This window comes from Urocitellus parryii, chromosome 2 (genome assembly GCF_045843805.1).
Source record: "Urocitellus parryii isolate mUroPar1 chromosome 2, mUroPar1.hap1, whole genome shotgun sequence".
In the NCBI taxonomy this organism is placed as follows: domain Eukaryota; kingdom Metazoa; phylum Chordata; class Mammalia; order Rodentia; family Sciuridae; genus Urocitellus; species Urocitellus parryii.
In genome coordinates this window covers 108955687-109081273 of record NC_135532.1, presented here as the reverse complement: position 1 = coordinate 109081273, position 125587 = coordinate 108955687, and the positions used below count along the sequence as shown (strand labels likewise).

At 37.3% G+C, this 125587-nt stretch overlaps 1 protein-coding gene across 1 annotated transcript; it reads left to right on the top strand.

Annotated features, from left to right (window-relative positions):
- The first annotated feature begins 28193 nt into the window (after window positions 1–28193).
- Window positions 28194–108945, top strand: Plod2 (procollagen-lysine,2-oxoglutarate 5-dioxygenase 2). Its single transcript, XM_026385011.2, has 20 exons — window positions 28194–28492; window positions 65553–65644; window positions 68388–68524; window positions 76050–76213; window positions 78800–78912; window positions 81409–81472; window positions 82707–82804; window positions 88469–88570; window positions 92102–92227; window positions 93763–93884; window positions 95536–95640; window positions 97759–97884; window positions 100101–100242; window positions 101593–101655; window positions 102681–102794; window positions 105152–105217; window positions 105830–105934; window positions 107072–107218; window positions 107330–107455; window positions 107633–108945. Exons 1-20 carry the CDS (start codon window positions 28381–28383, stop codon window positions 107786–107788), a joined length of 2280 nt encoding a protein of 759 aa, XP_026240796.2. The 5' UTR covers window positions 28194–28380; the 3' UTR covers window positions 107789–108945.
- Window positions 108946–125587: the final 16642 nt, after the last annotated feature.

The window sequence follows — 125587 nt, the reverse complement described above, 5'->3', positions numbered from 1 at the left end:
CATTGAAAGAGGAAAGTTTGGAAAACCCAAAGATCTGGATTTAATAGACAAATATCAAATTCAGCTGTTTGACAAGTGCTGGCTAATGTTCAAAGTGGATCGTTCCCATAACTTCACAATGCATTTCCCATTTGCCCCAAGGCTTCTTAAGTTATAAATCACATAAAAGAGAAAAACAGAATGGAACATTGTATACTCAAGGTGAGGCAGTATGCTCTGACTGGATACTAGTTAGCCTGTCTAATAATAGCAGGTGGTAGGCCCTTACTCAGAACTTGCTAAAATGAAAAAAAAAAAAAACAGCAAAAATAAAAACAATATATTTTTTTGAAATATTTGTTATAGCCACTAGTCAAAAAATGTAACCATCCGGGGCTGGGGTGGTGGTTCAGTGGTAAAGCACTTGCCTAGCATGTGTGAGGCACTGGGTTCAATCCTCAGCACCACATAAAAATGGATAAAATAAAAGATACTGTGTCTATCTACAACTAAAAAATACAAAAAGTCTTTTTAAAAAATGTTACCATTTTCTCCACTCTTTTATCCTTCTAATACTTAAGTTATTGAGCATCTGCTAAATTCAGGCACTGAGCTATTTCTGCAAGGCAAAGGGAAATACAAAAATGCAAAATAAATAATTACTACTTTCCAGGGCTCACAAGCTAGTGGATAATATAGATGCTTAAACAAAACACACATCTTTGGAACATGCCCCAAATGGGTGTTGGAATACTCACAACCACATGCCACTAGCCCCATCTCAGGTACCATAGAATATTTTTCTGTCAGACAAGTAAGACAGGCTGCATAGGCTGCATGCCAGGGAAACTTCCTGGCACAATTGGAGGTAAGATGAACTGCATATATAGCTACCTCTGCAAGATGAATTCAGGGTGAGCGCAATTGAAAAGACCAGTTTAGCAAACTCCTCAAACAAAGCAGGGATTGACTGTTCACTACAGCAAACTAGCAAACTGCAAGCCCAGGACAGGGTTTGATAGGTTTACTATGCTCAGTGTTTTTCCAATGAATGGATGAAAGTCCTAATATGTGTATGACACTCACTGCTAGGTGTTCAAGGAGACAGAAATGAAAACATAGCCTTCCATTTCCCAGCAAATACGACAGAGGCAAATATATTGTTGCAGTGGAAGCTAAGTAACAATTGCATGAAACAAATACACGTTTCTTTTTAAAAATGTATATTACTGGCTTCTCACAATTGCATCATGAGGTAGAGGTGGGTCTCAGCTTCATCAGGAGGTGAGAGTAACATGGAGATAGGGTACTAAGCAGTTTCTTTCCCCTGCTGTAACAGTAATGAAGGAAAAATGAAGCTTGGATTAAAGGGAAGGAAAATGAAATCCACTGCAGGAGGCAGAGAAGACCTTGGAATTTCAGCTGACAGAAAAGCTGCTGGTCTAGATGGAACCAGAATGTGGCGAGTCCTGTGGTCCTAACCCTATGTTCCCAGTGGCCCAGAGAAGGTGGGAGGTGAGTGTTCCCTGGTGGATGATAAAGTCAGGGAGATCCTTGGGCCAGAGTGAGGACTGTGCCTCTGCCTATAATATCTCCACGGTGACAACAAAGCAAATAAATCTTTAAAACAGAGCTGCTAGGTTTAGCTCAAGATCTCATTCCAGGCCAGGTGAATAAGCTCCTGGGCACCTCTGGTGAAAAGCCAAGCTAAGCAGGAGATAGGTGGGATAATGTGACCCATTACCTATAATAACAATGATAACTGTAATGCTGATAATGATGAGAGCAGACACCACTTTCTAGTGCTTTGTATATTCCATGTATGACTCTGCATGAAATATATTAATCTATTTAATTCTCATGGCAAGCCTATGATACAGCTTACTATGATAACTACCATTTTAATTATTTTCTTTCTTTTTAAATTGCTTTTATTTTTTAAATACATGAGAGTGAAATGCATCACTATTCTTATTACACATGTAGAACATAATTTTTCATATCTCTGTATATAAAGTATGTTCACACCAATTCGTGTTTTGATACATATACTTTGGATAATGATGTCCATCACATTCCACCTTCCTGGCTAACCCTCTGCCCTCTCCCTTCCCCTCCCATCCCTCTGCCCTATCTAGAGTTCGTCTATTCCTCCTATGTTCCCTCTCCCTACCCTACTATGAGTCAGTCACCTTATATCAGAGAAAACATTTGCCATTTGCTTTTGGGGATTGGCTAACTTCACTCAGCATTATCTTCTCCAACTGCATCCATTTACCTGCAAATGCCATGATTTTATTCTCTTTTATTGCTGAGTAAAATTCTATTGTGTATATATGCCACATTTTTTAATCCATTCATCTACTGAAGGAGATAACTCCCATTTTAGAGATGAGAAAACTGAAGTTGAGTATTCTGCACAAGGTCACACAGCAATCTGTACATCCACAAACCCGTTGGCAGGAGCTTCAGAGGCTACACGCTAAACCACTGTCCCCTGTTCTTTGTGGATGTTTGATTATATCGGTATTAACAAATACAGAGGAATAGAAATAGAGAACAGGGGTGGCTTGTCAACTCATGTGTTTTGAAGTTCAGGATTATGGCTGGAAATCCATGAGGCTCCAAGGAGGTCCTGCCTGGGGCACATTCTCTCTGAAGAGGTTTATGTTTGCTGCTTCTGGTGCTCCAGCAGTGGTAGCAACTGAAGCCCACTTTTTATGTTATTCCCCCACTCTGCTCTTCTCCAAGTCAAGTTCATTTGAAATATGATTCCCTAGAAAATGTCAACAACTCTTGTTTATGAATTCAGAGAATATTTTTGTCTGTACCTGTACCATGGGTCAAAAAAAATCAAGATTTCTCTTAATCTCCTTGTGCCAGCATTGATGAATTTTTTTCAGTTTACCCTTTCCATTCGAGTGTGTTCCTTTGAAGGTTCTCCTTTTACTGGGTCTCTGTGTCAATGTTAGACCTTTCAGCCCCAGGTCTCACCTCCTGCCTCCTTGTGATCTGTGAAATCAAAGAGCCTCACTAATGAAGACTGGTGATTCCCTCCCTCTGGGAATCCAAAGAAAGTGTTAGCTTCTGATTAATACTCAGCTATTTATGATTGTTCCTTATTTTTTTAACTTCTTCTAAATTCCTTCATTCTCCTAATATCTGCACTTGCATGTGAATGTCTTTTGACTATACTTCAGCTAGGTTTTCTAGGTCTTCCACTGCAAGAGAGTTTTAGAAATATCCAGTTTGCAATGTAGCTTCCAATGGAAGTGACCTAGTTTTACAAACAATACAAAAATTTTAGGGAGAAATATTTAGGGTAAATTATTTAACGAAAATATAACTGTTAAAATAATTCTGACTTTGCAGATTGTTGCTTTATTTTAGAACTCAAATCTTACTTTTCTATTTGAGATGACACATTGTTTATCCCTACATTATTAACTTCCAAATTACTGTAAAATATTTGGTATTTCTAATACTGGTGTTAGGTCAAAGATGTTTGTTGATAATGATGCCAGCTCTTTTATAACCCAGGTTTAGATAAATTTATTTTAGGAAATTTTATAGTCTTTCCATAGATTCAAAAGACATATTTGCTTAAATTGTCTTAGCTAACAGTCATTAAAAATAACTTATTAGAGTCTTTAGTTTTTATTATAATATATGAAAACATAGATAACACAAGTTTTTAAGACTCTTGATTTTTTTTATGATGTCAAAGAGACAATTAGAATAACAAAATATCAATATGCAGCCAAGTCACCACCCCAGTGGGAAAGAAGAAAATCCATGAACGATAGGGGGCAGCACCAGCCTATGAATTTCTTTAGTAAATGATATTTGTTTCAGCCAAGAATTTATCATCTTAATCTGTACATTTTAATGAATAGAACGGATTTTAGAGTCAGAAGACACTTTAAAGACTACTTGCTCTACATCGTAATCTATAAAGGTAGAAGCTGAGAGAGAGCCAGGTTATGTGTCCAAAGTTACATTGTGAATTAGTAGTAGAACTAGCCCCCAAGTGCGGGTCTCCAATTTTTATTCATTTCCTTGCCACCATACTAAGAATTTAAAAGAGACTAAAACATTTAATGCAACCTCTTTTATAACATTGATATGTTAAACAATAAAAAAATTATTCCAAGTTATTTTAAATTTCAAAACTATTCTAAAGCACATGGTCACACAGTATGCCTCAAAACACCAGCATCTTGTAGAGATGCATGGCAAGGATTACAGGGTTTGTGCCAATCATGGACAAGTAATGCAAATATCAACAAAGGTAATGCAGCTACCCTACGACCAAGTGGGAAATTAATTTTTTAATCATTGGATGAAGACACTTAGGAAGAAACGGTCCATCCCAATTTCTGGAAAAAAATTATGAAATATATTTTTCCTGTGATTTGATAGACTTAGCTGTTAACATGGATTCTAAGTAGCATGAAAGAACATATTGTTCCTTCAAAGGAAAGAAGTCCTTGCATCTGTTTTTCCCTTGGCTGGGATCAACAGTCAAGGCTCTCATGAACCAGTGCTTTGACTCTGTGGCTCACATTGTGGCTCCAGGCTTTGCAGAGCACCTCGTTTAGTGGAGAGAAAGTGAACAAGTTTTTCGAAAAAGAGGCAAACTTTTTTTCAAACTTTGAGATGGTTTTTAAGACTCAGGAGTGTTGATTTCAGATAACTATTAGGGCAAATGATGACTTTTAATCATAAGAATGCAAAATTTAAAATATATATGTTTAGGTGTTTTGTGTGAAAGGCAGTTTTTTTTTTTTTCAAAACAGGAAAATCTAGGAGTGTCTTTCACAGAAAAAAAATATAAATAAATAATATTCGCACATTCTCCACTATGTTGTCTGTTCAAAAAGGAATATCAGATGAACAGAAATAGAATCAAGTCATCACCTGAACAGAGAAAGGGAACTATGGTTCATGGCCATTAAATATTATTCTTTCCAGAGAGAACTAGCCTGCCACCTGAAGGCCTGACAGAAGATAGGGACAGAAGATGTCTGGGGACATGGAAATGTTTAATCAGAAGTCTGGCAAATCAGATGACAATCAGCCAGGAAAATATTCCTAACCATGCTCAGCATCTCTTTTATCGCCTTGAATTTCTTATGATTATTTTTCCTAGTACTTAAAGTAGTTCCATTTTCCTTTGTGTTTCCTGTGTCTTTATATCTCTGTCCATTCCACAATGCTTTGTGGGTTTCTATTCAGGGAGTGTTACAGCTACATATTTGAGATATGGACAAAGGACCTGTCCAGACATGGAAATCAGGGGAGAAATGAAGCTGTTGTCTTCACTGATAGCTCTGTAAATTTCAGAGAAAATGTGTCTTTATTGTTGGTGTGAAAAACAGCATTTGAGAGATAGACATGGGAGGGAAGCTAAAGTCATTTTTATCCTGACTAGGTTGTGTGTTCATCAGCTTTGTGTCACTGTGACCAAAAAATACCTGATAAGAACAACTTAGAGGAGGAAGAAGTTTATTTTGGCACACAGCTCCAGAGACTGGCTGAGTCTATTGCTCCAGGCACAAGATGAGGCAGGGAGGAAGGGTTTGGTGGAAGATGTTCCATTCACGGCAGCCAGGAAGCAGAGAGAGAGAGGGAAGTGGGAAGAGGCTTCAGGGAAAGGCTGCAGAACAGCCCCCAAGTTTCCCCCCTCCTCCAGCCCCACCTCTCCTGCTGACAGTTACCACCCAGTCATTTCATTCCAACTAGGATGGACTACTTAGGTTACAGTTCTCATCATCTAAACTTTTCACATTCCTGTATTAACACAGGAACTTCAGGAGACACCTCATAACCAAACTATAACAGGATGTTTCCAGGACATGCCATATCCTCTGGTCTATAGAACTGTATAGGATCAGAGTTACTCTTTCTGTTTCAGGCAGAGGTGGGAAACCAGAACTGGAGGCTGGTCTCCAGCTTTGTCGAACGGATGTGCAAGGAATATTGATTCCCTGCAGACAGGCTACCTCCCCAGAGAGAAGCAAAAGAGAGAGACTGAGCTACTCAGGCCCAATTTCTTCTTTCAGGTTCATTAGTTTTATAAACGTCATCCTTGCTCCCTATGAGGAGCAGATAGTGGCCAGGAGGGTTCTCTAATGCCACTACTTCTACGAGGAATCATCATGGGCAGTGATGGTGCAGGGGTTGTGCATGCCTACTCCACACTGTTCCCCTTTCTTCCCTAACACTGTACCTTCTGACCGCCCTGACTCTGCATGAAGCCTGGTATAAATATGGTGTTTCCTTGCAGCTGTGTGTGGAGACATGCAGTGTGCTGGCCCAGTAGAAATGAAGGGTAGCAACTTCTTTCAAAGATTCACTGGTGACTCAGGAAGCTGAGGTGGGAGGATCGTATCCTCAAGGGCAGCTTTAGCCACTTACTGAGACCTTGTCTCCAAACAAAAAATAAATAAAAGGACTGCAGGGTAGCTTAGCAGTCAAGTGCCCCTGGGTTCAATCCCCAGTACCACACACACAACACACACACATGCACACAAGATAACTGACATATCTTTTTGCTCTGATTTATTATCTTCTTTCCTGAGGACTCAACTGTCATAATGATGGCTGGCACTAGAGCACCTTTCTTGAAGCAGAAGCTGATCTTAATAATGGAAACCATGAGTGGTGGAACAAGACAGAGGACACGTGGCCTGTTGCAGACTTCTTAGATAAAGTGGTACTGCCACATAGTTGTAACTAGATTCCCAGACTGTCCAATGACAAACTTTTATGTAAGAAATAACATATGTATCTTTTTGAACATTACCTGCATCTAACTAAGCTCAGTAATAAAAGAATGATCCCCCAGTACATGTGCTTTTTAAATATACAAACCATAATCCAGGCATTCATTTAAAAAAACATACAAATCATAAGCCAGACATTCATTCAAGAGTGGATAAATTTATTTAAACATAGTAAGCTAATTTTAAATTTTAAATGTTTTTCTCTCCAGGACATATTACTGTCAGAGTATATGAATACTAGGTTATTTGCAAGTGCCTTCTTAAAATTGGACAAATTGCTGAAATTGAACTTGACTATAAACAGGAAAAAGTATCCCTCACACTGGAAGTTTCCAGTCTTATGTTTCCATCTGTGTCTCTCCTCAAATAAAACAACTTCTTCTATTCATTTTTCCCAAAATGTAATAGAACTTCCAAAATTTTGTAATTAGACCCCCACCTCAATAAAGAAATAGATGTAAAATCATTTTTACATGATTGAATGACACAAGAGATCACTGAACAGATTTCCTTATTTAAAATTAGTTGTTTTTTTCTTTTTCCCAATAGAATCTTCAGGCTACCTGATTTTCCCATTAACAAGAAGTTGTCCCTAGTTCAGAACACAGTGTCATATCACAAACTCCCTTACCTGCAGAGTCCAGGCAAATGACAATGAGTGAGTTAGGACTAACAGATACTACTCCAACCTGGAGAGCACATGTGGCATGCAAAGGGACACGCTGGGATTCAGCATCAGCAGATTTTCCCAATGGAGCATGTTGAGACTTACAAGGAAAGATTGTCAGTCAGGGTAGGCTAGGTAATGCTGTGGTGACAAAAAGCCCCAAAGATTTAATGGCCCATAAGAACAAAAATTTGTCCTTTGCTTGCACTGTATGTCTGATGTTCCATCAGTAGAATGTGTCCGTTTAGCACTCTCAAGGACCCCCCCTGGGAGAGACTCCATCTTGATCTGTACTAATTCAGAGAGGTGGCAGCACAGCTCACAGACTCAGATGCTCTTCCCAGAAGTATTCTACTTTACCTACCACTACGTTTTATTGGCCACGCAAATCATAAAGATGCAATTGACTTCAAATGAGCAGAGAATGCAATCTTACCATGTTCCCAGAAGATGAGAAAATAGTTTTAAAATAAAATACCTTGTTTATGTTCAGCATGGGGTTTTTCTTCTTTTTTCTCTTCTTTTTGGTTACCAGGTATATATTTAAAACATCTCTGTGGAATTTTGCTTTCTGCCTTCTTACTTATCACATTGTGTTTACCAACTCACACTGAGGATTTATTTGGCAGCTGAGTAAAAGCAGTGACATATTTAGGGACTAGCAGATACTCCTGCAAAGTTGTAACGTTGGATGCTTCTGTGGGGGAAGACAGTGGAAATAACACACAGGTGAGTTGAATGCACCTAGAAGTTCCTCCTTCCTGTGTTTCGTGGGAAAGCTGCAGGCGTTTTCTCTAGTGTAACATGGAGACTGACCAACTGTTTGTGAGGCTACGGAACAACTGGCAATCTCGTAAATTGTTTCAACCTCTTTGAAAAAATATCTAGTAAAACTAAATATATCCTTATTCTGCAACCGAGAAATCCCACTCAGGTATACACTCAAAGAGAGGGATTTATTTTTACCAAACATGTGCAATAATGTTAAGCAGCTGTGCTCATTAGAGACCCCAAAGTGGAATTAAAGATCATCTTGAATGAAACAAGACAAAGTGAACACAATACCTACTGGATGACTGCATTGCTATGAAATTTGAGATCAAGAGAAGCAAATCTATGGTGACAGAAGAGCAGTCACTTTTTGGAGGAGCAACTGACTGGGATGACATCATGAGAGGGAACTTCCTAAAGTGATAGAAATCTATGTTCCTCTGCTAGTGGACACGCAGGTGTGCATAAAATACTGAAGAAAAGAATTGAACTGCTCATTTAATATTGGTGTACTCGCTGTGTGTGAGTTACTTCTCAATTACTTTGCCTGTATGTTTTTTAATGGCTGTTGATGAAGGTGAATCCAGAGTTCAGATGGATTTATTATTCAAATTTCCATAACTTAACACTTGAAAGTTGTATAGTAAGCTAAATTATACTAAGTTTTATAGAAAAAAAAAACCCATATAGATCAAAGTTGTAACCTTGGATAGTTCTGGAAAGAATAGAGAGTATCCATATTTATTTTAGATGCTGCTGCATTACTTCAAGGGTCCTGCCCTTTGATGTTGGTTTCGTTGTCCAGGATGAGATCCAGGCATGAGTACTATTTAACATCCCCTAGGTGTTATGAGTAGAGCAGGTTAAGAACCTCTGGACAGGAACCACCAGCTCCTTGCTATGTCACACAGAACTCACCCAGAATGCTTTAACAAACTCCACAGTCTGTTCAAATTTCAAAGTGGTTTGGGTGAGTCTAATGTGCAGCCAAGTTTGGGCAAATCTGCTAATGCCTAAAAGTGTCCATACAACTTTTCTCCAATTTTCAGATAAGCCAGTAAAATTAAATTTTTACATATCTATTTCCATATCAAATAGAAGATGCCCAGCTAAATGTCAATTTCAGACATCAAATTTTTGAAAAAAATATGTCCTATGGAATATTGACATTTAATTATACTCACAGGAAAATATTCATTGTTAACTGAATGTTCCTGAATAAAATCAAATTTAATTGGTGGGAGAGAATCCTTCTGTTTTCTGATAATTTCTATTTCTGAAATCTGGCAAGCCTTCAAACAAAACACAATGATATTCTAAAAATCACTGACCAGCAGTTCAAATTTTCTCTGTAAAGAAACATTTAAAAGATTAAATACTCCAGGAGAAAAAGAAGAATCACCTTGCACATGCCCTGTAAGAACTCCTGTCACTCTTATTTATTCATCTCCCTTCCCTAACAGTTCAAAACTGTTAACAGTCGGCTCAGTGTCTTTGCTGTGCACCCTTCACCCAATTCAATAAAAGGAAATAACCCCCCAACTTCACTCCTATAATTTCCACTCCACCTTCCATTCTTCCTCCTTTTGATCAATTAAACCTACTTCAATTTTGCAAATCCTTTATTCTGAATCACACAAATAAGGTTCTATATTAAGACAATGCATAAATGGGCTGGCCAAAGGGTGTGTGTGTGTGTGTGTGTGTGTGTGTGTGTGTGTGTGTGTAACTGTGTATGTGCAATTATTAGGACCTTTTATCCGCATATCATCCTGCTAATTATTCTTGTGGAAATGTGAGCCAGGTATCACTGTTAAACTAGGAATTTGGGTAAACTTACCTCCTGGACTGCTGATTTTAGGATCAATTTCAAATATAAACCATATTGTCTACTCCTATAAATGGTTTACTGAAGGGAAAGAAGGATTTTATTGCCATCAACTCCATTTCAGCTCCATTTTCTGAACATTTCCATTAGCCTCACAAATTGCCATTAGAGACAACAAATACATGATAAGAGAATAACAAATATTTAAATCATAAGTGTCTAACATTCAATTGGGGTTAGGAAGCACATATCTGATAAGTGTTCTTTTTTGCCATTGTAAGGCATTAGAACTCGTGCATTAGACTGTGTGGGCTTTCGACCTTGGCTCCAACCCAGCAGCCACTCTTGCTAAGTGACTTGGGCTGGACATGAAGAGCTCTGTGCTCTTCCACTATGGCATCTGTAAAATTAAAACCAGAATGTCTGAATTGCTTGGATAACAGTATTATTACAAGAATTTGAATAAAATGATACATATGGATGAGATTGGGTTTTACAAATTTGAACCATTTAACTAGGTAAAAGAAACAAAGGAAGCCCAGATACCAAGCTTGTTTTGCCTCACACAAGCAACATAACCAGTCTCTTGGGTAGTGTTTCATGAGCTATCAAAGCAAACTGACCCAGAAATACCATCAAGGGGTAAAAGAAATGTCTGGTTAGCAGGCCAACTCTTAAGAACTGATTTTTTTTTTTTAAGGGAAAAGAAAAGATGAAAAGTGCCAAGCCACAAGATTAGCCTCTTCTGAGGCTCCTGGCATGCTAACTGGGGATCATGGATTTGTTAAGTAATCCTGTTCCTTTCCCTTGGTTAAATGAAAGCATTAAGTCAGCTGGAAGTGAAGTTGAGTCACAAACTTACGGGAAGATCACCAAAGTCTGAGTGGTAAAGTAAATGAAATGGAAAAAAAAATGTGGATGGCTACTATATTTCCATATGTCTAGGTTAGCTAGTCTAAAGTTCTTTTTATGAAACAGAATCATTTCCTTTTTTAGAGTTCAAGGAGAATGTTCTCTTTGAGCTCATCTAAGTTTGAGTATGTGACCATTTGAACAAGTCCTAAACTAAAAAACGCTGTTACATTTTTTTTTGAAGAATTAAAAGAATAATTGAACAGCAAATTTCATGTTTCAAAATGAAAAGAAATAAAATTCATTTATGTTGAACACATGTCACCGAGTACAGGTGAACTAAGATGGGCTTTTTGAGCCTTTGAATCTTAGGTTTATGGACAGGAGTGGCTGGTGACTTTGTACTTTTCTGAGCTAAAATGTCATTTTCCAATTGGTAAATACTTTAAAAAAAAATGATGAAAACTCTGGCAGTTTGCTGGCACCAGACAGAGAAACTTAGGCACAAAGGGATTCAGTCAAGACTAACTTAGCCAACTTGGCAAAAGTGAATAAAACTGAAATATAAATCTCTTTTGAGTGGGATGCCCAGGAGAAGCCAGCTAATTCTTGAGCTAAAGATGGGATATACAGCTGATTATATCGCAAGATTCCAATGTTGTTACATGTGCACGCTGTCTCTCACACACACTACACATAAATCATCAGCCTTTTCTGTCACATATGTGCAGCTCCAGTTTACGTGATTCTTTTAGTAAGAAATGCATCACAATGGAAACTCGGGTAACTCTGAGATGGCTGGGTTATAAGTGATTTTATTTTCTTAATTTCTACCATATTTTCGTATTTTCCTTTTTTTTTTCCCCCTGCCAATTCTTCTCATTCAGTCTCTTCATACATTCCCATGTTTGCCTCCAAGGTCCCCTGGATCCTTCTGAAGCTTATCCAGCCATGTCCCAAAGTATCCCACTTCACTTCTGACTCCCCAAGCCTTCTATTGGTTCTCCTGCTCATTCTCCATTCCTGAGGCCCAGTTGATAGGATTAGACTGCTCTTTACCTTAAGCTCTGAAGACTTGTTTCCTAGTCTGGAACAGGAACACAAAACTGTGACATTACTGCTATCAAGTGGTGGGGTCCATGTCCCCTCCCCTTGAATATGGCAGTCTTGTGACTCTCTGTTTCAAACCAGGTGAGTGTGGCTGGAGTGACGACACAGGGCTTATGAAGCTACAATGAAAGGCAGTGGCCTTTCAGCTTCTTTTCGGGAAGGCTCGTGCTGGCATCCTTAAGCTGTTGTGCAAATCTGAGTTCCTGAGGCTCTATGCAGGGCACAGGATCAAGGCCAGTGGAGGGATTGTGCATGAGTGCTCAGCTCAACGATCAGAGCCAAGAGCCCACTCTGTGGGTGTCCCTCAGCCTTGGACTCTTCCCATCTGATGCCCCAGAAATGGAGAAACAGTGTTAGGCTGTTAGTCCTGCACCCTGTCTGAGCTCCTCATGTGAGAATCTATGAACTGAAAAAAGTGGTGTGGTAAATTGTACCACCAAATCTGGGATATTTTATTACACAGCAGTAGTAACCAAAACAGAACTTAAGTCAGCCTTTCCTCCTCCTCCTCCTCCTCCTCCTCCTCCTCCTCCTCCTCCTCCTCCTCCTCCTCTTCCTCCTTCTTTAAAATATTTTTTAGTTATAAATAGACACAATATCATTATTTTGTTTTTTTATTTATTTTTTATGTGGTGCCGAAGATGGAACCCAGTGCCTCACCTGTGTGAGGCATGTGCTTTGCCACTGCACCACAACCCCAGTCCTTGAGCCAGCCTTCTTGTAAAAGGCTGAAGTTGGCTGCTCCTTTATGACCCAGGAATAAAATGGGTTACCCATTTCCCCAGGTTTTCCCCAAGTACTTCAGCAGCTCCAGGAAGAACTTGGTGGTACAAAATACCATACCACTTTTTTAAGTTCATAGATTCTCACATGAGAGGCTCAGATAGGGTGCAGGACTAACATCCTAACACTGTTACAGAGATGTGCCAGGAGGTTCTAGAGACAGAGATTCCTCCTGGTAAGTGTTAACCTTCCCTTCACAGGCCACATGGTAGCACCCACTTATAATCCCAGCCATTCTGGAAGCTGAGGTAGGAGGATTACAAGATCCAGGCCAGCCTGGGAAATTAAGCAAGACTTTGTATCAAAATATAAAACAAAAAGGGCTGAGGATGTAGATCCATGGCAGAGCACCCTGGGTTCTATTCCTAATAACACATTTAGTAATAATAATAACAACAATAACTTGGGGTTGGACATCTTAGATGAATCTTACACTGAACATAAATTAAATATTTTTTACCCTAGAAAATCCACTAACACATTCTTTTTCATGTTCACTACAGATTAAAAGCAATGTGACTATTTCTGAATCAGCACATACTTAGACGTATAGAGCGAATGTCATACCTTTTGCAAGATTGAAAACCCACAGATAATCAAAAAAATCTCTTTGAAATTAGAATCCAAAACTCAAAAAAAAAAAAAGAATTGCATTGATAAAACTAAAATTATGTGTTAGATTCTACTCTTTTCTGCCTCATCCAAAGATGTCGTATCCCTCCCAAGAAATTCCATGAAAATGTCGTATAATGCTCTACCAACTTAATTCACGGTTCAGTTTGACTAACGTGCATCCTTGGAGGAAGTTGGCTGGGAGCTGTTCAGAATCTGAGGCAGGTGAAATATTTTGGTGCAGCTTTGGGTCTGTAGTGGGTCAAGGGCCCAGGGGTAAGAGGGGATGGTTCTGATGAGAACTCCCTGCAGAAGCAGGACTTCCCAACGCTGAAAGGAGACTCGATACATCATTATGAAATCATGTTAGCTTTCACAATCAGCTGTTTTTTATTGCTAAAATGCATAAGTGACTAGTGGTAGCATCAGTGATGTCAAACTGTGCTAAAAGAGCCTTGTGGTGATTCAGGGCAACATGAAGCCTGGGCCTCACCTTCCACAACAGCCTCTTCACAAGGTCAGGCAGCCCAAACAGAACTTGCCTCAAGTGATCAGCTAAAAGGTCACATAAGATTTCTTTTATGGGTGGACACGTGAAAGCCTTGGCAACACTGGACAGCCAGGTTGTAACATTGACTCAGATGGTCTCCATGGTGACTCTGACGTACTTCGGAGCACTTGCTGCTCTGTGATTTTTCAATTTTTTTTTAGCATGTGTTTTTCTCAAATCTCTGCAAAAAGAAAATTAATGCTAACATTAAACAAAGGGCCAAGTTTGTGGGGACCTTTTTCTCACATCAATGCTTAAGATTTCTCCTAGAATAACACTGGATTAAGTTTAAACTGAAGAAAAATTGGTTTCTGTTGATTGTAGAATTATTAAAGTATTATTAAAACTCTACTGAATTTGAGCCAATATTGTGGTTATACTGTTTGGTAAAATTTTTTGACTTAATGGTAAATAAAATTTAGGTTTAAAATAATTTAAATATACTGTGAAGTTTTCCAAATACACAAATGCCATCACAAATCATGCACTGTCTGGACAACTTGCTACTCAGGCTGTTTTAGGTAATGGAATTTCAAAATCGGGGGATGTCTTTACAAGGAGAACTGTACATGTAGAATTTCTTATCCTGCCCTGTCCTTCATAACTGGGCAGATTTTGGCAATTCTCTCTGACTAGAGATGAATAATGCAAACTTACATATCAATACTAGCCCCATGGACTATAATAGCCCTTTAATATCAAACTGTTGGGATTTTAAAACCTACAGTTTTCATATTACATCTTTTATGAAAATTTTCAAAATGATTAAATTATTTAAACCATGTTTTGAAATTTTACTCTATATAACTTAAATTTGAGTCTTATTAAAAATGCTTTTAACAAAGCTATTTTTTAACTTAGAATTTTTCCCTTTCTACTTTTGATGTGCTTAAAATTTATTTATTTTTATTTGGCATCCACAAAGTCTTCTGCTTCTAAGAAGTCTTAAAGGGTTTTTTATAATATGTGCTATGTTGCTTTATTGTCTATAAACTGACTTGGTATTGTGTGTGCAGATCATTTTAAATATAAATGGAAAAAAAAACTATGCTATAAAGTCCTTTTTACGGGACTGGGGCTGTAGCTCAGTGTGAGGTCCTGGGTTTGATCCTCAGCACCACATAAAAATAAACAAATAAACAAAGGCATGCTGTCTATCTACAACTATAAAATAAATTTTTTAAAATCCTTTTCATTAAAGTCGTTTTTGCAATAATAAATAAAGGATGCACTCTCCTTCAAAAGTTAAGGACTCAGTCCATCAATACTGAATGTGAAACTTCATTGAAAACAAACGGTACTTGGTTTTTATTTTTCTTTCCTAACTTGTATACATTCTATATTATTTTTAATAGATTTTTATATACCACATGTAACATTTTATTTACAGACACATTTTGATACTCTCCAATTATGATAAACATTCTCAGGACAGTTATATAATTATTCCTTAAAATAAGGGAACATGTGTTGGGTTGCTGCATAGTTTACTGAAAAGAGATTATTCCTTAAAAGCATTTTCTACCATGAGAAAAACAAAGAGAATCCTATTTTAATACTATCCCTCCCCCTTTTTAAGTTTAATACATGTTTATTGGGTTATTTATTTATAGATATAATTTCTCATTTTTCTATTCCCTTTTTTGGAAAGAAGTAAAATAAATGCCTCTGTACTATCTTTGTATCCAAAGGAAGCATCTCTTCAATTTATTCTCTACAGGGATGTTGGGAGGTTATTTTCAACAGTCAATCTGATCATGTCCCTGCCGTATTTCAAACTCTTTGGTGACTTCCAATTGACATTTATGTAAAGGCAGATCTCTTCTGCCTACCTTGTCCACCCTGCCCCTTTAGTGCCATCTCCTCTCCCACAGCCCCTTGCTTACCAAGAGGCTGATGTACGTGTTTGCTGTCCTGCTTTATGACCTCCAAATCCCAGGAACACCCTCTCCCTAATTCCCCCTTCATCCAGTAAATCTTACTTACACTTCAGACCTTTGTTTAAACATCTTTACTCAAAGCCTTCCCTTAAGTCACCCTCTACACCTGCCCACGCCCAGGCCCTCTGTGGCTTCTCTGTTTCTTGTTTCATCACGTTAGACACACTTGGAATCCTTTTTCCACCTTTGTCCTCTCTGATAGATTGGACATTCCAAGCAGGACTGAAAACACACCTTCTGTTCCCAGGATTCAGGATACACACAGTGCACAAAGCTTTACAGAGAAGTAATTAATGTATTTGGCATTCGATAAAGCATCAAAATGCTTTAATAAAGGATATTTTCATCCAGTTCCTGAGACCTGCATCTATTGACTTAAAAAACCCAGAATGCATTGCATTTCTTTAAAGGGCAGCATGAATAGTCCAGGGTAATTTAGTCAGAACCACAAATCTGTCCTTGCTAACAGATAAATACAGGCTATATATAAAGATCTTTTAAAAACATTTCTCCTTGGATCACTTCCTCCTCACAAACTAAGTTGAAATTTTATTTTGGTTTAATTACATTAATGCATTAAAATGAACAGATCTTTCAAGTTATCAAATATATACACTTACATGAACACCACACCAATGAAGATTGAGAACACTTCCATTCCCAGGGAAAACTTCCTCTTATCCTTTCCAGGTAAGCCCCCTCCTTTCCCTCCATACCCCAGCAGAAGCCCCGTTCTGATTTCAACTCCCAATGGAGTGTTACTTATCAGCACATACTTTAGATGAATATAAAAAATGTGAGGTCAAATGAAAATGGACGGATATTTAAAATGCATTATTTGAAAAATACAAAAGAGTTGATTGACTTAAAGTTTATTTCTTCAAATACTTCTTATTCTCCAAATTTCATCCAACATAGTGTACTCATTTTTTATTTTTTCTAAGTCAATTGTATAGTGATTGCTAGAGGCACACAAAATTTACTTATTTACACAATGAAAAACAAGCAGATGTTTAAAAAAAGTTTTAGGTGCCTTTGAACCTTCAGGCACACCACCTATTATTAAAAAAAAAAAAAAAAACTAAACAAACAAAAACCCAAAACAAAAACCCTCACAACTCAGCATCTTGGAGAAATAGCAAATATTTCATTGTGTAATAAGCAATTTATAAGAAAATGAATGTCTTCTGAGGAATTCATCAAGAATCATGTTATGAATGCTCTTTATAAAAAATTAGTTGACTTTACCAAATACTGATATGCATTTTATTAAAATTAGAAAACAAACAATTTTATAAAACAGTTGCAATTTCAAAAGCTGGCTTCATATTTGCTGTAAGGCGATTTTGTAAAAGTCAAGTCCTCCTGTTTCCTATTGACTTCTATTACCAATGAAAGAATTATTTCAATAAAAACCATTTTGGTTCTTCTTATATATTGTTTCAAATTTGATAACACATCAAATTTATTCTTAAATAATAATTTTGAAAATGCCAGTTCGGGGGAGTATAAGATTTATAAGTCTCAACATAAAAACACCAAGTGACATTTTTCGCTTAAAATAATGAGAGACTTCTGGAAAAAAAAAAAATTACAGCTCAGCTCAAATTACAGCTCAGCTCAATGCTCTCACTGGAATGAAAATCTAAATAGTCACTCTTCCCTGAATAATACTGCTTAATGACAATCAAGATTTTATTATTGTCCTAATGCCAGCTTCCCACCATTAAAGCCCAAAATAAATGAAGAAGTAGAGATTCGAAAATAACAAAGTGAAAGAGAGTAGCAATTAAAAACAGAAAATGCAATTATAATATAATAATTTTGCATTTGGGTTCAAAATTACACAAGGAGTGTCAATATTGCATTTTATTAATCACTGTATAGTACGTAAAATAGGTATGTGTCAATTGCCGAAACCTGGTTTAGGAAAGGGAACCAGTGAATGAGGTCTTTATATGTAACAGAAAAGGGAGGAAAAGGTAAATGCTCTCATTCATTCATTGGGTAGTTAATGCAGATCTGTGATTGTCAAGGCACAGTGCCAGTGCCTTGAGGGATACAAACATCAATCAGGCATGTCATTCCCTCAAACAAAAATACAACCTTACATGAGGAGCTAAGTACACTCTGAAACTGCAAGTGCCAAGCAAGGGGACACAAAAAATGCCAGGCAGGGCAGACATGGAGGGGTCTTTTGCAAATTCAGCGATGGGGGGGAGGGAAAGGGAGGTCCCTTAAATAAATAAAATTATTAACTGCTTCCCTTTTTCTTTTGGAATGTTAATGCCTCCAAGCTCATTCCTTAGTGACTAAGTTCATTTCAATGATATAGTTTTTTAAAAATGTATATATAAAATGTTGATCACTCAAATTTATACACAGTTTTTACAAAGCTAAACAAAGCAACCCTTATTAAGCAAAGGGCTCAAGATTTGGCCCTATCAAATTCTTTGGAATGTGAGATTAAGTAATAGGGCTATAAGGAAAAGGATAGCTTTATAATCTGCATAGGAAGGTGTGTCCCTTGTCCCACCTGGCTTGGACAGCAATCTCTCCCTGCTTTGAATCCAAACCCCAGATATTTATTCTGTATAGAAGATGGGGTAGAGTATGGGACTAAGGACCTCACATCACACCAGTGCAATAGAGGGCAACAAACAGAAAATGTGACCCTTAAACAAATCTCTACACACTGAGTAGTAAGGCTCATGATGTTCTTCAACCTCACCCTCCTTAGGAGCCAGCTACTCCAGCCAGAGAAAGCTATACCTCTCTAATACTCAGGAGATGAACGGCTTTCAGAGGAAAGAAGGACACTGACATTTGGAACTTTTCCCAAGCAAAATGTTCAGGTCCTCCCAACTTCCATCACTAGTTGACCAAAACCACCAGTGCACTCTAAGCTCTCTCTCTGTGATCTTCTGAGCACCTCATTCATGTATGAACAAAATGTCAAGGATATCCACGGGGTAGAGCTCCACATAAATACAGTGGCCAAAGCAAATGAAGGAGTACTCATGAAATAATAGATATTCCTTCACACACAAACACTACCTTTAAGAAAGGAAAAGAAGGTGTATTTGGAATACATAAATGGGGTGCTTTTGAAGATAAATATTCAGAAGTAAGATAGAGCCCCTAAGATATAAATTATGTCACCATACATTTGGAGTGGAAGATAAATTTATAGACTTTTCTAAAAGATTTGGGGTTGTAGCTCAGTGTTAGCTCACTTGCTTAGCAAGTTTAATCCCAAACCCTATGCAAAAAAAAAAAAAATAGAAAACAAAAAATAATTTCTAAGAAAGATAAACAAAAAGGCAAAGAAATGGAAAACAGGAGAATAAAAGAAAAGGAAATTAGTGAATCAAGGCATTAGGGAGAGTAGACAAAAAAGAGTGAAACAACTTTAAAAAAATTCTAGAAATGCTGCAAGCATTTTGGTAAAACCAAGGAATCAGCAGAGAAGAGCCAAGAACCAATAGCATCAGAGGAAAATAGATATAGAGACCTAACTCATGATTCGTGGGGACTTTTCCATCCCTGGACACCTAGGAATGCACAATAGTATTTACTTAATTCAAGGTGTATCATAATGTCTCTGTGAATTTTAGAACATAGAAGATTTTGATGGGGGAAGGAGAGAGAGAAAGAAAATATGTACTTAATCAGAAGTCATTGTGACAATGAAACAAGTGATCCAAAGTTCCAGATGAAAATAACATTCAACCCAAAATTGATATTTATTTTTTTTATTTATTTTTTAAATTTTTTGTTTTAATTAGTTACACATTATAGTGCAATGACCTTGACATATAATACATTTGATTCAGATGGGGTATAATTTCTCATTTTTCTGAGTGTACAGGTTGCAGAATCCCATTGGTCATGCAGTCACTTATATACACACAGTAATAATAATGTCTATTTCATTCTACTATCCTTCCAAAATTGATATTTAAAGCATGAGAATGGACTGAAGGGATTTTTTCAAGTTTCCAAAACAGACTCTGTTCCATGTGATTCAGAGAAAGCTGACCCCCATTCACAGGTCAAGAATAGATCCCAAAGAGCAAAATATGAATGGTAATCATTTCCCCCTGGCATGACTGGGTTAAGAAAAACCACGAAATCTAATTCTGGCCAATAATGCAAGGGCAAGTCTTTTGGGTACCTTCTGGGTAAAGACAGGTTTATTCCTGTTTCTTTTATTTTTGTGGATAACTTTCTGTCAACATCATGTCAGAACTGCTACAAACGTTTTTGTATCAGTCTAAAAATCATTACAGGGAAGAGCCAGTGGCAGCAAAGAAAAATAGAGATAGAGAGAGACCTAACATACTATGTGTGAGGACTTTCCTACCCCTGGACACGTAGTTATGCACAACAACACGTTTTATTTAATTTCAGTCAAATCAGGAGGCTGAGAAACCAGACCAGGGGGACAGATACTAAGTGGGAGTAGAGGGATTGGAACCCAAGTTGGCCTGAGTCAGACTTGAGATGAACACAATGGCATATTGCAAATTGCTGAAGTATCTTCAGAGATCCTTTAGGAAGCAAATCAACTTGGTAAGAGAGAAATTGAGGCATATGAAAGTTAGGTGACACACACTATTGGTCAACAGTAAAGACCAATACTCTTCCCCCAAAACCCCTAATAAATGACCTTTCAATACTTTATTCTTGCAATAAATAATAACATTTTTGGTACTTTTTTTTTTTCTTTTAGGTAACTGAAGTGGTCTGTTTTATATGTTTTTGAAGAGATGGATACTCAGAATTAACATAGACAAAAAAAAAGACACAAAAGAACAGAAGTTCCACAACTTTTATTATTTAATTATATAGCAATATCAAACAAGTGTTATCATTATAAGCAATAAGTGACAAAAAACATTATCTTGAAATAATAATTTGAATTATTATTTTAATTATCTTCGAATTCTTCTAGTAGGCGAAATTTACAGCATTTACTTTTTTTCTTTAATAAATTTTATTTAGATATACTATAGATTTAGAAAACTCAATTTGATTTAATTCATCATCTAGAAGAGTGATTTGCTTGTGCATGTAGGTTTTCAAGGAGGAGTCTAACTCGTCTTGGGATCAGGAGAATGTCTCCGACATAGTGCCACATGGTAACTGTTGATTGATTTTGGGCAATCTCACTGTATGAAGACTAATTATAACTGATTTGTTTTGAATGGGGCAATAATGATTTTTTTTCAATATTTCAATCATTTAGTATAATATATGTCATTTTTAATTTTTCAAACTTAAGAATTCAAAGGAGGCATTAAAGTCATTGATTTCATAATATATTTTATTTGCAGATTTAAAAATTTAAAAAGTAGTTTTTAAATACTTATACTTTAAATAATTATTTTGCCTTTTATAGTCTATACCTAATCTTTTTGTTTGTTTGTTTGTTTGTAGTAATTAAACTTCGCACCTAAACAGTTTTTTTTTAAATTTTGGGATAAAATTGATGTTAATTATCTCTAAATTGTGATTTTTTTAAAGAATTATATTAATGTCTGGAAAAAGATAAGAGAGCCCACACCGGTTAAAAAAGTAACACCACAACAGTGATTAAGAAAAACACTGTGATTAAGGAAAAGATGAATTAGAGGGCAGTCACCAAATGACTACCCTCTGACTCGAGCATGGTGGGGTGATAATGTCAGATAATTTAGGAAATACAATGCCCACAGGGAGTCCACAGCTCAGTTCACATGCAGTAAGCAAAAGAGTGATCATTAGGGCCAACTTCAAAAAGGTTAAGTAAGCAGCTCTGTGCATTGTGATCTGTGCCTGCAATGTAGAAAATTACACCTGAGGCAAAGCAAGCCTCTAGAACCCTGGAATACTCCAGGGAGGCCACACAGACTTCTGAGGTGGTTCACGCAGACTTGGCAAGGCACAGCGGGTTGGCCAATGCCCCGATTTTCTCTTTTGGCATACCCTTTAAAGTAAATTCCCCTCCCTTTCGACTCTATTGCAAAAGTATTTCCTTCAGTGTATGCCACAGAATGCACATCCCAGATTTTAGGAATGATGGATGAAAAGAGGGTTAGCACTTTAATGGCATATATTCAAAAAAATGTCCACTTCCATAAGACCAAAGCTTTACAAGTTATTATTTTATCCTCCCTTGTTTTCTAAAAAAATATTATAGTTATTTATGTTTTTTTTTTAACGTAATGGATTTCTGTATTTTCCCAGCTAGGCTGTGCCTTTGGAGAAATCACCAAGTGGCATTATATACTATTATTTAAAACTCAAAAGTGTTCTGGTTAAATTCAAATACTAGTAACCAATATTCCTTAAATTCAGGTTGGCCATAACCAGCTTTGCCAGAATAAGGATGACCTGAACCAGTAGCCCATTAGCCCCAGAGACACCCAATAGCAGGTGGTAGGATATGGTAAAAATAGGAGGCACTGAGAGGGTTCAAAGGTTCAGAGAAATACAGGATTCCATTCTCTGGAAATTCAGAGATGTAAGGAAAGGTCTCAGACTGAGATAAATTAAGCTATCAGACAGGGATCCAAGACAGTGACTTAGATACTTCAGCTAAGATGTGTAAGAAAGTGCTGAGTCACAGGGGAATTAAGTAGCACTCCCTTTATTAGAAATAAAGGTCCAGTTCTAGGCTGTGTCCAGAATTATTGATCAGAGACTCCTTATATTCTCAATACTAATGGAGAGGATTGGTTCTAGATTCTAGAAGTTGGACAACCAAAGTTTAAACAGGGTTTTATTTGTATACTATTTCAGAGATTATATATATATTACAAAACATAGTGGGGAAGTGTGTTATTTATCACAAGAAAAGAAAATGTAATAATTGACTGGATCCCTGGAACTCAGGTCCCCCCCCCCTTTTTTAAATAAGATCTCTATTGGTGGTTTGAGAAATGATTCTTAATGATTCTTCCTGATTACAACTTGGCTTCCTTCTCAACCCAGGGTATTGTACACTCTTAACCATTCCTAATAGTCAGAAGGCTCTAACTGACACTGGAGCTTCATTAGTTTCAGGGTGAACACCCCTCCAGGCAGTACTCAAACAGGACAATGACAAATTGCTAAAGCAAAGAGCCAAGAAGAAATCATTAGAAACTATTATTGAACCAGGAAATGTGGACAGAATGCTGTGGTTCATCGCAACGAGTGCCATTCTGGTGTTATCTACGTCAACAAATATGTGGCAGCGTGGAACTTCAGTGAAACATGTTTGAAAGCCTGAATGCAGACACCACAAACGTCTGCCCTTGATCCTGGAGGATGAGTCACATCCCAGACGGTTCTGTCCCAATCCTCTCAACTCATCGCAAAACGTCTGCTAGGATCATCTTTAGAGTCCTTGTGCACTAACTGGCCGTCAGTGTGATCCTGGCCTGCACATTTTATTTGAACTTGGCTGAGTTTCGTTTTACATCTGACATCATTTTCCTAGGTACGAGGATTTCACAACTCATGTCTATGTAGGAAAAATTCCAGATGAGCATGCTAAGATGGCTAAAACATATAATCAAGGTTAAAAAAGTGATATTTAGTCTAGAAGTGTTGAATGAGAAACCAGGATGTGTGTGTGTGTGTGTGTGTGTGTGTGTGTGTGTGTGTGTGTGTTTAAAGGGTGCTTATTTTTTCCCAAAGACAAATCGGGAATCACAGCAGTAAAATATCTTAGGGGAAAACCTATGCTCCTGTGAGAAGTAACTGAATTCCTTGATGAAGAAATCTATTTGGCTGTTCTTGCGTTAACATGTTCATACTGGATTTGTTTGAAAGGATGTCCAATCTAGAAATAGTCACCTGGTAAATTATTCCCTTGAAATTACAGCTTGAGGAATTTGAAAAGGAAATTGCTGGGGCCCACGGAGGATGCTACAAACCTCTCATATATAAAGGGCAGCTTCAGCTTTGTGGCAACTTGATCGCCCTAAAATTAGAAAGGCCGCACCCTGACGCACACAGGATTTAGACTGCAGAGTCACTGAGTGAAAGCTGTGCTTCACAGGATGCACCCTGCCTCATCTCTAGATCTGTTCCTACCCAAAGTTTGGATGTTCAACTTGTGTTCTTAATGCTAGAGATCAATGAGCTTCTCCCAGGCTTCTGACTTTGTCAAACTCCTTTCATGACTTTTTTTTTCTCTCTCCCCAAATTGGTTTGCTATCTCTGAGTGTCCATTCTGGCCTGTCTAGTTGTTTTTCCATCTCATCTATTTCATTTAGCTTTTCCCTCCCTGTCCACCCCCATAGTTATTACATGTGTTCTCTAAGGATAATTGCTCATTCTCTGACAGATGTTCATTGAATAAATATTCTTTTTTTCCCTCATACACCCACTTTTGAACCACCAAATTTTGTTGGCTGTACATTCAAACTTCCCTAGAAATGGCTATAACCTGGTTAATGTCACCATCTCTTGGCTGGGCCATGGCACTAGCTTTAAGATTGGTCTCCAGGCTTTGGGTATCATTTTTCCATCCCTCCTCTAACCTGGCAGATGCGATCTGGTCCCTTTCAGACCCTCCTTCAGAGTTGGCTCCTACTCTGTTCACAATTATCCAAACAGTTTTCAGTTCATTCAAAGAAAAGGACAAAGTTAGTGAAGGACTGTCTTTGTGCCTATCTGCCTCTGTCCTGCTTTGACCTCTTGGGCTTCATGCCTTGCTCTTCTTACTCACAGTCCCTGGACCCTCCTTGACCTCTTGCCTTTTTACAACACTCCAGATATATTCTGACTTCAGGGTCCTTGCCTATCCCTGTTTCTTCTGCTTGGATCATAGCTCCCCCACAGAATGCAGCCACCTCTTTTCTCACTGTGTCCTTGCTTGAGTACCATCTTCTCAGTGGGGCCTCCCAGGGCCCTTAGGGTTTCAGCCTACCCTATCTTTCTTGGTCCTTTCTGTTTACATTGCCTGATTCACTTTCTGGGTATAACTCATTACCATATAGCTTTATCATCTCTTTCTTCACTGGCGAGTAAATGCTCCATAAAGAGAGTTTTTTTTTTCTCCGTTTCTCTGATATTTAAGGAAGTATCTAATAAACTGTCACAGAGGAGAGAGACTTGCTAAAGGATTTAGAAAGCATAATGGAGAACACTAACCTCTCTATCGTCAGGCAAGATCCTCTAATAAGGTGTGGTGTAGGAGGTGACGCCTGAGCTTGGGAGATGCTGGTCTGAGGAAGGGAGGAGAAGAGGCCCTTGGGTCTTTCTTATAAAAAGGCCTGGGGACTCAGTAGCTGCTGCTGGTGCTACTCTCGTTTCTCTACCCCCCTCTTCACTTCCAGCAAGCCAATCTGGCTTCTCATGGTTAAGATGAGAACATCACAGAAGGGCTGCTACACCTTTGAGCAGAGAAGGCTGGGAATGCCTGGGAATTAACGAGTGCACCTGAGCCCTTAAATCAATGACCAATTGGTCTTAGGGGGGGGGATATATTTATTCTAGTTCTCTTGCTCCCTGGGCAAGCTACTTTTGAGGGACAATCTGTATATCAATTCTTTAGGACTAAGCTCTAGGTGCCCACTGCATTAGATTTACACATGCCTCCAGTCCTGGCTGTCTTCCCTCTCCTGTGCCACTCTACCTTGATAACAGGATTTCCTTTAAAATCCCACAAACTGCTGTTCCTTGAATCTTGGCTCTGGATTGGCCTCTGGAGGAAGTCAAATAAAGACATTGATTCCTACCCAGATTCTTGAGAATAATGACAGTGAACAATTAGAGAGATAATAAAGTAAACCAGATTGGTTGGGTCTAGAATCTAGAAAAAGATGATTTTAGTTTCATAGTGAAAGAATTTGAGTTGTAGGAATTCGAATTGTTTCTAAATACTTAATGAAACCTTTGAGTTTGGAGGTGAAGTAATCAAAAGGATAACTGAGTATGATCCATGTAATTGATCTAGCTGTTTCATGCAGTGGTACTGTGTTGGGGAAAGGGATAGTCTACAGGGTGGGCTGCCAGTTACAGAAGAACCTAAGAGGTACCCCTGTGATACATTTGAGAGTGCATCAGTTAGTGAGGTGACAGTTGTAATGGAAAGGGAGAAATAGAGATAAAATGTGAAGGGGAAAAATGACAGGATTTAGAGTCCAGCTGCATGAGTTGACAGATGTCTGGGGGTGGGGGGCAGAAAAAGACAAAAAAAAAATGTTGGAAGTCAGATGAGTGATAGAGTAGTATCATTAACAGAGATGAAGAATCCGGGAACCGGCTCTTGTTTGGTGAGTTAAATACACAGTGTGGTTCTGCCAATGGAAGATCCAAGTAGAAATGTTCCAGACAGCTGGATAGGCAATTTTATAAGAAGGCAGGAAGAATTTGGTTTCAGAATTTGGGCACTTTCAGAGGATCATTGAAGCATCTGGCTATTTCAAAAATCCCAAAGAAGAACTTGCTTTACACAAGCCTTGGAGGCTTGAGCTTGTGATTCTTAACAGAGAAAAAGGAAGGTCATAGTAACCTGCAATGACAGGCACACATTACAGTTAGAACATGTGCACCTGTGCATGGGGAAAGAGGAGGTGTGGGAGGGCAGAATTCCAGATTCTAGCCATGCATGTTCTCCAAGATACTGGAGAACTCAGGAATCAAAAGTGAAGTTCAAGGATTTCAGCAGAGACAGATGTAGAATTATGGAGATTTGGCCAAATCTCCAGCCATTCCTAGTAAGATATTGGGATTCTGAGGATAGTTTTCTCAGCTGCCCTTGCTACCCGGTGAAGGATATTATTAAGGAATCCGTTCTCCACATTTTCTTCTTCAGACTAAATAAACCTTATTACATTTCTGTTACAGGTAATAATTTCCATTTCTTATAATTATTTCTACTCTTCTCTGAACTTTCTCCAGTGTTCCTTGTCCTTTAAAAATCTAAAATCAGAACTTCAAAACACAGTAATAACTGGCTCAGTTCTGGGCACAGGAAATGATTCTTCTTCTAAAATGTCACTCCTAGGCAAGGTATCTTAACAGGTTTTACTTTCTGATATTTTTCTTTTTTCTTCCCCTCTTCCTAACCTTCCCTTCCTCTCCAGCCCCCCCCCCCCCATCCCGCACATGGGATTGAACACTGGGCCTCCTGTTTGCCTAGCCTGTGCTCAACTGCTGAGCTACAACTCCACACCTCTACTTGATTTTAAATCTGTCATTTGATGTTTATCTTATCATAATATTATGTTGATTTCAGACAAAATGTGATCATAATGGAATATATCTTTTAAAGTAATTTTTTTTTTGTTTTAATCTCAAAAGCTCTGAGTTAGAATGGGTTTTGGTTTCAGTCTAGTTTTCCAAGTTTCGGAAAGATTTAGGTGGAAGATTCTAGTCTGTAATGACTCTGATTCTCTTTTCTCCCGTGGCAGGGAACGTATGAAGCAAAGTTATCAAACTTTTGCTGTCATCTGTACATTGGCCCCTGCTCACCTCAATAGTTTAAACCCTGGGCTAGCTAAAATGTGATAGAGGAGAGAAAAGAAGGAACACAGTTAGACATTTGTCAAAACTGGAAGCAATGTGGGAGCGCCCAGGAGCCCGGAGCCTGAGCTGGACGAGGTCTTTGGGAGTATTTTTCCATGTGGACCGGAGGGAGATCTTGTAGGAAACAGCCGGGAGCTTACACACGCTGGGCTCTGATTCCACGGGATTTACAAGCCTCGTTGCTGGAAAGAGTCTACAGCTCTCATGGCCCTAGCGGTGCACGATGTTCACTGGACAATAAAGTTTCTGTTTAACAGAGTAAAATAAAAACCCTGTCTTCCCCTTACAGGGTGGTGAAGCAGGCCCTCTGAATTAAAGGGTCGGGGGACCCTTTCCGTGGTTTAGGGCTTGGCAAGACCCGGTTCAGCCAAGATCGCAGCGGATCTGGTGTCACCCCGACTGCGGGGGAGCCTCCAGGTCCGAGAAGAGCAAACCCTCAGCCTCTGGGGCTGCGGTGGAAGGTTCTGGCGCGCAGGCAGCCGAGAGCATGGGAGAGGGGGGCGCTGCCCGCCAGCCCGGCTCCAGGGGACTCCTCCCCCTCTCCCAGCCCACTCGCAAACCAAAGTACAAGGTCCTCTGTTCCAGCCAGCAGCGCTGCGTGAGCCTCTACACGTAGCCGCAGACAGCGCTTTAAATAGGGTCCGACTTGAGCAAGCAATCCCAGACGTGGAGCCCGGGGGGCCAGCACAGGCGACCGCAGCGGCGGCGGGTCAGCGGGCGGCCAATAGCTAGGGCGCGGCCCGCCCTGTCACCTCCCCCTCGGGGAGTCTATAAGGTCCGGGCGCCCGCGGCTGCGCGCCTCCGCCTGGCCCGGCCCTGTCTGCTTTCTCCGTGCTGGGGCTGCAGCCACCGGCGGCTCAACTTGTGGGATCGCTGGGGTCCGCAATCGCCAGCCTCGGGCTGACCAGAGGGTCGCTGCGTTCTCGCGAGAAGTGCGCCGCTGCTGGGCAGAGGGGGTGCGGGAGCCGGCGCGGGCTCTTCAGGGGCGGAAGATGGGGAGGTGCACCGTGAAGTCCCAGCTGCTGCTGCTGCTAGCGCTCGTCCTCCACCCCTGGAATCCTTGTCTTGGTGCCAACTCGGAGAAGCCCTCTAGTGTCCGGGCAGGTGAGCATCCCCGCAGTCCGCCGCTGCCCCGAGAGGCTGGGTGGGATGGACGGTCCATTCATCCTCCCGCCCTTTTCATAAGGTTGCCAGGTGAGTAGGGGAGGGCCTATCTCTCCTCCTCAGGACCGCCAAGGTGAGTGGGCTAGACTGACCCTCCGCCCCAGGACAGCTGAAGTCATCCCCAGAACTGCACCCGGGAGGCGCTGAAACCCGTGCAAGTGAGGGAACACTTACCCTCGTCTTCTCTGGGAGTTTCTCCGTAAACTGAGTGCGCCCAGATTTTGCTTCGGAATTAAGTTGGGGTTTCCTTTTGGTCTTAGGAATCCCTGGACACCAACACCTTTCCTGCTGCTGCTCTCCTCTCTGCTGCTTGGCATGCTTTATCTGGACCAGGCAATACTCCCTTTGTGACCTAAACACGGGACTCAGTGTAGTTTCTGATTGATGGTGACACATTCCTTCCAGTGCCCTAGGAAGCTGCTGGTAACACCTACCTTTTGCCAAAATCAATGCTCAAAAACCTTGGTTGTTTTCTGAAAGGCTTCCCGGGCCACCCAGCACGTCCAGGAGGCAGCTTTCCTCCTTTGGGATTTGGAGAGGAGACTTGTGGACATAGCTTCTCCTCTTTGCCACCCTTATCCTCAGCCCTGGCTGTTACTTGTGTTCAGAAGCTGAAACGGCAGCGAATAGTGCAGTTATGTTCATGTAAAACAAAACATTTTACTTTTAGCCAAGAGAGACTCTGCACATGCTTGTCTAAACACTCTTCTGCTGCATTTGCTGCAAAGGAGAAATCCTTGGAGTTTTTCACTTTTGTACCTTTTTGCTCAACTCTCTGAAACTGGATATTGCATTTAAATGACCTTCTGATATGCCTTTTTTTTGGGGGGGAGGAGGTGGGGGCGGATCATTTTGGCATGTTTTTACCCACTTAAGTTAATTGGGTGCTTTTTTATTTTTTTGGCATGAGTTTTCTATACGCCTAAGGACAGACATTTTAACTTCAGGGTTGTTTAGAAAGTGACATTTGGTGTAGAGACCAGGCAATCCAAAGAGCAGTGGTTTTGTTTTAATCTTCAGGTGTTTGGGAAAACTCAAGTAGTCTAATCTGCCTATCTTTCTACATTCCCATGAAACAGTACTTGCTTTGTTAGCATCAGAAACTGGGAATTCAGGTGGATTTCTGTCAGTTACAGAATGCTTTCCTTTCTGTAAGGAATGCTGATGGTTTAGAAATGGGTATTTGAACATGTATGATTTCTCTAAATTTGAACTAAATTTTGTCATAATTTAAAAAAATAATTCACCTAGTGTAACATCTAGAAAACAGACAATGGTACTTTTAGCAAACAGAAATGGAGGCAAAACATAAAAATTAAAAAAGTTAAAAAAACTTTCCCAGAAACGATTTTTGTTGTTGTTGAAACACCCAAGGAAACTTTTATAGGGAGATAAAATAACCACTGAGGGCTTTATTATTTTTAGAGGGTCTCTTTCAGCCCTTGTATTATTTTATTCCACCTCATTACCAACCTTTCCTTTTGTAGTTGCCTTTAAAGTCAAAATTGGCTTCTTCCCCATTCTGGCTTTTAACTTTCATGAAATTGGACACTCAACTTTTAAAGTTTTGTAACATCAGAGAAAGGGAATTTCAGATATGTTTCTCTCAGCAAAAGACTAAATACAATCTGAGGAATGGTTACTTAGTAGCTGGGCACAGGGAGTTCAGTTAGGAATTAATTTGTGGGAAAATGTTAATTTATGATAGATGGAGCCAGCAGTAGCCGGTTTGATTACCAACTATTATATTAGAGGTTCCTACAGGTTATGTAGTAAGCTCCTAAATGCAAAAGATACACTATTTGAGTACATGGTCAGAATCATGGACTGTGGTCTATTTTATCCCTTAGGCATTACAATTGAAATTACTATACAAATATCAAGCTTTTCCTTAGGATTCTCAGTGGTCCTAGATTAATAGTGGGTATATAGAAAGATGGCTTCTCATCTCTAACCCCCTGTATATGTCAGTGTGTTCCAGCTAGTCATTAAGAAATGGACTAAATCAAAATTTCTTGGCCCTGTTGAGATTTGGATCCAGATGTTGGGGGCTGATCTTTGCATTGTAGGATGTTTGCAAGGCTCCTTGCTCTATGCCCACTAGATGCCAATAGTATCCACTTATAAATGTGAGAGCAAAACATGTCTCAAAAAAAAAAAAGATGAACAAATGTGTCCTGAGGAGCAAAATGGCCCAGGCTTGAGAATTGCTGGACTAGATTAGTCTATGTGTATCTGAAGCAATGCAGAATTATAGTGTTACTGGAGTAATAACAACAACTTGTTTTTTTGAGACTCAGTCTCCCTATGTTGCCCAGGCTGGCCTCAAATTCCTGAGCTAAAGTGACCATCTGCCTCAGCCTCCCAAGTAGCACTACCAAACCGGGCAGCAACTCTTTTTTTCAAGAGCATATATTTATAGTCATTTTCCATTTTTCCACTGTACTAGAGAACATAGTGTTTGCATCGCGTTTATCCATTTTTGGAATATAGTTTTTCTCAGCTTTGGTGCCATGTGTTGATCAGAGTTAAGAACTCTGCTTTGTGTCACACCTACTGAGAGTTCGACTGTGAACAGTGTTGGTACCCTTTTGGTTGTCACTTTATTTTTAGACGGAGAGAATCTGAACAAGATTTCGGTTTTAAAACTCATTTTCACCTAGAAGTTTTTATTTTATTTTATTTTTTTTTTTGTACTGGGAATTGAACCTAAGGGTGCTCTACTATTGAGACACAACCTCAGCCCTTTTGATTTTTCATTTAGAGACAGGATCTGTGCCTTAGGGCCTTCCTAAATTGCTGACACTGGCCTAAAAACTTGCCATCCTCCTGCCTCAGCCTCCCAAATAGCTGGGATTACAGGCATGTGCCACCACCGCCCCAACTTCTCCTAGAATCATTTATAGGAACATTTATAGAAATCATGTGTGAAATATATTTCCTTATGAGACCTTTCCCAGGTAGAACTCTTTGATTCCATCACTGTCAATAAATCAGGTTGAGACACTGATTTATTTCCCCTACTCTGTGTTCTACATGAGAGTAATAGGGGATGAATGTATTCTGGCCAATTCTTTGCAACCAGGATTCCAGACCTGGATCAAGATTTGTTTGTGCTTTCTGCGGCACCTTGACTATTTTATGATCTAAATTGGGTCGACACCAAGTTTTGGGCAAACATGAAGGAAATGTTTTCAGATGTTTCTGTCAAGACTAGTATTTTTCAACCATGTTCATTTATAAGCTCTTTAATTTGCTCTGGTACATTTGAGGAGGACAGGAAAGTTTTGTCCCTATCTACAGATGCAAACCAGCAATTTACAGGGTGGAGAGGAAAAGAGCAATGCTCTGGAGAAATTGCTGGAAGGGAAAAGAGAGAAAGGCTGCTCCCAGGGTACTTTCTTTGTCTGTTCTTGAAATCCTATCCATTGTTGAAGTCTCAATCTTAGAGAATTCTTCCCTTGACTTTTGTTTGGCCCTCTTTCTTTCTAAATTCTTAATAAAGTTGGTTTCTACAAATCCAACCTGCTTTACATTCTGGGTGTTGTTTAAGAAGTTGTAAGTTCTTTGACATGAAGGACTGAGTTTGATTCATTTTTAGGCTCTTCACAATGTCTGTCCTGTTCTTTGCCACGCACAGATTCTGGGTTCATGTGTGTTGAACCTAGGCCTCGCCCTGAGAATTCTGCAAATGGCATGCAGTCCATGAGATGACTAGTTGCTCTCTTTTCCACAACTTTAAGTAACTTCTTTTCTTTCCTGAGGGACCCAGATACGGCCATGGCCTAGCAACGTAACTGAAAGACCAGGCAGGCTTTTGTTTCTGAGTTGTAATTGACAGTTCTTCTCCCTAGCTTACGGTTTCCCTTCTACCTGCCTTACTTGATAGAAAGTGGCGCCTGCACTATTACTTTCAGGAGCTTCAGTGCCATAGTCCTTTCTTGTAGCTGGTGATGTGGAGGCTTGGAATGCCACATCACTTGCTCAAGATCACACAGCTGGACAGCAGTGGAAGAGGGGCTGGTGACCTTCCTGCAGTCTCTTCTCCCTGTCTTCACTGTTGTTCAGTTGGACTTTTAGGACCGACTGGAGAGGAGGGTTAGGGCTTCAGTAACTGAGAGAAGCAAAAGGAATGTTTTGCTAAAAGGGAAAGCAACCTAATTTGTAGGTTTATGTAGATACAGGGGAAAGGAATAGGTTAGCACAGCCTGTAGGAAATCAAAGGGCCCTGGGCCAAGAGACAGACTATGCCCTTGGGCCAAATCGAGGAGGTCAAAGCCAGCAATCTGTATTTATTTATTTATTTATTTATTTATTTTTAAACCCTTTTTATATTGAACTCAGGACTGAACTCAGAGTTTCTTTACCTCTGAGCTACATCAGCAGCCCATTTTATTTTATTTATTAATTTTTTTTTTTTAAATTTTGAGACAGGGTCTTGCTAAGTTGCCAAGGCTGTCCTTGAACTTGCAGTTCTCTTGCCTGGGCCTCTGGAGTCTCTGGAATTACAGGCATACATCATAGTGCCTAGCAGCTACCCATTTTTATATGGCCTGTGGGTTAACAGTGATTTTTACATTTTAAAAATACTTGGGAAGTATCAAAAGAAAATTATATGAAATTATAAAGACATGTGGAATTAACGTCTTACTGAGGCATAGTCACCCCCAGGGGCTCGCCTGCTGTGTGGCTGCTTGAGTGCATGTGGGAGGAGTCCTGTGTGTGGCCTGAGAAGTCCACTGAGTCCGCACACTTGCTGCCTTCTCCCTATGCAGGAGGCTGTGCTGACCTTGCCTTAGGAGGTGATGGTCCCTTTTATGCTGTGGCTAATGCAGATCTGCTCTGTTGGAAAGAGCTGGGCTTTGGACAGTAGCAGCTGGCTCTGGGCATGTCCAAGGCCTGTTTTTCATTTTAGACTTTGCCAGTGATTCCTTTGGTGTTCTGAATTCAAACATAGAGCTTCTCTGTTACATCATTTTAAACAGCACTGGAAGCTAACTAGATATGTTCTTTAGTGTAATAGTGTTCACATGGTCAAAAATAAATAAAGGACTCTTATAGCCAGTTGGAAAGGCCATGCATATTTCTTCAGAGTTTGTGTATTTTCTACAAATTTGTTCTCAAAACTTGGTTATGAGTTCGTGACTTGCCCTCTCAGAGGAAATAATTAGCACATTTATCATTGAGCACTTTTATTCTTCTGTAACTATCCCTATACATTGGGCTAAATTGAGAAATTAGTGGCTTTTCAAGTGACATAATCTTTTAAATTTTCTTTGCATTTTCTATGGAGTGCTTATCTGACAAAACTAAACTTAGCAAAACTAATTTTCTTAGCTATTGAGATTGTAGAATACAGACTGTGGTCTCCTATTTCTTGTCCTTATTACAACCTTAACCCATATGGTCTATCATTCTCTATATATGACACAGACAAAAGCTTAAACTGAGCAATTTTATAGGTGTCCTATAACATTTCATAGGTTTTTATAGGACAATTGACCACAATGGGTGAAGGCCAAGGTGTAGTCTATGTTTATAGTGAGGAGAGCTTTTATACTTAGGATCCTCTTCATGAGTTTAAAATACAGTAACTTCAGGCAAGTTGACTATTTCTCATTCAGGATAATTTTTTTAAAAATTACAATTGAAGGAACATTATAGAAAAAGGACAAATTTCTGTTACATATTTTCTTGTGGGTTAAAGAGGGATATATACTTTTTTCAATAATTTTAGTTTTTTATAACATATAAATCTCCCTATTTAAAAAGAAAACTTTAATTCTTGTTAGAGCATTTGCATTTTTATTTACCGGATGACTTTGAAGTTTTTCAAGTCTTGGTTATATAATCAAGTATTAGCATATTGCAGTTTTAGGAAATCCTTTCTTATTCATATTGGCTTGACCTATGGATATGTGCCCTCCCCTTCTTGAATTTGCTTAAAGAAGATGTGATTAAGTGAGAAAATGTTTCATTTGTGAGTTCGTAAATATAGCTCATGTTTAGTATTATATTCTGCTATATGAAGTTTTGTTTGTTTAGGTTTGGAGTTAAATTCTGTGCAACCAAGGAATAAAGAACTATTTTGCTTTTTAAAAGAGCAGTCAACAGTTAAATATTTTTTTCCCTCTGCTCTTTTTGATTATCACTTTTCTCAACAAAGTATCAGTTATTATGCAAGTTTCTGAGTAACATGGCTCCTGGAGGCGTCTGCAAGACAGAACTTCCAGTCTGCTGCACTACCCTCCTCTTTTTGGGTTGTTGGCTTCTATTTCTGGAGAGCCATAATCAAAATCTTCACTAGAAATGCAAATAAATAAATAGATAGTTAAGTAAACAAAATTTGGATGCAATTCAAAAACCATGATTATAACTGTAAACATCCTCTAAAAAAAGTTTTAATACAAATAAGGTTTTTAGTAAACAGTGAGGGGCTGAATGTGGGGGTGGTCGGAAAAGTGCTTCTAACAAATCTGGGAGAGTTTCTAAACTATGCCAGAGTTAAAATTAAAACTCATTTGTTATATTGATGGTTTAATGGTTTAATACTGTTTTTGTTATTTTGGATGCATAAGACTTCCTAATGTTTATAATGTGGGCTTATTTTTTTTTAGCTTGTTACATTCACAAGTGTTTAAGAGGAATTCCCCATTTGCTTTCTAGTTACTGTCAACTTATTTCAGAGTTCCTTCCAGAAGGCATAAGAAGAGAGGATTTTTCTTCTGACTTTAACGCTGTGGTCCTATTCCTATGCCCTGTGACTTGGACAGATTAAGATTCTTTATGGGTTGAAGGATCTTGAAGCATATGTGGTCTTTATCTCTCTCGTTATCCTCCCCAGTCAGTCCCAGGCAGTCAGGTGTAATCCAGAGATGTTAGCTGTGCCTCCTGCCACCCAGCTTGACCCTCCCACAAGGCTCAGCAACAAGTAGAAGAGGTCTGTAATGCCCGCAGTCCTTGCCTCCTGACATCAGGAAGACTGTCATGGACTACTCGGTTTTAATTGGTTTGAAGCCATGGTTTATGGGGTTTTAGGGTGCTAATTACTTAAAGTAGCTGCAAACTTTAGGTATTTTAAATGCATTCTCTAACAGACTCTTTCCTTCTGAGTTCTAGCTGAATACCAGCAGCTATTTCATTTCAAAAAACAAATCTACAAATACAAAATGTAAATCATTTCTTAAAAAAAAAAAAAGAAGAGACTGGTCAGCAGTTGGCAGGCGAGCTGGAGTGGCCTCCCTGATTTAGTGTCCTGGTGAAGTGTGGCGGAGCCTTATGCAGAGGGAAATGGGGCTTTGTTGGGGTTTTTCCAGTTTGTTCTGAGCCAGCATTGAGGCCCCTGGTCTTCAGAGGTCCCTTCTCCAGATCCAGCCATGCTGTCCTTTCCTGGCCTTTAGCTGGCACCACCCCTGTGACCAGATTGCCCCATTCTTCCAAGGCCCTCCGAAATTCCTTTCAGCCACGTCTAGAGAAGGACAGTTCTCCTTTTCTTCTGACTTCAGTGTAGACGAGGCTGGAATTTTTTAAATAGTGACTTTACTAGGTAACCAAGAGCAAAACAAAACAAAACCCAAACTGGAAAATCACCAAAGCAAAGAAATGAACAGACTTACCAAGTAGACAGACCGAGTTCCTACTTTCCTGACTTCAGTATACAGTTAGAGCCGCACAATCCTGGCACATTCTTGGGAGGTCCATAAATTCTGTGTCCTTTTCCAGCTTTTCCTTCTTCACTCCTCAATCTCACTCCTCACTCTTCCCACATTTTTTTTTTTTTTTTGGTATCAGGGATTGAACCCAGGGGTGCTTAACCACTGAGCCACATCCCCAGCCCCTTTTTTATATTTTATTTTGAGAAAGGGTCTCTCTAAGTTGCTTAGGGCCTCACTAAGTTGCTGAGGCTGGCTTTGAACTTGCAATCCTCCTGCCTCAGCCTTCCAAGCCACTGGGATTATAGGAGTGTGCCACCAGGACCGACTTTTTTTTTTTCTATTCTTTTTCTTTTCTTTCTTTTTTTTTTTTTTTTAACACAAAGATAGCTCTTCTCCATGGTTGGATCCCATTAGGATCCCTGGATAGATAAGGGGTACTAGATGGATTGTATTTTGTAGTTTCTTGGAGGTCAATAGCATGACTCTAACCATTAAGCACTGAGTAGGTGAAAGGTTTTGCCCAACTTTTTAGTTGTCGGTGGTACTGGGGATTGAACCCAGGGCTTGCACCTCCTAGGTAAGTACTCTACCGCTGAGCTCCATCCCCAGCCCTTTTTATTTATTTATTTTGGTTTTAAGACAGAGTCTTACTAAGCTTCCCAGGCCTGCCTAAAACTTAGAATCCTCCTGCAACAGTCTCATGAGTAGCAGGATTATAGGCATGTATCACCATATCTGACTTTGGAACTCCTTTTGGATTGCTTTCATTCTTGGTTCTGAGTATGAATTCGTAATTGCTTTATAAATCTATATAATTTAATAAACTCACATTTACTTATTGAATTAACTAAGCTTTAAAAATTCTTCCCTAATATATTTTTATAAGAGGTATCTAATAGTATGGTAACTATTTTGGTGCAAATGTATTCAAAAAATGATTTCCATTGTATAATACTGAAGTGTGACAATTACTATCTAAACTTTTGAGTATTTATTGAATGACTAGTCTGTGTTCTGTTGCCTTGTGTGGAGGAAAAATAAAAAAAAAAATAAAGCAAACAAACAAAACACACACCAGGCTCAGTTCCTCTTCCACATTGAAATTCTGAGACTATTAACAGGAAAGTAATGCACATGCAAAAGTAAAGAAGTCTGAGATGGGCTTAGGATGAAGCACGAGGAAAAGTGTCCAAAGTTGGTATCAGGAACCCTGGGTCTGAGGTCCAGGTCCTCTACCCACCACTCTCGACCCATTACTGAGCCCCTCCAGATGCCACTAGTCACTTGTTATCTTCTGTCTCTGTTGTTTGGAATTTTTTGAGTTCTAAGCATCAGGATGAGTGGTAGAGACAGAGTCCTGCACGAAGCAGAAAAGCAGCTTCAAAGAAACTTGTGATCAGTTTACTTGTTGGGCCAGAGGAAGCATAGGCACATGTTCGGTTTTGTGTTTTCAATTCTGCTTTTGATTCTAGTTGTAGCAGGAGCTGGATTTGGCTAGAATAGGATGTTACGTTTTTTGCTAATTAGCTTTTGATTTAGAGGTAAGAAAGGAAAGCCAAGATTAAGTAAAATTAAATTTGCATTATAAAATATTCTGAGTGTTTTTTATGAGAGGAAAACAGTTCCATGTTCATATGAAACTATTATCTGTCTTCTGAGAGATATCTTATACTATTCATCAAATTTAAATATACTGAGCTGTTTTAAAAAAATAACTGCATATTCGCCTGCTTCCTTTCTATTAAAATTATACATAGATTAAGAAAAATGGTGCTGGGAACTTTAGAAGTTATAAAACATCTTTTTATGATATTTGCTCTTCAAATTGTTACTGAAATCTGATCACCTGCATGCACCTTTTAGATTTGTTGAATATCTTTAAAATATGATGGCATTTTGTGAACTAGAACTACGTTAACTAAAAAAGAAAGTCTGTTCAAGGGAGAAAATACACACTCGTGTATTTACTAGTCACAGAGATTACTCTTAAACCCTAAGACTAGAGCAGAAAGCATGGATGCCTTTTGATCTGGACTTTCCTTCTTTGATATACTGCTAGGTCGTTGTCCTCACTGAGGTTGTTTGTCCTGTGTTTGCAGCTCTGGAATGAAAAGTATGTTGTGAGTGATAGCCTAATACCTGCTCCTCAGAGGAGATGGTTTTGTTCAGCTCCTTTTCTTTTTTTCTGGCTCTTTTTCCTACAGTAACCAAAAGAATTTGATGTAAGTTGAAGGAAGTAGTTCAATAGAACAACTGGAAGAGAAAGACTGTAACTTAATTTTGAAAACAGATACAGTTATTGCTTTTTCAAGTGAGGTCATCAGAAACCACAGGAGCATTTAGCTAGAGCGTTGATCTTGGGAATTAACCAGGATTTATTAAGTAAGCAAGTAAACAACTGTAGTTGTTGCTCCTGTATTGTATATTAGGTTAAAAAAGAGCTTGGTTTATTAAAATGATAAACTAGCCTCTATGTTACTCTTAAATATCATGTAATTGATAGTTTTATGTCCCTCAAAAGAAAGCAATTTTTTTATAGCGTAGACCATCCGTTAGCAGCCAACCTCCTCTTCTTTATAGAAGTCATTGAGTGGCTCTTTTACACCAGTACCAATGGCTCCATGGTTTATGACTGAGTGGATTGTGTGGGATTTTTAAGAAAAGTCTGAATTCGAAGCCCCCATGCTAGCAATGGGAAATTTTGGTTATATAAAATTGTACAGAAATATGATTTGGTTAAGTTTAGGCCTTGAGATTTATTTGTCAGGTTTATCTTATCTGATGTTGTAACACTTCTATTAATCATAACAAATGGAAGGTCCCAGCTACTTTTTGCCATTCCATGACCCTCAGCCTGTGGTGTGGTATTGTTGGGCCCTGGTGGGACATACACCCTGAGACAGTGTATAGTACTGTGTTTGCTTCTCATTTGGTTGTAGAAGATGAGCTGGCTGCCTTGGCAAGCAGCAGCAAGCATGCAGGGATGAGCTCCATGATGAACAAAGGCACTTCACATCTCTTGGTACTTCTGATAAATTGAGGCACGTGGGCTGAAGATAAAGCTCAGTTGGTAGAGTGCTTGCCTTGCATGCACAAGGCCATGGGTTCAATCCCCAGCACCATAAAAAAAAAAAAAAGGAGGCACAAGTCTGTTGTATCTGAATGACCTCGAGATGGGTTCCACTTTCATTCTGATTAAACATTTGACAAAGAATTCAAGATGACGTCACTTCACTTTTCAGTTATTAGGACAAATGTAGAAGCAATACAGAAGAGAGTGCTTTCTGGATATGGCCGGAGAAGGTCCTCTGTAGAGGACTGGGATGAGAAAATTAAAGGTACATATGCTCTTGCCTGGATTGCTGGGCTGCATGATTTCTTTTAAGGTCAAATACTCATGAAAGACACCTCATGGGAGATAGTGTAAGGTAGCAGTTAAGAGGATGATGTTTTAGAATCAGACGTATGAATTGAAATACCATTTCTACCTCTTATTCATGGGCTGTTCTTGAAATGATTTTCATAACTTCTGTGAATTGTCATAGTTTCTTTATAATAGTAGTTGCTTCATAAAGTTGATTTTTTTGTCTGTTTGTTTTGGATAGTGGGTACTGAACTCAGGAGCACTCAACCACTGAGTCACACCTTCAGCCCTGTTTTGTATCTTATTTAGAGACAGGGTCTCACTGAGTTCTTCGTGACTCTCTTTTCCTGAGGCTGGCTTTGAACTCGGAATCCTCCTCAGTCTCCTGAGCTGCTGGGATTACTGTGTGAGCCACCTCACCTGGCTTTCATAAGGTTGATTTGAGAATAAAATGAGTATACCTCTAAAAAGCTTGGCACAGGTCCTGCAAACAGATTGCTGGCTATGTGCTCCAAGGCTTGTTCTCATTCTAAACAATATGATTATAATCAGCATTCTTTTAATGTGAAACCTAGAATGAGCCGAGCTAATTCTTGTGTTCTGATAATGGGGAGAAAAACGTAGGCTATCAGGGAATTCTAAAAATAAGTTTTAACAATTAAAATATAGAGCAACTTTTTCCAGGGGAACCCAAAGAAAATAAATCATGAATGTAGTAGTTCAGATCAGTCTCTTTGGTGATGTTCTTTGATGGTTTACTCAAATTCAAAGCTTTAAATTTTCCTCATTCCCATGATTTATTCTTGATATTCAGGAGTGTCATGGCTCCCACTGTTCTCTCTCTCATTTTAAAATTTTCTTTAATCTATAATAGAAACTGTACATTTATGTGTATGTTTGTGTAATTACATATCTGAAACAGATAAGGACTTAAAAAAAACAACATAGTGCTGTTATCACACTCAACAGAGATTCCTTACTGTCCTCAGATATCCATTCAGTTTCACTTTTTCAGTCCAGTTTCAAAAACGCCTTTTTGTAGTTTGTTTGATCAGGATTCATGAAATTCTCTTCTTAAATACCCTTCCAAACTGTCACCACCTTAGTGCAGGTGGCAGGACCCTGGCAACCTGAGAGTCATATTCAGTCTGCATACTGTATTTCAGAAAACTCTTAATTCTTATGTTTATAAAATCAGGACATTTTACTTAAAAACCTGATTTTCTTTGCTTGGTGGAAAAATAGAAAAGGAAGCCTGTTAGGAACCCTGGACTTGCCTTCCCACCAGGCAGCAAGTGTTGGCCCGGAAGGGCCCTCCTTCGGGTGTGGCTTGTGCACTTCTGTCCCTCCCGGTCCTCAATGCCCACTTGGCTCCTTCACTAATGGACTTTTGCAATCTCTGGTTTTGGCATAGATCACCAAATGAGCTAATGATAGTGTTTCTTAAATTGCTTCTCTTGTGTCGTCATTGTTGAGTCCAGTGACTCTTAGCCTGTGGGTGTTTGGTAAAGTCTGTGGACATTTCATTTGTCATTAGTAGTGGGTGCTCTCCTGTGGGAAGGGGACAGGCATGCTGCAACAACATCTTACAGTGCACAGCACGTCTGCCTGCCAGAAAGGACTACGTGCCCCTAACTGTCAGTAGTGCTGGGGCTGGAAATGCTGCAGTGTGGTGGCCCTTGTCTGATTCCAAGTCCTGCTCTCATTGTTTCCCAGTTTGATATTTATATGGGATTTATGATCGGACTGAATTCTTCACTCTTCAGCCAGGAAGCTATGCTTTTGCCCAGCCCTGACCCCTTCTGGGAATATTTCCAGGTCCCTGGACTATGAAAATTCTACCTATCATTTTTAAGGCCTCCATTTTTAGTTCTCTGATGAAAAAATTTATGATGACATTTCATCACACTATTCTCCAAAATTCCTTTAGAAATGGAAAATTCCTTAAAGATCTATTTTAACACTTTCCCTTACTACCATCCCTGCTTCTCTAGTTCAAGAAACTAAAACTAGAGATATTAAGTCATACATTCATGGTTTCTCCCATTTCATCCATGGTTCTTTACTCTCTCTTCTATGCTGAATTATTGCTAAAAAATAATCTGTTATTTAATTAGATACATAGTGAGCTATTTTTACCTTTTCAAGTGAAAACATTATATCCTTGGGTGGATTTCAACTGCAAGAAGACAGAAACAGCATCTCCCCGTTGTTGGTATGAAATCTGTGAACTTCTCTGCCTTAGCACCTAAGCATCCAGAAGCTTCTTTGTCTGCTGGCTCCACAGAGGGACAGTGAGATCACTTATAAATAATGCAAACAGTAGACACCTGCACTGGTCAGGGTTCCATTCAGGAAAAAAAAAATCAGTTCATTTTAGGTACCTTGAGCAGAGGCAGCGTAACAAAGTAGTTATGAAACTGCATAGTTTTTGGAAAGCATGGAAGAAGAGTGGACTTTAGGTTGGGTCTGCAGAAGTGACTTCCAGAACGTGAGAGAGCTGACCAGATGAGGAGGTTGCTCCTTCTATTCCAGTTGAAGGGGATCAGCAGGATGCCTAGAAACATGTGGCTCACGCATACACTGCTATAAATGTAATCCAGGGTTGGGAAGCCGTCTCCACATCTCCTTATGCCCACGAGGCTGGTGATAGACTCTGGAATGTAGAATTAGTCACTGCCTCTGCTATTTATTTGTATGTGTGCCTCTCTCCCTTTCTTTTCCTCTCTCTGCCTTCCTCCTCTGCTGCCCTGAAATAAAAGGCCAACCTTGAACTACAAACACAGGGTAGTCTTTCTGCCATGGTTACCAAAAGAAAAGACTGAAAGTAGTAGACCAAACCATGTGTCTTTCAAATCTCAGAGGAATGAATCAAAGGAGGGGAGTAATTTTCATCTAGACACTCAGCTTCAGAGTAATTGGGGAAATGCACTTTAACATTTTTTTTTTTTTTTTGGTACTTGGAATTGAACCCAGGATGCTTAAACACTGAGCCACATCCCCAGCTTTTAAAAAAATTTTACTTATTCATTTTCTTATTTTCTCAGTGAGTTTGCATAAGGCCTCCCTAAGTTACTGAGGCTGACCTTGAACCAATGATCCTCCCTCCTCAGCCTTCTGAGCTGCTGGTATTACAGGTGTATGCCTGGTTAACATTTGATTTTTCTGGAAATTTCTTCAGTAATTATTTTTTTTTCTTGAAATTTCACAAACCTGTCAATAATTTTGGAATTGTGTGAATGACATGGAGATCTGTGACAAAGTGCTAAGATTATTTCACGATTTGTCAGTTTAAAAAAATTTTTTTGTAGTTGTAAATGGACAGAATGCCTTTATTTTGTTTGTTTGTTTTTATGTGGTGCTAAGGATTGAACCCAGTGCCTCACACATGCTAGGCAAGTGCTCTGTCACTGAACTACAGCCCCAGCCCCTCGCATTTTGTCCGTTTTAAGAAAAATTGATGAAGAAAGTGATGGGAAAAATAAATAAAACTCTAAAATAAAAGTAACTAAATAATAGGGATTCATGTTCCCTCACTTTGGTTTTTAGACTCAGGGATCATAAGTTATATGAGGGACAGTGTAGAGAGACTTATCTCTGTCTACAATTTTATAGTGTCTTTTTGACTTTTAGTAATTTATTCATTTTCTTATTTTCTTGTGCTTTGCCTTTATACCGCACCCTATTAACTTTTGGTAAATATTTAGCTGACTAATGTTACTTTTCTGAGTTGAAACAACCGGGGCTTGTTTAAGGGTTCTGTAATTTGAGAAGGTCAAGAGATAACAAAAAAAAATTCTGTCTCATTTGGGAAGGAATTAATTTGACTCAGCCTCTTAAGTACGTGACATTAAAAGTGCCAAGGAAAACTCTAAAGCGGCACTTTGTAATCATCAATTTGTTTTATGATTTTTGTTTGAAAGTTTGGTGTTCCTGTCACTGCTTTTTATGTTTGTAGTTTCTTTGCTCATAACAGATACTATAAATAAGCTTGTGGCAAAAAATTTCTAAAGAACAAATCTGCAGAGGAGGATTTTGCATTACAATTAGAATTGGTTTTCCTCATATTACTTTGAATTGGGATATGCAAGCATGATTTCACCTCACTCAACTTTTCTAGGTTACCCTAACTACATGTGCACATATTTATTTTAAAATTTCATTTGTTTTGCTTATTGTTTGTGACATTTCCAGGTGGTAAGTAGATATGCCTCAGTGATAAAATGATTGAACAAAACTGCATTGGGAGCAGATGTATGAGATTGATTAAAAAATAATTGTATAGCTTTTTAAATTTATAATATTCAATTTTTTTAAACTAAGGCATAAAAACTTTAAAGTGTATCTATTAAGGGAGTGCCATGTAAGTAATGGTTATATCAGGTTAAATAAGTTCCTTTTAAAAATTTTTTTATTTGCTCTATTTATTTATATATAACAATAAAGTCTATTTTGACATATTTATAAAAACATGGAGTATATTTTATTTTAATTAGGATCCCAGTCTTGTGTACATGATGCTGAGATTCACTGTGGTATATTGATATATGTACATAGGAAAGTTATTACAGATTCATTCCACTGTCTTTCCTATTCCTAACCTCTCACCTTTCACTTTATTCCCTTTTGTCTAATCCACTGAACTTCTATTCCCCCCCCCCCCACATATCAGAAAGAACATTTGACCTTTGATATTTTGGGGGATTGGCATATTTCACTTAGCATAGTAGTCTACAGTTCCATCCATTTATACTGGCAAATGCCATAGTCATTCTTCTTTGTGATTGAGTAATACTCTATTGCATATATATACCATAGTTTATCCATTTATCATTTGTAAGGCAACTGAGTTGGTTCCATAGCTATAGTGAATTAGCCTTGCATAAACATTGTTGTAGCTGCATCACTGTAGTATGCTGATTTTAAATCCTCTGGGTATATACCTAGGAGTGGAATAACTGGATCAAATGGTGGTTCCATTCCTAGTTTTTTTTTTTTTTTTTTTTTTTGAGGAATCTTCATGCTTCTTTCCAGAGTGGTTGCACCAATTTGCAGCTCCACCAGTACTGTATGAGTCTTTCCTTTCCCCCACATCCTTGCCAGCATTTACTGTTGCTTACATTCTTGAAACATGTCTTTTTTCCAAACATTTATTAATTAGTTTTGACAAAAAACTTTCAACATTCTTTCTTCTAGCTTTTTGACATAAAAGGTCATTATTGTTATCTATGATCAGCCTATGGTACAATACCACATCAGAACTATGTGTCGTTTCCAACTAAAACAGCACCCATAGATCAGCACCCCACCTCCCCAGCCACTGCTAGTCACCGTTCCATTCTTGACTTTAGGAAATTGGCTTTTGTGGATCCCATGTGGGAGTGGGCTCACCTTGTGCTTGTCTTTCTTTTCCTGAGTATTTTACTCGGCACAGTGAACTCTAGTTCCATCCATGTTGTCCTAAGCAGCAGGATTTCATTCTTTCTATGGCTGAATAGTATCCCATTGCATGTGTGTGCCATATTTTCATTATCCCCCAAAGTGATTTGAAGACTTAAATGTGAGACCTAAGTAGGTTCAAAATGCTGCTATATAGGATATTAGCTTTGTGATAGTGTGTGTGTATGTGTGTGTGTGTGTGTGTGTGTGTGTGTGTATGTGTGTATTTAAATTAGTACATCTCAAAAATGTTTGCTTTCATTTTCATGAACATGATAATAAATCTTGGGTGAATGTGAATTTATTTCTGTGATGTGCCTAATACAATAACACGAGTCCAGTATGTAGGCTTTTCATCTCTAAGTTGCTGTGAAGACTCTTCTAAGAAATCTTGCTGCACCAATAGGAATCAGTGAAAACAAGAATGTAACAGATTTGATGATCATGGCCTAATTTCATTTAAAAATTGTACCTTTTTTTTTTTTTTTTTTGTACCAGAAATTTAACTCAGGGACACTTAACCACTGAACCACATCCTCAGCCTATTTTGTATTTTATTTAGAGATAGGGTCTCACTGAATTGCTTAGTGCCTCCCTTTTGCTGAGGTTGGTTTAGAACTTGTGATCCTCCTGCCTTTGCCTCCTACACCATTTGGATTACAGGCATGTGCTACCATGCTTACTTAAAAATTATACTTTTGATTGCAATAAAATGAATGCTTATAACTGAAAACACAAAGGCAGTTAAGAATGAATAAGTCTGTCAACGGCTTTCCCATTAATTTGTAAACAACATAAAATGTTGTGATAATTTTTTTCTATGTTTACATCTTCATCTGTCTTCTTTATAGGTGTAGAATACACATACATGGATAAGCATTAAGAATAATTTTGTACTCTGTCTTATTACGATATTGTAAGCATTTTTCCTATCATTTAATACTTTTCAAGCCATGATGTTAAAGTAACATTTTGACATCCACCTCTGGGTGATAACATAGATTGTACAACTGTTAACCCACTATTGGCTATTTGGCACTAATGGGCATGATATTGTAGGGATATTATTGATTGTAACTTTGGGTTCTGTTTTTTACTTATTTGCATAGGATTGATTAAAAAACTATTGAAAGCAAGTGGGATTAAGTCTTTTTTTTTTAATGTCTCTCACTAGGTATTATTGAGTTGTTCTCCAGAAACTTGAGTGGATTGTGGCCCCAAGCCACAGTGTACGAGATGGTGTGTTGTATGGAATTCTTGGCAGCAGTACTTTTCAAAAGATTTTATTACAGTTTTTAGAGGAGAATAGTATTGGATTCTCTTTATTTTGATTTTTTATTTGTTAAAGTTATAGTGATCTATTCATATCTTTACCTGCCAAAATAAAACCCTCCTTTTTTCCCCCTTGCCTCTTCTATGAGTGGCAGCTGCATTTCAGGGGAGTGTACAGTCTAGTCTGGTGAGAAAGCTCAATAAACGAATCAGAAGAAGGGGCGGGGACAAGGAGGTCAGGAATGTCATTCTAGTAGTTTTTAGGGAAAGGTTTTCTTATTTCTTTATATTGGAGCAGAGGCTTGCAGGAAGGGATTGCTTCCTGGAGAAAAGGATTACAGGAACCCCACCTGCACTGAGCCCAGGGTGTGCTCTTTTTGTCTATGGATGGCCAGGAGTCCAGTGTGCCTGCAGTGAGGGCAGGAAGGGGCACTTGAAAAGGATATCAGATTGACAGACAGGAGCAGATCACTAGGGACTTGGGCACTGTGGTAAGGAGAACAAGACAAAACCCCTGGAACATTCTGAGGAGGGAAGAGACAAGATTAGTGTAAATAAGAATATTTCCTATGAACATACGGACAGTGAATACAATACAGGCTGGATTTCAACGCCTCTTCTCCTTGGACCCCTCTGGAAGGTGTATTTGTGCATTATAGTTGCTAAACCGGATACATTGTAGCCCTGAATTGATACAGTGTTAGCCATATCATTTTGGTGGCATGGTAAAGAATAAATTGATTAGGGCAGGGATAAATTCAGGGAGAGCCTTCAGGAGACCGTCTCAGTAAACCAGAAGGAGATGACGGTGCCATATTTAGGCCCGGCCCAGAAAAGGTGGTCCGGAGCAACTGGATTCTTCTGTAATGCTGATAGACTTTGCCAGCAGATTGGATGGGAATGTAAGAACGCAGGAGTGACTGAGGACTCCAAACTGTGTACATGAACAGCACAGTCAGAAGTTTAAGTCTGCATTACGTCCTCAACCAACTGGAAAGTACACACTGCCTGCCATGCTTTCTCGGCTCACAATCAAGAGATGGGAAATTTTTGAGGGACTTTGGTGACTATTTTACTGTCATTTTAATAATCAGTGTTATTAAAATTTATAGACTTTCTTGTATATACAATATTATCCAAGTTTTTATTTAGTAGAGTGCTAGTGTTGAAAAACAGACTTCTGAAACAGAAATCCTGCAAGGGAAGTTGGAGTGTTAAACTCTAGGACTAAGGCCAGCACAGCTGCCGTGACTCATGGGACTGAGAGTTTGGGAGACAGCATTCTGTGAAATGTTAGTTCTAGCGCTGAAAAATTACAGAGTCCCTTGAAGCAGACTTTTAAGTTTATAGAAATTGTCATATAATCAAAGCAAGAAAAAGGGGGAACAAACGAGGGGGGGCTGTCTGGCTCTCTGGCTCTAGGATCAGTGGTGCTGCAGAGCCCCTGAGTCAGCTGTGGTTTGTACAGAAGCATCAAGCGTGTTTGATTTGATGGGAGATGGGAATGTGCTGACCTTGCGCCTTTCTTATAATTTAATGCAGTATATTAATTAAAAAGTTGTATTTTGAATTCAGCTTCTATTTCTTGTTATTTATTATGGTTGAATTATGTTTAAAGGCAGGCACTGGGAGATTGATGTGTTTAAACTGTGCCTAAGGGCAAGCACTAGTATACTCAAGTTCCTGGAAAATAATGCCCCACCCACCCTACTCTTCATTAAGTTCAGTGAGAAGATGAGTCTTGCAATGCTGGAGGGTTGGGATTCGCAGTACTTATACTGACCATCCTTCTCATAGAAATTCAGCTACCTGCAGTTGAAAATGATTCTTGCTCATTTTGATATGTGCTACCCCCACTATTAAGAATTAATAGGCAGAAATGAAAATAAAACAGTAGACAGACCAGGATGGAATAGGTTAATTCAGCTGGACAGTGGATTTGGCACTACACTACTTTGCTGAGTTAATCAAACAGGGAAATTTGTTGGGTTACATAATTTTCTGTTTACTGAAACAAAGGGGAAAAATCTTTTTCATATGGATTTAGGAAATATTTTTTTTGACAACAAAGAATGTACAACATTTTTCACCTTTTAATAAAGGACATTAAATAAAACAACTTCAGTTGTAGTTTATGTAGAACTACTTTCTTTTTTTAATATTTATTTATTTTTGCATTACAATTCTTAATACATCATGTAGAGCTACTTTCAAAGGTATCAATATTTTCTTCATTTTTTTGAAAGTTAAACAAAAAAAGGTATTGGGCTATAGATGTAGCTCTGTGGTAGACTGCTAGCCTTACCTGCACAAGGCCCTGGGTTCAGGGTGTTGAATTATAACTTTATAACTGCTTTTCTCACAGCATATAGTAAGGGACTCCAGGGACAGAAATGGAAAAATCCAGAATAAATAGCAAAGAGGGGGCCTCTAGGCCATCAGTGTTGCTGGTTTGTATTGAATCCTGTTTCCCTTCATACGTATTTTTTCACCTGGTGAATCTATATCTTTCCTTCCTGTCTTGGTTTTTACTGTGAATTCCTCAGAATTTTTTCCTAGTGTTCTAAGTGAATACACCCACCTCTGTTTCATTGTGCTCTTTTTTTTTTTTTTAATTTATCCTTACTATTTACTGCAACTCCCACTTCTACTTGAGCATTTATTTGCTTACACTGTTCCATCCCCAGTGGATGGTAAGATCCATGAAAGCAGGGATTGCGCCTTCCAGAAACAGATGTTGAGTGCTTAGCTGTGAGAGTTCAGTGTTCGGGACGTTTGGTGTGTACCCTCTCCTAAGTGCTAGGTCTTGCTCTGCATCTGTAGTATGAAGCAGTGCTGCTTCACAGTGAGCTGGAGCAACTGTTGCAAGAATGAAATGAGAGCCCATGGAGGACCCTCTGCTGGGCTGCCTGTGGAGTGGCGTCAGGGGTTAAGCATGCAGTGGAGGAGCACAAACTTCCCCTGAGGCTGAGGACTCCTTTGCCCCCTCATAGCCTTGCCTTGGGTGCCACTTGGGTGCAGATGATTTTTCTCCCTGACCGTGGTGGTGATCTTTTCTTCTGAAAAAGGAAAGAGTAGAATATCCCAGAGATTCTGAATTATTAACTCATCTGGGTGGGTCCTAGGCATCTGTACATTTAAAGCACTTTTGTAGGAGTCTGTGTTATGGGTGAGGGTTCATAACTGCATTCTAAGGGGAGAAGATGGCGTTTATGTGTGCGGGTTCTCTTCTCTTCAGATACCTACTTGTTTTGTTTGGGTAGAGGAACTGTGGAACTGTTTTTTTTTTTTTTTTTTTTTTTTTTTTGTGTGTGTGTGTGTGTCTTTCTACAGGGGTTCTGAATTTTTTTCCATGTCATTAAAATAATTATCAAAGCAACTCAAATTTCCACCAAATGCCATGGAAGCCTGAGGGATTTCTCATTGCTTCATCCTGGAAGAGTTTTAGGTCAGTGTGACTTTTCTTTCCATTTAAACCAGGACCTCCCTGGGTTGTATCTTTTCTACAAACAGTGTTTGGGACTTGCATGCAGTTTGAGTAAGCCACAGGATTAAATCTCTGAAGACTCCTTAGGGAAGTGATTTATTTATCACTGGTAAACATTCATGGAATTTTAATTTTAATATAGTTAAAACTTTGTACTTTGCACACAACTGCATATCAGCTCTTTTTAACATTATTTAAGACTAAGATAGGAAAGCTATTTAGTGACTTAATTTAATATACAGTGTGAACAAATGAGCTTGCTGCCTCTGAGGCCATTATATATCGTAAACATTGTAAGCGGGCAGCGAGGGAGCCTGCTAGCACACTGGCCTTGAGACACTAGAGTGGAGACCTAGAAACTAAATGTCTGAAGCAGCAGGTGAAGAGGCTTCGGTCTGGGGACTTATTATGGGGCTAAGCACCCTGTAGGGTTTGATGCAGTCTGGGGAATTACAGTGGCACTGAAAAGTAGTCAGAAATGATCATGAGACCTCAGGAAGAGGTTGTATTGATTTGCTTAATTATGGCCTGTCACTGAATGATGCCTATTAAAGATTGTTTAGAAGGAAGTCAAGGGCATTGTGATTTAACCGATTGGAATGTTTTAGAATGAAAAATACAGAGGAATTTGTGAATTTGAGAGATTTTTCTATTCTTGTTTTAAGCCATATTGCATATTTCTGAAGAATACACACCTTATAGTTGAATCTTGATAATATACATTATTTCCACATAAATTATTGTGTGTTTCCTCCTACTTTGAGAAATTCTGAGATCCAGATGTATTGGGGGGGGGGCATTGAGGCTAAAGAGATACCGAGTGCTACCCCTGCCAGGTCACAGTGAAGCCAGACTTCATTTGGAACAGTTATCTGGTGAGTGAGGTCATGAAGCCTTTTAGTAATGGTACTGTTTGCTTATTTGACTCTCTGGTGTCCAAGTCTTCAGAGCATAGGTGTTTAAGGAGCTGTGCTAGGAAATGGCCCCTGTGACATCAGCTGAGCTTCCCACCAAGGGGCTGCCCGCTTCCTGCTACACAAGTTCCCTAAAGGAGCTGCTCACTCTCTCTCTCCCTTATAAGATGCAGAGCAGCCTGACCCAGCACATGGGGAACATCCTGCCCCGTATGGATTTATACTGGTGAGATTAGTTTGCATTCACAGCAGAGCGATCTTATGAACCATCTGCTTTAAATATGTGTTTTGTTTATGACTAATTAATGCCTTGCTATGTTCTTCTGGAGCAGTCCTAGGTTTTGAAGAAACCATGGGTGAGGCATTCATTTCTAATGTACTGCAGTGAGGAATTAATTGAATGTGACTGGATCAGGCACAGAGAAAGGAGGGAAGGAATGAAGACAGGGAGGTATAAGTCAGCTTTTTCACAGTGACCTCCTGCTCACAGTGCTCTTTGCCAAAATAGTTTTTCTCTCCCTCAGTTATGTTTCAACGTACATGTTGTAACCCTTTTAAGAAATTTCTTCCTAATGACTTCAAGTGATGGCGTTTAGACAAGAATGTGCAACTGTGGGTTCCCTTATTCTACACATTGTTTGAAGAAAAGACAAAAACGTCTGCATATTGATTTCTGCTTAAGTTTAGAGAAAATACAAGTAAAATATTGTGATGTGCAGAACAGTTTTACGTTTTAGGATAAGCTCAATCATTGTCTTGCTTTTGCCTTATAATCAAACTCTTAGTATACACGTAGGTTGTCCACTACTCTCCCAGGAGAAAACAAGTGTCAAAGGGAGAAGTGATAGAGACTGTGTCCCTTTTCAGGTAGAGGATATGGCATTTAGATTTCTTATTCTCTACAAATTCACAGTAGGTTTGTCTGATTTAAACATTTTCTTCTCATGCTTTATCCAAGCAGAAGGCTCAGCTTTTCAGGTTAGTCATTTAAATACTTCGGGAGTCATTCATCACTTCTCTCCTTCAGTCATCAAACTGGTCCCTTTTTACCTCCTTCACTGCTGCTCTTGGTCCATGGCACCATGATCTCTAGCCGAGAATATTGCTAGGAACGCCCCCTTTGGCCCACACATTCAAATGTATAATTGGGAGAACCGGCAGTACTTGGAATGAATTTGTTAATAGTATTTGTACTTCGTTATTATTGTGAAATCTTATTTTAGAAGCTGTTATGTTGTTCCTTTTCTTGGAATCCTCTGACAGCTTCCTGTTGCTTGTTGAGTAAAGGCAGAAGTCTTTGCAGAGATGCATCCATTCACTTTGAGTTTTGCACTTATCTCATTTTCTCTTGTTCAGTCTCTTCTGGACATTTGGGTGCCTGTGGTGTCCACCCCTCTCTCTCTTACTGATAGATGAGGCTTGGACCAGAACCAGAATTTATGGTTTCCTCCTCCTGGGATGCTCTCCCCCAGGATCTGCTTAGCTCACTTCCTCTACATCAGGCCTCCCTTGCAGAGAAACCTGGAAGGAATTAATGAGCTTATGACACTCTCAGAATGTTAATTCTTTGCCCAAAACCCAATGTGCAGCATCTTTCCCTTGCAGAGCCCATGAGTTCTCTGAGCTGAGGCCTTCACGGCCTGTCTTGTCGCAGCTTCCAGCTGCTCTCTCACAGTTCCAAAGGGTGATTTGCAATTAAACATTTTCTGGCTTTTGAATACTGAAGATGGTAATATCCCCCCTCCAATTCTGAGTATCTATATCTTATCTTTGAGACCAATCTAAAATTGATTTCTTCTGTGGTATAACCCCAACTGTTGTTGATTTCTTCTTTCTCTGCATTATTGCATCTCATTGTTTAACCTGCTCACTGGGCTGTTATCTAGAATCAGAGATGCCTAATGGTGGTCATTCATTGGCATATTTAGGATGATGGTTCATATATCCTAAAGTCCTTAAGATGACTCATCAGGCATTCATAGGCATATCTAGGATGCTATATTTACACTTGTATCTAGGATGATAGTTCAGCATCAGCATAAGACGTGGCTTAGACTTGTCCTCAGAATTTTTTGCCCCAGCACTTCCCATAAATATTGAGTCAGAAGCTTTAGGGCTGTGACCCAGCAATCTGTGTTTTAACAAGGATTTGGGTAGTTATGATGCCTGCTCAGGTTTGATAACCACTGAACAAAGACATTGCATGATAAAGGAGACTGGGCATATCTGAGATAAAGGTCCAGTTGGTTTGTCAGTGTTCAGGAATCCCCAGGAATGGAAGGAATGTAAAGATTAGGAGGGCCAGAGGCACAAAGTTCAGAGACTGAGTAACAAAATCACATTTCACTGAAATACATCAGAAACTGAAGATACAGCTACAGGATCAAGAGCATCCAGGGTCATGGAAATCTATTACTGGGTGCCTAAATCTGTGATTTCAACTTTCTTGTTTTGAGTAAATGTTGAAAGTAAATAATTAGTGTAGATCTTAGAAGATCTGAGGGTTAGCATTGGGCAAGTGTTGAGAATGGTAAGCCTAAGAGTGAGGCAGTCCAATGGCCTTTTCTGAGAGGTGAATGTCTGGGGTACCAGCTCAGAGACTGGAATGTGATCACAGAAACTAATCATTGAAGAAGAGGTTACAAAACCAGACTCCAGTCCTCTCTCGAAAGATGATGTCATGACAGAAACCAGAACCCTGATGGAAGAAAGTAAAAGAAAGGCTACCGACTTACTAAGGAATGGGATACATCTCTGCAAAAGAGCATGGAATAGGAAGAGTACACGTACTAAGAGTAAGGTCCATGTGTTCCCCTGACTAAGGTTAAATGGCCTCTGGTGTGGTGATTAGAGATTAGAAGGGCAAGTCATTAGGGTCACCAAAGTATCTTGTTAGCTGCACATCAGTTTAAATATTTTACTTGAAAGAAAGGTCATGTACACATTAGACATCTTACTATCTCTCTGGTGCCTGGAAGATAATGGTCTGAAATTAAATTTAAAAAAAAGGTAGTAATTTTCTGTGTATGAATATAAATCACATTTTAATCACATGTATTTTTTTTACTATATAATCTAGACTCTTTGATTCTCTCCTTCTTAATTAATAAATTAAATAATACTGTTCTTCTTACATATGATGCTGTCCCTCAATGCTTCTGTGTCCACATCAAGGGGCATGCTTACCTGTTCCTCTCCATCCCCATCTCATGGAATTAGCCTAGAACTGGGAGTGTGTCCAGCATCCCAGGGCTGATGAACCATGCAGGGTGAGGAAGGCCTTATTGGGTTGGGGGTAACTTTCTCACAGTTCTAAGATCATTCAGACACAGAGCAGAGTTGTCAGTGAGAGTTCATGTTGTTTCTTTTCACATGTGCTCTTGCTCAGAATTCAAGGGCACAACTGAAAACTGAGCGAAGAAATAGGAAGGGAAAACCAGGCACTTGGACAACAGGGAGCTGATTGAATCAGGGAGTATTACATCTTAGGGGAGTTTTTGCAGATGTGACAAATGGTGATTGTTCCCCAATCAAAATAGTTTTATAAAGCCATTTTCTTAGAAAGAAACTGACACATAACTGAGTTATATTATATTCTATTATCTTTAATAATTCCAGAGTTGGTATGCTTGGGCACATAAAATACATCTTTAAAAAATTCTATTGTTTAAAAAAATGCAGGGTATCTTGTAATCAGAGTTGAAATGAATAATATTAAAACTGTGACATATTAATTCATCATAGGTTTAGCAATTCATAAAAAGACTTCGTTGTTTAGAATGAGATAAAGACAGAGTAGTTTCAGTATTTTGTTTTTTCAGTATAAACATGTAATAAAAAATATCTATCAAAAAAAACTGAAACTCTAAAAATGCTAGAAAAAAATACAGAAGAATCATTTTGTAATTGTAACATGTGGAAGGTCTTTCTGAAAGATGAGGGACAAAATACAGAAGATGTAAGAATCATTGAGTGATTAAAAACAATGTTATAAAAAAAGAAATTTCTTTCTGGTGAAATTCGTGCAGTAGAACAAAAAATCAAAAGCTAAATGGTAAATGGGAGGCAGATACTCTACCTAGGAGTTCTACTAGTAATTTATTGTATAGATATCGTCCTATATGTAAGAATTTATTTATGTATACCATTATCAATTATAGTTTTTTAATGGATATGAAACAGCTTAAATAGGTTGCTAGCATAATGGTTAATTCATTCGATTATGGTTCCTACATATAATAGAGTAGTGTGCACCTGTGCTGAAAGATATATAAAATTTAAAAAGGAAGATATAGATTGGTGTACAGACTATGCTACTGTATGCTAGTATAAAATATTTGCTTGTATATGCATTGAAATATCTCTTGACCATAATCAGAACCAATATCTTTGTTATCTCCTGAGGGGAAGTCAGCCAGATGTCTGGAAAATAATATCATTTTTTTGCTTCATTATCTACTCCAAAAGTTAAATGACAAAGAAGGAAAAATTAGTCATGTGTATGAATTTATATTTTTAATCTCTAGCTTGGCACAATGGATGCTGGAAGATTTCTAATGTTTTCTGGGATATACTCCAAAAAAGATAAAACTTCTTACATAAAGATGAGAGTATAAGACAGTTTGTAGCATAAAATGAATGAGGAGATATTTTGTGCAGTCTTAGAGTAATTCCATAAAATACCATATCTATTAGTGACTTCATACAATCTTCATTAAATTTTAAGTCCCCAAATCATCTAATATGGCCATTCAGTTTTTTAGTAATGTCTTCACAGACCACTATAATCCTATAATCCCTCCAACAATGTGGAGAACTACCAAATTGTTGAGGGAGAATTCAGAGCTGCCCAAGCAGACACCATAAAGCTTTAAGTTGAGCTTAGGAAGGACTACCACCCAATTTAAATTTTATGCAAGGTAGAAAAAATGAACAATGTCACCTTTTACAAAACAATTTTCTGATGTGTTCAGGGCAGTGTGGAGTGGACGAAAGTGTGTTTCCCTATAACTGAAGATGATAAATGCAAGCTACGACTTTTCTTTTATTCCATTTCAGCCACACTATACTTTTTTACATCTGCTTTTGATTTTTCTTCACAGATTCATTGTTTTCCATTCCTTTAGGTTAGGTAGACTTGTACAGAAAGATTTTTCTCTTTCCATTAAGGAGAAGTGAAGGTTATCTTGGTTGAAGCCCATCACCCTTAGAACTTTCCCTTAGAAAGCAGCTTGCTCAGCATAAGTCCTACTGCAGATAGCAGAAGGCAACTTTTCTTATCTATGTGTGAGAGGGCAGGTGTCCTGGTTCCTAATGTGACTGGTGGTGCTCTTTGCATATGAGCATAGGAAGTACTTTAGTGCCTGTGCAAAATGTAGAATAATCAGTAATAGATCAAGTGTGCTTCAACAAGCTACATAACCTTGCTACCAGATTTCTGGCAGGGAGTTCACAATTTCTGATAAAGCATTTGGCCAACAGATGGGTTACCCCATCTCGGTGGAATAAGGTTCTCATTACTGATACATCTTTCTATTTGCTGACATCTTTGAACCTTTGGAATTTAGCAGAGTGAATTCCGTTCTGTCTGGGAAGGTGGTAGATCTTTTTTTTTTTTTCCCCTTGGACATTAAAATTATATCTAGTATAGAAATTTCAAAATATATGGAGGGATCAAATGTGTGCTCCAAGTCATAAGTTCTGGAAAGTGGTCTTCTGTGCTTTAATGTTTATGAAAAAGGAAACATACTGCTTTTGCCAGGACATCCCATTCATCTTGGCTGTTTTTTTATTGTACTTGGTATGGATACAAAATTTGCCTTCCCTTAATTATTTCCCCTCCCAACACCCCAGCCAACTCTCTTTTCTAAAATCATATGGGAAGGCTCATTTTTTTTTTCCTTCAAATGTGATGAGTTGGTTGGGAGGTAGCATATCTGCTCCCCTCTTCCCCCGCCCACACACCCCATAGAGAAATTTTCTTTAACTATTCAGTATATGATGTGATTGCCAGATCTATTACTATGCTGGCCAAACTCCATATTGTCAAATGTCTCTTCAGTATAGTGTGCCAGGTTCCCATACTTTTCACAGTCTATGGAGATGACAGTGGGAACCACCTCTCCTGTTAGGATCGCTTGGTTCTGCCTTTGGTTTGGCAGACCAACAACTGTCTCAGGTGTTGGCTTGTTTTTGAATTTGTGTTCAAGTGAGGCCCATACATACTATACGTTAAATTTTAACTCAGGTTTTTCTGACTCCCATTGAAACCTTCCTTGACATGAGCATTCTTGGTTGCTTGGATCTTATGTCCCGCTTTGGAACTCTGGGAGGAATTTGCTGAAACTTTGTGGACAGTTCTTGGCTGCAGTGCAGTCCTTGTGTTTTATCTCCATGTTTCTGGGTGGGAATGATATGGAGGTGGAGGAACGGGTCTCTTTCGTATTCATCTGTCTTGTTTATGATGTTTGGATTGAGTCCTTAGCAGTTAAGTCGTCATAGTTGTTGAGAGCAAAGAGGGGTGGCTAGGGACAGTGAGCCATTACTGAAGAGAGTTATTGTATGGTGCTTCTGAGTAAAGCGTATTTTTTGCAGATTAAATTATATGGTTTATATGTCTATATTAATGACTTTCTAAAGTGTGTAGATAATTTTTGAAGTGAGGAGAGAATAAATTTATTTAATTTATTTAAATTGGTCACTGTACTCTATCAGGGTATTCATGTTATAATTTCCTTTATCGATGTTTGCTGTGATTACTATGGTTGTGAAAAAGCCCATGATATTTTATGTTAAAAATTATATCTTATACTATGAGAAACTGAATCTCTTATTTTGAAGTTTCACTTTTGCCTAATAATTATTCAAATTTTATTGGTTACAAATACCTTCTGACTTTTTGTAATACAAGGATCTACTTTTATGTTTCTCCTAAATGCCTTTCATAGCACTGTGAGGGTTGCTAGCTACTAGGAATTCTTGATCATAATATTAACCTTGCGTTTAGCTCTGACATGAAATTTGTCTTCCATTCAGTGTGTGGTTGCCCAGTAGACAGAATAAACATGTGCATATAACACCAGAAAATATGGTACCATCCCCCCCAAATCAGGAAATCTAAAACAAATCTTTAATATTAGCGTATGTTCAGTTTTTATTTAAAGGTTTTTAGGAGTGTTTTACAGTTTGAAGTTTTTGTGAGGTTGGAGGTGGTCTCCATGGTCTTCTAGATGTCTGTCACTTCTGTAGCCTTAATTGGGCCCTGTTTCCCTTGTTAGCTGGTGTTGAGCTGGTTCTTTTGCCTCCTCCAGGATCCCTCACCCTGTAGCGTTTCTGGAAACACTGGAGATTCTTGTCCCCTAGGCCCACTGCTGTGTTGTTTTGTGACAACCTCCCCCTGGTCTGCCCAGGACTCCCCCAGTCATGAAACTGAGTGTTCTGAGAACCTTCTCAGCCCCGGCACACTGGGAAGGCTGGTCCCCCCGATGACCCACCATCATCTCTCTTCATGTCTGTCCATTGTCCAAAGCCAGCTCTGGAAGCCCAGGTGTCCAGTTGAACATTAGCAAGTGCGAAGGTGCCCTGTGCATAGGAAGTTGTTATTTTTGTTTCTTTAAGCTTTCCCTTTTCTCCCCCCTTTCATTAAAAAAATGCTAGGGACTTCTCTGAAGTCACTCTGACACATCCTTATAGGGTTTCTCCTTGGTGAAATTATGACATGAATTGCTCTTGAGGAATTTTTGTCTTGAATTTCTTTCAACAATTCCACAAAATAAAATTTGTTCCCTTGCCACCTAGACTGCATGGTTTCAGTTTATTTGTCAGAATGCTTTGAGTGACTCAAAGCATTTAATAAAACAACACATTTGTACAAAAAGCCCTAGGAAAACCGTATTTTTTTAGTGGTTGTGAATCTTGAATTCATTCTAAATTGGTTGCCATCTAGCTGTAGGATCCTGGACAAGTCTTGTTTTCTCCCAGGAGTTATAATTCACTTTAACCCATTAGGTACCAAGATTTCAACTCTGGAAACATGTAGATATTCAAATGTTACTTAAAAGTTATCATATAATCTTTCTAGGTGTTTCTCATCTAGGACAACAGGGACAAAATGGGTTGAGATGCCTTCAGTGGAGGAGATGCCTTCAGTGGAGGAGCAGAATGTGATTTACATCTGGGTCAAAATTCCTTTTCTTGAGTCTGTTTGATTCCTCTCTATATCTTTCTAGCATGGCTTCTGAGTCCAGAACCCGTGTCCAACCTTGTATCATGTACATATCCAGTTAGCCCTGAAGTGCCTCTTTGAGATGAACCTTACTGCCTGTTGCTAACAGTACGTCAGGAATCCTCCAGACATGCCTGGATTCAGTGATGTGCTGGGGCTGATAGAATTCAGCATTCGTTGTACTTCTGTCTCTATATTTCAGCACAAGGATACAAAGCAAAACAGACAAGGGAAAAGGTACATGAGAGAGGTCTGGATAAGCCAGGGATAAGCTGCCAATAGTCCTTTCCTAGTGGAGATGAACAGCATGTGCTTAATTTCCCCAGCTACTACTTGTGACAACATGTGTGAAATGCTGTCTATCAGGGAAACTCAGTAGAGAATTGGTGCCCACAGTTTTCAATGAGAATTGGCCACATAGGCAACTTGTGTACCCCATTTCCAAACTCCCAGAAGAAAAGCAGTTGTTTAGCATGAACTGCATTGTTTGTACTGTTAAGGCACAGAGAGTTATCCTGATCTTGGAAAAGGGGAAGCTCTTCCCATTGGAGAACCATCTGGTAAGAATCTCAGATCCGACTCTCCAGATGCCAGCCAAGGACAAACCCTGTGAGCAGGTCATTCTGAAGACAGAAGTCTCAGGTTTGCTGTCTTTGTAGTTCACGCACAGAATAAATCTCAAAGTTTGCTTCTAGCCCCTTGACCTTTTGCCACGAAGTAAGATCACCTGATATATTGGAAAAAAATGCACTTTGAAGGATAACACCTGGTTCTGCAATAGCTTGTTAGATAACTTTGGCTAAATTATTGACTAATTTAAATCTTTACCTCCTCATCACTGAGTCTAAGATAAAAATACTAATTATATGAATTTTTTAATCTCCCTTGTTTTATACACACGTACCCATGAGATTTATATTATCACTTGTTCCTGAATTCATCATTGAAAAGCCTGAACATACACAATGTATGCTCATATCCAAATATTGCATGACACCCCATCCAGATGTAAAGTTTTATGCTTTTATGTATCACTTTAAAAATTAAAAAGAAAAAAAATGCAAAGACATTACTATGTGCTGAATACGGTGAAAACTATGCTAAGTACTCCGGAAAACTAATAGTGAGAAAAAAGGCATCCTGCCGTTCTGAAATCTAGTTGGAAATAGAAATTTTAATCTTAAATATTAACTGTACAGATTACTTTGTAATTACAGTTTCTGGTAAATGCTCTGGAGGAGAGGTAGAGAGTACTGTGCAATGAGTAATGACCTATTCCTGTAAGTGGGGAGGGTCAGATGTCTAAGAATTGGTTTATGGTTAAGAATTTCAAGTATGTGTGGCTCCCATCCAGAGATGAGGGAGGGACATCAGTTGATGGTCTTGCGCTTACTCTTCTCTTGGGTGGAAAGAAGCAGACAATGTTGGGAAAAGAAAAAAAAGAAAGAAAGTTCAGTGTGGTTGGAGCAGAGAGAGCAAAGGGAAAAGAGGAAGTGGATGAGATTGGAGAGGAGAGAGGTCATCAGGGACCCCATTGTGGTAATGGAGTTTCGGCTTCTGTCCTAAGATCAATCAATGGGAAGCCATTTGAGGGTGTTTAGTAGCAGGGTGCCTTGACTAGACACTTAGGTGTTCTGAAAAGACCTCTGTGATAATTTTGTAGAGATATAATTAGAGGGGGCAAAATGGGCTTGGGAGGTTATGGTAGATGCCTAGGCAAGTGATAATTGTCTTGGGTTTAGAATTATGGCTTGCTGAGAAATGCAAAAATTTGAGGTCTTTTTCTCCTCCTCCTCCTCCTCCTCCTTCTCCTCCTCTTCCTTCTTCTTGTGCAAAAAAAAAAAAAAAAAAAAACAAAAAAAAAAAAAAAAAAAAAAAAAAAAAAAAAAACAAAAACAAAACAAAAAAAACTAAGGGGTGCTCTACCAATCAGTTCTTAAGTCTGCTTAAAAACCCCAAACCAAAATAAACCTTAGTTGGATCTCTGGTAAAGAAAGAGATGGAATTATAACTTACTGGGGTTTTCAGATCGGCTACAAAGTATCTTACTTGTGCATCTTTTGAGTAGTAAAAGATAATGAGATTCTGGAGAGTGTGTCATTCACTATCTCACGTAAAGAATGAAAAAGAGAAAGAAGTAAGTAGAAAAGTGATGGAAACTCTGTGTTGCCCATAGGCCTAAACTAGTTACTATTTGATCTTTTATAGCAAAATCTTGCTGCCCACCGGGCCCCCCCCCCCACCGTTAGTTAGTAATCACTACTCAGAAAGCATGTTCCTTTAGTAGAAAAATTGAGAACCATTAACCTTTACAGATGAAGGGTGTGTCTTACCACAAGATAAATTAGTTGTAGAGTGAAAGCAATGTTCTCAGAGCTCTGTGATGAGTATTATTCTTGATTTTTGCAAATTAAAAATCAAGGTCTGTGTGTAAAGGTACTTAGAAAGATAGGTATCAAAGGCAGGTGGGCTAATGCTGAGCTACTTAATGGGAATCCATCATTAAAACAGTGGATTTCCGCATCTGGTGACAGGATGTGCCAGCAAAATGACTTTGTGTTTTAAGCTCATAGTTCATTAATGAAAAAGGAAGTTAGATCACCACTGGGTATTGATAAACTCTCCCCTAATAGCAGCAACTGTTTGGAGGAGGAAAAAGAAATGGTTCTAACAACATGTGCCCATCTCCACTGAAGCCTGTAGTGAGTTAGTAAGATATAGTGCATTGTGAAGTGGTTTGCATTTGGTAAGTAATTCTTCAAATCCACTCCACTGTTTTCATGTATTTCTTTCCCATGCAATCTATATTGATCTATTTCTCATGGAGTCAAAAGGCAATGCCAGAGGTAACCATTACAGTTGTGCTTCATTTGCCTGTTCTTTGAGGCCAGGAGCCAGGTTGCCATGGCCCCATCTCTCAGCTGCAGCTGTTAATTAAGGAAAACACCAGACAAGGGGTGAAGCAGGTTTGAGAAGAGACAAACAGACACACATAGAAAAAGCTGGGGTTAGGTGGGTCATTAACCTCTGATGGAGGATAATGACTAGGAACTAGTGCAGCACATTTAGTATATAGATTTCATCAAAAGGTTATTTTGGGGAAGGTTTCATCAAAGCAGTCGATCTGAAGGTTGCAGGACTGGTGAGACATTGGGGTTTTCTTGCTATGCTCAGAATTCTGTGTCCCACGAGTTGGTGCCTGAGTTCAAGGTCCAGACTGATGCATTTCTGCACCTTTGCATGGAGCCTTCTTGGGCTGGGTGTCATTCTAGCAACTGGGCCAGCTTTACCTGCACCTTTGCACCCAGGAAGTTCCCAGCACAACACAGCAACAAGGCAGGCAGAGAGACCATGACTCAAGTCACCATTCTCCACAGCTATTGTTCTTAAGATGACGGTAATAGAGGTTGGTAGGTTCTTACTCTGAAGTCTCTTTCTTTCTTTGGTCACATTGCTTTATCTTCTTTTGTAGAGGATGGATTGAGTAAGGTATTAATTATAGTTGTTTAAATTATAATCTTGTTTGGTTGTAACAGTTTCTTTGTGCATTTTATCTTTCCTTTTACTTAGGTGATTCAGACTATTAACAAAATTGTAGTACATACTTTTCTCCCAATTTTATGTTTGGAAGATGAGAAAGTTGAATTCTTTGTTTTGTAATTATAGGAACTTGCAGACATGCACAAAACTAACCCAGTTCCAGCAGTCATCACGTGCAGTGCAGCCAATCTTGTTTAATCTTTATTTTCTTCCTTTATTGTTGCTTATTTGCCATGAAGTTGTAAAACAGATCATGGCTACTACACCTTTTCATTGGGTAAATACTTGAGTATGCATGTCTGAATATGACTTTAAAAAATGTAAATGCCTTCAGCCTACTAAAAATAAATTATTTCAGGTTATCAGGAAATATTTAAGTTTTCCCAAGTCAGGGCTCAGTTACAGTTCATGATTTTTAAAGAGCTGAAATGTCTCTTAGTTGTAAGTGAATACAGGTTTTCCTTCCCTTTTTCCCTTTGGCCATTGATTCTATATGTCATTTATCCTGTAGAAATTCTCATCTGGATTTTATTGGTGGCATCTCTCTTCTGTTACTCATCATGGTCTGTCCCTTTATTTCTAGTAAATTTGAATTTACCCTTCCTCAAGAAGAGTAGCCAGGGATTCAAGTTATTTTGGAACCTAAGCAAGTTTCAAGTTTAGGTTAATTTTGTTTTTAAAAGAAGTGGGCTCTGAATTGACTGATAAGAAGTTGAGAGTGGAGCGTCTCAGCACTTTCTTCAGCTGAGTAAGATTATTTCTCATGACAAGATGAGAAAGATGATGTGCAGAGATGCAGGTGAGGGGTCAACTCATATACGGTGTCATTAAATGTTCCTTTCTTTGACACAATTGCCTAGTCTTTTTGTTCTTTGTGTGTAATTAGCAACAGTTCTCAAGTGACAGAGCCCTTATTTGGCATAGGATTGCTAGACACTGTCAGGCTCTTTAAGTTTAAGCTTTGCCTTCTGAGTCATTGAATTTGGTGACATTTTTGTCATATCACAGTCTGGCCAACATTACTTTCCTATTAAGGATGATGAAATTCTTGCTGTTAATTTTATACTGGAAATGATTAATGTAAAACTCTGTCCAGTAAAAAAAAAAATCTAAGCATGTAGTTAATTCTTATGAGTTATGTAGAAAAAAATAAATAAAAAGTTATCTTTAAATAGTCTTTTTATTACAGAGAAAAGAGACCTTTAAAATATGCTCCTTCCTCTCATAAAATATGGTATTTCTTAATTTAAAATTATTATGACTGGTACCATGTCAAATTCTTTTAATATATTAAGGCTTGTTGGGAACTCTATAAAGGATAATTTGATTTTTTGTAAAAACAATGGATAATTTAAAAATATTTAAAATATATACTTGACAATGAAAATGACTTTATTTTTCTTGGAATATTTATTTCCTATGTTGAAAATTATTTAAGTGATCACCTCTTTTTTGAAAGAAAACTAAGAATGTGGATATTTATTTTCATTGAAATGCTTTTCTTATTTGTTTGACAAATGTATATTTGAATTTACTATTTCTTTTCTTTTCCTTTTTTTTTTTTTTTGGCTACCAGGGATTGAACCCTGGGTGCCTAACCACTGAGCCACATCCCTAGCCCTTTTTGTATTATATTTAGAGACAGGGTCTCACTAAGTTGCTCAGGGCCTCATTAAATTGTTTTTGCTGGCTTTGAACTTGAGGCCCTTCTGCTTCAGCCTCCAGAGTCACTGGGATTATAGGCATGTGCCACTGTGCCCAGCTGAATTTATTATTTCTTTATGTATATTATAATTATTTATATTGTATTGTTTTAGTTATTTTCAAAACTTGATGAGGAATTACGTTGGTTCCTATATAATTATTTTAACTGATTATATGATGCAATTAATATTGACCAGTGACTTTCTATTGCTTAGGGGTTATGTAAGAGTTTCTGAATATTCCCTAATGGACAGGGAATATCAAAGGGTATAATTCACTGCTTAGGATATTGAAGATATTAGTTTTGTTTTGTTTTTTAAAAAATCTTTGTAGGGCTGGGCTTGATCCCAGGGATGCTCTACCACTGAGCTACATCTTCAATCCTAAGCCCTTTTTACTTTTTGAAATTTTGAGACAGGATCTCACTAAGTTGCTGAGGCTGACCTCGAACTTGTGCTCCTCCTGCCTCAGCCTCCAGAGCAACAGGGATTACAGGCATATGCCATTGCATGCAGCAACTTTGCCTTTCTTAGTCCAGGGATCCTCCTAAATCTTCAGACTGAGGGGGAAAAAAAAAATGACATCGCAGCCCATTTGTCATTTGCTGTTGTTTTTGTTTCTTTTATGCATTCCCAACATGCCTTTCCTGATAGGTCTTATTCTTAGTGGCTTCTGTAGATATTAAGAACTAGCTCCTTAAATCTACCTGCTTCTGCTAAGGAGAGATATTAGATTGAAACTAATAATCTTTTATAACATAGTAACTCAAAACTGCATATCTACTAATTCTTTAAAGGAAAAAAAATACAATAAATAAAAGATGCAAATTTTGTGGCATTTGAGACTTGTAAAGAATTCATGGTTAAGAAGGAAAAATTAAGACTGTTTTAAAATAGTTACTTCAGATTTGTTGTGGACTTGGATCAGTCTTATGATTAGATCTTTTCTTTGTTTGCCACATGTCTGTAGCAAACTGTAATGTCTGGTGCACCTCAGTGATGTGTGTCATAAATCTGGGAAGATTTACAGGTGACAGTGAAACTGGGGGATTAGATAGTATCTAAGGGTCTTACTGTTAACAGATTTTTAAAATGTGCATATAATGGACTTTTTTTTTTCTTCTTAATGTTGAAATACTCCATTGAGGACATGCTTTTCCTCCAACACTAATGAACTTTTTCTTTACCATTAATATAATTTGTCATTGAGGGGCTAGTCATTTGAATTGAATTTGAATTGCCTGGTTTTCAATAGCCCTGTGTTTCATCTTACGTAGAATAACACATCAGAACATTCCCATGGGTTAATGAGGTTTCTAATCACTATATTGAGTTGTAAAGAAAGTGTTAGCATTTAAACTCTTGGTAAACCTACTTACATTATTTCCTTCTGTCTTTGCAGATAAATTATTAGTCATAACTGTAGCAACAAAAGAAAGTGATGGATTTCACCGATTTATGCACTCAGCCAAATTTTTCAATTATACCGTGAAGGTATAGTATATTTTTACTTTATAGAGGTGGTGGAATATGTGTCCAAAGTACATTTTTCATGTCAACAACAACAAAATCTGTAATCCCTTCAAGGAAGATGGAATTTGTTTGCATCATTGCTATTTCTATGCACATTGAAAGATATATTTTGGCCTTACTAATATTTGCCTTGCAGACAATAAATTTGTTAATATTTACTAATATTTGATGTAAGCATATTCTATAAAACACAAAGAATATGTAAATGTGTACCTGTATATACATATATAAATAATTTTGTGGGGCTGTACAAAGATTAGACAGTAGTGTTCTTTGGTGACTGAATAATTTTTCTGTTATGGGTTGTCCACAGAGGTGGTTTCTTTACAGGGAATTGGAAGCATGGCTGTGGGAGGGGAGACCTGTCTTGTCCATCACTAAGAGTTACTTTTCCTTTCTTGTTTTGTTTCTGTATCTGTTTTAGAGGAATTTGGGAACACTAAACACGTTTAGAAGACATCTCTAGGGGACATTTTACTCATATGTGATCAGAGGAGACTTGAGGAGGTTGATAGAAGTATTAAACCGAGGAGGGAGGGTCTTAATATTTTTATTGATATATTCATTTGATAGAAGGATCTGCTAGCCAGATATTTTCTCCAAATAAAAGGAGAATGAGCAAGTATCTAGGCAGGAAATTAAAAAAAAATAAAAGGAGGGGAAAGATTGCTTTGGCCTGGGGAGAAACTGAGCTATACTTACATGTAATTCAATAAAAGGTCGTATTCCTTAGGCAGCCTCTGGAGTAGAAGGTACTGATGGTGATGCACAGCAGCTAGTCAAGAGGTGGAATTTGCAGGGAAAGAGACAGGGTGGTAACAAGGGGACAGAGTACAGTGAAGGTCAGAGGTACAGGTGCTTAATAAAGGATCAATGAAAATATGTTCAAAGTACGTTAAGAGAGACAAGAAATATAGTAACATTCACTGAAGTCAAAGAAGAATTAAGATAAAACGTTTCTGAAGTCTTTTAGGAGGATCTTTTGGGTTCAGACTGGGTGACAAAATAGACTGTTATGTGCAAGGCACCTGGCTAGGAACTTTCCATATGGTACCTTCTTAGTCATTATATGAACAATGTAAGGTACATATTTATTTATGGGCAAAGAGAACCTGCTCCAGGGTCCACAGCTACAACCTGTGAGGTCTTAGACCACAGCCCTATTTGACTGGCTCTGGAGTTCATGCCCTTTCTGCTGGCTTCTCATTTTGTAATGCAGTGATTTTCAAAGTGTGGACTTCAAACCACAGTACCCTCCTCACCTGGGAACTAGTTAGAAAGGAAACACTCAGGCCACCTCAGAACAGCTGAATAACAAATTCTGTGCTTTCTCCAGCTGTCCACGGATTCTGGTGTGATTCTGGCACACCCTGAGGTCCCGCACACGCTGCATGGCCTGACACTGCACTGTATGACCCTCAGGTGTGGCCAGGGCAGTTGCTATTGCAGCATCAGAGCTTCCAGAAGGGTTGTGAAACCAATCAAGTAAAAACCAATAATTCTGATAGATGAGAAATCATTTGAATCCAGATCCACACGAGTTTGAGTTTTCATGGGTGGAATATTCCTCCCATTCCTGATTCTAGGTAGAGATGAAATGAAATGATGAAATGAAATGATGAAATGATTTGGGAGTCCCCCTGGCTTGTTTTGCCAACAGATTCATATTTGGCTCTGTGTTAAGGACAGTGGCAACTCATGGTATTTATTTATTTTTAGTTTACCTTTTTCATTTGTCTTTATTTTTAGTTATGTTCTCCTCAGTTATGTTCCCCCTAGTCTCCTAATACATCAATATTTTAGCACCTTCAGACACTGTTTTGAGGAGACAAAAGATAAAACTGTGTATGACAGGAGGGACACATCTTATGCTCCTGTTGCCTCAGGGCCAGGTATGTCAACAGTGTGTTTTCAACTCAGGAGGCTCTGTGGAGACTCATGTGCCAGTGAAGGTCAAGGGTACAGGTGTAGTTCTAAGGGTACAGGTGCACAGTGAAGATCAAGGGTATAGGTGTAGCTTCAAGGGTACAGAGTATAGTGAAGGTCAGAGGTACAGGTGTAGCACTAAGGGTGCAGGTGTACAGTGAAGATCAAGGGCACAGATGCATAGTGAAGATCAAGGGTACAGGTATAGCTCCAGTTAATTATGTGCAGGCAGTTTCTTGCATTGATAAATTCTTAACAAGAATGAAGACATTTGAAGATTTAAAAGGTAAAGAAAGTGCCCTGTTATTTGATGGCCTCTGCATTTCCCTGAACAATCCATTTTGGTTTGGTAGGAAATTGCTTCAGGGCCAGTCAAGGAGAACCCTGGGCTTCAGGGGATTTCAATCTTGATCTTACACATTTCCTACCAGATTGAAAAAAACTGATATGGAAGATCTCTTCATTTTCTTTTTAATTTTATGCTGAACAAAAAATAATAAGATACAAGAAATATTTCCTCAGTCCAGCTGCATGCAGTTAGACTCAACTTTTGAAATGATAAAATTGGGAATGGCATTTTTGGGGTGGATAATATTAAAGAAGTATGACTGATCCAGTCATTAATTTCTTTTTTTCTGGCATCATGATTTAATGTGACACGTGGAGAGTGGGTTATGGTGTAGGACTGTAAAGTTGGCGATGATTTTAAGTTTTTTATGGTGTTGTCATAATTTAATCTGAGTTTTGCTTAGGGTTGAAATGTTGATTTCTTTGATAGGTCCTTGGTCAAGGAGAAGAGTGGAGAGGGGGAGATGGCCTTAATAGTATTGGAGGGGGCCAAAAAGTGAGATTAATGAAAGAAGTCATGGAACAATATGCCAGTCAAGATGATCTGGTCATCCTGTTCACTGAATGGTAAGAGACACACCCTGTGGATTTTTCAGTCTATATTAAATTATTCTTTTAAAAGGTTGAGATTTATATCTATGTATTATTATGCATTAAATTATCTTATTGATGAGGAATCATTGTTTTAAAAAGTAGATTTTTCTCATAGTTATAAAACCATGGTCTGACATAATCGTGTAATATGTTTAAAGTGAGGATTTACACCAGGTGAAATGGTGCACGCCTATAATCCCAGCACCGTGGGAGGCTGAAGCAGGAGGAGCATAAATTTGGCCATCCTGGGAGACTTAGTGAAATTCTATCTCAAAATGAAAAATACAGAGGACTGGGGATGCAGCTCAATGATAGAATGCTTTCCTAGCATGCACAGGCTTAGGATTTAATCCCTAGCAAAAAAAAAAAAAAGAGTTGCTATGGACACTAATGAGAAAATATGGTATAGGCTAATGTTTTTGTGAAATTCATGTTTTAGTGAAGAAGTAAAGGTCATGTTGAACTTTTCTGTTAAGAAGGGTGGCTCAACCGATTCTGATTACCCTGGGGTGGAAAAAAGATCATGTAAAGTTATAAACACAAGTGAAATGCAAGAAAGCCGGTGTTGTTGTGAGAGAAGAACCTAAAAAAAAAAAAAAAATACATCAACTTGTCATGACTCTTTCAAGTTGTCTCTTGTCTTTCTCACATTCTTTGTTTTTTTATTTTTATTTTTATGTTTTTGGTTACTGATCACTCATTTTAAATCCCCTTGTATTTTCCTCTTTAACTTAGAAAGGACTTTTTGTATCTTTCATTTTGAAAAAAGTTAAAAGAACTCTTATTTGCTGATGAAAATAAGAGAGCTTTTTAAAATATAAGGATGTAAATAAGAGACATAAATGTGAACATGAAAGTAGAAATAATGAAGTTTCCATACCATCAGCACCTGAAAACTTGGAAAGAATCCACAATACTTGTATCTTTGGAATTTTCCTGATGTCTCCCAGGCAAGAAATTATGTTCTGCTCATGTTTACCTTTTTGGGCAAGATGTGCTTTGGCATGGCATACCTTGAGGTTTGAGTGGGCGCATTAGTGCCACATAGGTAGGAATGTGGAAGAAGCACTTAAAAACACAAAGGGGTTTTGGTGATCATATCAGTCTTGGTTGATTGTCCTAGCTTGTCTCACGTGTGATTGCTCTGTATGAATTCCCAAAGCAGACTGTCTACTCTTCACATTTTTAAATTTTAAAAAATTTGTTTTAATTAGTTATACAAGACAGTAGAATGCACTTTGATACATCATGCATTTTGAAGTATAATTTCTCATTCTTCTGGTTATACATGATGTAGAATTCCACTGCTTATATAGTTATACATGTACATAAGGCAATAATGTCATTCATTCTGCTATCTTTCCTACTCCTATATCCTCTCCCCTGCCTTCACTCCCCTCTATCTAATAGTGAGTGGGTCTACCCTTCAATTTTTGCTCTTCTTAGTAAACATGCATTCATTAAGCACCTGTATGTGCAAAATATGGTACTAGCTGCTGTGGCTGGAGGCACCCACTGAGATGGAATCCAACCCTCTGGGTACATGCTTTGCTCAAAAGTTTTGTGTGTGTTGTATTTGGCACATCCCAGCTGGGTCACACTAAGTGTAAGGAATTAAAAAAAAAAGATTTATTTCTTTATTGATTCATTGAACACTTATGCACTAAATGTATATCAGCATTCAAAGTGTTAATGTTTCAGAGATAAGCTTCGTTATTATTTTAGAACTGGAGGGGAGTTTTCTTTTAATTAATCTCATCATTTCCCAAATAAAGAGACTGGTGCAGAAGCAGGTGAAGCCTTGTGGCCCCCCCAGAGAGCTGCCGCTGGAGCGAGCCCACTAACGTCTTTGCCACTCCTCTCTCCCTGGCTTCTCTCCCTTCCAGAGGTTTGTCCAGCACTTGGCTGCAACTTTCCAAAACACGGTTTGTGGGAAGCGACCTTCCAACTAGGCAGTCTTCACTGACCCTGCCTCTGCCCGACCTCATGAAGTGAAATGTAAATGGAATTATATGTCATTAGGAGGAAAATTTACCAAACAATATTTGGTTTTTAAAATAGTCCCCCAACTAGCTCCCTTTTCCTCTCTCCAAAGTGGCTAAAATTTATGTGATAATTTTCTACTGTGATTTGATCATAATTTGTTCTGCAAGTACCTGTAGGTGGATATTTTAAATGGGTTGATTGTGTGTGTGTGTGCCTAGGGGCTATTAAAGTGTGGCGCCTTGGTGTTGGTTTGTGGTGTTAATTTTGTCTCTGGAAATACAGACACATATTTGAAGTGAAGATGTGACAACAGAATTTTTCGTTTTTTTTTTTTTTTTTCGTTACGCCTTCTAAAGCTTCAGTTTATGAGACTTTATTTAAGCTTTCAGACACTAACTGCTAATAGTTTGGATGATTATGACTTTTATTTAAGTTTACGTTAGTGATGATAATGAAAATATTGGATTGGGAAAGAATAAGTCACAATTAGGGGAGACTTCTGTTGCTTTGTTTTTCCGGCTGCATGGTAGGTTTTGCTTCTTGTTGAGACTTGGAGTGATTCATTCATTCACTAATTCATTCATTTGTACAACAAATATTTATTGACTATCTTCAAAATCCAAGGCTAAGGAGATATAGAGAATAAAAAAGACATGGATCTAGCATTTGAAGGAGAAACAAGTAGTCTAATCTGAGGTAAGCATTCTTAGCATGAAGAACAGAAAACAATACCTGTGGTGAAGGCGGAGAGGAGAAGAGCTGTGGGTGCTAAGAGGAAGGAAATGGTGTTTTCCAGTATGGTCATCAAGGAGAGCTTTGTAGAGGAGGTGTCCTGGGAAAGGACCCTGAAATGTGTTGCTTTGGGCCCAGTTGAGAAAATAAGTACTAAGAGGAGGTGCCATAATGAGGAAAGGTGCAGATGACACATCATATGACTCACATGGTTCACTTAGATTTCACTCTACGGGTCAATAAACTGTGGTTCATCCCATTGCCTTTTTTTTTTTTTTTTTTTTAATTAGAGCTGTATAGTTGGCGTCATCCTGACAAACTCACACGTGCATAGAAATTGATTTCAGTTCATAATCCTCCCCTTTCCTTCCAAGCTTCTTTGCCCTCTCCCATTCTCCTTTCTCTGTTCTGCTAGACTTCCTTTTGCTTGTCTTTTAATTGATATTTATTATCCTTATCTTCCCTTTTATTTTATTCTAGCTTCTGGATATGAGAGGAAACATCTGACTTTTAAGTTTCTGAGTTTGGCTAATTTCACTTTCTATTTTCATCCATTTACCAGCAAACACCACAATTTCATTCTTTTTTATGGTTGAATAGAACTCAGCCATATGTTTATATATATTTACACACACACACACACACACACACACACACACACCCCACAATTTCTTAATCCATTCATCTATTGACAGGCATCTGGGTTCATTTCATAATCTAACTATTGTGAATTGTGGTGCTACAAATATTGATGTGGCTCTATTGCTGTAGAATGCCAATTTTAGATCTTTTGGGAAAACACCCAGGAGTGGGATATCTGGGTCATATGGTGGTTCCATTCCTAGTGTTTTGAGGAATCTCCACACTGCTTTCCAGAATGGGTGTATTAGTGTGCAGGCCCCCCAAAAACATACAAGGGTTCCTTTCTCCCCCACAACCTTGCCAGCATTTGTTGTTGTTTGTATTTTTGATCATTGCTATTCTGATGGGAGTGAGATGAAATCTCAGTGTCGTTTTTCTTTGCATTTCCCTGATTGCTAGAGATGTTGAACATTTTTTCATATATTTGTTGGCCATTTGTATTTATTCTTTTAAGAAGTTCTATGTTCAGTTCTTTTGCGCATTTGTTGATTGGGTTATTGGGGGTGGTTAAGTTTGTTGGATTCTTGGTATATTCTGAATATTAATTCATTGCCTGCTTTGTACAGCAGTGTTCTGGGAACCCAGCCCTGCTTGTTCATTTACATACAGTCTGTGGCTGCTCTTGCACCACAGCGGCAGGGTTACCATGTTTGATGGAGACCATGTGGCCTTCAGAGCTAAACTATTTTCTGTAAAAGGTGAGAGATGGAGTGAATATTTGCTGACTCCTGCTTTAGATCATAGTTGAAAACCACTAATTGGGTCTGGGGACGGGCACTATGGGGAGGATGTCAGACAGTCCTAATTAGAAGTGGGTGATGTGGAGATGGGTGATGTGGCAACCCATAGGATGTCTTAATGAGTCTAGGCCAGTGCCTTCTAGTGATGCTGTAGAGGATCTGAATGCTAAACAGATTAAGGAGATGGAATCACTAGTGTTTGGCAGAAGATTTAATGACAGGCTGAGAGAGGGAAGAGTCAAGGCTACATGAACGTTTTCAATCTGGGGATCCAGTGGCTGATGGGACCATAGAACCAGGGAACACAGAAGGGCAAACACGTGTCAGTCTCAATGACCTGTTGGAGATGGGGCTCTGACATGTCTGGTATGGGACTCAATATGACCACGTAATGTGGAATCTATGGCTTTTGCAGGACTCAGGAATATTTACCATAGTTAACTGTGGAAAGTTTTATTTTATTCTTCATATTTAAGTGGACTGAGTTCCTATGAGAATTATTTTTATGATCTTTGTGCATTCTTTGTTGAAAACAAAATTTGAGTTTTTGTGGCCAAAATGATTTTAAGTAGAAAAACTTTCTTGCCCTTTGAGAAGTTTTAAATAGATTCCAAAAAAAAAAAAAAATGTTTCTAAAGTACTCAAACACAAAGGAACAGTGCTACTAGATTGAAAGGGGAAAAATTTCAACAACTTTATATTTTTATACAATCAAAATTTACTTGAATTATATGAAAATAATTTTCCCTTCACTGTTTTCTTTAAAATAATTGCATGTTTTAAATTAATTCATGCTTATGAATTAATTATTCATGTGAAAATTGCCACAACTCCTCCATGACAGAATGTTGACCTTTATAGTTGCCATACAGTGTGTATAGGTCTGTACTGTTTACTGGGATTTCAAAGATTTAGTATTCACTTTCCAAAATTGCATTTATAGTGCTTAAATAAGTGATGCTACCTGAAAATTTTCTGAATTAATCTGGTGTAAGCCTTTGATCATAAGATTCTCTAAGCATACCTGCTCCACCTCATTTCCAAAAAATAGATTGGGTTCCTCTATTCTTTGGAGGTCTATAGCAGTGTCTATCTCAGAGAGACAGCACTCACAGCCAAAATAAAAACTACTGTTATGTCTTAATATTCAATATTTAAAAGAATTATCAACAGCTAGTAGTTTGGAGGAAAGTACCTGTATTTACAAACACAGAACTGAAGAAATCCATTGTGCTTAGAAGAAAAAGAGAAGAAATTTGTTATTTTCTTTTTAAAGTCAAATTAATTCAGTTGTTATTATTGTTTTTTTGATAAACGGGAATGGAATACTTATTTTGAGGTTTCAATCAGAACAACTTTATATTTTAAAAAATACCTGCCTCTGGGTAAAAATTAAATTATTTTAACTTTCAGAGTGGCATAAACTTAAAAATTAGGTATCCTCTGCCTCTCCTGTGATAGGAGCCTTCTTTTTTAGTTAATAATGGTCTTAGTTTTGGATAACATTGATGCTTACAACATCCAGGGTTTGTTGTTAGTTTTTAATCTCTTTTTACAAGTGATTGATGAGATCGATACTACTTCTGCTCCATTTTATAAATAAAGGAACTAAGTCATAGGGAGGTTCAATAAGTTATTCACTGTTACTCTTAGAGCAAGTGGTAGCACTGGCTTTAGAAACTCAACTCGCAGACTTCAAACTGTGTGCTGTGAGTGATGTTGTGATAAGGCTGTTTAATATGTACTTTCTTGCCTCTTGATCCTGGAAGGAAAAAAAAAAGTATGTACCAATGTGTATGTGTGTATATCTATCTGTTTCTACATACTCATATGTAGATATTTTAATTTTGAAATGATGATTTTCATAGCTAAAGTAAAAACAAATGATAAATTTTATTCCTCCAGAATAGTTTGAAATAAAAAAGAAATAATCTGTACCTCTGATCCCAATGCTGTTATTATTTTAAATATTGCATAAATGAAGCAACAAAACAACAAAATTTAGTTGTATATTCTCTACATTTTTAACTCCCTTTCTTGCTTTTTCTATTTTTCTTTTTCTTTTTTTTTTTTCCTAGAGTGAGAATTGAATATATAGTGAGGGTGTATAGGTCAGGGTATTTTTTTCACTTATGAACTCTGGCTCTTCACAAAGAGGGGAGGGCAGCAAGTTGAAGCAAGCAACTTCCTTTTTAAAACATAGGACCTGAGACTGTCTATCCAAGTTCTACCTGTATTCCCTTGAACTGAATAGGTCATGAGGCCACATGGAGCTTCACCATAGCTTCTAAGCAGGATGGCCATATGTCTTACATTTGGTAGATTCCACTATTAAAACACGGGCCTGAGAATGTATAACGGAGGTCATTTGGCATCTCTGCTACAAGTTTAAATAATAAGTAAAAATTTCCAATACTCCCCACTAATGTGTTTAATTTTTTTTATCCAAGAGATAAACAATAGTGTGTTTTATTTTGATAGAATTATTCATATGTAATGTTATAATTTACTAAGGTATTATGTCATGCCTAACTATTAGCCAAGCATATTAGCTAGCTCCTTGAGAATGAATCCATCTGGAATATTGACTCTGAGGAAGACCTTGAGCTGGATTTGGGAGCATTTGTTCCCTTGGATTGCTTGCCACCTGGGATAAGTCATTAAATTATAATCTTTGAAAATGTGTGGCCTTGTGATACACTGATATTAAAAAAATGCAAAGGTTTTGAGGTTGTAGTGAATAGGGAACATACCACAGAGCAGAAATATTTTAGACAATGGCTTTTACATTGATCATTGTGATTCTTTGAATAAATGATGAGAAATAAATCCATTCATAAATAAAAGTTAAATTATATTATCAATTACCACATTTTTTCAAATTTATTGAGCTGTAAAAAATATGCTGGTCAGAACAATTTTTTTAAGATTGCAGTATATATAATAACTGAAATATTAAGTGTATATTCATGATATTTATTCATAAATGATAGTAGATTAGTACAAATTGAATTGAAATATTAGGTAGTTAAAGTAGCAACGTTGTTAAAAGATTATGTCTGTATTATTAGACAACATGTAATAATTTCTAACATTTCAATACCATTTTAGAGCTTTTTATTTTGGTGGTGATTATTAAATAATATCAAGATTATCACTGCAAAAACTGTCTTTTATTTGAAATTCTATTTGGCTAATATATAGTAAATATTAAAATTCAATACAATCCATGTAGTTTAAGTCTGGGGAAATTTTTTGATGTGCTCTGTAAATAGCTGGTTAATTAATCTTGTGTTGGATTCTAAATCCTGATTTTTATTAAGGACCTTTTCTTGGTGTTTATATACCTAAATTTCAGCATATGTATTTTAAAACTCATTTTTTCTTTCATTGAATAGCTTCGATGTTGTATTTGCTGGTGGTCCAGAAGAAGTTCTAAAAAAGTTTCAAAAGACAAACCACAAAGTAGTCTTTGCAGCAGATGGAATTCTCTGGCCAGATAAGAGACTGGCAGACAAGTATCCTGTGGTGCACTTTGGGAAGCGCTACCTGAATGCTGGAGGTGGGTGACACCTGGGGAAAATGTTTAATGCCAATCTGAATAAATTTTAGGTACTGATGTATCATCATTTAAAAAAAATATGTAGACATGAAGTTTTAAATAACTGTCATCTTATGACTGTTATAAAAATATCAGTGTAAAATCCTCAGCATTTTAGACTTGACAAAGGCTTTTCCCATAGATTATGATATTTGATACACTTGACAATATTAGGCAGTGTAGATGTTACAATTTCTGCATAAGTGAGGAAACTTATGTCCAAATTTAATCCATTTTTTTTCCATCATTGCAAATGTGAAACACCTATACAAACTTAATTGAGCCACAAATATACCACTACGGGAACTTTGAAATAATTTTTGAATGGTTATTTTGTTTGCAGAATTAACAACTTGGAACTTAATGAGTTGAGGAACTTTCCCTAAAGACATTTGGTTGTTCAGGAAAAAAAAAAAAAAAAAAAAAAAACAACAGAGATCCAAATCTGATTCTAATTTTACTGAGAATTTTCTTGCTCTAGTATAATAGGTTTAGTAAGTTTCCTTTCTTGGGAAAAGGTTCATTTTCAATCTATAATCATGTAGCTTTTAAAAGTGGGAATTGTTTAATTTGATTATTTTTGAAATATATCGGAGTAAATAAGTAATTTGTCCTATAATCAGTAATAATGTGATTCTTCATTGAACATCTGGGTATACTCAGAGTGTTGTATTATCTATGCCACCATGAATTAAAACACACATTATCACACCCTCCCTTAACAAATAAAAATAAATTGACCTCAGATAATGTTGACTTTAAAATATGTTTCTCTTAGATGGAGTTTAATATAAATATATGGGCAGAAGACATACCAAATAGGACCAAGGACTTCTTGGAGAGTTCAGTTGGATGTGAATTGCAAGCCATATTGAGAAAAGGGAACTTTTTGGGTGATTTGCATATGTGTTGCTGACATAGTTTTTAAGTGACAAAATGATTGTTAAAGGATACCAAAGAATCAGCCTTAAGCTTTTTGTAGTCAAAATTATTAGATGATAGAAAATATAAATATGTTAAATAAGTTTGTCTCATTTCGTGGGTGATATATTGAGAGTTATTTAAGGGATATGCGATATATTTGTAGATGTGTCAATTATTTTTATAAGATTTTTAATAGTTTTTTTTTAACCTGTGCCTTATAGGTATACATAATCGTGAGATTCTCTTTGTTATATTCATGTATGTACATGAAAAAGTTAGGTCATGCCCTTGTCTTTCCTTGTCCCACCTGCCCTTCCTTCTTCTCAATTCCCTTTCTCTACTCCATTGATCTTCTATTTTGATGGAATTCCTCCTCTTTTAAATAATAATTCCTCCTCTAATAAAAGTAGTTTTAATAATAAAATATAATCATATAAGGTATATATCACATATTATGAAAATATATATTATTTCTTTTTATTTGAGGATATTCCACTTTGTAAAAATAATAAGGAAACATGATGTTTCAAAATCAGCCATATAAACCATTGGAAAATGTTATGTGTCCCTATTTGGTATACTTCTCTCCACAAACTTGTAGAAATTAAAACACACATTATCTATTCTAAAAAGTTTAGAATTTTTTCATTTGGCAGGAATAACAAAAAATGAGAAACCCGTGGTGGTTTTGCCACTTTTTCATTTTGCCTTTTCTTCTCTAGGTAACTGTAATATTCCTGAACCTATTTCTTTGAATTCCTTTATTCCTGTGAGAGAATTTTAATTTTAATAATAAAAATTACATCTCCTTTCGATTCAGAGGAGTAGCACCGGTCCCTTTTAAAAAGTATTGTGTGTCAATAAAACACAGCAACTTGGCTGCAATTCTGAAATTCAGGGGTGGATCAAATGGGAAAGCTGATCCTGTTGTCTATGGCTTTTTCAGACAAATGTTATTGGAGTAGTTAATGCTCATGCTCAAGGGCCAAGGGGAACAATCCAATTTTAGACTTCCTTTTTTCCAGACTATGACATAAAAACCTAGCCAGAAAATGTTTTAGCAGGCACAGTAATGAGTCAGTCAAGTAATGGAAAAATTACCCCAAAGTCCTAGATATAAAATTTCTTTGGGATTTTTGCAATCAGTGACAAGTCCCACATTCCTTTGATTGCATTAGCATCCCTGGTACGGACATTAAAACCACTGTCTTGGAGACTTTCTTCTTTCAGAAACAGTGGGTCCTCTGCAGGGGCTCTAAGAAGAGCATTTTGGAAGGTCACAGAGAAAATTTTTCCGTCTCGTTCTATTCCTAGTTTTGTCATTTTCCCTTAGTAGCACTGGAAAAAGTTAGTTCCCCTTTTGTGTCAATGAATATGGGGAATGTGATTATTTATAAAGCGTCTGATGATTTTCTGTTCTGTAACTGGTCAGGAACTTGGCTTTTGTCACTGATGTATAAGCAAAGGACACTCAGGAACTCCTGTTTGTTTTGTGGTGATCTGTGAACCTCCATCCTAAGGTTAAACCTCAGGGCTTCAGTTCTTTGCAGCTGTTCAGTGGTATTAACACAGCATAGGTTTTGGGCTTGCAGTTCTCCATTCTCCGTTTCTGCTCTGTTGCAGGATTTATTGGCTATGCTCCATCCGTCAACCGTATAGTTCAACAGTGGAATCTTCAGGATAATGACGATGATCAGCTCTTTTACACAAAAATATACATTGATCCACTGAACAGGGTAACTAATAGTCCACCCATTCCTTTCTTCCTGATTCCTTTTTTATTGTTTTGGTTGCTGTGTCTATTGCATTTTATTGTTCATTACATCCTGTTGCTTTGGTTGCCTTGTTAATATGGAGTGGTCAGAAACAAGGGACTTTTATGGACAGAATGGCAATTGGAAAACTGAATTGCAACACGTTCTTGCCAATTACGTATTTTAAAAACAAAGTCAAGGAAGCAAACAACTAGTGCCTGAGCCTGGGTCCTCCCACCTGGAAAAGTACCAGCTAAGCTGTCCTTTTGCCTCCCCTTTGAGGCCAAGTCAGCAACCTTGTCCAACGTGGGTGGGTCACCGAGAAGAAAAGTGAAAATACAAACTTTTGCTTTTCTGCGTAGTTTATTGAAACACATATTGAAACAACCTGATAAAAGAAACAAAAGGGAGGCCTCTCTCAGCATTACAGCTGCCCCTCCACTGGGGGCCTACCAAGTCCCTGGCTGCCTCTCAGTAGCAAAGTGAATTATGTCATTACAGCTTCTGAGGCTGGAGATTTAAAGAGGCAGTAATAAAGTTCCAGAGACTCTTGGGAGAATGCTTTTGTAAAATTTTCAGATAGCTGTCATTTATTAAGACACAAAGAATTAGGACTGTGTATTCTTTTATATTTAGCTGTACTCTTTTTTTTTTTTTTGCCACAGATACTTTGAAGCTATTGGATGCCAATGTACTTTTGTAATGTTAAAAAAATATAGTACATTCTTGTTTGTCAATCTTTTAGCCTTTCAAAGGTCTCTTTGTATTCCTATGAGCTTCTTTGTTCCTCAGTCAGTGAGAAGCCAGACTGTGTATCCACACTTCACCCAGGGAGAAACAGGCCACAGAGCAACTGTAGGAAGTGGATCTTGGGTTTCCTGAATACCAAAATCAAGATTTGTTCTCTATTTCATGTAATAGCAATATTGACTTAATGTACTCAGTTGACTAAATTTGTAAAATAACACTTTTTTTTTAATGCTTTGAAATGGCATGTGAAGAAAACCACTTAAAGGACAGTTTTTAATTTTACAGTTAGTTGTGATACTAGGAATGACAGGGACCTCCCTGCGAGACTTGAAACATGGAGATTGAGGGTGTAGGGGAAACACTGAAGACAGAGCCCTAATCTATGTTGAGCGGTTGGTGGTCCAGAGTGGGTTGTCCCCACAGATATGGTTGATTGGTGTGATCCTTTGGCTGCAACCCCAGGGAGCTTTATAGCCAATTTCAGTCTGTAGAATTTTTGAGACTATGGAACCTTGAATAAAAGAGATAAAAGTGAAGTCCCAGAGAGGTTAGGGACTGAGCATCCACAAGGCTATGGTGTAGACCGAGTCTTATGCCCTTTTTTAGTAAAAATGATTGTCACACTGGGCATGGTGGGGCACGCCTATAATCCCAGCAGCTCAGGAAGCTGAGGCAGGAGGATCCCAAGTTCAAGGCCAGCCTGAGCAATTGAGTGAGGCCCTAAGCAATTTAGTGACACCCTGTCTCTAAATAAAACATAAAAAGCATTGGGGATGTGGCTCAGTGGTTAAATGCCCTTGGGCTCAATCTTCAGTACCTTAAAAAAAAAAATAGAATAACTGTCACAAAGAAAACAATTTAAATTAGCAGTGGCCTAAATAAGATAAATGTTTTATCTATGTGTTGATATTTTTCCCTCTGTCATACTAAAAAAATTAAAAGGTAGGGAGCACAAGACTGTCTGGGTGCCTTTATGGTGTCAAGGTAGCTCTTTGCTGCTCAACTGGGAGCCTTTATCTCTGATTTTTCAATGTAACCTCCTTATCCAAAATGCCAAGTGGAGCACCAGCCATCGCATCCATATTCTGGGCAGTGAAAAGGCAGAAGAGTAAAATACGGGTCATCTCAGTTTCATCAACTCTCCTAGTAGCCTTTTAGAAGTCCCATAAAATACTTTCTCATACTTTTCTATGATCAGAACATATTTATGTAGCCTGCTCATGACACACAAAGGGAATTTTGCTCTTTATTTCAAGCAAAATGCTGCACTGTGTTCTGAGTCTGCTGTTGGGGAGATCACTGGGACAACAGTTAATCTTCTGTAGGCTTTTGCCACTCTGGAAATCGACTTAAATTACAGTTTGATGCAAACTGATTCAAGAATATGCTTTCCCATATGTACATAACACAAGCTAATGTTTCATAATTTATATATATATATATATATATATATATATGTAATGAATATAATTTTTTAACATTTCTGGAATTATGTATTTGTGGTGTTGTCATTGGGAAACGAATTTGATTTAAAACTGTATACCAGTGATTTGCACTTAGTGCTCTCTGTCTCAGCTAAATGGTTCAGTCATTTCAACATTTTCATTAGACAGTCAGCATGAGCATTTTAAGACATAAATTCCCCAAAGAGCAAACTATACTAACATGAGAGTGGTATTTGCTGTTTTTCTTGTGATTTTCAATAATATTTCTATTCTTAATTTTTAGGAAGCTATTAACATCACGTTGGATCATAAGTGCAGAATTTTCCAGACCTTAAATGGAGCCGTAGGTATGCTTTCTAAATGCTGGATCCCTGCGTCTGAAAACAGACATCTGTGTTTTGAACTGCCTTCCCTTTGTGATATCCATTTTGGGGTGGGGACTAAGGTCTGCGGTGTACATATTACAACCTTCAAAAAATATTTAATTTGAACTTAGCTGGATAAAGTTCGAAACATTCCATTGAAATCATTTCCTAAAACTAGTGTGAAAATGTAAGCCTCTGGTCCTAGATAACTTGAAATTTAATCTCTTACCCTCTGGGAATTGCAAATATATTTATGAATTAATTACACCTCATTATCACACATTTTTCAGTTTAAATTCTTTGTACTGTGAACTACTTGGAAGTATTAGAGTAGCTCCTTTGGACTCAGCTGCTGGGTAACCAGTGAGACCTGTATAACTAGGCTGTGGAAGAGTGTGTGTGTGTGTGTGTGTGTGTGTGTGTGTGTGTGTGTATGTGTGTGTGTAAGTACCCATGTACACACTTGCTCATGCAAATCTACCTGTGTGTGTTTACCTGGAGATATGTCTTGATAAAAATACATTAACACATTAAAATAATTAATGAATACCTTTGAAAATCAAAGTATCTCAATTCATTGATTCATTCATACTTTAAAAAGTTAAAAATAGATTGTAATTCAGTACAGTTCATACTGTAAAACGATTCTGGGAATGGAAAGCCTGAGTTTGGCATTCTCAGGAGATGGGAATCTGAAACACAAAAGGAACCTGAAACCAAAACCTAGCTTCCCTTCCTCTGTTTCTTGTGTCTGTCTGGATGATTGTATGAAATCTGATTTTTCAAAAACTGGAAAAAACTACCAATGCTGGCCAGTGAAAACCTTACTTAAGGCAGGAAGCTTTCTAGTTTCCACACACTTTATCGTTTCTTTGCAGTAACCCTGCAAAGTAGGCATGGGGCCCGTTCTGCAGATGAATGGGCTGCTCCCTTTCTTATCAAAGGGTCATTTGGGGGAGCACTGTGAAAATGCTTTGTTTCCTCTGCACAGCCCAAGGCTTAGCACCACGCTCCTTTTGTCAGAGGGAGTGAGGTGCCCTGGAACGGGTGTGCATCTCTGTCATCATCCTCCTTCTTTGTGGGGATCTGCTGACATGGGGTGGGCACCATTTCTAAGCATCACAACATATGGTGTGTCTTATCTACAGCAAGTTTTGTAACACACACAAGCGCACACATTGAATGTCACTAAACCTCTGTTCTCTTTTTAACTCAGATGAAGTTGTTTTAAAATTTGAAGATAGAAAAACTAGAGTTAAGAATACATTTTATGAAACATTACCAGCAGTGATTAATGGAAATGGACCCACCAAGGTGAGTTGCGGTGATTGCTCTGTAGTTTTTAGGAGGTGGACTATGGAGATGTATGTGGTATGTCATCATCTTTAAAAAAAAAAAAAATCAAAAACTGTATTTTGATGTGAACAATTGATTGGCTTTGTCTTTTATACAGTATATTATCTGATTTAATCAACTAAATGGAAGGTTTCTCCTCAACAGGGTGACAACCTTTTATTCTATCTACAGCACATTGAATGAAAGTGTTCTGTTTAATAATGCTGGAAGAGCTAGCTCGAGAGGAGTTCCATCTCTCCATCATTCCATATCCTCTGATCAGGAGTTGCTCAGGCCATTGAGGATCATTTGTTTCCCATGATTTAATATTTTTAAAGTTAACAACACTCTTAAGATCGAGATGTCACTTGGAAGTTTCCTCTTGCACTCATTTTATACCAAAGTTAATGACAGATATAATTTGGCTAATGAAACTTAGCATGCTTTTCTTTTTCAAATACATATAATTGAGCTTGCTGAAAATGTTATTGACCACCAAATATATGGATGAAAAGTTTGCATGTGTCCAACCAAAGTGGAACATCAATTGCTCTGAGAAAAACATATAAATTCTGTACTAAATGTAGTGCTGGACATGCTGAGGTCCTAGCTTACTCACAATACCTGGAAAAGAGATCCACAGGTCGATTTGCCTTGCAGAAAGAGAGGTGGGGTGTAGCCTGCCTTTTCAGAGGAGGGAGGGGCCCAATGCCCACAGCAGCTGCACAAGTGGCTGGAAATTGAAGGAAGCGTCTCTTCCCTCAGAATGGAAGGTGTGGATCTGCTCCTCTACCTGACGATTCCCCTCTGCCCTTTGTCCATTCCACTGTCCTATGGAGCCGTCTTCCCTGTGGACGCTCTTTTCTGTTTCATAATAAGTTTTCCAAGCTCTGTTCTCTAGTCCTCAGTTTTAATCACCCTCAAATCTTTCCTTCCTATAAATAAAACAAATAAATGGGGGAAAGAAAACCAAGTTGAAGTAACCCCCTACCCCCCACCCCACGTAACATACACTGCCTTCCACCCTGCTCCTGGCTTCTTCTCTCCTCCTCTTCTTCCTCTCCTTCTTCTCTCCTCTCCTCTAGACTTCTTAGAAGCACATGACTACTGTCCCCTCTGCCCTGTTCCCATCACACCACAAGGGGAAATGCTCCTGTCCTGGTCTGCTGTGGCATGCCATTGAGTCCTGGAGCTCTCTCCACCGGAAGTCAGCATCTGAAAATGTGGATCCTCTTGGGTCCAACCTGAAGCACTTTCCCATGATGCTCTGCTCTGTCTACTAATTTCCTGTTCTTTCCTCTTTAGTCGCTTTTTCTAATGTACATTATGACAGTTTTACAACATGTGAGTGTGAGTGTGTGTGTGCCTGTGCATGAATGGGTGAGTGTGAGTGTGTGTGAGTGCAAGCACATATGTGTGAGTGTGGGCGTGCACATATGTGTGTGTGGGTGTGGATTCTTTCCCTGTGCTCCTTTAGTCGATGCCCATAGGTGTCAGTCCAAGATTTTCCTTTTCCTGCTCCATACATGTACTTGAGTATTTTGCTTCCCTCCCCGTCAGCAAAGTCTCTCTTAATGCTGACAGTTTTTCAATCCTCACTCCCCCTCCTGTTCTCCCAGGGCTCTGGTCTGAATGCTCATTGGTAGATTCCATGTATACTCAGAGCTCAAGCCTCCTTTCATCTGGGCTGGTCAACCAGAATCAGAATCTGGTTTTTGTGTTGGCTCCCACGCCTGGAGCTCCCTGGTCGAATTCTTGCACATAGTGTTTTTATCTTATTTTCTCAGTGCCCATAGTAACTTCCCTGGTTCAGGCCATTGGCAACCTGGAGCAACAAGTTGTACAATGCCTCCTGAACCCAACAACCTGAAACTAGAACATTCTGCTGAAGCAGAAGCCCCACCACATCCCTCTCTGCAGAGGGCTCTTTTGTGGATGTAGGTCTGAGTAGCATATCTGATCTTGTCATAGTAGGCCCTTTCTTGTTCTCCTGCTTAGGAGGCCACCAAATCCATTCTCCCACCTATTCCGGAATCCTCTGCTCCTGACTCCCTATTTGTGACATCCTCCTGTTCATTCATTAGGTGTCAGCTTGGTCTCAGCTCTCCATGCTTGCTGTGTGCTTCTGAAACACCCGACACTGCTTCTTTCATCACAGTGTACACCAGACACTGGGCAGACATGGGATTTAACAGTGTTCCTGTCTCTTGTTCTTATGGGGCCTTTAGCCTAGGAATCACAGAAATCATATTAGCCATTCACTTTTGTCTCTCCCAGGTCCAGCCACAAGTAACATATATTAAGCCTTTCTGCAGATTTTGACTGGATGATGGAGTCAATATACCATCTCAATGGCCTAGCATTATTCTTGGGGGTGATAAGAAAGTTCCCCCCACCCAGGCAAAAATGTCATAAAATTTGAGAAGATTTGACAAATGGGATAAATTCTGTTTACGGAGTCCTTTACTGTCTGTGTAATGTCTGTTGGAATCTTCATTGTAACTTCAGGGCCATTAGGAAAGGGCTGTTACAACCCACCCTTTCCCATGGTGAGTGTTCTGTTCCTTCTTGGGGATGTGATATCTTAGTCAGATTTAAGTGTCTTTAAAGAGTAAACTTGGTTCTCAGAATTTAGTGATTATGCTCAAGACCTGATGCTCAATGATTTTGGTGTGTCTCAGTTCCTTCAAAATTTCCAGAAAGGTGCTACCAGTCAAAAGCTGTATAAAAGCGGCTTGTCACAAGCACAGGAACAGTGCTTCTCCATTGTTTAGAAAGATCTATGACCAAGAAGTTTTAGGAATTCTGGAAACAATTTCAGTTTGGGTAATTAGTATTTCCAGCATTTCAAGCTCTGTGGGGGATCCTATTGTATTTTCTCTGTCATCAACTCATCTAGTTTGGGGTACCGGGTGTAGAACCTGGGGCCTCGTGCACACTGGGCAAATGCCCTGTCCTGGAGTCATACCCACAGCCCTTCCCTATTGTTTCCTTTGAGACAGGGTTTTGATGAGTTTCCAGGCTGGCTCTGTACTAGTGGTCCTCCTGCCCCAGCTGCCCAGTACCTGGGGTTGAAGGGGTGCACCCCACACCCAGCCTGTCCAGTATATTTTCTAATAATTCTACTTGACAACAAAACATGAAGTAGGTTTCATTTAAAAACTATGTTTGGTATAATATAAAAACTTGACAAAAAGTTGCATAAATAAGCCTTTGACAAACAATATTTTATTTTATACAAATGTGTTAAAAATAAAATGCAGGTACAAACAGGCTACTGAAAACTTTATTTCACTGTCACAAAAGGTGAAAGAATTTTTCATTGAATTTTTATATTGGCTTTACTTTTTAGTAAAGTATGATTATGGTGTCAATAGTTTGATCCATAATATTGAACTAAATAATAATTTAAGCCATATTTAATTTAAAATGTATTCTATAAATGAGATAGTACCAATGTATATAAAAATGAATTTTTTCTTTCTTTCTCTAAATCTGATGTTTTAAAAAATAATTTAAAAATTATAAGTAATTTTAAAAATCACCTGTAATCTACTACACTCCAGCTATTTTCAGATGTAGTTGCTTTCTGTGCCCTCTCAGTGGCTATCCATGAGTGTTCATGTTTTTATTCGTTTTTTATAATAGTGTCTAAACAATTTTGTGGCTTTTTAAATTTAGATTTTATTTGAAACACATTTCTGTATTTATTCTAAATAGTTTTGTGCCTTTCTAGGTACCATCAAATATAAATTGATGTTTCTCAAATTGATGACTTTAGTTTGACACTTTACATTTTTTTTTCCCTGAAGCTCATATATTGTTAGTAAGATGCCATACGATGTTTAAGACTTGCCATCTAAAATCAGATAATACACATCTAAAGGTAATCATCATGAAGTGGGTAGTACATTTACATACAGATTAGGTAAATAGGGCAAGATCAAATCACCTGCTTTGCACATGACAGCAAGTCATTTCTGCAACTAATTTGATGTGCAATAAAGATAGTGAACTTAATTTTATGAATAAAAACCACAGTGCTTGGACCACTGTGACCTTGAATAATGCAAGGCTTTTTAAGGAGAAGAAAGCAAAGAAGCAAAAAAGGAAAGAACTTGTCTGGAAAAGTCTCTCTGCCAATGACCATGACATCATGCCTGGAAATATTTTGGTATTGTGAAAGAAGAGCCAGTAAAATACTACCACCTCGTAGCCGGGAGTGCCCAGAGCAGCCCAAGTGCATAAACAGTTCTCTGCCCCTTCAGAGCTGCCAGCAGAAATGTCTGCAGTTTTTATGAAGAAAACAGATGTGAATTAGGGTGGCTGAATTGATGGTGGGTAACCTCAGCCTGTGTGGCGAGAGACCCGAAAGAGGGAGGTTTCCATTCAAAAGGACTGCTTCTAGAAATCTTAATTACCTGTGAAACAAGCTAAAGTACCCAGCAGAGAATGGACAAGTTACAACATCATATAATTCAGTTTTAATTCAGAAATCTCAAGGCAGTGCCTTTTTGTGCTCTCATCTCTTAAAACTATTGATCATTTCATATTCACATAGGGATTCCAACAGGCTGATCAATAATGTGTGCATAAATATTTGTTTTTCTGAAGTGTCTGAGATGGGGAAAGTGTCATTCTTTATATGTGATAGGGATTTTAAGTATATCCAAGTATATATGGGGTCCTTCCCATAAAAAAATTCTGTCCCCGTATATTTTAATAAAACTATATATTTCATGCTTGCTTTTTAAAATCTCTTTTGAAAATAATGCTCAATAATGGACACATCTTCACATAAATCTGTTGTCTTTCTCCCAAACCATCATATTTTGTAGGACACGAGTAGTTAAATTAATGTTTCCATTTGTCACTGACAGTCAACAGTACACTTTTCTTTCTGTTTTTGTTAGAGAAACACAGTAGAATGACCACACTGACTCTTGAAATGTCATTAGTGAATTTCATGACTACATATTTCCTGCTTGGTAATTTGTTTTCCAGTGCCTTACTTTATTGTTGATGGGATTTGTTGATAGGATCTATTTTTAAATTTTTTAAACTTGTTTTAATTAGTTATACATGACAGTAGAATGCATTTATGGACTTTGATATATCATACATAGATGGGGTATAATTTCACATTTTTCTGATTGTACATGTTGATATGATCTGTTTTAATCTTTTTCTGAAACAGTGCCCAGAAGTCTGGTAAGAGGTCCCTTTGCCCCTATGAATGGGTTTCTGTGCTAGCTCTTTAAACATATTTACCTTTTTACTAACTCACCATTCACATGACTCATTGTGTTTTTGCTAATAAGTTTAATTTGTTATTTAAAGCCATATTTCATTGTTTGACATATTTTTATTTTATCTTTTCCATTATCGTTCCTTAAATGAACTAAAACGACCTTCATGATTTATACCATGTCTTGACATTTCTAGACATAGCCTGCCCTGCCTAATGGTTCAGTCTGACAAAATTATTGTTTATTGTGCACGCTAAGTGATAAATATTGGTAGAGTAACTAAAGGCATCTACCTAGTGCAGAAAACACTCTTTGAAGTTAGATGACTATAGAATGAAAGCACTTTGATGGGTAAGACTTACCTTTTTTCATCTCATTTCCTATCTTTTACTAGATTCTCCTGAATTATTTTGGAAACTATGTGCCTAATTCATGGACACAGGAGAGTGGCTGCACTCATTGTGAATTTGATACAATTGACTTATCTGCAGTTGACGTAAGTAGAATGGACTGTGTGAAAAGGAGTAATAAAAAGTGCATTGTGCGAAAATGCAGTGATTTATAGGGAAAAAAAGGCAAATTATTATGTAGTTTTGATTGTATAGTAGGTAATGGGCTTATAATGTTAAGCCACAGTGATTCAGAAAATTGCTTGATTAGTGTTCCCGAACTGTTTTTGAAGACAAAGTCAGGTAATAGCTGAACTCAGCAAAAGGGACTTGATTTTTAATACCTAAACTAATGATTGGTTGCTCTTGTGTTATTTTAGTTTGTTGGTATGGTCAAAGTTACACGGCTTTGGAATTTTTATTGATTAATTTTTATCTGTGCATGAGTTTTAGATTTGATTATGTCAAAAATAACATGATTCTCTAACTAAGGACTGTTCTAGGTATTTTACAAACTAACTCATTTAAACACCGTAAATGCCTAAAGTAGTACTAGTGATTCATTTTTACAGATGAGAAAATTGAAGTACATAAAGGTAACAAGTAACTTGCTTAGGGACAAATATGAAGCATGGATTTGAATTTAGGTAATGGAGCTCTAGGCTCTGTGCTATTGATGCTTCATAGTTTTTGTGTTTGTCTTTTGTTTTGGTTGTTTGGTACTGAGGATTGAACACAGAGGCATTTTACCGCTGAGCCACACCCCAGACCTTTTTGTTTTTTTATTTTAAGACAGGCCCTCACTAAGTTTCTGAGGGCCTTGCTTAGTTGCTGATGCTGTCCTTGAACTTGCTGCCCTCCTACCTCAGCCTCCTGAGCTCTGGGATTGTAGGCGTGTGCCACCATGCCCCGAATATCATGCACAGTTTTACCTGGATGTCATACTATACACCAAGCTTGGTGTTACTTATGGATATTTCACAGTGAATTGTAGCTATAATTTATTGCTTATATCCAAGCAATTGGAAAAATTTTATTATTTGACCATAACACATTTTTATCCCTTGTTCCATCATTTGACAGAGCAATTTTAGAACATCCTGTACTAACATTATTCTTTCACAAAATTGCTCTAGTAACTTGGAAGAATATTATGAACATGAACAATTGGATTCTACAGAGTGATTTTACCATTAAGGCTAATTTTCCCCTTCATTCAACCTAGGTTTATTGACCATCTCCAGCATGCCCACTAAGTAAAAGCAATATAAGCCAATAGAAAACTCCCTGGAATATACTTCTGATACTTCATGTCTGTGCAAACATAGAATATTTTCAGTTTAATGTACTCAGGCTTCTGAATTAAATAATTTCTATTTAATTCACCGTCTGAAGGGAGGATAAAGACTAACTTGTCTACATTTAGGAGCTTCTGAATAAAAACCCTGTTTTACTTGAAAATAAAACTTTTTGGCCAGTCTTTCAAATCACAAACTGAATGTTTCCTATCTGGAAAGACTGCCAGGATATTTCTGAATGAGGCTGCATCATGAAGATGTTTAAAAATTTGTCTTGATCTATTTTGCAGAAAGTAATGTTCTTTGGAGGAAGAATTAATGCTTTTTATCTGTTTTGTTTCCTTTTGTATACAGTTTCTGGTGCAAAGACAGAAAACATTTATATTAATATTTTTATTTTTAATTTTTTTTTCATGTAGAAGTAGGTCACTTGATTCTTATGCTATTGTGTCTGATAGCCTGTTTAAATATACTAGAAAGAAAAACTATTTCTAAATGCAAAACAAAAAAATCTGTGCATTTTATGTGTAGTATTATGCAGTAGTGTATACAAATTAAAATTGTGTGTGGGAAGCTAAGATCCCAAGTGTAGCATAATTTTAAGTACGAGCCACGGGCAATTTCTTTGTATGTAAAAGTAATTGTGGTCATCCCAGAGGGTTGGTAAGAAGGTTAAATGAAATTTTACACACATATATGATGCATCTATATGAGAAATATATAAAATAACATTTTAAGTGTACATTTTATATAATTTTAATAAACTGAACTATTGTCATCATTATTATATAAAAATAAACAGATTAATTGAGCTGTAATGTGTAGAAGCTCAGCTCTTTACTAATTTATGTATTCTGAATATTTAACTTTTCCAAGTCCCATTTTCCTCGTGTAAATTTGGGATAATAAATAACCTCGAAGGCCGTTATGAAATTGAACAAAATGCATGAGAGAGGTATGATCTATTTTTGATGAGAGGGTTGAGATCTACATTTTACTTATTCCCCTCATTCTATAGAGAACTCTTAGAGGGTAGATGTTTTTAGTTTTTCTGTATTTATTCATTTAATAATAAATATCTTGGTGTGTTGATAAATCACTGGATTAAAGGTTTGATGAGTTAACAAGTTAATAGACAAAAGAAATCTAAAGTGTACAAGGTACTTCTGTGCCAGCAAATATTGTTATAATACAGACATGCATATAAGGACACACCACATATGGTATTAAAAGAAAATCTGTATTCTTTAGGCTGGGTAAGTAAGTCAGTTCTAGAGCATTTACCTAGCATCCCTGAGTCCCTAGGCTCAATCCCCAAGACAGGAGAAAATAATAAAAATCCTGTAATGCTTAACTTCCAACTTTAAGACATAGTTTTTAAAAGATGTTATAAAGAAGCCTTGGTACCATTCTGGTATTAGCACCTGTACATGGTGATTGACTGGGTTCCTCTTTCCCCATCTAGATGTAAGTTTTTCAAACCAGGAACTTTTGTTCCTTTTGCTAAATGTTGCCCATCACAAATACTAACATATACAATAGGTACTTCAGAAATTTTCATATGGTGAATGAAGGATAAACAGTATACTAAAACATACCTAAAGAGGATCTAAGAAAATGTTTAAAATAGAATGCATTAAGATAAAATATACTAATGAAAGAAAAATAGCTTTCCTCATATTTAATATAACAATGAAAGAATGTAAAAACCTGTTAGTGGAATGAAACAAAAGGGAACATTCGAGGTTAGAAATAAAGCCCTCCATGATTGATTTATTTGAGCTACAGATTAAATGCCTGATTTTGAGCCATGTGAACAAAACGGAAAATGCAATCCCGTTTTGTTCTGTTTTGTTCTGGCTGCTTAGATGCAGAGTCAAAATAGCTTCAGATCTGAAGAAGTTTCTTGAAGGGCCATCACTGACCAGAAGAGTAGACTGTATCCATAATTGTATGTGTGCAGCAGATAGGATAGTCTCCTCTTTAAATACTGCATGTGTGCTTCAGATAAATCATTTTGACAGAGACCTTTTCCCCAGTAAGAGAGAACTACCATAAGGCAATTAATTTATTTTTATTTATAGTTCTTTTAGTTGTAGATGGACACAATACCTTTATTTATTTATATGTGGTGCTGAAGATCATCCCAGTGCCTCACATGTGTAAGGCAAGTGCTCTACCACTGAGCCACAACACCAGCCCCCGGGGCAGTTCAAAGTTAGCACATTATCTTGAACTGAGATTCTAGTATTTTTTTCTGTGTTACTGAATAAGATTTTAATAAAGTTTAAAATAAAACCACATTAATAACTATTTGTTTTTGTTTGCTGTAAAACAAAGGTCTATCCAAATGTAACAATAGGTGTCTTTATTGAGCAACCAACCCCTTTCCTACCTCGATTTCTGGACACACTGTTGACACTGGATTACCCAAAAGAGGCACTTAAACTCTTCATTCATAACAAAGTAAGTATTTGATCAATAGATATTTTATTTTAAAATTATTTGGGAAGTATTTGTTATGTGTGTCTAACAAAATTTATTGCTCTAAATAAATTGGAATTCCTCCCCCCACCCCAGTAGTTACTGCTCTCTCTCTTTAGGACCTAAGGATTTTAAAGTATTGAGCTACAGAAAACTGCCAATGTTTGAAAAAATGGCTGATTGTTATTCCATTTTTGTGTGGCTGAGCTTAATATATAATGAAGAATATGTCAGAAGGCCTTATGTTGCTTTGCATTTTGATTAATTCTGATGCTTGCTTTTATAGAATTAACTTTTAACATGGGATACTACCTAACATCAGAACTCAAAACAGATTCTACATAGAGTATGGTTTTGATTAATCTCACAATGGCCTGCTCTTTCCCAAGGGATGTTGATATTGTCATTTCCTTCAAAAATATCCAGAGCCTCCCAAATACCTCCCACATATAATCTAAGCTTAAAGACATTTTTGTCAGTTATTGTCCCATGTATTTATCTCCTTCCTGTTAAAAGTCAGTATTGAACATCGTGTAGAAAAACTCAATAGCTGTGAAGTAATCCATTTCCCTCTCTATCATAATGCTTTTTGTTTATTGTTGGTCTTTCTTCCCAATTTACATGTCAGCCATCCATTTATTTTTTCCAGAGAAATTTTTGAATTGTCAGAAAGCCAGCTTCAATGAGTTTAAAAGTGTGCAAGATTGAATATTTGCTTGTGACGTGTGTTATAATGTATGTTCTTACATGAAAATGTTTTATTTTTAGGTATTGGTATATTTTCTCTGCTTTCATAGGGCCTTTAAAGTCCTTGATGGCAGGAGTTTTTAATCTTTTATTTAAGATGAACATTGTAGATTTTATGTGATAAGTGTTATTTTAACAAGCTGTGAAAAGTATCAGCTTTCCACAAAATAAAATTTTGTAGGGATATAGATATTCTTATCCAAATTTTAGCATGTTTGTGTCACACTAAATAAATAACTTCTAAATTAGTGGTTTTCCCATTATTTATATTTTCAATAAGGTTTTGCCAAGACAATTATTATCTCTGCTTCAAAGAATATTATAACATTTTATTTTATAAAATGTAATTATGTGATAGATTAATATCATTAGATTTAAATGACATTTCTGAATATTTTAGAGCACACATCTACGATTTTCTGGCTGCAAGCTATTTTTTCCTTCTTGAGTTAAAAACATTTTTTATTACACAAGATTAAGGTATTTATGCAGTGTGGGAATTTAAATATTTATGTAAGGACTTGTCTGGGAGTAGACACTTAACTTTTAAGTATCTTCTTCTTTGAGAATATTGATATATAAATATTTTAGATTCTTCATATGATATTTAGGAGATAAGGAAGTATAGCATATTTAATATGGTTATCAACTTGTGCAACTGAATTGTGAGTTATTAGAATATATGACTCTGGAAGCATTCTCTACATATGCATAGTTCAGCCATCTTCTTGTCTTATTTTCTAATTTTTCATTTTTAAAATATGTTACAGGAAGTTTACCATGAAAAGGATATCAAAATGTTTTTTGATAAAGCAAAACATGAAATCAGCACTATAAAAATAGTAGGACCAGAAGAAAATCTAAGTCAAGCTGAAGCCAGAAACATGGGAATGTATGTCTTATTACATTTACGTTAAAAAGTAAAATTATTTTACTAAAGAAACTTTAAGAAAAATCAATTGTTTCTCCAAATTAATTTTCTAACCATGGGAGTGTCAGATATTTGTGCATGTGCTACGGACACAGTAGCAGGAGTCTCCTATTAGACTTCTGGGTTTGAGTGTATTTATGTGTAAAAAGCGACCAAAGCTACTGGACAGGAGCTAATGACAGGAGCTGACATATTTAATTAAGCTATGAACTGAACTTCAGATCAAGATTAAAAAGGAAAAAGCTCAGATAAATGAAGAGTATGACTTGTTTGGCAATGCCTGTTGCATTTGACAATGAAGGTTATATGTGATAAAACCATGTTTTCAATTGTGGGGGAAAAGGAGGGTCCCACTTTCCAATTGCTCATGATCTAGACAGGAGTAGAGTCCTCACTAGACCTATCATAGATCCTTTCTTTAGCTCTTTCAATACTTCTTTTAATACTTACTCTGGCAGAGTAAGAGCAACCATTTATTCAGTGAAAATTACTGAATCAGGAGTTCTCAAAGATAATAAGATGAAGACATGGCGCCTTCCTATCAGGAGATATTCCTGTCTGATACTGGCTCTTAGGCTTTATGCTGTGGAAGCTCAGGGGCAGAGTTATGGATTCTGTCTAGGCTTGAGGTGACAGGAAAGGCAGGAAAAGAGAACTCTTTAAAAAAAAAAAAAAGAAAAGAAAAAAAAAAAAACCAGAGAGATGCTAGTACTAATGGTTCATCCATTGGAGAATGTCTGGCATACACATTGGGAACTTATTCTTTTTCTCTCTTTTTCTCTCTCTCATAATTAATACAGATCTTCCTGTTTGGTGTCCTGGCTGGTAATTGTTTAGAAAAAATAAAGTAGTATGGAGATACACAGCATTAAGAGCAGATAAGAGGGACCAGCAGTAAGGGGGCAGAACTGAGAACTAAGAAGGAGATAACCCCAAATGCCAAAGCCATCACATGGGGAATTCACATGTGTTGGTAGTATCATGAGCAGTTTGTTCTTTGGAATTCCTGCTGATAACACTAGAGACCAGCTAGAAAATCAGATAGCACTTTCAGGGCCTCCTGATAAGCACATAGGGAGTAACCATCATAGAAAGAATTCCATGAAGATCAAGTTTAAAAAGTATTGATAACTAAAGTGTCATACACTTAAATCACAAGATTCGCTTAAAACTGGGTGATGCAAAATTTCATATGTGCATGTGTGTATGCATGCATGTGTGTATGCGTGCATGTGTGTGTGTGTGTGTGTGTGCATGAACATGCCGAACATATTTTGATTGGTGAGAAAAGAATATTATAAGGATAAACACATTGGGGTAAATTATTTTCTCTAATATTAGAAAGCATTAGATACTAAACTGCACATTACCATTGGGACTGGATGTTTTATGCCTTAAAAAATTCAGTGGCTTAAAATGTATTTTGCCAGACCTACAGTTTTAGTTTTTACTCACCTGTGAATGTCTGTGTTAATAAGTTGGCCATTTTAAAATTAAATTCTCATTGGAAAATGTGTTGGAGAAGCCTTATGTTGTGTGTAAATGCAATGTTAACATATTTCAACCAAGAGACATTTCTTTTATCTAACTCTCTTTTCATATTCAACTTCAGGGATTTTTGCCGTCAGGATGAAAAGTGTGATTATTATTTTAGTTTGGATGCAGATGTCGTCTTGACAAATCCAAAGACTTTAAAAGTTTTGATTGAACAAAACAGGTACTAAGATTTGATATCACTATATTATTAAAATGATAATATTCCCCATCACTGTGGACATGCCTGATTGTGTTTAGTAGACTGAGAAAAGTCACATTGTTTTCTATACACCATAAACTTCTTTTTTTTTTTCTTTTTCCTAGTTTTATTGATGTATATTTGACAAATTAAAGTTGTACAAATTCGGGGCTGGGTTTGTGGCTCAGCAGTAGAGCCCTGGGTTTGATCCTCAGCACCACATGTAAATAACTACAACTAAAAATTAAATATTAAAAAAACTGGGAAAAATAAAACAACATTTTTGTTTTGTGTGATTATGTACAATTTATTATTTTAATATTATTATTGCTTGTCATAATGGGATTTGAATCCAGGGCCTCTCACATGCTAGGCAAGTGCTCTATCACTGAATTGTATCTCCCATCCTTGTTTAAAATTTAAAAATTTTACTTTGCTAAGTTGCTGCAACTGGCCTTGAATTTTCAACCCTCCTGCCTCAGCCTTCAGAGTAATGGGAATTACAGAAAGACCTGTACCACCGCACTGAGCAGTGTATGTTTATTTTATTTCACTTTTGTGCATGTAAGAGAAAGAGCCCAACTAATCATCACAAGGTTGGAGTATTGTGAAAGAGGTTTTATGTGGGGAATGGTTGCCCCCAAAATTTCTTGGAGGAGTTGTGTGAGCTTTTCTTATAAAGCACCACTGCATTTAACAAGTAATTGGAGCTGGATGTGATGGTCCTCAGCTGTAATCTCAACAGCTTAGGAGGCTGGGGAAGGAGGATTGCCAGTCTGGGGCCACCCTGGGCAATTTAGCTACACTCTGTCTCCAAATAAACTTAAAAAAAAGGACTGGGGATAAAGCTCAGTAGTAGAGCACCCCTGGGTTTATTCACCAGTACCAAAGTAAATAACTAAATAAATAGATAGTAATTCTAGAGGAACCTCAGGTTTTGTTTTCTCTTTGGGGAAACGTTAACATTGTAATTAAGTTTCCCCTAGATGAAAAGCTTGTACATTTTGAACTCCTAAAGTGTACTTGTCTCAAAGGGACCACTTTCCTGTTACATAGAGAAAGGGAACACTGGGGTAGTGTTTTAATTCATTTCCTGCTGCTGTAACAAAATACCAGAGACTAGGCGAATTATAAATAATGCATGTTTATTTGGCTCACAGCCTTGGAGCTGTGAAGTCCAAGACACAGGGGCTATATCTGTTGAGGACTTTTTTGCTCCTTTGTAACATGATAGAAGACATCCCATGGTGAAGGACCTTGAGAGGGAGAGAGAGAGGGGGGAGAGAGAGAGAGGGAAGACACAGAGCACAGACACCCCCCCCCCATTTATAGCTTATGCACTCCCAAGACCAGGACCTTCATGGAGTGGTGCCCCCTTGACCTCACTACTTCTTAAAGTCCTCCTCTGAGCACCAACATCACAGTGCTGGTTAAGTTTCAGCATGAGTTTTGTTGGGGGATGCTCAGGCCTTTGCAGGAAGTCACCCTCTATTTTATTTCTGAAATAAAGGACCAGAAAAAATGTTCCATGTTGCCAGAGTTACCTTATAATAACCACAACCCATTTTAAAAGTCACGAAAAATGGAAACATACCTAAAAGTAATTTGGGACTTAATTTCAGGAAAACTGGACTATGTACAAATGTCTCAGCCCATCCTCATTCTTTTTATTCAACAAATATTTATTGGATACCTGAATGCCCCAGGGGCTTCTCTGTCTGCCTAATAAGAAGAAAAATATTTGACCTCAATTAGTATAATTTTTGAAATGCTGGAATAAAAATAAAATAAGAGCCATATGAATAAGGTAGTTTCTAGGATATAAAGTCATTTAAAAGTAATTTTTATTATTTTTATCAACATTTTAAATGACATTTTCCTTTTTTGCTGCACTTTTTGATAAACTGTGTATGAAAACTAGCAGGTACCCATGTAAGAAAAGATATTGGGAAGAAATTTCTCTTTTTATTTTATTTTTTCTTTCAGATGAGCCACATGTATGTTAAATGCACTTTATTGTGTTATGTGTCATGTTAAGCTCAGAACATGTAAACCATGGCAATTTAACAATAGGTAATGATTTGACTGATCTCCCTTTAGAAAGATCATCGCTCCCCTTGTCACACGTCATGGAAAGCTGTGGTCCAACTTCTGGGGAGCTTTGAGTCCTGATGGCTATTACGCCCGATCTGAGGATTACGTGGACATCGTTCAAGGGAATAGAGTGTACGTTACTTGATTTATTCTTCTATCATATAATACTATAGTCTAGAAATGTGGGCGTGTTAACGTACTTCAGATTTTTTACATATCTTTTTTTTTTTGCTGTTTGTTTATAATGGAAATTTGAGGACCACTTGGGATTCTGAAATATTCATGTAAAACTTAATATCTTAAAGAGTTGTTTTAGAATTTCTGAATCTTTAAAGGAACAAGTCATTCTTAAAGATATACTAAGAGACAGTGTATGGTTAATGTGTGTATCTTATGATAGATATCAGAGTAATACTCTTTAGTATTGGAAAGGGAATTTAGTTTAGTTAATTTATTTAATAATTGTGATTAAGAGTTTCTTTGACTTTTAAACAATTTTTTTTAAATTCATATATAAGCTTTTAAATTTCATTTGTAAGCACACAAGAACACAGAAAACCAAAGCTTTCTAATACACACACACACACACACACACACACACACACAGAGATTAATGTGAAATAGTTCATCTTCTACTTTAAAGGCAGCCTTCTTCACCAATATCTAATTTCCATTTCTAAGTACTGGAAATAATATACATGCTGCAGAATGTTTGCATGAGTGGTATTTATTTCAGGGTCGCTGGTTGATATTTTTTAAACTAAAAGTTATCACAATTGAAATGGATTTTTACTAAACCAATACAGAGAAGAATGCCATATTTTTTTCATACAGATAGTGGACTGAGATATTTTGCACTTTGCCTTACTTTTAAACGTGTCAGACTAAATGAAAAGGAGAAACATTTTTATAATTAAAAAGAAGAGCTATTTTTAAAAAGGACACCTTTTTGTTTGGTTAGTTGAATATGAAAAGATGCTTTGCTTGTGAAAATACTAATTGGTATAAAATCTTTGATTTTGGATGATGTAAATATAAAAAGGCTTTTGCTTGCTGTAATTAAAAAGCATGAATAGGCTAAGAAAACTGTATTAGATCTTAGTTTATTGCTTCAAAGTACTTATACTTACTCTGAGATGATCTATATGCATGTGTCTGATATGACTCATGGGTACAGCTGAAGGGAAACAGATACAGAGTAGAGAGTTCATGTCAGTGGTTTCTGATTGTATGCCATTGTTTTTGCTGCAGACACTGGTGATTTTCTGTGTCATCTTCCTGTCATTGTTGTCTCAAGTATAAAAATCTGGCAGAGGCATTTGATCCAGTTGATGTTATAGGGTGCTTCCTGTCTAGGAACTGGGAGAAGGAATGATGACTCAGGATGTACATGTGTGTGTTTGCATTTTCCCTTCAGACAGAGACACTGCACACTCCAGCCATGGTTAATTTCTGAATTCAGCTAACAGATTGCATACCTCTTGAGATCATTTTATTTCAGGCTGATCTAATAAGACAAATTCTATTTCTTGAATGTCCAATTCCATCTTCTGGTTCAAGATCTTCCCTTTCTCTTTTCTAAAAGCAGCAGGCAGAGTCCTTCAGGCAAAACTATTCTTATTTCATTCTTAGGAAATGAGTCATGTCCAGGGTGAGGAGGTAGGTGTTGGAAAGAATGACATGGGAGAGACTCCCAACACTCACAGACTTCAGCTGTATTTCTTCATATCTTCCTTTTTCTCAAAAGATTTGACACAGTTTACTATTCTTCAAGAGAATATAATTTAGGGGAATTTTAGGCTCTACTCCATGGTGTGCTAGTAACAGCTGGCTCTTGGGAATGGGGGAATTCCCCAGTGTTAGTGTTTTCCATTTCCGTGGTATAAATACTACTGCCCTGTCTGATGTCAAGTTTGCAAAGAGAAATCACAAACCATTGATTTGGAACTAACCGTCAGCTCTGGGGGCCAGTGTGAGGGAGCTCTAGCACACCACTGCTCTTTGTTTCTGCTTCTCTATCAAACTTTTCAATCACAAATAGAAACATTCTATAAAACAAAATATTATGATCCTACTGCCATAGCTGTGACCCAACAGACAAAAATGCCAAGCAGATATCGCCCTATTTAAATTGAAGTTAGAGAGTCATTTGTCTCTTCAATGTCATAAAACGTATGTCTACCAAGTAATCTTTTATGTATGTTAAGTATCAATAAATGTGTTTGTGTGTTGATTGTATAACTTATATATACAAAACCTAAATTCACACAAAGCATTTGTTTTAAAAACATAAGAAAAATGTAAATATTTTTGTATCTGGTATTTTGGAGTGTCTTTTTTACTTTCAGAGGAATATGGAATGTCCCATACATGGCTAATGTGTACTTAATTAAAGGAAAAACACTCCGTTCAGAGATGAATGAAAGGAATTATTTTGTTCGTGATAAGCTAGATCCTGATATGGCTCTTTGCCGAAATGCTAGAGAAATGGTAAGATGCACAAGTGGCTGCTTGCTTGAATGTTTTCATGAGACAACTTGCTTGGCCAGTTGTGTTTTCATACCTTTTTTTCCTCTCTAATATGTAAGTACTAGCCAATTTTTTTGGTACTGCATTGAAAAAGTTGAGAGTAGTTTGGGGGAATTATTTTTGAACATTAACCTGTAAAAGTGGTTTGAAAATTTTAATTGAGGCTGACTCATACCCATCACAGCAAGATTTAATAATGAAGATGGAATTTTTATGGATCAGCTTTGGTCTTAAGAATACATCTTCTCTTCTATTTGAAGTTTTATAGCTTTCATTCATCCTAGATAAAATTAGTTAAATAAGGTTTATTAGGTGAAATAATCATTACACATTTAAGATATTTAGAAAATGGTGCCTGCATTTTTCTAGCTGGGTGTATACTGTAGTTCTCAACCTCACTTTCTTGGAAAGACAGTGGAATGAATCTGACATAAGTGTCCTGTGTATATACATGAATACACCACAGTGAAACTCCACACCATGTACAAACCAAAACTGGATCCTGATTAGAATAAGATGTATTTCATATTTGTACAAACATATCAAAATAGACTCCATTGTCATGTATAACTAAAAAGAACAACTACAACAAAAGAGGTTCCTTATCACAGAATTAGAAAAAAAGTCAAAATAAGTAGAATATTTAATCTGATGTCAAAAATTAATGATACATTGCTGTTCTACAAATACAATGTCAGTATAAATATTAAACAATTATAGGAAATAGCTTGCCTCTTCAGGATATTTCAAAATGTATTTATATGATTTCCTATTTTAGAAAAGATCGAGGTGTACATTTGTCCCAAATTTATATAAGTATTTGTGATTTTAGAAAAATCAGAAAAGTTGGCAAGTATTTTTTTCTTATTTTAACAAAGCATGATTTGTTTGAATTTGTTTGTTTTTCCTACAAATCTATGTGCCTTGTTATTATCGAATATCCTCAGTACCTGTGATTGTATTTTGTGCTCATGTTTGGCTGGTTTCACTCAACAGCGCATCCCGGAATGGCATCTTATTTATTTTTTCCTTTGTCTTAAATATGTCTCTAATGAATTTTGCTTAGAAATGAGCTTGGATTTGTGTTTGACTCCCCCCCCCCCAAAAAAAAAATGGAAAGAAAAGGCTGGACATGTTTCTTTGTGTGCGCTATCAGCTTTGCTTGTTCTGCATGTTGTCTGTGAAGGACATGTCAGAATGTCAGCTTTTCATCAAGAGCTGCTTTTTTTTTTTTTTTTTTTTTTATTTACCAAAGAATACCCAAGAGAGTGGGTGTGCAGTCAACTTACCCAATGCTTCTCTTCATTTTAGACTTTACAAAGGGAAAAAGACTCCCCTACTCCGGAAACATTCCAAATGCTCAGCCCCCCAAAGGTGTTATTTTTATTTATTTTTTGTTTATGTAATTAATATTAAATATGGTAAATTGCATAGAAGTTTATTTGAGAACCTTCTTTGCATTTAGCTTTATATAATGTTGGTGTTCATGGGTTACTAATCTGAATGTGTGTGTGTGTGTGTGTGTGTGTGTGTGTGTGTGTGTATGTGATCTGTGTGATTTTGGGCGGGATATTGGAAGTTAACACTTGGATCTTTGAGCTGATTTATATTTTATAGTTGAAAGTTGAAAAAGTTAAACCCAAGTTTCTTGCACTCGTTCCTTTGGGTTTTATTTTGGTGGGTGACAGGGAGAAGAGGTAGAGGTGGATATACAGTGCATCTTGATTAAAGAAATGAGACTTAGGAGCTCTTCTTCTTGATTTATTTTATTGGTCGCTAACCCTTTTACCACTAAAACAGGTACAAAAAATCAAGGTCCTTACATCAGTTGTGTTTGCCATGTTTTTTTGGTTTATGGCAAGGATATGAAACACACTTTTTTTTTTTAGCTGCCTTTACAATGCATGACTAAGTTTTGTGTTCTGTTTTTAAACATTAGAACAACAAAAGAATGAAATACAGAGATGCACTATTAATGACATTTTAAATTCTGGTTTAAAAATGTAACACTGTCTTCTTTGAAAGGGAAAGAAGCCAAAAGAAGGTCTAACCCATTGCATTTTGGTGTCTCAAAAATATTTCTGCTTTCAAACAGGAATTTTTTTCCCCGATGTCTCCATCTAGGATCAAAGAGAAAGGCATAAAAACAATCCATTCATCTTCTTTTTTTCAGTTGAGTGTCAGTGCTATCTGTTAGTTTTGTGTGGTGTCTGAATTATAATCCAAATTTTCTTTCTTTTATTTTAAATCATGCATGTTTTACTTGAAAAATAAAATGCATGTTTATGAATGAAATTATAAAAGTTGAAATTAATATACCATACTATATATTTTTCTATGGTTAAACTTATATTTTGTACCTTCCTCCAAGATTAACACTCCTATTTTTTGGCATATAGGGTGTGTTTATGTACATTTCTAATAGACATGAATTTGGACGACTACTATCCACTGCTAATTACAACACTTCCCATTATAACAATGACCTCTGGCAGATATTTGAAAATCCTGTGGTATGTGTTTCATATTCAACTTCTTTTATTACTTATTCTCCTGTAAGTCTAACTGGACATAAACTAGTTGGCTAATAATACAAAAATGTGATAAGAGGCGTTTAAAAAATGAAATAGTTAATTTTATTTAATGATCTATAGAGTAGATCTAAACTTTACCAAGAATTTGTGTCATAAAGAGCTATTTTAGGCTTGAGGAATTTAATTATCAGTTTCTTTGGTTTCTCATATTTTCTGTTTTATATATTCAAAAGTTCTATACAATCTTTAATCACCATTTCAGAGAAAAGTTGACAAATAGTTTGTGTATAATATTTTGATTTTCAGGAAGAAAATTCAAGAATTAGCTAAGGAAAATACACAGTATCTCAAGATTTTGTTAATCCGTTTTGACAGTTTTGTGAATGTACACCTGAGAGAACCAGAGAAAATTGAGGAGTAAGCTCCTTCAGCGTAAAAGAAAGTCTTAAGTTGAAGAAAGGATTTACTTTCTAAAGTCTGTTCTTGTTTTCTTAAAGATTTCATCAGATAGTAAAAAGCTTCTGTTTTTGCTTTATAATGATTTCTTTCTTTTTGTAAGCTCCCCACATTTATTCAAGGGACATGTTCTCTTATTCTGCTGTTTTTAAGATTTTCCTCCTGGCAATAGTAAAAGTTTTCAGTTACCAAGACTCACTTCACCTGATGAAAATTGTCTTTTATTTTGTGGGAGAGTTCCAGAAATGGTAAATTTAATAGTTCTTGAATACTCTCCTGAATAGAGAAAGAATGTTTTTTGACATTTTGGTATTTTTAAAGTACTTTTGCCCCATTTTAGCTGTATGTCTTTATCATTCATGGGAGTAGAATTGAAAAGAGGTCTATTTTATGTGAGGGTAGAATTCATATTTTATTGAATCTCTTAATGTTTTGAATGTAGAATTATTTGGCTCCTCAGATAGCAGGTTAACTTCCTGGTAAGATGCCCTAAATTATATCCTGAATTGCACCTCTGTGTAAGAGTTCCAGTCTCTGGAGAGGATAGGATGAAAATGTGAGAACTGAACAGAAATGACTTTTCTTTCTATGGCTTTCTTTGTTTTTTTGAAACATTAGTCTACTTGTGGATATGCTGAGTGCTGTCTCATAGCAAAATACTTAGTGATTGACACATCATCAGAATTCCTAAGAAATTAGTACAATCACAATTTGCTCAATGACTTGAAAGTTTGCCTAAAATAAAAAGTTACTATTAATACTCAAATGTAAAAATTCTTGGGGATTTTGTTTTCTATAAACTTTAAAGAAATTTTTAAAAAATGATGCATAGGAAAAAAAATATTTTTAAATTTCATGTTTGATTATTTATATATAATTTTTCTAAAATTTTAGAATTAGAAAATAAATATTAGAAAAATAATGAAATAATACAGAAAATAGATCATCATATTTGTACACTATGTATAAATGACATTCATTAAAGAATTTGAAGATAGTTTTGGCTTCTCCACATGAAAAACAGGCTCCATATAAACATACAAAACTAAGAATGGCATATAAAATTAGCATGATATAAATCATCTGCTCTGCCAAAATCCAGCCTCAGAGATATATTTAATATAAATATTTTTGGAAACATGTTTTTATTAGAATTATTTAGAGTCTGTGCTTATGCTGTGACTTCCCATATTTGTACTTTATAAAAAAGAAAATTAAAAATTTTTCAAGAGTCTAAATGCATTTAAGAATATATTGAGGAGTTACCTAATTCACTCCATATTTTATCATAAACTTTCTCAATTATGCCAGAGATTGGTCAAAGAGAATAGAATTTCTGAATTAGATGAAGAGGAACCATTTTCAATATAAGGACCTAATTCTTAACCTTATTAGTTGAATAAGACCCTAGTTAATTAATTCACTAATGGTTTTTTGCTATTATTTATTGGTACAATTTTGTTCCTTATTTTATCCTTTTTTTTTTTTTTTGGTCCTGAGGATTGAACCCCAGGCTTTAAGCATGCTAAGCATGTGCTCAACCATAGAGCTAAACCTCTAGCCCTATTTTTAATTTTTAAATGCCACACATTTAATCATTCCTAAAACTAGTCATTGTAAAATTATTAAAGTCTTAATATTCTGAAGCATGAAACTAGTAAGTTTTTTTTAAAAAAATGTTTCCTGGAATGATGTGAGCACATACAGAATTAGGCAAAAATTGAAATATAAACTTAGTTTCTGAAAATTCCTGTTCTGTTGAATATACACAGCCATTTCTAAGTTGTTCAATTTATAAAAAGTACATAATTTTTATTTGCCAGTGAAGTATTTGTGAAAAAAGATATTTGTGTTAATATGTACAATTCTTTTTTTGATAGGACTGGAAGGAAAAGTATATAAACCGTGATTATCCAAAAATTTTCACAGAAAACATAGTTGAACAGGTTTGTATTAATAGCTACTATGATGTATAGAGCATTTTGCTGTATTTTCCAGAAGAAAGCATTTCTAGTGTAATATTACTTTAGTGGAAAATGTGAAATTAGAGAAACTAGCCTTTGGGTAAAATTCACATAGCTTATTAGCAGCTCTGCAGCCTCGGAATCCTACAGATGTGAAAATGGAGATTTAAAAATATATTTTAAGATAATACTTTTGGAAAAAAAATAATGGTCCTAAATTTTCTGGCTTTATGATACCTCTCAAAATAAGGAATCATTGAAAGATCTCTGGTATGGAATTCTTTCAATAAACGTTTAACTTTGAAAGAGATTGGGCTCTCTTCTAAGAGATTTTTCTCTGAGAGACCTTTTTAAAAATGAACTCTCTTTTAGGTGTGTTCAAAATTATTGCTCATACCTTATTCTCCAAGTATAAGCTATCCTCATTTCCGAGATATGCCATTATCTTATGTATCTAGAGAAAGAAAAATCAAACTATGACGATATTTTCTTGTCATTTAAATGCTTAAAATTTTATACATATCAAAGAGTTGTTTAAACATTTTAAGACACAGCTATTATTATGTCTTCTAATGGTGGCGCCATGTTTTATAGCCTTGTCCAGATGTCTTTTGGTTCCCCATATTTTCTGAAAAAGCCTGTGATGAATTGGTGGAAGAAATGGAGCACTATGGCCAGTGGTCTGGGGGGAAACATCATGTAAGTTACTGTTTCACACAAAGAGCTAGAATGTGTGTCTGACTGGGGAAGGTCAGGATAGATATTCAAGTTCAGAAGGGATATATTCTAACTTTTTCCTTGGCCTAACTGATCGGGCCAGGCCATCAGGAGAATGCTCTTTTCAGTCTGTCTTGAGGACAGCTGATCCTTTAACACCTAAGAAGTCTATTATCTGTCTGGGCCCCAGTTTCTCATTTATACATGTAATTGCAGAGTGTGTGGTCTGTAAGGGCCAGTGTCCCTATGCTGGAGTTGCATTAGGTAAGACATGTCTGTAATGACTGGTGTCTTTCTTCTCTAAGATCACCTTTTATTCCCTGCAGTGAAAATGCTAATGCAAACTTTTTTTTTTTTTTTTTTTTTTTGGTTGGTAAACATGGAAAGGAGGATTGTTTTGAATGCCCTCAGTGTAATCCTGCTTTGCATTTATGTTCATGTGTGAAGACTTGGCAGTGAATTTTACGGGTGTGGGTTCCATGTGTTTCTTTTCCCCTGAAAACCCTCAGAGGCTAGGGATTGTAATGAATTACTCTGGAATATCACTGCCTCCACCCAGTTAACATCACCCCAGCTACTTACTTGATGAGGGAGAGAAAAGTCTGAAATATTAGGAGGAACTTGAAGTCAGTGTGTTGAGGGATACTGGAAGAAAATCACTGAAAGATTTGGGATTTCATAAAACGAAAGCAAGGGTCACGGCGGGGAAAACCTGTTTTCCGTAGTTTATAATCCAGGGGACACATATATGTGGAATTCGTGCCCATCAGGCAGCCAGGACCCGAGAGAGTCATGATACAAAGTCATTTTTTAGGGCCGATTTGAGGCTTTGGAAAGTCTGTTTTAGTAGTTGTATAATTAAACCTCATGTATACATTTAATATGTAGGAAAGGGGTCTACTGACTCTGCAGTAATTTGCTTCATCACCAATACATTAGCAAAGCTGTATTATCTGAGTAATTTTGACCATTTTATAATTAAAGCAGATGGTACACCACAATTGAGCAACTGTTATTTTTATTGTCTATTATGAGCTGTGTTTATAAAAAAATACCAAGATAATGGTAATGTGAATTACACACGGGCTCCCCTTTATGGTGTGTCAATGCTGTTTCCAGGATAGCCGTATATCTGGCGGTTATGAAAATGTCCCGACTGATGATATCCACATGAAGCAAATTGATCTGGAGAATGTATGGCTTCATTTTATCCGGGAGTTTATTGCACCTGTTACACTGAAGGTCTTTGCAGGCTATTATACAAAGGTAGTTATCCTCCCACCTCTCCTGCATGCTCCCTGCCACATTCTACATGAATAAGCTTTTTTAAATGTTTTTGTTGTTAAACAAATCTCCTGACTGACTTTGCTTTTTTAGGGGTTTGCACTATTGAATTTTGTAGTAAAATACTCCCCGGAGAGACAGCGGTCTCTACGTCCCCACCATGATGCTTCAACGTTTACTATCAATATTGCTCTCAATAATGTGGGAGAAGATTTTCAGGCAAGTATGACTCATCTGTTTAGAGTTTTCTAACTAAATATGGTGTTATCAAAAGGGATTTACCTGTTTCTTTTTTAGAAGAATTATGCTAAGATGGCATAATTTGAAATTTTAACACTCGTTAAAAATTGAAAATAATAAGCAGATACTTTTTTTTTTTTTTTTTTTACATTTTAGGGAGGTGGATGCAAATTTCTAAGATATAACTGCTCTATTGAATCACCACGAAAGGGCTGGAGCTTCATGCATCCTGGGAGACTTACCCATTTGCATGAAGGACTTCCCGTTAAAAATGGAACAAGATACATCGCAGTGTCATTTATAGATCCCTAAGTTATTTACTCTTTATTGAATTGAATTTTCTTCTGGAATGGATGACTGGCACGAACACATCTTTGAAGTTGTGCTTGAGAAGATGAGAGGAATATTTAAATAACTTCAACAGAACAACTTCACTTTGGGCCAAGCATTCAGAACACTTTTTGTAAAAAGTTGTTTGATGTTTCTTAATGTCTGCTCTGAGCCTTAAAACACAGGTTGAAGAAGAAAAGAAAGAAAAAAAAGTAAAAGAAAATATTTATTTCTATGCTTTACTGTCTCTTAGAATAATGAGGATTTTCTGGATTTGTGTTTCAAGTTGATAAAATATTCAGGTACAAATGTACAAGTAACAAATAAGCCTAATAATGTTTTCTTATTTAAGAGGAGCCTGAGAAGAATTTTATTTATCAACATGTAAGGGAAATGTAGAACGAATGGATATAAATGGAAAGTTTTGAAAACCTGGGTTTTGAAACCTGGGGAAACTGATTCTAAGTGAATTTGGGTGCAATTATGTAAGTTCTTTCTTGACCACCTATGCAGGTCCCTGCTCTAGTAGTTATGGGATGATACAAAGAAAATAACAATGTTTTTCTCAAGAAACAGTGGAAACACAACCAAAGAGCAAATCCATTAGAAACAATTTTTTTTTCCTAGAGCATTTGATGATTTTACATTTGTATTAGAAATTAAACCCCATATTTCTTCCCATGGACCATCTAAAGCGGGCAATATTAAGTATACACCAGATCTAAAATCCGCAAGTGTCCTTATGTCAAAACAGAGTTTTTCTTAGTTTCATTTTTTTTAATTGTAGAAAATGGTAAAGAAAAAGAAAAAAAAATTGAGACTAGTCGCATTTTATGATTTTTATAAAACTTTTTAAGTACTTGAATTTTATATCAGGAAAATAAAGTTAGTGAGCCTGGCTTCTTCCCTTTTTCCCTTTGTCTCTCTTCTTAATCTTTTTGGGAGGGTTATTCATTTTTTTTCCTTCTAACTGTGATTTCTGTTTTATCCTTTTTAATCTGTGAGTTCTTCTCTACCTTACTCTAACCCCCTTCCAAATTGTTGACTTCATTTATTACCATTTCTCTGAGTGAGGTGTAAATGTCCTTCTTGTAGCTACTGTTTTTAATTTAAAGGTTAAACTTGAAGTTTTTAATCATGGTGCCAAAATTCATTTTTCTAACACCATGTGTTAGAAAATTTTGAAAAATAAAATTATTTAAAATAAGAATTTGTTGTTTTCTTTATTATTGGTGATTTATCTTTAGAAGTGAATAAATGATGTCTGAAATAATATCTGGATACAAAAACTGTCATTTTTTTTCAGTTTGTTTTGTAGCTTTGAAAATATAAACATCAAGATTCTATTAATTGGATTATAAATTAATTGTAAAATCTTGGTCTCATAGTAACTAGGGATTGGATGTGACTCATTTTACAAGTGAGGAAATAAAGGTCACATGATTGTTCCATATTTAAGTATCTATTTGGTGGTGCTTTTGTGTCTCCTGTGGGCTCATTTGTATTCCAGGCACTGAGCACACAAATAGGGATCACCTGAATGCTTTTGTTGCTGGGAGATGGACTTGGGAAATCAGCAAGCTGTGGTCTATCTCTGTTCTCTTCTTTGGTGTCCCTTAATACCTAAGGTAAATCCCTACCCATCAACAAGGTGAGGAAACATTTAGGTCATGATTTGCCTGATAGTTTGTGAATTACATAATTGTACTTCCAGGATAGCAAATGATGTGTCATGGACCCCAAGCAGTCACTAGTGACCCTAGAGGCAAAGCAGGTGGAGTCCCTTCAGCACAAGCCCTGATGTCTTTGGGTGCATTTAGAGGAGAGATACCTACCAGGTGCTTTTCAGGTGGGGTGTGGTGGGTGGCCACCTACTGTAATTGTTGTCATCTCATGCCCTGTTTCCAGAAATTGGATCAGGGCTGTGGACTGAGCACATTTTTCTATCTTTGCTCTTATCATAGATTCCCTGAAATAATATTTTTAAAAAGTACTTTTTACAAAAGGAAGATTCATAGTTAGTGAAGGACAGTGAGGAAAACTCCTATCAGTAGATCAGAGAATTTGAAAAATGGGAAACTAGTCGGTTTGGAAAGAGAAAACTGCAGCTCTGGAAACAGTAGATGACTCTAGCAGGAACCATTTCTATGGTAAGATTCACTCACTTTGCAGGGTATTAAAAAAAGCCTTCCAAAAAAAATTATATGTATGTAACCCACACTCAGATATCTCTAGGAAAGAATCTTTTCTAGAAAAGAACATATTCTGAATAGTAGTGTGAGATCATAGAGGAGGAAGGAGAATTTATGCTTTTTTCATTTTGTATTTCTATATCATTGAAATTTTTTATTATGGAAATGTGTTTGGGTATTAATTGTTCCATAAAGGAAAAACAGGAAAAAGAAAAGGGGGGAAGTTTTATAATTAGGTTTGAAAAAGTGGAAGTATATGAATGTCATTAGTAATCATTCATTTTTTGGGGGGGCTACATGAGCAGAGGGGGCTGTATGTACTCACCATTCTGGCACTTTTCCTAATCGTACCTTTTTTCATCCTTGGTGCTTAGAATTGAACCCAGGACCTCCACAGAGCCTGCCGTTGAACTTGAACTACACCTCCAGCCCCATTTTCTTGCTAATTCTTTTTTTTTTTTTTAATATTTATCTTTTAGGTGTCCATGGACACAACACAATGCCTTTATTTTTATGTGGTGCTGGGGATCGAACCCGGGTCCTGCCTATGCTAGGCGAGCGCTCTACCGCTGAGCCGTAATCCCAGCCCCATCTTTCTAATTCTTAATAAAAAGGAGTCCACATGAATATTTTTTTTCCTAGCGTGGATACTCCAGTAATAATCCAGTCTCTTCTCCATTTTGCTTTATCTTTGAAAAACATAGTCATTTACTGGTAATTTCCCTAGGAGGTGAATACCCCCTATGGAATAAAACATGGGAAGTTCTACATGTGTGAACCCAGCTATCCATCTTAGTGATGACTCTGTATTCCCTTCTCCTGTTTTCCTGACCCCTTATGTACTTATCAGTTTTCCTGCTACCTTAGTCCTAATTCCCATGTTATATGATATTCGGGGGAACTGCCATTCATCTGGAATATGGAATAATTTATACAGCAGATCTTTTCAAGTTGAGGAAAAGTCACATAGAATTTTAAAATTCTATTCACAGTTGAGATTCTGTAAATCCCTCTCTTGGATCCGGTGTTGACTGTTCGGAAAATTAATGTCTTCAAGACTTTGTGAACACTAGCTTTGTCAAATACCAGCTTTCCAGTACTCTTAGAAAACAGCAATTACAGGCTTCTGTTACAATAACTGTTAAGAAAAAAGGTCATTGGGGTGAAAAATAGAAATGTATGAAAGTTTTTAACAAAAGCAATGAATTTTAGAATAAGGTGAAGAATAAGTAATGAGGAGAATAGAAAACTATACATGTGGATACGTTTTTAAAATGCAAAGTACTGTGTAAATTATTTTGACAAAATGAATAGAATGATTATAAGGGTGAAAATATAGACTTAGGATTTGTGGACTTCAAAATCTTAAATTTCCCTGACAACTTTTTATTTAAAAAATTTTAAGAGTTAGCTTTAATATATTTGTTTCCTTCTTAATAGAGTTACCTAGATTAGAAAACAGTTATTTCTGAAAGTGGTTTCATTGGTGACAGGTGTGACTAAGGTGGTGATAATATGCATTTATTTGAAAATAATTTGACAGTGATTAGTTTGGCAATCTGATCTGTCTTCACTGTAAAGTATATGGCTAAAAATCTGAATGCTAGATTCTTTTCAAAATTAGAAATGGATTTCTGCATACTTCACAATATAAAACACACAAGTAGTCACCTTCAAAATGATTGTAACAAATGAAATGAAAAAGATCATGACATAAACAGTCTCTTTCAAATTCTCCTCCAAATAAGGAGTAGCAGGCATATTTCCAGTTATTTCTGATGAAATGGCTTGTTTCATGTAAATGTAAAATATTAATGTATATGAATGTAAATATTAAATTACAAAACAGAATTAAGGCAACTAGGAAGATAAAAATTTATGTATTGCAATGAATAATGGACTCGTGTTTAATTATCCAATAATTTTAGCAAAATTATTTCTAAAGACATTCCTATTAATACTGGTCTAAAATTTGGTGGCTTCTTTTGGGAATGTAATCCTTAAGGACATCACAGGGTGATACATAATTCCATACTTGCTCACTACAGTTTTGTGTTTGACAAAGCTTTATGAGAAATGTACACGTTTAAAGCATTTTTTGCTGCTGATAATTAATGATTAGATAATTAATTAATTCACAATAATGCATATTTCAAAAATTATCTTTTATACTAAATTATCTTTTAAAACTAATTAATTTTTGTCTGTTTGCATAATTAATGAATTTTATAAATATTGCCAAATTGTGACATCATAGCCCCACCTTGTGGTCAAAATGGATACTAATAGAGTCTAAATTTTAAACAAAATGCAAGATGTTTATTTTTTTCAAATAATGCTTTTAAAAATTTTCTTAAAGGCTAATACCTGTAAAAATGATAAAGATTGGATCGTTTTAGAAATTCATTTTAAAATTCGTGCAGTATCATACATTTTAGAAGGAGGAATTGTAACCCCTTGTTCTGAAATAAGCAGTAGCTAGCATATTTCCAGTTAATTCTGATGAAATGGCTTGTTTCATGTAAATGTAAGATACAAACATATCTAATAATGAAATAAACATATAAGTAGGTCTAATTATAACCCCAAAAGCAATTGGTTTGCAGTAGACCAAACAACTTACAAAGTACTAGAACACTTCCACAGGTTCTATCATAAAAAACAATTATTTTTTAATTGCCATGAGTCAGGGGAAAAAAATCACAATCATTTTTTACTTCAGAATCAGCACAGGACTGGTGATTGCTCACTGAGGACAAGAATCCTGTGGCCAAAAAAAAAAAAAAAAAAAAGGCGGGGGTGATTTGGATACTGAATGTTATAATTTCTGTTATTGACTATTTCAGGATTAGTGAAATGTGTTTCTCCTGATGTTATTGACCATCAGGAAACAGGAACAGGAAGTTCACTAAGGTAGTTCTAGTTTTTGCCAGCTTTTAAAAATTCAAACGTTCAGCACACATTCTCCCTGACCCACTCTTCCCTTTCCATGGGGCATCTTATACTCTGGCTGCTTGACTGAATCCTTCTTTTTCATGTGGTCCCAGGTCAGCTTCCCCATTGATCTTCTATAAGCCCAGAGGAGAGGAAATGGAAATTATGTTTTAGTGAAATGATTTGGTGTCAGGAACAGCAAGTGTCCAAACACAGTCCTCCAGGAACCACACCTCCCAAGCTTCCTCCAGTGTCTAGTTCCCTGTGGGCCCTCTGGAATTGAATACTGCAGTCAAAACGACTCTGTATAATGACCTCCTCCTTCACTGACGGGAGGCTTCCTGGCTCTGAGCTCTTGGAACACCTCTTGGGCACTCCCTCTGAACCCAGCTGCTGTGCTGCTATGAGCCCCTGCAGCATGGGAGGGCCACACCCAAGGGTCCAGCCGCTGAAGAGGAGCTCCCACACTGGAGCCCACCGTGTGGATGAAGTAAGTGGCTAACGACCTGACCTGACCTTCTGGTGGATACAGTCCCTGTCAACGTCTGCCCACCCTCAAACATGAGACCCCAACGCAAGCCATCCGGCTGAGCCCAGTGAGCCCATAGAGCTATGAGAGATAAGGACAGCATAGTTTGAAGTCAGCAAGCTTCCATGTGCTGTTACACAGTGATGGATCAGTAACTGAACAGAAATCCTTGTCTTCACTGCATCTCTAATGGGTCCTCTTTCTCTGAGTGCTTAACACACCACATTGTTTATGTTATGTCTACACAGTGAGTTAAAAACAAAATTCTGTATTTTATCTTAGCTTTAAACTAGAAAACATTTCTCAAACAGTAATATGGAAAGAGTGTGGGTTTTCAAATGCCAGGGAAGGTGTGGCCCTGTCTTGTGTTTACACTGGCGCTTGGTAGCTCCCTGGTTACAGATTGCGTTGCTCACTGGGTGTGGTCTGTGGATTTCCACCAAACCTCTTTTTAACACCTGTTCTGTAGAATCTTAGAAACTGGATAAATGACAGGGTTTAAATTTTATAATTTCAAGTAAAGACATGAAGAATGGAGGTACACCTGCATCCAAGTTGGCATAGGTGAGAAGGGTTTCATCTACTAATTTGGGGCATTTGTTTTGGCTTCAACTTCAGGTTATTATTTTTGGACATCATAGTGTCTACACTACATTTCAGACAGTTTCATCCTCCAACAGACTTTCTTGCAAATATTAACCGAGGATTACACTTTTTTCTTTTTATGGTTAGGAAAGAACAAGAATTACAAAAGCAGTGCTTGTCTCTGTGACATACTTGGTATCCACTCTTGGATGCTTATAACAGTGGATCTTAATCTTAGGTGAGATTTACATGTGCTTCACATTTCCTGACCAGCTCAGTAAGGTGGGGGCCATCTGACTTCCTTTGACCAGTGGCCAATGCACAGAAGTGATATTCATCACTCATGAAGTCAACCACTTAAAAGCCCATTTCACAGACCCTTAAAGCCCGTATCTTGAGAGGCCCGGATCTCTGAGTCACTATTTGGAAGATGTTGCCCTTCAGAGTTTCCAGGCCCACACAGATTAGTGTGAGAAATAAAGTTTTAGGTTAAGCCATAAGCTTGTTATTTTGACTTATTTTAAGCTAATAAAGTAATTACAGGTTATAAGGAGACACATAGGGACACTCCATGGCTGAAGATAATTCAACTTAATGATTTTTTTAAACTTTCTGATGTAGAAAAGCAATATGCATTCAGTAATACGCATTGAACTCTACTTTGAACTTTGAATTTCTTTCTTTTGCCAGGCTAATGACAAGCAGTGCGATATGCTCTGTTGAGCAGCAGTAGGAAGCCACAACTCCTAGCCAGCATCTCAAGGGTAAAGAACAAATCCTCTCCAGAGGTTGTGCTGCAAACTATGATCCTAAGTAGGTTAGCAGAACTGAACATGTTTTCAACTTAGGATATTTTCAATTTGTGATGGGTTTATTGGGATGCAACTCTGTCAATATTTGAGGAACATCTGAACTTTTCATAGTAGATAGAGAAACACATTCATATTCAAATAATAAAATCTTAGGGTTCTTAGGATTTCATGATTTAATTTGTATTATCAACTAGAGAATCTGAGGATTGAAGTGGTCCTGCCAGCTGTCCCTCTCCTCAGTCTATACCCAAAGGACTTAAAAACAGCATGCTACAGGAATACAGCCACATCAAAGTTTATAGCAGCACAATTCACAATAGCTAAACTGTGGAACCAACCTAGATGCCCTTCAATAAATGAATGGATAAAAATCATGTGGCATATATACACAATGCAATATTACTCAGCAATAAAAGAGAATAAAATCATGGCATTTGCAGGTAAATGGATGGTGTTAGAGAAGATAATGCTAAGTGAAGTTAGCCAATCCCCCAAAATCAAATGCCAAATGTTTTCTTTGATATAAGGAGGCTGATTCATAGTGAGATAGGGAGCTGGAGCATGGGAGGAATAGATGAACTCTAGATAGGGCTGAGGGGTTGGAGAGGAAGGGAGGGGGCATGGGGTAATTAATGATGGTGGAATGTGATGATCATTACTATTCAAGGTACAGGTATGAAGACATGAATTGGTGTGAATATACTGTGTATACAACCAGATATATGAAAAATTGAGCTGTATATATGTAATAAGAATTGAAATGCATTCTGCTGTCATATATTAATGAAAAATTACATAAAAAAGCTAGGTAGTCCAAGCTCTGTCCTGCCCTGCCCTTAAACAAATCCCCTTTCACCATCCCTTGTTATTGGCTGTTCAGATTCTTCTTGAAAACTTTCTTTAGCAAATGCTTATTGAGTGTTTGGTAAGTTCCCATCATTGTACCTGAAGTTTTAAACATGACTTGGACGCCATCTTATATTCCAATCCAGAGAGAGAGACAGGCAAGCAGAAAACTCTTTTTTAAATTTATTTTTAAAATTTGTTCTTTTTAGATATACAGGATAGTAGAGTGTATTTTGACATAGTGTACATACATGTAGTATAACTTATTCTAATTAGGTTCTCATTCTTGTGGTTGTACATGATACAGAGTTTCCCTGGTAATGTATCCATATATGAACATATGAATCTTATGTCCAATAGGAAACTCTATTTGTTTGGGGGTAACTGTTGAAATCTGTCTTTTGTGACTTCTACTTAAAGTTTATAATTGTGCATTGGGGAATCATATAAAAAATGAAAGCCTTTCAATATGGGATTAGAAGTACTTAACAGCAGAAGTCATAGTCATTCCTTCTTCCCTTTATCCTCCTATGTCTCACCCCATCATCTTTTCCACACTTAGAAACTTCATACTCCTTGCTAGTCTTTGTCTTGCACACCTTGGGCACTTCTCGTGCCTAGACATGGCTTGCTGAATTTACAGTGTTAACATCAGACACATAGCTTTGTCAATGGGTCCATGGGGGTGTGGTCAGATCTGAATTCAACATGGCATGTAAAGCTAGATGTAAGTGGTCCAGAAACAAAGAGAAGGGTTACTCATGTTTCATATTTTAATACAATCTCATATCCAATTACTTTTGGTGGAGGATGGGCAACTTTATTTTACTGCGCACAATTTGCAGTTTATCAGGGAAAATCTCGTTATGCTTAATATTAGAAGCTGGGTAGCCAGAACTTGACTTTACAGTACTTTCTTTTTTGTTTTTGTTGAGTCAAGTATAAAAAGCTATTAAATTAAATTTTACCTTATTGGCTTTAAATGATAGTTTTAGGCTGTTGCAATTTTTGTAAAAGCTGACTCTAAATTTTTACTAAGCATAATTTTGTCAGTCTCCTCCTGGCTCATGTTCCCTATGTGATGAGCAAGCTTTTCATAATGGTACTTCTTTAATTTACAAAACTGTTCAGCAAGACCAATCCTAAGTTGATGATTTACCAAGTTCTGTAAAGCTTAAAAATACTCTTTCAGATTATTTTTGCAATGTTAAAGAAAAAGATCATATAGTCCAGCCTCCCTCTCCATGTCCATCTCAGAACACTTGATCTCAGCGTGAGTATTTTGACGATTTCTCATCTGAGCTTAGAAGGCTCTTCTTCTCAGAATGCTCTTGCCAGTATCAGGTGCCTTCCTAACTTCCATTGGGTCCCAAGTTTTGCCTCATAAAGGAACATACACCAAATTCAGTTCCTTTTCTTCTGTTAGCCATGGATTATAATTTTCCTAAATTTATTCTTCAAGATAAACATTTCTGGCTTTTGCAACCATGTCACCACCATGTCCTTAGGTCTCCCTGCTTCTCTCTCCTCAGTCAGTATCACACTTGACAGGGTGCCACCTGAGTAGGACACAGAAGCATCTGGCTACTGCAGTGGCCCTGGTGGCCTCCTTTGATATGGTCATTATATTTGTAGAGATAAAGTTACGACTTCATCATCTTACCTAGGTGTCATACCACATTGATTTATAAGATCAAGGGTTTTCAAATCAGACTGCACATTAAAATCTCCTGGAGAGGTTTTTAAAAATATCTATATTGACACCCTTTTCTAGTCTTGACCAGTTAAGCCAGAATCTCTCAGGGTAGGGCCTAGGAAAAGATATTTTTAAAAGTGCTTCAGTTTTTTTTTTTTTTAGTATAACTTCTCATTCTTGGGGTTGTACATGGTGTGAAGTTACACTGGTAGTGTGTCCGCATATGAACATAGGAAAGTAATGTCCAATTCAGTCTACTATTACTTCAGTGATTCTAATGTGCAACCAAATGAGTTTTCCTCTTAAATGAGGTTACTCTCAAAGTGTATGTAAATATAATTTTTGGTTAAATTGAATATAAATATGAAACTTTCTTTTCCAATATAATTATGTCTGATGAAAGTATTTCCAGTATTTCCAGATTGAACCCAGGGATGCTTTACCACTGAGCCACATACCCAACTCTTTTTATTTTTTATTGTTTTGAGACAGGGTCTTGCTAAGTTGCTTACAGCTTCACTTAGTTGTTGAGGCTGGCCTTGAATTTTCAATTCCTCCTGCCTCAGCTTCCCAAGCCACTGGGATTACAGGAATGCACCCTTGGCCCAATCCAAATACAATTTTCTTTTTTAAGGTCAAACTCTGACAACCTTAAAACTTAAGTTACTTTCTAATAGTAACTTTGAAAAGTATTGAAAGAATTTTGAAAGAGTATGAGGATTAACTTAACATTTTTTAAATATTGTTTAGTCTATGTATAATATAATTTGGATACTATGTACTGTAAATAATAGTATTTTAAGATCACACTGAGAACAAGCTGGAATGATTGGCAATGATGATTTAGCCTAGTATACACTGGATAGAAAAGTGACTTTTACAAATTCAAGATCTTTCCAAATAAAACAAGATTCAATGCTATGAAACTTGGTTCACTTTTTACTTAAGACCCAGAGTTATAAAGCATAATAAAAATAAACATTTTTTTATTACTTCAACTTCTGATATCCTTCAGCTGTTAAAGGAGTGTTTTAGGAAGTTTGGCAGAAAACTTTCCACCTGTCATATCTAAAAATCAATCATGGTATTGCATAAGATTTAACAGGAACAACCACAGAGGTTCAAATTTTCACCCCTTAGTCATTGGGCATCACTTGGGAATCACTTTTTTTTCCAGAGTTGTTAAGATAATCTGCAGTACAGTGAATAAAATTTCATAAAAATTGATGCCATTAGCCATTTATAAAAAAGGCAAGGAGCAGCCCACATATGGCACCCCTGTTATTGGAATACCCAAGTGAGTATGTTGATCATGATCATGAAGTACAATTCTAAAGGCAATATTTCAGGATCTAAAAGTATACACTGATATGTGTATAGCAGGTCACATCCACTTCAGATGAGTTAGATAGTCCAAAGGAATGATGTTAATAGTATGAAAATGAAGATAAGAAATGTCAGAAAGCACTTAGAGGAAATGATGAAAACCTTACTGTAATTTTACCATAACATTTATCACTGAGCTCCCTAGATGGCCAACTCAAGAGAAACAGCGGGTCATCTCTCTGGAGGCCCCTTTCCACTGCCCCAAAGCCGTTCCTCTCTCCCTCCCAGTCACCTATCATCTTGTCTCTCTGTGCTTCACTTACTGGAGCTTGATTTCTTTCATCCCTTTTGTTGGATCACCATATGAGGTGTCCTGATTCTCATAACTCTTACTCTTAGACTAGGTCCTATTAGGGTTGAGAGGTCAATCAACTTGTGGTTTACAACAACACCCCCCCCCAAAAAAAAAAAAAAAACCAGACACTCCCATATAAAAGATGACATAAAAAACACAATGCCTTTAAGTTCCATTAATTTAACCTCATGGGTCGGTGGTCCACAGGGCTCAGTTCTGTGGGATTTTCTCTTCTGAATGCCCCTCATCTCCATCTCAGGCCTGGTTGAATAACCCTGGCAATGTTTTCCTACAGGAAAAGTGAGCACAAGTGGAAACATAAAAGGCCTCTTTGGGTCTCGGCTTGGAACAATTACTTGCCAAAGCAAGTAATACAGCTCAGTGCAAGTAAAGGTTGGAGAAATAAACTTGGAACCTTCAGTAAGAGAAAGTGCATTCACTTGGCTGAAAATTATTGAAACAAGGAATATTGTTGAAAGGTATAAAATGTTATTTAAAATACATCAGGACTAAGGTGTGGCTCAGAGGCAGAGCCCTTGCCTAGAATGTTTGAGGCATCACCTAAGAAAAATAAATAAATGAAAAAAATAGTGATTAGAGAGGGAAGTTGAGGCAGGAGGATCCCTGAGCCCAGGAGTTCAGGGCCTGACTTCCATACCAGTGTAAAAAAATTGTCAATTGCCCCATAATCTTCCTCATACCTTTCTAGAACTCCAAGCATATAAATGATAGTGCTTCTGGTAGTATCCACAGGCTCCTGAGACTCTATTTATTTATTTTTTTCAAACTTTTTCTCTCTTGTTCAAATTGATAATTCTCTTGAGTTAGCTCCAAGTTCACTCTTTCATTTCATGTCTCCATTCTGCTGTGAAGCCCATTCATTTTTTTTAAAAAAAATTAGACTTCAGAATTGGCAGTTTTGTTTTTCAGTTATATTTGGTTCTCCTCATAACACCTCTGTCTCTGATGAGGCTTTATATCTTTCCATTTGCTTTAAGATTGTTCATTGTTACCTTTTTGAGCATTATATATATATATATATATATATATATATATATATATATAGTAGCTTCTTTAAAGACTTTGGAAATTCAACATCTGGTTCAAATTGAGTTCATGATGTCTACTGGTATTACTGGTATTTATTTTCTCCCTTTTTTTTTTTTTTGGTCAGAATTCCCTGGGTCTTTTATATGTTGACTAATTTTGGATTGAATGCTAGACATTTTAAATATTGAGTTATGAGTCTGTGTCTGGAGTAATTCTTGTGGAGATTGCCTTGTTCCTGGTCTATTTGTTTTGGTAGGCCACTGACCCAGTTAGTTCTGGGTGCAGTTTCTGACTTGTCTTGTGTGGACTGTGGGTCAAAGGTCAGTGTGGTTTTCCAATCCTCTGCTGTGTTGTTCAGCTCACCCTGGCAATGCTGGACACTTGGTGAACAGTCTCAGACTTGGGTGGTGGCCTCCCTAATGGGTCAGTGCTCAGAACAATTCAGGAACACTCTTTAGGGTCCAATCTACCATTTTTCTTAGGGGTGTTCCCTAAGAAAAATGAACTTAGAGGTTCATATAAAACTTTGGGGGATCTCCTTTCTTGAGTTCTCTCTTCCCCATAATCTCCTTCAGACTGTCTTACTCCTAGGGTCCCTCGTTATTGTCTTTCTGGTTGGTGTCCTCACTGTGCCCTGTATGTCCTGAGACTCTTTCTGCCTCCAGAAGCAAGTGGCAGGAGGATAAGAGAAGAAAAGGGGCATTTTCCTCCATGGATTTTGGATGCACAGTTCTCTTCAGATGCACAAAGCTCTTTCTCAGAGCTTTAGGCCCTTGCCTGGCTGCCACTGTCCCAGCCACCACAGGTTACAGATTTGGGAGTGGGGCTTGCATACCGGGTGCCCTGCCCTAAAACATGGGCTGATTCAAAGGCAAGAAAAAGGGAAGAAAAGGAAGCTCCCCCCTGACTGCTTTGGGTTCCGCTTTTCTTCCCTGAGCCACCTGCCACCATTTATTTTCAGAGTCCTCGTGCAGCTGGTCCACACATGGTGGGTCTGAGTGACACTGGAGTTGTTCACATCACTCTGCCCGGATCAGGAACCCTCACTTCAGTTTAGAGGATGTAAGTTGCTTATTCTTGAAAATGGGTGAGCTCACTGTGTGCCCTTTGTAGTCCACAGATGTTTATGAAACAGTGAATTTGCAAGGTTTTGGTGGAGCTCATGATTGTGCGGTGGCCATGACACACTGACATTTTAACACAGAGACTTCATCGGAAAACGTTTTTTTTCCCCATTTCCACTTTATCGTTCTCAGCAATTCCTCAAGTACACTGCCACATCTGGAATTGCTCCGGTGTCTAGAGAGTTGGGAGACTCCCTGCTAAATGCTTGGCATACTAAATGTTCTTGTGCTGCAGGACTTCCTAAAACCTCTGATAGGTTCATGTACTGGGATTTCCCAAGGGATGATTAAACAGATTGAGGGACTTATCTGTCAGCTGTTTTACTTGACGCTAGTTTTTAAAACAGAAATAAATGTAGAATTATTATTCCAAAAGCATTTTAGAAAATTCTTTTCTGTGGCATCTTCAACATGAATCATATTATTGTAAAGTTGGTCTAACCTTTTCTCCTCCTTTGAGACAAATCCTCAAGATTTGCTCTTAGACATGTGGTTATGAAAAGAAGAGGCATTTTGGGAGAATCTGGGGTTATAAAGAAACAGATGAAAAACAAAAAATTACACAATGAGACATCTTTTTGAAGTTTCACTCCAGTAAAAATGTTCTGTGGCTTCATTTTTCAAAGTATGGTCCATTAGTGAGGAGTAGTAGTGATTCTTACAATCTGGAATTGCAGTGAGAATCCTGGCTATGTCCTTGTGCTATGCTTATAACTAGAAATGTAACTTCTGTCTTTAGAAAAGTGTTATCTGAATCCTCATTTATTTACACTTCTTCTTTCTTTTAGTAAGAAAACAGTTTTTTTGTAATTTGGGGGCAAACAACAATGTCTCATGTATGTAACCTCATTTTACTGGTTGGACTCTTCATTACTTTCCAGTGTTAATTGTTAAAATTGACATAATTAAAAAAGAATTAATCTCTTTCCCTTTAGACTTCTGGTTAATAAGTTTGTATTAACATAAAGTGCAAGGCAAAATATGTATTCCTTAAAAAATAAAAACGATCTAACTTCAGACAATGAAGACTTTGACCTTGAACATAAAGTATAAACCTGGCTTCCAAATTAGTTTAGAATCTCAGATTCACTAAAATAGGGTAATGATTCTAGGAAAGAGTCACAGGATTTTTGATGTCTTGATCTTGATCTTGTAAAAGGTAGTAAACAAGAAGAGAACGTTTATATTCACAAGTCTTGAGCTTTGACCCAGAATCCACTTTTGAAAAGGTTATCATTACACATTTTATCACATTATAATCTCATTCTAATTGTGGCCTCAGTTCACCACTGCTTATCCCTGGAGAAACTCATCAGCCCACATGTGCCAGTGGGCTGTGCCAGGCAGAGTATGCTGAGGTTTTCTATCCATGCATTTTTGAAAACACAGAGTGCCATTACTTGTAAATGTATAAGCCTAGGTTAAATACAGTGTAGAGGGCAGTAATTCGAGCTTGCCCACAGTAACAGCACTGTCACATTTGGGGTAAGTCCGGATATATCTAGCATCTGACCAGCATCTGGCTTGTGTTATTGAGAGATCAACTGCACTTTCCGGAGAATGTTTTATGGACACTATCATAAGGAACTGTGCATACACCATGGTATATTTTTATTTAAATGATTTACATAGTTCATCTGTTTCCTGTTTTTTTTTTGTGTGTGTGTGTGAAAGCCTACATTTATGAAAAGCTAATATGCTCTACATTTGTGAGGAAGAATTCCATTTCTACATAGTAAGTTTTGATGCCATGTTTGTTTCATCATGAAATCCTCCAAATATCAAAATTTATGAACAGATGTGGGCTCACATTTCTCTTCTTCCCCTATTGAGACTGAAAAGTGGAAATATTCAATTTCCAACCTTCTGTTGGAATATCCATGTCAGTCTTGGATGAAAAGCCTATTATTATGGAGAATGGAATTTTAAAAGGTTGTGAAGATGTCCTCCATTCTGTATCCTGGTGTATGTAAGATGGAACAAAAGATATGGTGTTTTTGAGGCTCTGGATTCAGGCAAGCATGAAAAGCTTTATTTTCTTTGAATAATCAATATAACTTTTTTTTTTTTATGTGAAACCACTTCATATTGTTTTAAATCTCACTCAGTTTTAGTTTGCTACTGTTCTTCCAAAGGTAATCATCTGTGATAAGAGACACCAGCTATTTCAGAAGGCGCCTGCATCAGAAAACAATTTGTTAAGAGCTGCAGGTTGTTAAATTTGCTCTTCAGGGCCGCAGATGAAAAGTGCTTTTTGGCTTCAAGATGAGTTTATTTTAGAAGCCTCCTAAGGAATCAGAGGGCTGAGGCTGGGGCAGCCAATCCCATTTTGTAGTAAACAGTAAAAAAATTTGGAAGAAATCTCTAACTGGCAAAAGTTTCCTGTGTGGGTCCTTTTATGCAGCATGAGACTCATCTTTTCTGTCAGCTTCTGTCAATCAGGAAGGGAAAGGGAAAGGATCAGAACTAGTTGTTGAGCCAAGGCAGGTGATATTACCTGCTCTTTGGAGGCCTCTTCAAAGTCATGTAGAAAGTAATAACCCCTGGGCTTACCAGAGTTGGTTTGTTTTTACTCAGTTAAGATGTAATAAACTTATTAAAATAACATAATAGGCCTAGGAATGTAACTCAGAGGTAGAGAGATTGCCTAGCATGCACAAGACCTGGGGTTAAATTCTCACTACCTCCCCCAAATTAATAAGAATTAACTGAAGTGTATTAATATAAACTGATAACTGAAACTTGCTTAAAAAATAAGACAATAAATTATTTTATTTAAAAAATTTTTATGGATATTTGTATTTAATTTGGTGAGTGATAGAAATAAATACATTGAACTTTGTAATAATATATTTTGGATAATACAAAGAAAAGAAAAATAATCGAAGCATAACTAATATGTTGTGAAATGTGTGGATTTTAAAATGTGCAATTTGCAGTTTGATACATGTATATCATTCACACTGGGTCAATATGTAAAACATTTCAAACATACCTAGGTGATTTCTGTCACTACCTCTGCACACACCAAACACTCAGCATTGCTTAGTTAGTTCTCTTGCCTAGACTTCATGTAAGGGAAATCATTCAATATATACTCCTTTGTTCCTGACTTATTTGACACAGCAAAATATTTATAAGATTCTTACATAATGTTACAAGGAATTATTAGTTTTTTTTCCTACTGAATATTAACCCATTATTTTTTTTAAAAAAACTCATTTATCCATTCACAGGTTTTGGTTGCTATGAAAAAAACTGCTATGTAGATTTTTACATACATTTTCTTGTGGATACATGTATTGTACAAAATCTCACTCCGTTTTAGTCTGCTACTGTGTTTTATATATTTTGTGTTTCTCTTGGTTAAATTTACCTAGGCTTGGAATAGCTGGGTGATAGAGGAGTTAAATGATCAATTTCATAATAAATTGCATTTACCTGTGTTAATTGGCCATTTATATTTTTTCTTTGAGAAATATCTAAGTCTTTTGCCCATAGTTGAAATTCGATTAATATTTCTTATTATTAAGTTGCCATAGTTATATATATATATATATATATATATATATATATATATATATATATATACACACACACACGCACAATATTGTGTAATATAAAATAAATATAATCTAGGCTCATGTTAGCAGGGCAAGTCATGCAGGACTTAAATTTTACCTTAAGAACACGGGAAACATTTGAAGGTTTTTAGCAAATGAACACCACCAGCATTATAATTTTTCAAGGTCAATCTGCCTTCAGAAATGAGCTAATTATAGAGGGTCTTTAAAAAGAAATGAAAAGGAGACCCAGTTAAAAAGATATGGCAGAAATTCAGACAACATCCTGGTACTCCAACATGAGTCTGAGAAAATTTGGCCAACTACAGGCAAAGGAGATTGCTGGATGAAATCAGAATGAATAATTGATTGGAAATCATAGCACAGGGGAGGAAGGGCAGACAACACTTATAAGCCAGGTTCTGTTCTGGGCCACTGAGCAGATGGTAGTTCTGTTCACATACTTCTGTTCAGAGGGAAATGATGAGATCACTCTGGTGAATCTGGGACTCCTCTGGTTCAGGGGAGGGGCTTTTCCTACATAAGGATGGATGTGTGTGGACCCAGTATTAAGGTGGTCATTAGCCCTGGCAGGTTAAATGGCACCTTTCCTCCAGGAAGGGCATGAAGCTGTCTCCAAGGTCTGGGCTAAAACAGAAGCTGAGGAAAGACAGGAGTGGGAAGCGAGTGTCTCAAAGGAGTAGCAGCTGTGGGAGGGCCCTGTATTCATCAGTCATCCTGGGAGAGGCTGTGCCTCTCACACAGGTGA

Coding starts and splice junctions, on each gene's coding strand:
- Plod2 (XM_026385011.2), top strand. CDS start 28,381: ATGGGGAGGTGCACCGTGAAGTCCCAGCTGCTGCTGCTGCTAGCGCTC. Junction 65,645..68,387: donor TTTTCAATTATACCGTGAAG/GTATAGTATATT, acceptor TTTCTTTGATAG/GTCCTTGGTCAAGGAGAAGA. Junction 93,885..95,535: donor GAAGCCAGAAACATGGGAAT/GTATGTCTTATT, acceptor ATTCAACTTCAG/GGATTTTTGCCGTCAGGATG.